The sequence below is a fragment of the Populus alba genome, chromosome 15 (genome assembly GCF_005239225.2).
Source record: "Populus alba chromosome 15, ASM523922v2, whole genome shotgun sequence".
Lineage (NCBI taxonomy): Eukaryota > Viridiplantae > Streptophyta > Magnoliopsida > Malpighiales > Salicaceae > Populus > Populus alba.
The window spans coordinates 12,122,299-12,265,493 of record NC_133298.1 but is presented as its reverse complement, the minus strand read 5'-3'; the positions used below and the strand labels follow the sequence as shown (position 1 = coordinate 12,265,493).

At 32.0% G+C, this 143,195-nt stretch overlaps 13 protein-coding genes across 16 annotated transcripts in view; 7 read left to right on the top strand and 6 right to left on the bottom strand.

Annotated features, from left to right (window-relative positions):
- Window positions 1-11,805: 11,805 nt before the first annotated feature.
- On the bottom strand, window positions 11,806-14,401 carry LOC118033407 (transcription factor TCP5). The gene is made up of 2 exons (XM_035038389.2): window positions 14,145-14,401; window positions 11,806-13,676 (listed from the first exon to the last, which is right to left on the bottom strand). Exon 2 carries the CDS (start codon window positions 13,612-13,614, stop codon window positions 12,478-12,480), a length of 1,137 nt encoding a protein of 378 aa, XP_034894280.1. The 5' UTR covers window positions 13,615-13,676; window positions 14,145-14,401; the 3' UTR covers window positions 11,806-12,477.
- A 31,743-nt stretch (window positions 14,402-46,144) lies between these two features.
- Window positions 46,145-54,334, top strand: LOC118033408 (nuclear transport factor 2). Its single transcript, XM_035038390.2, has 9 exons — window positions 46,145-46,336; window positions 47,096-47,281; window positions 48,025-48,349; window positions 48,473-48,705; window positions 48,793-48,967; window positions 49,334-49,455; window positions 49,541-49,603; window positions 50,266-50,329; window positions 53,775-54,334. The coding sequence occupies exons 2-9, from the start codon at window positions 47,096-47,098 to the stop codon at window positions 54,026-54,028; spliced, it is 1,422 nt and encodes a 473-aa protein (XP_034894281.1). The 5' UTR covers window positions 46,145-46,336; the 3' UTR covers window positions 54,029-54,334.
- A 171-nt stretch (window positions 54,335-54,505) lies between these two features.
- LOC118033409 (uncharacterized) lies at window positions 54,506-55,259 on the bottom strand. Its single transcript, XM_035038392.2, has 2 exons — window positions 55,062-55,259; window positions 54,506-54,946 (listed from the first exon to the last, which is right to left on the bottom strand). The coding sequence occupies exons 1-2, from the start codon at window positions 55,209-55,211 to the stop codon at window positions 54,521-54,523; spliced, it is 576 nt and encodes a 191-aa protein (XP_034894283.1). The 5' UTR covers window positions 55,212-55,259; the 3' UTR covers window positions 54,506-54,520.
- Window positions 55,260-55,698: 439 nt separating this feature from the next.
- LOC118033410 (mitochondrial import receptor subunit TOM5 homolog) lies at window positions 55,699-57,428 on the top strand. Its single transcript, XM_035038393.2, has 2 exons — window positions 55,699-55,887; window positions 57,123-57,428. Exons 1-2 carry the CDS (start codon window positions 55,801-55,803, stop codon window positions 57,198-57,200), a joined length of 165 nt encoding a protein of 54 aa, XP_034894284.1. The 5' UTR covers window positions 55,699-55,800; the 3' UTR covers window positions 57,201-57,428.
- Window positions 57,429-60,624: 3,196 nt separating this feature from the next.
- Window positions 60,625-64,999, top strand: LOC118033411 (glycerophosphodiester phosphodiesterase GDPD6). Its single transcript, XM_035038394.2, has 8 exons — window positions 60,625-61,155; window positions 61,452-61,648; window positions 61,944-62,127; window positions 62,323-62,397; window positions 62,668-62,777; window positions 63,091-63,309; window positions 63,791-63,946; window positions 64,574-64,999. The coding sequence occupies exons 1-8, from the start codon at window positions 61,143-61,145 to the stop codon at window positions 64,817-64,819; spliced, it is 1,200 nt and encodes a 399-aa protein (XP_034894285.1). The 5' UTR covers window positions 60,625-61,142; the 3' UTR covers window positions 64,820-64,999.
- Window positions 65,000-66,679: 1,680 nt separating this feature from the next.
- Window positions 66,680-68,254, top strand: LOC118033412 (presenilin-like protein At2g29900). The gene has a single exon (XM_035038396.2). The coding sequence runs from the start codon at window positions 66,891-66,893 to the stop codon at window positions 68,208-68,210; it is 1,320 nt and encodes a 439-aa protein (XP_034894287.1). The 5' UTR covers window positions 66,680-66,890; the 3' UTR covers window positions 68,211-68,254.
- Window positions 68,255-78,727: 10,473 nt separating this feature from the next.
- LOC118033413 (exocyst complex component EXO70E2) lies at window positions 78,728-82,051 on the bottom strand. The gene is made up of 2 exons (XM_035038397.2): window positions 81,851-82,051; window positions 78,728-80,970 (listed from the first exon to the last, which is right to left on the bottom strand). Exon 2 carries the CDS (start codon window positions 80,816-80,818, stop codon window positions 78,908-78,910), a length of 1,911 nt encoding a protein of 636 aa, XP_034894288.1. The 5' UTR covers window positions 80,819-80,970; window positions 81,851-82,051; the 3' UTR covers window positions 78,728-78,907.
- A 4,285-nt stretch (window positions 82,052-86,336) lies between these two features.
- LOC118033414 (PLASMODESMATA CALLOSE-BINDING PROTEIN 2) lies at window positions 86,337-90,282 on the top strand. The gene is made up of 4 exons (XM_035038398.2): window positions 86,337-86,512; window positions 87,033-87,269; window positions 87,383-87,416; window positions 89,682-90,282. The coding sequence occupies exons 1-4, from the start codon at window positions 86,461-86,463 to the stop codon at window positions 89,977-89,979; spliced, it is 621 nt and encodes a 206-aa protein (XP_034894289.1). The 5' UTR covers window positions 86,337-86,460; the 3' UTR covers window positions 89,980-90,282.
- A 7,371-nt stretch (window positions 90,283-97,653) lies between these two features.
- Window positions 97,654-103,767, top strand: LOC118033415 (ATP synthase subunit gamma, mitochondrial). Its single transcript, XM_035038399.2, has 9 exons — window positions 97,654-97,882; window positions 98,893-98,936; window positions 99,077-99,229; window positions 100,417-100,530; window positions 100,627-100,754; window positions 101,579-101,701; window positions 101,791-101,910; window positions 102,572-102,693; window positions 103,289-103,767. Exons 1-9 carry the CDS (start codon window positions 97,782-97,784, stop codon window positions 103,356-103,358), a joined length of 975 nt encoding a protein of 324 aa, XP_034894290.1. The 5' UTR covers window positions 97,654-97,781; the 3' UTR covers window positions 103,359-103,767.
- Window positions 103,768-111,696: 7,929 nt separating this feature from the next.
- Window positions 111,697-119,652, top strand: LOC118033335 (uncharacterized). 2 transcript variants are annotated; one of them, XM_035038276.2, is made up of 4 exons: window positions 111,697-111,747; window positions 112,193-113,135; window positions 115,455-115,885; window positions 118,801-119,652. In XM_035038276.2, exons 2-4 carry the CDS (start codon window positions 112,283-112,285, stop codon window positions 119,599-119,601), a joined length of 2,085 nt encoding a protein of 694 aa, XP_034894167.1. In that variant the 5' UTR covers window positions 111,697-111,747; window positions 112,193-112,282; the 3' UTR covers window positions 119,602-119,652. The 2 variants fall into 2 exon arrangements, with proteins under 2 accessions (XP_034894167.1, XP_034894166.1); XM_035038275.2 differs by having other exon boundaries at window positions 111,702-111,835.
- A 6,757-nt stretch (window positions 119,653-126,409) lies between these two features.
- Window positions 126,410-128,586, bottom strand: LOC118033339 (uncharacterized). The gene is made up of 5 exons (XM_035038283.2): window positions 128,312-128,586; window positions 127,702-127,845; window positions 127,540-127,608; window positions 127,234-127,340; window positions 126,410-126,965 (listed from the first exon to the last, which is right to left on the bottom strand). The coding sequence occupies exons 2-5, from the start codon at window positions 127,835-127,837 to the stop codon at window positions 126,474-126,476; spliced, it is 804 nt and encodes a 267-aa protein (XP_034894174.1). The 5' UTR covers window positions 127,838-127,845; window positions 128,312-128,586; the 3' UTR covers window positions 126,410-126,473.
- Window positions 128,587-133,032: 4,446 nt separating this feature from the next.
- On the bottom strand, window positions 133,033-137,563 carry LOC118033338 (uncharacterized). Of its 3 annotated transcripts, none has more exons than XM_035038281.2 (6): window positions 137,420-137,563; window positions 136,813-136,956; window positions 136,652-136,720; window positions 136,347-136,453; window positions 135,538-136,076; window positions 133,033-133,367 (listed from the first exon to the last, which is right to left on the bottom strand). In XM_035038281.2, exons 2-5 carry the CDS (start codon window positions 136,946-136,948, stop codon window positions 135,582-135,584), a joined length of 807 nt encoding a protein of 268 aa, XP_034894172.1. In that variant the 5' UTR covers window positions 136,949-136,956; window positions 137,420-137,563; the 3' UTR covers window positions 133,033-133,367; window positions 135,538-135,581. The 3 variants fall into 3 exon arrangements, with proteins under 3 accessions (XP_034894172.1, XP_034894173.1, XP_034894171.1); XM_035038282.2 differs by lacking the exon at window positions 133,033-133,367 and adding an exon at window positions 133,475-133,759; XM_035038280.1 differs by lacking the exon at window positions 133,033-133,367 and having other exon boundaries at window positions 135,397-136,076.
- A 2,410-nt stretch (window positions 137,564-139,973) lies between these two features.
- The window catches only part of LOC118033416 (replication protein A 70 kDa DNA-binding subunit B), a 3,511-nt gene continuing 289 nt past the window's right edge, over window positions 139,974-143,195 (bottom strand). The window contains exons 2-12 of the mRNA XM_035038401.2: window positions 142,972-143,118; window positions 142,635-142,862; window positions 142,343-142,520; window positions 141,983-142,253; window positions 141,787-141,889; window positions 141,583-141,707; window positions 141,378-141,456; window positions 141,152-141,296; window positions 140,740-140,900; window positions 140,532-140,652; window positions 139,974-140,431 (exon numbers count right to left, since the gene is read on the bottom strand). Of these exons, the coding sequence (XP_034894292.1) occupies window positions 140,231-140,431; window positions 140,532-140,652; window positions 140,740-140,900; window positions 141,152-141,296; window positions 141,378-141,456; window positions 141,583-141,707; window positions 141,787-141,889; window positions 141,983-142,253; window positions 142,343-142,520; window positions 142,635-142,862; window positions 142,972-143,118 (1,759 nt within the window). The 3' untranslated portion in view covers window positions 139,974-140,230. The remainder of the gene's footprint in view (window positions 140,432-140,531; window positions 140,653-140,739; window positions 140,901-141,151; window positions 141,297-141,377; window positions 141,457-141,582; window positions 141,708-141,786; window positions 141,890-141,982; window positions 142,254-142,342; window positions 142,521-142,634; window positions 142,863-142,971; window positions 143,119-143,195) is intronic.

The window sequence follows — 143,195 nt, the reverse complement described above, 5'->3', positions numbered from 1 at the left end:
AGCATGATATTCACATTTTTGGTTAGGATTGTACCAATGAGGGAATGATGGTTGTAAAGGTGTTAAAGGAACAGGTGCAACCTAGTCGATACTATGCTACCTTTGGTTGTATGGGTAGTGGTGGAAGTTGTTCTCGGTTTCTTAAGAAGTTTCTTCATGGTTGAGAGGTGTTATTAGTCTAGTTATTTGTTAGGTTGGTTTGTGTGTTTGTCTGGTTTCCAAGAAAAAGATGAGGTGAAATTTATATTTGATATGGTAAAAGTAGGTGCAAATGTTTTGAATCTATAGTCACCTTGGTGGGTTTTATTCTTTCCTTTACCTCTTCCTTCAACATTGTGAATTTCAGCTTCCTTTCATCGTCTAGCAAAACCCTTTTTCTCACTAGGGTTTATAATCCTACCCATTTGAATGATCTGTTTGATTCTTTCAACTATAACAACCAAGTCAGAAAAATTTTATGCAGCGCTTCTTACCAAGTATTCAAAGTATAGGGCTTTGAAAGTGTTGGAGAATGAACCATTCATCTCACTTTCTAGCAATGGAGGATTAACCTGTGTAGCTAATTCATACCACCTTTGGGTGTATTCCCCTATGAACTTTTTGTTGCCTTTCTTCATAGCTTGTAAGCTTGATCTATCTGGGGCCACATCAATATTGAACTTATATTGCCTAATAATGCCATCAACTAAGTCATTCCATCCTTTTATCTTGGTATTATCCAAACATATATACCAAGTAAGAGCAACATCACTTAAACTGTCTTGAAAGAAGTGATCAACAATTTCTCATCATGAACTACCTTAACTATTTTATTGCAATATGCTTTAAGACGAGTTATTAGGTACTGAGTTCTAGTATATTTGACAAACTCTAGCACTCTGAACTTCTTAGGAATGACCACATTAGGCATTAAACACATCTCAACAGCCTTTACAAGATTATACATATTGTTTCCTTTAATTACCCTCTTTCTTTCCTCTAGGGCAATCAATTTTTCTAGACCATATGTGTAATAGTCTCAATTTCTAGGACAACACACAATAATTAATTGGAAATTTCAGGAAATGTTTTTTAAAATCTACCTAAATTTTGGCAGAGTCTCCCATATACTAGAAGGTCCTAAGTTATCAACAATATCAGCTTTATACTTCTTATATCATTCATAACCCGATCTAATCATCATGGATCTCAACCAAACTCGTCATCATCAACACAACACATCTTATTCAATAATATTACAAAATCCAATTTTATAAAAGGAAACAATGCATAATTTAATTGCTATATATTATCATTACATAAACTATATCATGCATAATAATTCCATATAATGAAATTCAAGTGTGAAGGATCAACTTACAATTATAAACATGCATGGTTTAAATAGGTACTTAAAAATTACATACAAATTTACGAGTCAATACTACATTTTTAAGTTTAGGAGATAAATGTCTTGAATTACAATAAAATTACATAGCAAAAGATAGCTAAACTAAGTTCATTGTTGACATGACCCTAATGGACCTGAAAATAACAAATAACATATACATATAAATATAACAAAGTAATAACAATAATAATAACAACAATCGGTAATAATTGTCATGACATTTTTTCTAACATATCAAATTTAAACATCGATTTCTTTACAATATGTATTTTCCATCTAACACCCTAATCAATTACTGAGAGAAATTTCATCTTAGAAATCACAACATAACTAAAATGATTTTAATGCCATCTCCTTATGGACCAAACTTTATTTGATACCATATATTCTTCTCTTGGTATCATTAGCTTATTTTGTTCTTTTAGAATAACTAATTAACACTTCACCTCCCATTCTTTAGAAGTTAATTGCCAATACTAATGAATCTCATTAATATCGTTAGTTTCTCATTACTAGGTTAGACTAATCAATTCCATTCAAGTGCTGATATCAATATAATCAATTAATATCATTAACTATTCCTAACCTGGAATAGTTAGTCAATTCTTACACATATCTAGTTTACCATCTACGTTGCCGATGTTAAGAACCCTTGACATCATTAGCCTCCTTACTCGAAATGACTAATCATATAAAAAATGGTTGCCGATACCAATACAACCCATTGATATCATTAACTATTTTTTTATAGGAATAATTAATCAATTTATCTCTTCTTTAACTAGGAGTAACCATACCGATGTTAGAATCTTTACTAACATCATTAGTCATCCAATTACCTGGGATCGACTAATCAATTTAAGGAATGTCGGTACCAATGAAACCCCATTGATACCATTAGCTACCCCAATTTCCAAGATAGCTAATCAATATCATCACAACATTCTATTTATATCGATCACATAAACATAGACTACTATTGTGTGTGTGTGTGTGTGTGCACGTGTGTCACCAAGTTCAATTCACTTATATATCTAGAAAATTTAAAATGGTAGGAAATAAAAGAAATCATTAGGTGTTGGGCACCTAACTGCTGTAAAAGCTTGATTGGTAGTCCCTGACTGCTGTCTGGGTATTGTAGCCCTCCATGCATTAACATGTATATCATGTATTACTCAGGAGCATTTATTCCTTAAAATAAAAAACCTATACAATTCTTTAATCATTTCATTCGTTTTTACTCCTATTTCTTTAAATTTACATCTCATGTTCTCATTAAATCTTTTTTCCTTAAGTTCTTTAACAAAAATGCAAATCAACATTACAATCGGTGTAATTCTTCATTCGAATACTATTTTGTGTTTCATCCATAAGTAACATTATATAGTTTGGTTTAAGGCGGGGCTTAATCCTTTGGAAAGATAAGATACAAGGCTATAGTCTACTGAAGGGAGAAGAACCTTATGATGCTCCTAAAGCACTCAAAACTACCCGTTGTCGAGAAGATGGTCAACTATCAAGTAGGGTCTGTCCTGACCCCCTCTTAGTTATTAACCCATAACTAGAGTTTTATAGCACCAAATTAGCAACATCAACTCCCTTGGATATCTAACATCCAAATCTATAATTTCTAAGAAGAGACCTAGTCCAAATTCCCTCATTTACATGCTCAAATTCCCTTTGAAAGACCAAGAGACGAAACTGTCCAGTTTCATCCAATTCCGTAAACATTCACACATTACCAATTTAACTTATCCTCTTTCAAACCAATTCCTTGCCATGTTATATACACTATAATGATGTTAAAAAACACCTTCTAATTTTTTTTGTCCATTTTCATTAGCTAGTCAATCAACATTCTTCTCAACCCTCTATAACACCTTTATTGCTATTCCTTCATGCATTTCTCATCATTTTAATACATATAATCACACATCATCAAGTCAAATATTCAAATAAACACCCTTTTTCTTCCTACATTAATGGGTTAAATAAACACACTTAGAAAGGAACTACCAATTTCCTTTCAAAATTACATGCCATTTCAACTCATTTCAATCCTATATGTAATAAACATTAATTTAATTCAATTTCTTATTTCCCCTCAAAATGCATCATGAACCCTCACCTTAATTTGATAAAAAAAATCAATGGAGACTTAACAAATATTGTAAGAACCTGTTAAATAGAGGTTGAGACACCTTACCAAGGAGTAATCTAGGTTCCAAGTGCTAACAAATCAAGGATTCTCACCTCTTCTTTCTTCTTTGCTGGTGCCTCCCCTTCCCTCTCATTCTATCCCTAAATTTTTCTTTTTTCAAGAACACTTTAAAGCTAATTGATTTTGTTGTCTAAATCCTTTAGTATCACTACTTCTCTTTTTTTCCTGATTTTTCTCCAGGTTTCTCAAGGATTTTTAAAACAAAATGGAGTTGTACCCTCTCTTCCCTCTCAATTACCCTATGGTTGGCTGCACCTAAGCTTATTATAGGCAAATATTATCAAATTCCCACTATGTCCCTTCACATAGTAATTTTTATAGTTATCGGGTATTATTTCCTTCGTCTCGATATGTTTTTTGTATTGATTTTCAATGGATGATATTGAAATACATTAATTTATATTCTAGTACCTTTCTTTCCTTATAAATTAATTCCATTAAAATTTAGTTCACATTTTAAACCTTTTTTATTTTTGGGTCATTTTTGCACTTTTATATTTAATTATTCATTCACTAACCAATTTTTCTAGATTTTAAAGGTCCATATCCCTTTCCTTATTGCAAACATCAAATCCTCAATTTTCATAATTTATTTGTTTAATTTCCTTACACATTTTTTTTAGAATTTTTATGGCACTCTTGAGTTGTATCGGGTTTACATTTTTTAACAGTTTAGGGACTGAAGTGTAATAGACGCTGAAAGTTGAGAGGAAAAATAGAAAAGAAGTTAAAATTAAAGGGTTAATTAGTGGTTAAATCAGAAAACCTAGAGACCAAGGTCAATTTGATAATGTGTGTTGAAGTCCAAGGGTTTAATTGAATAGGATCAAGGATGAAATAGAAAAGATTCCCAAAGATTAATAAAATATAATTCATATCAAACACGACTCCTCTTGTATCGTAAACATCTTTACAATATAAGTGTGGTATTATTACTTTCTTACTTAACAATGTTTAGTAGAGTAAAACATGAGAGTGCAAACTTGCTTAATCAATGAACAGGTATAATGGGAACTTAATTAACCATACTATATCCATCCTAATCAAACCATTAACATCGATACCACATTGGAGATATTCATTAATAAGTCACTTGGAAGCCCATTATTGGCCTACATGAGAGGGCTTACATATGTTGTGGATATTACTTCAATCTAAAAGTTTAGACTATTAGGTTATAAGTCTATTTTTGTATATAACCTCCCCAATTCTAATTCTTCATTGACGTGTCACTTATATATGAAACTCAATAAATACCATAGTAAATTATATAGTTTTATTAAATTTGATGGTTAGTTTTGAGTTTCATGTAAAAGATTTAAGTCTTGTGTGGGGGTGAATATAATACTAGATAACGACTTTTTTTTTCTTTCTATTTCTACTCTATTTTCCAAAAATAAATTAAGTTTTTTTTTTTGTTTTTTTTTTATGGAATCATTGCAATTTTAGGTGTGACAAACATCATAATAAATAATGGAAAATAAAAAAAATATCTATTTTATATATATAAAAAAAGCTTTGACATATGAGTCCCTCAATCATATCAAACATCACTGCCCTTGTATCGTAAGCATCTTCATAATATGAGGGTGGTATTATTACTTTCTTACTTAATCGTGTTTTGTGAAGTAAAACATGAGAGTGCAAACTTTCTCTATCATTAGATGGTTATAATGTGAACTTAATCAACCACACTACATTCATCCTAGTCGAATCATTAACTTCGATACCACTTATTTGGGAGATATTTATTATTAAGTCACTTGGAAGCTTGTCATGAGCCTACACAAGAGGGCTTACATTGTGGATATCACTTCAATCTAAAAACCTAGACTGTTAGGTTATAAGTCTATTTTTGTATATAACCTCTTAACTTCTAATTATTAATCGACATGTCACTTATATATGAAATTCAATAAATATCATAGTAAATTAGATAGTTTTATTAAATTTGATAGTTAGTGTTTAGTTTTATCTAAAAGATTTAAGTATTGTGGGGGTGGCTCATTTTTAACTATATACATTACTCTTGCATTGTTTCTTTTATTCAATGTAGAATATGTCCTCTAACACTCTCCCTCACTTGTAACCCATCTTTAGGGATATGTTAAGTGACTTAGACTTTAGAATTTTTATTGGATTGCTAGCCTCTTTAAGGCTTTATTTATCATGTTAAATTAAATAGTTGAGTATGGGTTCCATCCAAAAGGATGGATAGTCCATTCTCTTCTTTATATATGACATTGCTTGTGTGTGTGTGTGTTAGTGTATTTAACAATCTTTCTTATTTGCAACTCATCTTTTGGTGTTATCAAATAACTTGAGCTTTAGGATCTTTGTTGAGTCAATGGATCTCTTTGAAACTCTTATTTCATATAAAATTAGATAGTTGTAATGAGGTTTCATCCAAAAGATTTAAGTCTTAAAATGGGTGGTCATTTCTCTTTATATTTATTTTTATTTTGTTTAACTGTTCGATGTGAGATGAATTTCTCTAACACTCCCCCCCCTCCGTTTTTTTTTTTTCCATATTATGGTTTTGTTGAGTAGGTTTAATTCTAGGATATTTATTGAGTCAGTAGATCTCTTTGGTTCTTATATAGCTTAAATATAAGTATCCAATTGAGATTTGAATAAATATAACATCAATAAACATACATATATACCTATATAACAATAAAATATATATTATCAATACAACAAAAAAATGTATTGTCATTTTAATTGTTCATATGCATAGTAAACTCTATTAATATATTTCTTTAATTGTTTTATAACAATTAAGTTTATGTCATAGTTAAGTTGGTTAACATGCGACAACACAACAAGATTTAACAGTTTTACCGGAATTTTTCCGTCGGCGTAAGACACATATTCCATCGGTAATTAATTTACCGACGGATAATTTTCGTCGGTGAATCTTTCATCGGTAATTTTTTATCCGTCGGTAATTCCGTCGGTAATAATATTACCGACGGATTTACTGGCGGAACAGACGCGTCGGTAAATTTTTTTTATTACCGATGGATTTACCAACGGATTTACCGACGGAAATTTCCGTCGGTAATTATTTAAAAACATTTTAAAAAAATTCATTTTATAAAATTATAAAATAATTAAATTAACATAAATCAACATTGTATAATATATACTCAAAATGCTTGGAAAAAAGAATAAGAAAATCAACTCAAACAAATTTGTAACAAATAAATAAAACAAAAAATTTAATTCAACTAAAAAATTCATATGAAAAAATGAAGTTGCAATTGCTAAAAATTTAAAAATCCTATAAATAAATCAACTAAAAATTGATCTCATATGAAAAAAAAAAAACTCATAACAACATTTATACAATTATTAAGAACAAAATCAATTAAAATTAAATAAAAAACAAATATAGTGAAAAATCATGAAAAAATAAGAAAAAAGAAAGATCTTACCTTAATATACTTGCAAGCGAAGCTAAGGAAAAAATAATTCATGAAGCATATTAATTAAAAAAAACTAAGAGGATAAAAGAAGAAAGAAGAAGAAGGAAGAAGAAGACATACCCGAGCATGGAGGAAAAGAGAAGGAGATGAGGAGAGAAAAGAAGAGAAAGAAATAGATATTGATGTTTTTTACATATAGTGAAGAAGAAGAAGAAGAAGAAGTAGAAGTAGTAGAAGAAGAAGAAGAAGAAATGAGTCTGTCTCTTGTGAAATAAGCGGATTCAGGTTTTTTATTGGGGCGCGTTACCGACGGATTTACCAACGGATAATTGAATATTAATATTTTTTAATTATTCCGTCGATAATTCCGTCGGTAATATTTAATTTAAATTTTCAATTTCGTAAAAAGTTTTCAAAAACCGCCAAAAATTACCGATGATTTTTCAATCCGTCGGTGATTCCGTCTGTAATATTTAAATGAAAATTTTAAATCAATTGAATTTTTTCAGAAAACCGCCAAAACACGCCAACGAATTTTCAATCCGTCGATGATTTTGTCCGTAAAGTAAAACAATTAACAGTGCAATTGGAAGATGAACAGTTCTGGAGCTCTCTGTAAAATACCGACGGAAAAATTCTGTCGGTAATTCCCTTTGTAATTGACATGATGAACAATGTTCACAGTTTACCAACGGATTTCCCGACGGATTTACCGACGGAATTTTTCCGTCAGTAATTCCGTTGGTAAAAAATGACACGTCATCTTTTTTTTTTTTGCTTTGCTTTATTTTTTTTCCCACGGTAATTCCCTCGGTATATACCGAGGGAATCTTTCCGTCTGTAAAATCCTTCGAAAATATTTCCGTCGGTAAAATTCCTCGGAAATTTACCGACGGAAATATTCCCTCGGTATTTCCGTTTGTATTTATTGATTTTCTGGTAGTGCAAGTATACACGAGGTCACGAGTTTGAAATGAGGGGTGGGAGGATGCAAAATTTATTTTCAGGAGACAAATGTAAATTGTTTATTTTTAAAAAAAAAAAAAACAATGAGTGGATGATAGGCCATCCACTCTTTATAATAAGAAAGAAAAAAAAAAAAAACTAGCCTAGGCCATGGGCCTCTCTCAAGACCATGCACATGACCTACTTTTGGTTTTTTTGTTTTTTTTTTTTAATTCTACCATTTAATATAATGTTTTTATTTAATTTATCATCCAGTATTGAGTTGATGGTAAATCAGTTATTGTATTTTTTATTATATAATAAAATTTTTTTGGCTTTTTTTTTATATCCTTTAATATGAGGTTTTTATTTTCTTTGGGTTTTTTGAACTCTTTTTTATTTTTATTTTTATTTTTATCTTTTAATACATGATTTTTATTTAATATTATTATTTAATATTGAGTTGAAGATAAATTAGTTTTTGTATTTTTTTATAATATAGTTAAATAAAAAATTAATTCGACCTAACGTAGTCTATAACCTGGATGGTGAGTTTGATATTTTGACTAGAGTTAACTTGACTTGTTTTTTTTTTTCTTTAGACTTGCTCAGCCGACAAGGCAATATCGGGGTAATTTTCATGTAATTTAATTTAAAACTTAGGTTAAACAAATAATCTTGTTAAATATATTTTCTTACATTAATTTTTTTTTGGTCAAACCCTCCAGGAAAGCAATAAACTAGTATCTGCTAACCTAAGAAAACATGCTAACTGTCACAATTCACATTTCTCGTAAAGAAGTTTTTATTTTTTATTTTGAAGAGCTGATGTCTTTTCTGCCCTTTGATCTTCTGAGTGATTAGAGACAGCAGATTGGAAAATTCTACTGTACAAATCTCAGCAGTACCAATCGATCTAGAAGCACGCCTGCAGCGCGAGCGAGACCCGTATGCATGCTACAATATTGACAGCCATATAGCCTCCCCACGCGCTCATCAGACTCATTAATCTCTCAGTGTAGCTTCTTGCCAAAAGTTTTTCTTTATATCGATCTACACGAGTACTGGACCACTTATACTGCATAATTGCATGTCCTTTAATGTTTTCTTGGATCCAGCGACAGGTTTATTATTCGTTTCCTTTTCAAAAATCAGAAGAATTGCAGATTCTACTATTCTTTTTCTTGTTGTCGATGCTTCCATGCATGCCTGAGTTGTAAAATGAGGCCTGCTGATCATATGGAAACGCATTCTGGGCAGCTGGCTTTTTGCTCCAAATTAATATATGTGCTCGCAAAAAGAGCTGCTGCGTTTCTCAAAAGAAGTGATTCAATAAAATTTAGGGCACCTCTTTTGTTGTAGCCTTTTTCCTCAAGGGTTCCGTGCAAGAGAAGATGCAGTGGCTCTGTTTCTCGTCTGCTAGATCTATATTGATCTACATGGAGTGGTTTTAAGGTTCATGTGAGATTTGGATGAAATTATAAATGAAACTTATTTTTATATATTTTTTATGTTTGTTCGCCAAATGAAATCTTGGATTTTTGTTAAGGGGAGATAATCTTTATTTTATAAAGTATAATTGATAAATGAATCTTAATTATTGTTAAAGCATTTTATTAAATGAACTTTAGCTTAAGTGGGCTCAGATTGTTGTTTCATTTGAAAACTTCATTTTAATTTATGAACGCAAACCATATGATTAGTTGGTCGGATACAGTGAGGGGTACAACTAACCCCACCAAGTTGATTTTTTTAATATCATAAAAGCAAGAGTTCCTTTTCATTATAACAAACATTTTTTTATATATATATAGGTTGTGTTGGTGTATATACACTGAAGTCAATCAGTTAGTTTATACATGACATTAACTTTGTTAATGCATATATATTTATTATATTAATAAAGGCTTATTTATCTTTAATATTCATCAATTATTTGATTAATAAATCTAGAATAACGATAAAGTTCATGGGATAAAAATGCTTTGCAAAGAAAATTATAAAGTTGTTATAATTATGAGATTATTATTGTATCAAAGCATTGTTCCTAAATATTCATGGTTAATGTTATATTAAAACTAGATATTAATTAGAGTTATTAAGATTGATACATATTATGTTCTTTCTTCTATGAAAGAAAGCAATTGTTCTCATAAATTAAGGTATGAGAAATACCTATAACTAATATGTAGATGTTTGTCAGATGATATGTACACTGAATTGACTCGCATTAGAATCCTATATAGAGGGATCACCTTTGCTCTTTGGAAAGACTCATATGACAGTTGTGTAAATTATTTTTAAACATGAGATCACTGAGTTATCTTACATAGAAAGTGTTATGTTTTGATCCTACTATATGTTGTTCTAATCAAGATTAACAAATGAGTAGATATTGGGTATAACATGAACCATATGAAGGCATTTAAGTAATTAAGAGAGGATTCATCACCCTTGGTGAATTAGAAAAAATATTTTATTTGTTCTTAAATAGTATTGATTGTAAATTCTTGCGCAAGGTGGAATGAGATTTGAAAAGAGTTTCAAATCTTATTCAAATAATCAATGACTATAGTGTTGAGAACAAACTTGATTTGACATAGTAGACATACTCCATGCTATAATATCTAAATTGAAACATTATTGATGAAGGGATAATAATTACACTAAAAAAACTAGTCACTAAAAGGTTAAGTCAGACAACTTATGACTTTTCTAATATTTATGGGATTATGACAGATTGCTAGATATTGTACTTGATCTTTAAATATAAATCAATCAATTGTTGAATTGATAATAAATTAATTTGTTTAATTTATTTAATCCTATTTTATTTAGAATTGTGATTTATATTTGGGTCAACTTATTAGGGAACATAATGGGTCACACATATAAGAACATTTGGCTAGAAATTAAAATGAGATAGTTAATGAGATGTGACTTGATTGTAAATAAATTTTAGAAATTGAAGGACAGAAATATAATTAATATAAATGATTATAATTCTAAACTCAGAAACAATCAAGGACTTGATTGGATAAATTTTTAAAAATAGCTTAAAATAATACATGTGATATTATTTAAGGGGCAAATTGATATTTTATCATTTATAGGGTTTTAGGTTTCCCTATAAATAGAATAGTGTGCCTCTTATTTCCATAGGTGCTATGTTAGGTAAAGTACAATATAGAAACACCTAAAACACAAAAGAAAAGAGCTAGCACTTTAAGGTATAACAATCTCTCTTTTCTAAAATGGTTTAGGAGATTTCTCACTGGTGATTCGTGTGAATTATCATTAGAGAATGGATGATAGAACGGCTTGTGATTTGTGACAAACCAACCTCGAAGCAAATATTCAAAGGTGAAAAAAACATCTGATTTTTAGGTAATCTTTGTATAAACCCTAAATAGCTGTAAATCTGTTTAACAAGACTCTTGGACTCCCTAAAAATTTTTAAATTTATTGTTTCTACTAATTTAAAAAACCCAACATGTTATACTAGACCAAACATCACAAAAGTACATTTTCTTAGAAAAATGTTTTACACATAATTTATTTTCTAAACACAATTTATGCTCGTGCAAATAATTAAAATAGTAATCCTCTTTTACTGAATCTAATTATTTTAGCTGATTATTGAGACAAAAAAATAAAAAAAAATATTCGCCATTGACGGCATTGGCTACTGGATCAGAAGACTTGACTCCTTTGTGTGATACTTGGAAGTGGGGTGATGATTTGAACATGAGCTGTACTCCAACTCAGGGCCTCAGAATTAACAAGTCTTTAATTAGCCATTGGACCATGCCTTATTGTGAAGGCACAGCTTCTTATTTAGCCAAAACAATGTTCCAAACTATCAATACAAGGGCTAAACACTCAGCCATGCACTTCCAAGTGGTAGCTCGTCGCACCCTAAGATATTAATGATGCAAAATTGGGTCTAGCTGAAGGAAAGAGGCCTTGAAGAAAAGATGTAAAATTTGATCCTAAGAGCGAAAGTACAGGAGCAATATGCTATAATGTTTCTGCAACTCAGATATGTAAAATCCAAAGGTTGTAACTCAAAGCACATCATACTTGGTTTTCGTTTAAGTAGTAACTTTTACAGAAACTGAAAGTAACTTAGTTTATAAATATGGACAAAAGTACTGTCTGCAAAATAAATACTTGTATGTAAAACTACAGAAAGATAGAAGTGTCTAGTGTCTTACTTGTATCGTCATATATAGCTTGAATCCGCGTACGGATAGGAAACAATTCATGTTGCAAGGTAGCATCTTACAACGTTTGATTGCATGTGTCTCCAAGATGTTTAGAGGCCGGTAACACAAGAGAACATAATAATGTGATAGCTCGATGAACTTTAAACTCTCATACTGTACTCTGATAACCTGACCACCTGCTGAGGTACATGTTTATATAGCCTGCTTTCAACATCCATCCTTGAACCAAGTAAAGAAAAAACCAGCCATGCAGGGTGATATTTATGATTCTGTATTATCTTCATCAGGATTGCTTTCGTTACTATTTTGCAAACGACGAAGCCCCGGATTTAGATTCAAGGAAAAAGGTTTTGTTGCTGAGCTCATTGTCAGAGAAATCGGTAAGATATGCTGTGACGAACTTGAGCTCAATAATTGGAAATGGTTCATATCTCTGGACTCATTCTCTAAGGGAGTGGTAACACAAGGAGGATAGGATGGAAAGAGTGGTGGCGTTGGCGGAGGTGGGCAGAAAAATAATTGAGAGCCAGAAGAGAGAGGCAGTGATGATGGGGTGTCCAAGGAATTTTCTGTCTGGGAGAGAAATCCATGGCTTCCAAATTGTGTAGAAAGAGATAAATTCGAAGCATCCCAATGATAGGAGTTGAAGGGCAAAGTGGGATTGTATAGCAAGCTTGGTAAGGAAGAATGAGTGGCTAAAGGAAAGAAATTTTGAGCGGGGACCTGTCCAGTAGTGCTGTAACTTCCATTTTCTCCATCTTCATTTGTTCTGATCCACTTTCCTTTCTCGGCAATGGTGTCAACTTGCTTGCTTTTTGCTCTTATTGAAGCTTCTATATCCCTGATATAGCTTGATTTTGGCATAGTAGCACTACTGTTTTGCACCTGCGCATCAAGACCAGCAGTACTAGCACCGATCTTTATCCCTAATGAGTGAAATCCAACGTCCTTGATGAACGTAGAATTGGGATCAAAGAAGGGAGATGCAATATTTGATTGATGAGAAAATAGCATTGGCTGGTGGAACTGACCAAACCCTGGAGGCATCTGAAGTGGAGGCAACTTATCGATATCAGTTTTAGTGGCATCAAGCAACCAATCTATTACCTTGCTAGGCTGACTAAGGCCAAGCCTATCTTGAAGATCATACAGCTGAATGGCTGTGGGTACAGAAAGCCTAATTCGCCGGTCCCTCAGTCCCCTTACCGTGCAAACCTTGCTATGCCTATCTTTTCCTCCAAAAGACCGGGAGACGCGAACAATCCTTGGATTTCTAAATGCTGACCATTGTCTTGATGAAGTGGATGATGTTGCCTTGGATGTCTTGCCGGCCTCACTGCCGCCGCCGCCGCCTGCTTGTTTTCCTTGCAAATCCATATCTCTTGAATTTGAAATCATCTTGCCTTGATTCTCGATCACATTATTGAGTATGTAGTGCTTATGCAAGGTTGCATCTACGTCTGATCAATCAGTAGTACATTAACATAATCAGTTATTCTGGAAAACTAATTATTTTCACAATCCATAAAGAAGAAATATTTTTCTGTATCAATACAAAGATGAAAGATGTTTCTCAGACATTAACAATGCTATTATATGCAATTGCAGGAAAGAATTTAGTGCATCGAAAACCTTTTTCTTTTTTCTCTTTTTGGGTATGTTATTTGAAATTCAATAAAAACTTGAGAACTATCATGTATAAGGATTCTCTGAAGTAGTAGCTGAATTGAGTCTAGGGTTGAGTTGAATATGGAGACGATGGAAATCTAAATTTTATATTTATACAATATCTACTGTCCTTCATATATGGATGGAGATGAAATCAAGCAAAAGAGAGCAAGAATTATATGGAAATAACAAACATATATTTGGAAAAGTTTACCATGAATATATCGCCTATTTTAGGAATATACGAGAGTTTAACTTACATCAAGCAGGAAACTGTAGGCTTCCATATATATATATCTGTTCACCTTGGCTAGGGAGGAAGAGGAGGGGCAATCAGAGAAGACAACACGGCACCATTTGAGAGTCCTTTCTTTAATTTAAAGACCTAGCTTGTGTGGGGGAGGTTCTATTAAACTTGCATCAAATTTATTTATTTTGCGATTAATTTGTCAAGAATATATACCGACCTTATTTGCATAAACTCCTAATTTTGAGAAAGAACTACAAAGATGCTGGAATTTTACTAAGCCATACTTTATGGAATGTATATTAGGGATAAAAAGGTGTATATGGCACATTTGTGGCCATGTGATGTCCATGTAGTGTCAAAATGTTTTTTAGTTGAATGGTTAGGATGTTCTTGAACTATTTTGCATATCAGTACTGAAGATTAAGTTATTCTTCAAATTATCTTAAAAACGCTTTGTCCACCTGTTGTATTCAGAAGAATTTAATCAAATTTTATAGATTTTAGCCTCAAAATTTAAATTAAAAAAAAAAAAAAAAACTTCCTTAACCATGAGGCCAACGCCTTGAAGTTTAATGTAGCAATTTTATTAGACTTAATAAGTCATATATGGAAAAAAAAATTAATTAAAGTTTATGAGTTAATTTTCATGGGGACCATCCAACACAAAATAGAAAAAGAGGGCTTATGCTTTATTCACAACTACAAATAGCTAGCTTTTTAATGCATGCCTAGCTGAATAAAAAGAAAGCACGCTATTGAACCATTATTTTTTTACACTAATTTACTGTATTATTATCATTTTTTGACAAATCAGTATATATTTCCAATTTTGGGTTATATATTTAATGATAAGTTGAATATTTTTATTCAAATAGAAACAATTTTGCGGAGAGTGAATGTTTAAGCTAAATAACACTACTTAAATTTAATTTAACATTGGTAATTTTATGATATTTATTGAGTAACCTTTTATTTACAAAATTTAAGTCGTTTAAAAAACATCTCAATAAAAAAACTTAAATTGTTGAAAAGAAGTTCTAAAATGAACTTTATATAGTACTTTCTAAAATGAAAACTCTTTCATATTTGAATCTAATATAGTTCCACTATTATCTTATACTTTTTTATCTATTTTTTAACAAGAAATAATTAAGATGTTAAGATTTAAACTCTTAATCATTTGATTATCAAAACTTTAACACTATATCAAACAACTTCACCCGTTAGCGATGCATGTAAGGAAAGGTAACCATTTCAACACAAAGCTTAAATTGTTAGATATAAGTTCCTGCTATAATTTCATATTATTTTCCGGCCATAGTTCATTATTAGATATAAATCCAATGTGATTTTTATTAATTAATTAGGTTATGATAAGAGTTACTATTAGATAAGTCATAGTCATGGGGCTTAAAAAGTTGTGGTGTGTGCTACTGAAGTTTCATCAGCTGGATTAGGTGGTGCATAGCTAGCTATGTGCCCTTAGAGGAGGGACCAATGTAGGTTCTTTAAAGCATCTACACCCATGCAGTAGCAATGAAGGACCACACGGCAGAGAGATATGCACTGCAGATCCAAGTTGAAGTTACACAGTAAGTACTTAAGAAGTTTAATTTCAATTAGCTTAACCTAAAAAAATTAAATCAACATGGATTGCCTGTTATGTACGCGTGTGATCCTGTAATACTGATGGATATTCCTGAATAATGAAGAGAAACCAGCAACAAGGGCATGTCCACCTTGGGCAACCAAAATGGAAGACTGTTTAGTTATTTGAGCAGCCATTAACTATCTAAATTAACAGCCTCAAATTAAAAGTCTAATTTAATTAGTTCTAGGGTTTGGTAGAAAAAAATATCGGTAGGATGAATCGATATATAATAAATGTTGGAATAATTAATTTTATGTTACTCTCTTAATTATACTTCTTGCACAATAACTCCCAAAAATCAAAACTCAAACTCATCAACATGCATATGGATATTATATAGACACCAGAGAGTTGCATCTTCTCTTCAATATTCCGATCAGCTGCGTACCTTAACATTCTAGAAAATGTCACCTTCACCGAAATTATTGAGCTCTAATGGACTTCTCTGTTGCACCAGTCAAAAGCTGAGCTCTACTTTATATCATTATCGTATCGAAACAAGAAACCCTAACAGTATGAACCCTAAATATATAATAACCCTGAAATCAAACTTGCCTCCTTCTGCTTTCAAGAACAGCTCAACAGCCAGTAATTAATATATAAAGCAAAAGGCTAGCTACCCCATTTCTGATACCAAGCAAATCAAAAACAAGTTCATCATTTATGTTTCAGCTAGGCCACTGAGAATGATAAGTATCCATGAACTTACAAGTTCAATGGATACGAACCCAATTGCAGGTAAGCGTACGGAGAAAACATATTTCCTTATTTTACGATGCAGTAACAAGGCTGTGGTGAATTATTGCCATTGATGTCTTAGGGTTCTGTTAATTTCATGTAGGAAGAGAGAGAGAGATACGTCTCTTACTCTCTGCAGAAAATTATGTGGGCATCACGAGAAACAGTTTCATTGTTCTGATTCCCACCCTAGACTGCAAAGTTTATGGTCCCCAGCAGGATAAAAAGACAGCCACTGTTGTTAGTTTGTTCATCAAGTGATTAACCATAATAAGATTTTCTGTGTGATAGGTGTATCAAGCTTTCACCTAATAGTTTAATGGTAAAGATGACATTGTTTTATGGAGTCGTAAAATTTAAGGTTAGTTGCAAAATTGCCCTAAAGTTAATACCCTTCATTAATTCGAGCAGCAATCAAATTCTTCCTTAAAGTAACCTGATGTTTCCACTGTCGCCCTTCCACCCCATCTCTCTTACAAATAGTAAACAAAACTGTCAAATAACTCATGTGCAGCACCTTGTTTTGTTAAGTCTACAAATTGAAGGGAAAACAATCTAAAATATGCAATTTCATCCTAATATCAAACAATTAATTGTACATTTTCCTCTATTTCCCTTGCTTAATAAAACACTAATTTGCATGTCACGTCATACATTTGATGATCTTGGTAATTGTTTGTAGCAGACACTGGAGGAAGAGTGACATTTAAAATGTTAAATAACGTTAAGGACATAATTGATTATCCAGATTGATTAGGGAGAATATTGTGAACTAGGTCCTTAAATTTAAAAACCCAAGAAAGGACATCACAGCAAGACTATAGGAAACTAAAAAGATTTGGTGGTGTGGAGATATTCAAGATTATTTCGGGAAACTAATTGAGATAAAGCATTTATAAAAACAAATCCTATGCAGCCTTGTAAAAGAGTAGAAGGAGAACATTTTCAAATCTAGAATGATAACTCCATGTATGAAATTGTTCCTAGTATGCCAAAAATGCCAAATTATTCCATGGAAGAATCATTGCCACATCTTTCTCGAAAACTTTCTATTAATCAATCCTTGCCATTGTTGAAACAAATCATCCAAGGAATGAGGAATACACCATGAAATGCCTCACGAGCCAACTATTTTATTCCAGAAACTCCAAGATACCAGACAAAGAAAAAGAATTGATTTGTAGTTTCTAACCTAGAATTACAAAATGGACTTATATTTTACAGCATCATGATAATTTTTTTTAACAAAAAATAAGCAAGTGTATAACTTGTTATGCATTGATAATTATAATAGTATCTCAATTTTTTTAAGGAGAACACATTCCAAATGATTGTATTATATGTCTTCAAACCTAGGTAAATAAGTATATCAAGGATAATAAAACACAACTTAACTATATAGTGTCCTTTTTACCATCTAAAGCTATATTTTTCTACCTTTTTTTTTATGTTTGTGAAGGTCAATGTCATTAATAGTATTCATCATACTATGAAGTTGATATGTATTATTGTTTTTAATGCATTAATTCCATTTTAGATTCCAATATCAACAATCATAATCTCAAAACCTTATACTATTGATAGTACTAAGTTGTGGAACTGACATTTGATATAACTAAGAATAAAGTTAGAAAAAAGACTTGTCACCAACCTAGATATCATCTAAAATCCAAAATCTATTACTCATCTCTACTTAAAATCTAAAGCTATCTTTCAAAACAAAAGAAGATTGATCACTAAAGTTAATAGTAGAGAAAATACTTGACAAAATAATATATAGATCTTTTGAAAACAAAGGCATACCATTTTAAACTTGTGGCTTATACTTGTTGTTGATGAAATCTTCCTAGCCTTATTTATTTCCTGACCTTAATTATCAAATATTACGATGTCACGATTGCACAAATTAATTACCCTAACTTAAATAAATAAGATAGTATAGAGCAAGTAAAAGGTTGATCCCATGAGAAATATTTTGTTTAGATTTCTATTCTATATGATATACAACTGGGGGGATTGTGAAGTTATCTATGTTATGCTATAGCAAACAAAAAGAAACAATCAATGTTAAATCAAAGAAAACTGAAATTTATCAAGAAAACAAACCTTAGTCATAAGTAAACGTCCAACTACAGAAATCAAAATACATCATGGAAACAAAACGTTAATTTATACTCTGAATATTTATATTTTTTTATGTTGATTAGTTAATAGACCCACTATATAACTAATCATAACCATCAAACAACCACAATGTCCGTACTAAGAATTTCATTCAATGGCAGCCTTAAGAACTAGCTAGATAAATTGATTAATCTAGACAACATAATTATCCGCTGTTCATGTTTGATTTTTTCAAATGTTCCCCTTAAGATTAATAACGTAGATCTGCCACAATTATTAAACTTAGTTGCTTCAGAATTTTATATACCACGACTCAAGTTTTGATAGCAAACTTAGCAATAGATTGCTCATAATAATAACTTAGAGTCCGCTTTAGCAATTAAAATAAACAATCCTAAGAAATAAGCATAAGAAAACAAACATATTCATTCATCATATAAACTGAAAAGAAAAGGTAAAATAAATCTCATAGTTCTTGAAATCCGAAGGTCCGAAGGTTTATGTGTCTTTGCAGCCAACAAAAAGAGTTTAGCCTTGCATATCTATTGAATAACTAATAAAAAAGAAAGAAAAATGTATAGTTTTGGGTTTCTTAGAGGAAGGTGTGCTTTTCTCTATTTGTTGGCCGCCACCCTTTCCTTTCTCTATTTATTTTTATATCCTAGGAAACCATAATCCCTTTTCTACAAAAATAATCCTTTCCTAAGTAGACAATTTACATTTAAGTATTTCAATAACTATTTTCCTAAAAATAAAAAATAGCCTTGTATAAAATCTTCAAGCTTTGACTTTTGACTTGGAGGAGCTAAATTGTTGAAATAAAGACTTTGATGTCATTTTGGATGCTTTGGAACGTAATTTGAACTTGTTTCTTCACAAAATGTATATGCTGATAAAATTCATATGTCATCTTAGAAAAATCATATCTCTCTTATATAAGCTCGTTTTCTGCTAATATTTGGTAAGTTGATAGATCTTCGAGTTAAAAATCCAATAAAATTGAGTCTGCATCAAATGGATTTCTATAGCTCAAGGTATTCATGTTGGAATGACCAAAGGTCAACACAGAATGTGAGATTTGACTTTGAAGATTGTGATTTCCATGCTCTTTATTTTTTCTTGCCATATATGTATAGAAATGTATTGATATTAGCTTTCTAATGCCACTAGAATCACTTTGTTTCGACCTCTAGAGCTCAAGTTCTGTATAAAAAATTGATCAAAGATCAAATCTACCAATTATCTTCAATTTACTTATTTTTTAATCTTACATCCAAAAGTACCTTCAAAACATAAAACAAAGAATATCAAGGCATTTTATATATATATAAAATAGGTAAAATACTAGGTAAATATAAGTAAAACTATAAAATAATATGGTTGCATCACCAAAGCCATTTAAATAGGAGGGATTTATTTTTTTCAATAATTAATCCTATTCCTAACCCTCTTTTTTTCTTTTCTCACCACCATATTTCATGTCATTTTATAAACTTTTTGCTTATCAAAATTTCTTGACTAGAAGAACCTGCACTTCATAGCAATAATAAGCTTAATTAATCCCTTTGGCATTTAAAACAAGGACATATAAAAGATAAGGAGAGAGGCGATTATACTCTTAATCAAACAAACTCAACTTGTTAGTGAAAGCACTTTACCCTTCTAGGATTGAATTCTCATTCTAATCTTTGAAATAATTAGTTTCCATGTAGAAATTTAATTTATTATGATTAGCACTTAAAGGTGAGACCAAGTTTGTAACCAACAATAAATCAAAGTTTCAGTATAAAAGATTTGACAAGCTAGTAGAGAAAGTTAGCAGCAATTGCTAATCTCTTGATCTAGTTCATTAATATTTATTTATATCAAGGAGCTTTTATGATAATTTATTCTCAACCCAAAATAATTACTAAACCACCTTATAGTCATTATAACATTTAGTAGACTTTTAGTTTCATTATGAATAAATATCATGGTATCATCAACAAATTGCGAATGACTTACCTAAAAATCGCTTCTAATTTTGATACTTGAAAACATACCACCTTTTATAACTCTAATAATTAACATATAAAGGCCTTTAGCTACCAAGTTAAAGAGAGTTAAGATATAAGAAGTGTTTGGAGGCTTAACAATTGTATTAATCATCTTCTTTATTTATATAATTAAGGTTGTATATAATATTAACAGTATAACACCTTAAATATGATTTGAGCTATAAGTTATAGAAAGTCAATATAATTTCCTATACTTGTATCCTATAATATGCCTCCTGAAACTGAAGGTTAACCTTCCATATAAAGCTTGGACCAAAAACAAATTATAGAAAAGAGAGGTTTGGTATAAACATCAATAAGCTGATCCTTATAAGAAATTAAGCGAATTAAATTCCTGCTTGGGAACTCTATCACAAACAAAGTGATAATATACCTTGATATGCTTAGAGAGATCATGAAAAATAGAATTGATTGATAGATAAGTAGCACCCAAGTTATCACATCATAACGTAGTCGTAGAAACACTAAAAAATCAAAAGTATAAAAGCAGAGAGCGAATCCATAAGATTTTAGCAATAACATCAGCTACGGCCTTGTATTACACTTCAGTAGAAGAACAAGCAACAGTATTTTGTTACCATGGTTTCCACAAGATAGGCTGGTACTAAGAAACACAAGATACTCGTCTATAGATTTTAGATCATCAACACTACCAGACCAATCAACATCAGTGAAAACATGAAATGATAGAGATAAACTATGAGTGATGTGTAGGCCATAAAAATAAAACCATGGCCTTTAAATAGCATAGAATATGTTTAACTGTAGCTTAATGAGCTTTAGTAGGGGCATGCATAAACTGACACACTTTATTTATAATATAGCATAAATCAGACCTTATGAAGGTAAGATATTAAAGAACACCAATAATTTTTTATATAGCATGTTGAGTCAAAGTACAAATCACCAGATATCATTGCTAACTTAGAAGAAGAGATATATACTAGAGTATCAATAGGTTTATAGGAAGACATACATGCTATATGAAGAATATCAAAAGCATCTTTCTATTGGGTAAGCATAAGTCTTATAGATACAGGTTTAACCTCAATGCCCAATAAATAATTGACAAAGTAAAGGTCTTGAAGTTTGAACTTTTAGCTTAGTAATAAAATCAATTTGTTAAGTAAAGTCAAGTTACTTCTTGTAAGCAAAATGTCATCAACATACACAAGTCGACAGACAATATCACAAGCCACAAAAAAGATAAATAGAGATATGTCAACTTTAAAGGCATAAGATCCAAAGGATAACAGATAGTCATTCAAATGATTATACCAAGCCCTATTGACTTATTTCAAACCATTTAAAAATTTATGCAGGTGGTACACATGAGATGCTAGAAGTAAGATGAGTAAAGTCAGGTGGTTGCTCTATATAAACCTCTTATTAAAGTATCTCATTTAAGAAGACATTATAAACATCTAGTTGATTGATCTTTTAACCTCAATAAACAATAATTATAAGTATTAACCAAACTATAGTTGGTTTAACCATATGACTAAATGTTTCTGAATAATTAATACTTACTTACTGAGTAAAACCTCTAGCAACCAGACAAGTTTTATAATGCTCAACACCACCATCAACTTGCCTTTTAATTTTGTATACCCAACAATATTCATGGAGAGATAAGGAATAACTAGTTACCATGTACCATTGAAATGAAGAGCATCAATTCTAGTTTGCAAGGCATTGTGCTAAATGATATATTTGTTGTCTTCTTGAAAAATAAAGGGTTTATGGTTAAAAAGAGAAGACAAACATGAAGAACATTAGAAAGTAAAATGTGTTGTCTCATATTGTTAAGGGCAAAGAACCATACGGTACTGCCATGATACATGAACATGAAAAGAATTATTACAAACGAAAACTAGTGGAAGTAAAAACTTGGAATGATCAACCACCAAGTTCAATCTAAGTGGTGACACAACAATGGACTATGATGAGTGGTCTAAAACTGGAGTAGACAATGGAGTGCCCAAAACATTAGTGGACTTCGATGAGTAGTCTAAAACTAAAATAGATTGTGTAGTGCCTAGAATAACAGGATAAACATTTTCACAAATGGAGACTAAAACTATACCTGGACAATTATCAATAAAAAAGGTGACATGTGGAGATAAAATATTAAGACTATAACATATCGAATATGGTGTAGGAGAGTTGAAGATTAGCAGGTGTGGAGTATGAGAATATGGCAGAATGAAAGTAATAGGGTCTAATGATGTTAAAAATAGTAAAAATATATTGGCTAATGGTAAAGATGATTATTATATCTATTCAGAAGTCTCAAAAGAAAAATATTTTAATGAAATTTAACATGTCAAGCAATATAAACTCATTCAGATGGCAAAAGAGGTAGACACAATTGTAAATAATAAAGCCTGAGGTAAAGACATTGCAAAAGACTCAAAGATAATATAAAGATCATCCCTACTTCGACCATAAAGAAGCACTTTCTTAGTATTTTTTTAGCATAAAACACAAACGAGTGAAATTAAAAAATATATATTATTTTCAAGACAAAATTTCAGAATAGATAATAAAGACTTTTTAATATAGGGAACATGTAGGACATTTAATAAGGTAAAAATATGTTTACGTGTGTGGATTGTATAGTGAGAAACACTTGATATCGCAAGTCCTTTACCATTTCCAATATGTAGATGATCATTGCCCAAATACAGTTCTAAATTCTTCATATTCAAAAGGTCAGGTGTCACATAACGATTAGCACCCATATTAGAAAACCAAATAGCTAGATATCATTATGATTATTACTGAATGCTAAGTTAGCATTCGTTTTCACTATGTGATATTGTAATTATAGACTTTGTGGAGCAAAATGACCCAATTCATAACATAACTCACATTTTATAGGTTTATTGTTGGACCATTGATTTAAGGAGGAAAATCAATTATCATGCTACCCATTCTAACTTGAACCAAAGTTATTTTCTAGCTGGGTCAAAAATGGATTGAACTAGTAAAAAAAACTGATTTTAAAACAAGGCCAATTTGTTGGGGTTGAACCGGGAATATTCCAGGAATATTTTCTAACTGACAGATTAATAGCTCGCCTGGTAGCATGACTCAACTTAGCTAGAGGCTTGGCTAAACAACTTAGAGAATCTACTTACATGGCTCGGCTAGGCTTAATTATAGCTTGGCACTTGTGGTTCATTGCAGGCTTCGATGGGGCTAATATTTGCACTGTTGGGTTTATTCCCCCATGTTTTTGTATTGTTTTATGCTTAAAATGTTAACATCCTTAGGTTAACTTTTGAAACACTTTTATTATTTATAATTATTCATTCAATGTTCACCATTTATGTATTTATTTCCTAGTATTTAGCTTCTCTTTATTAAAAAAGTCATAAATGGTTTAATTTAACTTTTTAATGACTAGTTTCTCGATGTAATTATTATCCCTTCTTCATAAATGTTCTAATTTAAATATTATATCATGAAGTATGTTTGTTTATTAAATCATTTTAGTTCTCACCATTATAATCATTAATTCTTTGAATAAGATTTTGAAACACTTTTTTAAGACTCATTCCACTTTGACTAAGAATTTCATAATAAATATTATTTGAGAACATATTTGCCACAAAAAGTATCACCATTGCCACAAAAATAATTGATGTGAAACCTGACGGAATTTAATGGAATTCGCGACCCCAAGATCAATTTAATCCAAGTTTATTGAGATTTGAATTAGCTTATTATTACAATGGAAGACTTGCTCTAAGATAATAAGACTATAAACCAACTCGATCATAATGCCTACACTTGTAAACGAGCAAAAGAAGTATAAATTCACAACAAAGAATTGTCAATTCTTTAAAGAGTTGAAAATTCAATCAAGAACCAAGATTGAGCAACCAAAACATCGGCTACAATGATGAAAATATCATCAAAAGTCTCTCCTAAAATTATTCCTGAAGAAAACTCCAAGCCAAAACCGTAGTTTCCCTAATGGCTCTCACATAAGCTTAATTTAAATAATAATCAACCCAAGCTAAAACTAATCCAAACTAATTAAAATAAACAAGTTTAAGACCCTAAGACCTAAATAAAATGTCTCCTCTCAAAATAAATAAAGTTTGATAGCTCAACTAAATAAATAAGGCAAGATTGTTATTTTCGCATTATGTCTGGCAACAGCAAAAGCCTAACTTAAAACAAATGTTTCTCTCTTGTCTTAATGAATTAGAAGGCTTTCCATATACCGTTGGGAAGGTATGGAAGTCTAGTTTCCATCCTAACTAGAATCACATAAAAATTTGATTTGTAGCGTCATTTACGACCAAACGAGTAACAAAAAGTCAACTATCCGAATCTAGTCTTCTTCTCCCAGTCCTTATATATTGGTCTTGGTTCCACCAACAAGCCCCTCTTGAACATAAATCAGATTAATCAAGGCTTGCTCTTTATTATTACAAAACCTCTTGAAGTCCACCTTAGCCCATGTATCTTGAAGAAGTCCATTTAAAGCTTCTTTGAACTTCTTAGCCCTAAGCCTAGTAACTGGACCAATTGGAACCTCCAATGGATTATTTGATGGATGGATCACATCAATAATTAATGTAATTGTTGCAGGTGTTAATCCTCCATCCACCATAAAATCGACCCCTAGAATTGATGTTATAGGAGCAAACTAACTATGAGATTGATATGGCTAGCATTAAACAAAAATGGTTGAAGAAAAGCTGAATGGTATATACAGTAGTGGTGTCGTTATGTAGCATCTAACAATAGGCTTAAGAGAACTTTTATGAAGGTATTCATAAGTGAGAAAATGACTATGCAAGTTAATGTAATTGAGTGGTTCTACTTTGGTTAAAAGTCTAGTGACCAAGACTTTAAATTCTCCTCATAAACCCTTTAACATATAAAAATTGAAGTCCTCTAACATAATTGGTACTCTTCTAGCTGTAGCATGCTCATCAAAAAAGGACTTGGCTTTCTATAAGTAAGTACTAACAATATCATCTCTTTATCTTAGTTCATGGAAGGACTTTTAGAGCTGCATAATTTATGAGTTCGATGGAGATTCAAGAACTTGTTCAAGAGTCTTCCATATATTATATGATGTTTGACAGTCAACAACCAAGTTTAAAATTTTAATAGATAAAGAGGAAAAAAAGCATTCATAATTAAATGGTCTTTTTGTTTACATGACATAAATGTTGGATTAGTTATTAGAATAGCCATGGTTGGTGATATAATATGAAAAGGAGTGCATGGGAAAAAACCATTAATAAAAGAATAAAACCCCTAGCCTAGTACTAGATAAGGCTTCATATGTATCCTTTAATATAAGTAGTTCGTATGAGAAAATTTCAAAGAAATCACTTGTTATGTGACAGATAAGGAAACCATATTATTGCAATGAGAAACTAGCATATAAGGAGGAATTGAAATCAGCATCAGAAGTAGGGGCTTGATCAACAGAATGAAAAAAGGAATAAAACATTTGTAAAACTAAAGAATTCATTAACGTTGTTTGCACTAAATGAAGGCCTTTTGTAAGAGGAAAGGAAGAAGAACAAGGTGGCAAAACAATGTAGAAAGCTGACATAACAGAAATGGCATGTCCAACAACAACAGAGGGATTAAAAATAAGAACAGTCTTAAAGGGATCAAAACTAGGATCAATAGTAGTTGTATAACTTGATTAGTATCCATATATAGCAATATTAGAGAGAAGAAGTCTCTAATATAAAGTTATGATATAAAAAGTGTTTGGAGGCTTAACAATTGTATAATTCATCTTCTCTATTTATACAATTAAGGTTATGTAAAATATTAACAGTGTAACACCCTACACATGATATGAGCTATAAGTTATACAAGGTAAATATAACTTCCTATATTTGTATCTTATAATTTAGCAATATACTTCCTATAATATAAGACAATGTCTCAATATATGATTTATATTATTCTCAAACACACTCGTTCAAGAGGAAGTCCTTTAAACTTGAAACTTGCATAGACTCATACTACGTGTGTTATTAATTAGATATTAATTAGAAGAGAGAATGAGGATGGTGAGATTCGAATTCATAATCGTTTTGTCATCAAAGCTCTAATACCATATCAAATAACCATCTCAACCCAATAATAACTATTAGATGAGGCCCAAATATATTATTTATATTATTCTCTAACAAAAAGCAATGGAGATAATGAATCACCTTGTCTTGAACCACATGTAACTCTAGACTCTCATGATGGAGAGCCATTAATCAATACTAACAAGTGGGATACAGAGATCCATTTGTAAATTCATTTGAGCCAAAAGACTTCAAAGCTCATATATTTCATTATCTTATCCAAATATTCCTATGAAATGGAATCAAAAGCTTTATGAAAATCTACTTTGATAAAAAAAAAAACATTTGAAGCCTTTTTTTCTTTATAAAGTTAATCACCTCATTAGCAATCATTATTGAGTTTAAGATATATTAATCATTAATAAAGGCTAACTAAGTTCTACTTATAACCCTATCAATCACGCTCTGAGATGATTTGCAAGGAAGTTGGATATCATCTTATACAAACCATTTATTAAGTTGATAGGTTTGAAATCGCTAAAGTTTAAGTTTCCTTTCTTCTTTTGAATCCAAAAGATGAAAAAAAAATGTTTATACATTTAGAAGGCTTCCCCACTTTTAAAAAATTCTAAAACCAAATAAAAAATTCTAAGCCATCTTTTAACAACGAGCTTGCTCCATGCTATTTTATCATCTTCCATAAGCCCCATGAATTCTGCTTGGTTTTCTAGCTGTCCATGTCTAATAAAATCGTATCCTGGTTTCTAAAAGATGACTTGTTCCAAACTCTTAACTTTGCTTTAAGGGCATTGGTCTTTTGAATAAACTTAAATCTAACTAGTAGCATATCACTCACCTCTTTCCAAAAATCATTTACTATGGAAATGAATATTGGCTTAGAGAACTAGCAACCTAGTCCCTTGAAAGGCTGTCATCCATAAGCCTCCATTGTGTCTAAGTAACCATTATTTTTATCATTCAAGCAAAGAATTTCATTAAAGTCACATACTATATAAACCATGTAATTGGAGGAAAAGTATATTGCAGCTTAGTAAGTTCATGCCATATAATCTTTCTATCAATCACCATATACACCCACAACTACATATTCAAAATTATTCTCTGTATAAAACCTAAAATTACTTATCCATCTATCAGGATATTCTACTAAACTAACTAAGAAAGCTTCTTCATTCCACATGATTAGAATGCCTCATGATTTTTCCAAAGCACTTATGTAAGACCACTTTATATTCGACTTATCCCACAAACTTCTAGCTAGTGAGTCAGAGCATTTAGTCAACTTACCCACTTGCATAATTCTCTCTATTTCATTCTCGGCATTAAGCTGAAAAGTGTTCTGGCAAGGCCGAGATGACTAGATTCTAGAGTTTACTAAACGTATACATGAGTTTATAAAGTCACCAATCTGATCTATGTCTATTGTGATAAGGCTACCTTTGAGTGAGATGTAGTTAATCTTATATTTTCTACTCTGCAGAACCATGAGATGTTTGCACCCATGAGAAAGGCTCATAGCAGCGAGCTAGATTGCTGAAGTTGCTAACTCCTGACTCATTTCCTCAACACCCAGAGTACCAGTAGTGTTTTGGTTTGTACTTCTATTTGGCTCATTGATGAAACATCATGCTCCAAATAAGAGAATTTCGGTTCTGAATCAAATGTTTTCGCTGAATGTATGTGAAACCCGTAGGTGATTCTCCTTTCCCTTTAAACTGTATAATCTACATAAACAAATCTAATGATTTATTCATGTCGGCAGCTTGAGATAAAGTACTGTTCACTGCCAGCCTTGCTATACATTGGTGATAAATGATATCAACATCATCCAATTATGGTCTCCTGCAAACTAAAAGTTCATCATTGCCAACCTTACCACTGTTATGGAGTGACATAATGTCATCTTCATCCTCAGATTCTGATTCAGGTGTGTGATCTACAATGTGTTGAATTGATGAGAGTACTTTTGGACCGGAAAAAGGTCCAATCTCTATAGTTGTTATCTAAAATTTCTTCCTGTCTAAAGCCAGATGAAGTCTATCATGCAAAGAGTCAGTGGATGATATAGCAAGCAAGACACGTACTCCAGAGATGTAGTTGTGACCAACATTATTTAAGTCATATCCAATGAGCTTCCCTTGTGCTGCTAAAATATTGGAAATGAAATCCTTGTTCCACATCGCCAAAGGTAATCCTGAGACATTAACCCATTTAAATCTATTAAAAGCCATATTCGATCGCATTCATGGCTTGATTTCAGTAAAAAAACAATCCTCATTCAAAGACATTTGACTCAAATGCTTCCATTGTATAATCATAAGTGTTGAACGTTTGAGTTGCTTGGGTAGCTCCTAAAAATCTAAATCCAACCAACCCCAATCCACTTCGCACCAATTCTGTCTGAAGAGCAGCATAATCAACATCAAAGAAATAACACCCATAATACTTCTCTACAACCACTCAACGTCTTCATCCTAAGTTTCATACATGAGTTTGGCGTTCTAACCATATCTATAGAAGTCCGCTCATCCCTGAGTTGCAGCAGGGTTTGATTCATCTTAGGTAGTTCTGTCAAATGACACTTCCTCGTGCCAATCTTGGAACGTTTGGAGAAGATTTATTGAATCACACCACATTAGCCCTAAGTTTAAAGGTGTCAAACTAGATTTGATTTTGCAATGAGACTATCATATGATTGATAGGATCGTATTGTAATAAATCCAAACTGTCTTCCAAACTTTGTTTTCCTTCTGGAGAGAAAAAGGGTAATTACTTGTCCATGTTTATGAGATTCCTTCTTCAATTCTCTATATGTCAACCATGTTCGGAATCGTTCAAAGTAGAATCTGGGAACTATGTGTGGGTTTTGTAGACGTTGCTTATACTGGAGGTTAAGGGGTGAGGTGATTTAGAGCGTTAATTAGGCATTATTTTAGAAGAGGATGAAGGGATAAACTAGAAAGTTGAAAGATGAGTATAAGGTTGGTGGTTGTGAAGACTAGGATTCAAAGGGTGAAGCAATAACTGGTTGTGGGTTGAAAGCTATGGTTGTTTATGGAAGACCATGGCGGCCAGAAAAAATAAAGATAGAAAGGGTTTCTTTCTCTGACAGTCATTTAGTCGAACATATGGAGTGCAAGTTGAGGGTGTTGGGCTATTCCACCTCTTTTCCATACACGTAGTCTGTAAAGATTTTACTATATTCGCCACTGATTTTATAATTTAAAATATCATATATTGGTTATTATACATCAAATAACCCATAAATCATAAACATAAATTTAAAAAATTCCAATTCCAGTATATTACAATTGCTTGCCTAACCCAATACTACAAGTAATTAAGTTAAAGGTTAGTTAAAAACCGTATTAATACCCTACGTGTTCTTTACGGCCGCTGGTGGTTTTTTTTTATTATTATTACTAGTTACATGCGCAATCCCGTGGATCAATTATTTTTTGCATTTTAAAAAAAGCTAAGATTTAAAAGTATTAGATTTTTTTGCAAAGTTATACCCAAAAAATCTTATGTTTGGTTGCAACGCCTGACCCAAAAGTAATATTTATAATATTAATAATAACATTAAACTTGGGTTAACCCTTAGTATAAAAGTGTTTGAACTGCAATACCAGACCCAATAGCATTGGACGTGGGTCTGGCTGCAAGGTCGTGTCATAAAGTGTGATAATTAAATAAATTAGTTAAAAAGAAGAAAAAAAAAACAAAGAAAAAAAACCAACAAGAAGAAAAAAAAACTAATGAAAAAAAGAAAAAAAATATGAATTAATTGGGTTAATCCTTCAAACCAAGTTAACCCGTTATACTTTGAATTCGCATCATGAAAGTTTGATAATTAAAAAGGAAAAAAAAATTAATAGGTTAACCCAGAATTAACTGGGCTAACTTGTCAAAACAGGTTAACCTGTCAAATCTGGAATTCGTGTCATGAAAGTTTGATAACTAAATAAAAAAAAAATTAACATTAATAATTTAAATTAAAAAAAAATTAATTAAAAAGAAAAAAAAAAAGCATTAGCCTTTTCAATGTGGACTGCACTGTGCAGTCCACAGTCAAATGCATAAAAACAAAAAAAAAAACTAAAGGTATCAGCCGAGAACTACTTAGAAAAAAATTTAATATTAATAAACTAAATTAATTAAATAAAATTAAGTAAAAAGAAAAAAATAAAAGGGAAAAAACCTCTAAGAAGGAAAAAAAAACTAAATAGAAAGAAATTTAACATTAACAAACCAAACTAAACGAAAAAAAATTAAAAAGCAAAAAAAAAATTTCAGGTTAACTCGTCAAACCAAGTTAACCCGTTAAACCCGGGATCCGTGTCATGAATGTCTAGTAACTAAATAAAAAAAAGAGTAAACATTAACAAACTGAACTAAATAAAAAAAATTAATTAAAAAGAAAAAAAAATTGGGTTAACTCGTCAAACCATGTTAACCCGTTAAACTTAGGATCTGTGTCATGAAAGTCTGATAACTAAATAAAAAAAAATTAACATTAACAAACTAAATTAAACAAAAAAATTTATGAAAAAAAAAATTGACGGGTCAACCCAGAATTAACTGGGTTCACCCGTAAAACCAGGTTAACCCGTGAAATTTGAGATATGTGTCATGAAAGTCTAATAACTAAATAGAAAGAAATTTAACATTAACAAGCTAAACTAAACTAAAAAAATTAATTAAAAAGAATAAAAAGCAAAAAAAAATTATGGGTTAACTTGTCAAACCAGGTTAACCCGTTAAATCCGAAAAACATTGCATGAAAGTCTGATAACTAAATAAAAAAATTTAACATTAATAAACTAAACTAATCAAAAAAAAATTGTTAAAAGAAAAAAAAACAAAGAAAGAAGTAAAAAAAAATCCCAAAAGACATAAATAAATAGCTCAAAAAAATAATACAATTTAAAAAAAAAAAAAAAAACCACCTAAAGAATCAGTGTTTAAGGAGTTAGAAAAATGAAGAAAAAAACAACCTAAAAAAAAAAGCAAAAAGTAACAAAAAAAAAATAATAGCTCAGCTTTTACTGTGGACTGCACAGTAAAAAACTGAGCTCTTTTAACTATTTTATAATTTGGGAAATAGACGTATTCTAATCTCTGCCTAGTATTAGTAGTCAAAACCAGAACTCCATCGTTCGTATCTATTTAATATCTAGCCCGAAGGCCAAAACCAAAACTTTAATTGTTGTGTGGACTAGCTAGGGTAACTCCTTCTATTTAACTTGTAAACCCCTGAATTTCTTACATTAATTAAAATATTTATTTGTGAAAAAAATAGAGATTAAAGAAAAAAGGTTGATGACCAGTATAGTCAAACATCACAACAATCCAAATAAATTAATGAGATACAAAACTCTTTTTTTTTTTTTTTTTACAACACTCACTAACAATACATTTGTATGGTTTTGAGCATATCTTTTTATTTCAACTGTTAGATTGGATTAAAATTTAATGAAGAGTTATCAGACAGGTTGGTTTATTTTAAGTTAAACTTTTATGATATCAAAGATCGGGAAGTTCCTGAGATAAATATATCAGTGTAGTGGTAAAATATAAAAAATTAAAACGATAAAGGTATAATAGTAATTTAGCTTACCATTTAACTTAGACGCGGTTCATACCGAATAATTAAAAAAAAAAAAAACCAAATAAAGAGAGAGACCCTCTTGAACATGGGAAATCCTTCCAACAATAAAATTGTAAGTTTTGGGTGCTTATGATTGAGTTATGGTGGAGAAAAAACAACTTTTAAGCTATTTTTTTTTTTTTAGAAATCGAGCTTGGGAAACTAAAGATATAGGTAAAGGAAGAGGGAAAATTAATGAGGAACTTGCAAGAACATCTTCAATTAAGTTTGAAGTTTGCCTAGTAAGGTGTTTTCTCCAGTCTTTCTTCATTATTCTTGTAATTATAAGAAATAATTGAAAAATCCCTAAATTCTTAATTCCAGGGTTCATACTTGAAATTGAGGGAAAGGATATACTATAGAAATTGTTGTGGAAGAGGTGTAAGGAGTAAAAATGGGTTAACTATACTAGAAACATGTATCAAATTGAAGAAAACTACGGAGGGAACTATACCTTAAGCTTCGACCAAGACTATTACTAGATGAGGGATGAATTGTTTGAATGTGACTTGCTTAGGTCCTATTAAAAATTGAATTACAAGAATATATTAGTATAATTTTGGAACAAAAACATTGAAATAATTGAAGAAGAAATCTCATTCCTCACTAGGTACTAGTTTCAGCTAAAGGAAAAAAAAATATAGGGAGGTGGATTGTTTGATGAAGTTATTGTGGAAATAGAATAGATAAGGGTATTTGATAGAAGAATGAAATGTAGACAATGTCATATTTGAATTAAATAAAAGGACCTCCTATTATTCATTATGAGAATTAACCATGTTTTAATAGAGAAGTTAGAATTATTTCCATGCTTGAATGCATACATTGAAGTATTTCAAAGGTATTAATAAGTTGAATGTAAGAACCATTGATAAGGAATCCACTCTTACCTTAGATAGAAGTTTTGGCCAACCACTCTTGAAAGTCTTAAGATTTTAAGTGTAAGGGAAATATAATATTATGTGAAGTGTGTGGATTTGAAAATAAATGATTCATTAATGAATGGAAGTTTAGGAATTTTTGTTTAAAATGTGTCAACCAAAGGGTAAAATAAGGGGAAAAGAATTATTAACCTAATATTTATTCATATCATACATATAATAGTGTTAGTGGAAGGACTTAGGGAAGAAGTAATGAATAAATAGTGTGAATAAGAAGGAAAAAACAAAAAAGAAGAAATGAGAAACTGAGATAAGTCACTTATAAATGGACCATGTGACAAATATAGATTTTTATCCAAATAAAATTGGATAAATTAAATTGATAGATATTCATGTTGTGTATATAAAATGAAAGACGGTGTGACTGGACACATAATTAAAGAAACACAACATTTTCTTTTAGTGTTCCTAGGTTTGGATAAAAGAGAAAGATTAGGGAAAGGAGAGACAATTTCAAAGTTACGCTTAAATTAATTTAAACTTTTTTATATATATAATTTTTAAGATGAATTCATGAAAATTCTGAATATGGATATGTGTTGAAAAGTATTTAAATGGAAGATGATTAAATATAGAGAAAATTGGTATGTTTGTATCATGAAATTGGATTGAAAATTTAATTAAGATTCATAACATTACACTTTACTTGACATGATATAGAACTTCCATTGATGCAAGAGAGGTCGCAGGATCCATTCAACAACAACTTGAGCTTAGATATCAGGTAGGTGTTCTATACCTCTGCTAAAGTTAAATCTAAAACAATGTCTATTTATAATTGTTTTAATTTTGTTATTCAACAATAAGAATTCAAAAAAAGGAATTGAATAGTTATAAACCCCCGGTCAAAAATAGATAAAATTAGGTTAAATAAGGTAATTATTAATTGAAAACTAATAAATTAGGGAGAATATTTTATGAATTGAGATGAACATCTCCAGGGGATTAATTTAAAGTTTAAAGAAGCTAAAGTAATAATATAGTATGTGAAATATTAGTTAATGATAAATCATGAAAATTCCCTGACCAGGTAAAAATAATAATTTGAGGGAGGAAATTTTATAAATTGGGTGATATTACGTGTAAAATAGAAGGAAATGTCAAATGAATCAATACATGACCTTTTGCGCAAAAAACGTTGAATTTCAGTATAATCTCCCGCACACAATCGCACTATTGTGACTAAAAATGATAAGAAACTCATAAACAAATTTATGATAATTATGAATAGGAATCCCAAAACATTTAGTCATAATCTTGATTTTCTTGTCAAATGAATCGATGCTTGATTATTTTTAGGTCTAGAACTGTAATTCAATGTATAAATTACATTGTAGTCCTCAATTTCTAAAACTTATTTACAATCAAGTCACATTTGATTAATCATTCCATTTTAATTTCTGACAAATAGTTCTTATGTGTACAACTCATTATATTTTCTAATAAGTTGGCTCAAATATAAATCACAATTCTAAATAAAATAGTATTAAATAAATTAAATTATTATTAATTCAAAAATTGATTGGTTTATATTTAAAAATCAGGTACAATGTCTAGCAATCTATCATAACCTCCTAAATATTAGAAAAAATATAAGTAGTTTGACTTAATCTTTCAATGACTAGTTTCTCAATATAATTATTATCTATTTTTGAATAATGTTCTGATGTAATAGGAATGTTATAATTATAAAAACTTTATAATTTTTTTTGGAGAGTATTTTGTCTCAAAAACTCTATTTTTAGTACTCTAGATTTATTAATCAAATATTGGATCCATTAATTAAATATTTGATGAATATTAAATATAAATAAATTTTTATTAATAAATTAAATATATTTATAAGAAAAAAAACCAATATCATTTATATCCAACCGATTAGTTAACTAACAACACTAACATAGGCAGGGGTCCAAATATTAGCTTCATTATAAATTTCTAGAATATCAAAATTATAAATAAAGACACCACCTATTTATTGTATCCACGAGAAATAGAGATAGAGATCACTGAGATTCTTATTGTCAAGGGATGCCCGCACATATGGGAGTAAGAAATGATGAAAGAATCACAGCGTGTATATTTGAAAAACAAAATTAAAAATAATAAGAAAAATCGAAAGGAATCTCTCTCTCTCTCTCTCTCTCTCTCTCTCTTCATCTTTATGTCCCTTTCTGTGCTCAAAAGCGACGCCGCGTGCCAAACCGTAGAAATATCTTCTATCGAAGCAAGCATAAATGCGGCGTCTGTCAATAATACAAAAGGGAAGGGAAGGAAGGTTCGGTGAACTGCAACCCCTCGTAATGTCTAATGATTCTCACAGCGCACTCGAAGAACATGTATGGGTGTATGTAACTAATTGGATTGAAATTTGTTGTCTTATGAGTTCTATGTTAAGTATTCTAATGATATTATCTCTACAAACGTCTGGTGAGATAATATCTAAAGAAAAAAAAGGTATAAGTGAAACACTAGCATGTGAGGATAAGTATTGTTCATTCAAACAATGTTTTTTTTTTTCCCTGATATTTTTAATGTTTTGGTTCCTTTTTTTCTTCTTATTTAGTGTATTAACATTGCTTCCATTTGCAATTGGTCTTAGTAATTTGTTTTTTATGCCAGTATAAGAGGATCTTGAAGTGTTAAGGAAATGTTACGTTACTCGATTAATGCTCGATTTAACCCTGAAGGGTATAGCTTAACTGGTCAAGCTCTATGATTACTTCTTAGAAGTCACCAGTTCGAATCTCACAAATCTCATGGCTACTAAAGGCTTACATGATTGTTAGCTTCAAGGCCGTGGGATTAGTCGAAGTACGTGCAAGCTAGTCCGAACACTTACGTTAATCTAAAAAAATCCAATTTTATTTAAAATAATTAGAGTTTCATAGACCGAATTTGAAGCGTAAATAAATATTTGGTCCTTTTTTTTGCCAACATTAGGGATTTATTTGCATGGTTATAAAGGAAGTTCATGTCCTTTTTTTAAATTTTGATCCCTTGACTTTTTTCTTTTTCAATTTAATCTCTCTACATTGATTTTATTTAAAATTTTACTTGGTAGTTCGTTTTGGTTGCCTTGATATGAAGATCACACAATATTGATAAAGATTTGTGGTATTTGCTAATGCTTGGCTTTGCAAAATAAAATAAAATTTGACTAATTTAGAACAAATAAATGTTAAGAGATTAAAACTAAAACTAAAACAAATATGGGGACGGGGATAAACGAGCAATGAAAGTTAGTTGGCACGTGTGACACACTCACCAACTGGTAGGGAAAGTCCACCATATTCTAGTAACACGTGTGGCTTCCTTTAGCAGCCAAACGCCGCCTTCCAAGATGAAGCTAGAAGTTGTCTACCAAGCTTTTCTTAATGGCCCGACATATGATTATAGAGGTGTGATGGTGAGAGCTTTTCTTGATGGCCCGACACATAGTTATAAAGGTGTGATGGTGAGGCTCCAACAACTTCTTTTTTTCTTCTTTTTATTTTTTTCTCTCTTCTCATCGAGATTCATATTGGCTTGCCAAAAACATATAACGGTATATCTAGTCCAAGAGACAACTCTATGCAAGATTAAAGTATATACATTATTCCAATCCAGAGTGTTATTGTTGAACACATAGTTGTTTCTCGCTGTAAATCCCTAAAACATGAATACACGAGATTAAATAAATAAAGAAGAACCCATTTGGTAAAACATAAAAAGACTTTAATATAAAGTATTAAAACACATATAAGTGGGTAAGGAGAAATTAGGGCATAGTTTGGGAAGGACAAAAGGATGAGGGGACTAAATTGAAAAGGTATGAACAAGTAAGGGACAAGAACAAAAAAAGAGAGAGGAAAACCCGCCAGCCCCGGGAAAAGAAGGGGGCTAGCAGCTAAAGGGAAGAAGGGAAGGAATAAGTCATTTTTCTCTCTTTAAACACCTCCTATAAAAAATAAAAGTAGAGGGAACATATACCATCAAATCCATGAGAGAAAATAGAGAGTTAAGTGAAGATTAAACACCCAAAAACCAAACAAACTTAGAAAGAAAAAGAGAAGGGGGCTGGTGGTGGCAGAAGAGAGTGGAGAGACCAAAAGATTTGAGGGAGAAAGAGTTTGAAGAGGTATAAAACACAGCTAAGAACAAACCTAACATCCTCTTAGACAAACTTATATTACTTTAGGTAAGTTTTATGCAAAAATATTAGCTCTTAGATTAGGGTTGTCATAACCCAATTTTTGAACAAATAATAAAAATTAAATATAATTGACAATGGGGTTAAGACAACATAAAATTTGAAGTTTGGGGATGTAATTATAAAATTTAAGAGTTAATTGATCAATTTTGAAAGAATTAAAAGTTAAAGATTTAATTAAGGGCCAAATTAAACAATCCAGAAATTAAGGACTGTTTTGTAAATAGTGTTATAATTTAGGGATTTAATTGAAATTAATCCAAAAGGGAAAAATTAAAAGAAAATTTTAATTGCTTAAAGGTCCAATTGCTGAATTTCCAAAAAAGTAGGGGTCAAAATGAAAATGTATCTTTTGGCCGAAATGTCGTCGTTGCTGGGAACAGCCGTATTCATCTTCTCCATCCCGATTCAACAAGCTAAAAATCTGCAACGGAGTCAATCCAATCGTGGACCACAAAAAGCCGATATATTCATCATCTCTTTAGCTCTTGCATCATCTAAAAAGCTACAAAGAAAATGAAAACAGTGAGTATAAAGAGAGGAGACGACGAGCAGGGGAACTTACAAAGAGAGAGAGACCAAAAACAATGAGAATTCAGGGGGAAAAGAAAACAGAGGAATAAACTCAAAGACAAGGAAAGCAAAAGAAAAAAAACACAAGCAGAAAACACATAGACTAACATCAACTTCACTGTCCTCTTCATCGCCTCCAGCAGATCAGGTAAGCCATCTTTCTCCTTTCGCTTTGCTTCATTCTCCAAATAAATAGCAGCATTGCACTGTTCAAATGAATTTTAATTCACTTGAACAGTTAGCAACACGGGTGCATTAGCTCACGCGTGTTGTTGTGCCCAGCCAGGGCCACTGGCTTGGGCCAGTGGCCGAGCCGGGCTAGCTGGGTTTAGCCTAGCCCATGTGGGCTGGGCTAAAAAAATAAAAAAACAGAAAAAAAAGAAAAATAAAAAGGGTAGAAAAAATAAAAAATGTGTATACACGAATAAAAATAATGTAAATTTATTGGTTTATTCACTGTCGTCAGAATCAGGAATAAAGATACCGGTTTAAATTTATATTATTTTATTCATTGTATTTTATTTTATTTAGCTAGAAAAAAAATATGTGCATGTGAAAAATAAATTTATTTTTATTTATTTATTCACTAGCGCTAGAGCCGGTAATAAAAATAATATTCATCTAATTTATTTTATAGCTACGTGATATTTACCAACGCTAGAGTTGGAAGTATCCGTAGTTAAATATTCACTGACACCAAAGTTAGGAATATTATAAGCAAATTATCATAGCGTAAACTAACAAACATTTAGCAATTTAAGACGAAACTAGCAATGCAGCCTGCCTTAGGTAGGACATCTAAGGGGTGATAATATCTTCCTTTTTACGTAACCAATCCCGAACCATAGAATCTCTGTTAACCATTTAGGGTTTCTAGTGACCATAATACTAGGTGGTGAATCCTTAAATAAGACCATTCCCCATCAAAGAATAGGATGCTAGAATTCTGTTCTTTCCAAATATTTAACAATTTTTAAGGTCGTCGTGATGTCGGGTGCGACAAGGGTTCTTGAGGAAATTTTTTGGGGAGATGAAAGGTAAAGATACATTGTGAAAGAGGGATGAAAAAGGCTTGATAATGTGTTAGAAAAATTAAAGAACAAAACGACTAAGAAAAGGCTATAGAGCCTTCAGCCAGACCTGAAATTGATGATGGGGAAGAACCCGTTTATGCTAAATCATGCATGCATGTTAAAGTCTCTTTTGCAATGAGCGAAAGCCAATATTAGGATTGTTTCCAAAGTCTCAAAAACCAATGAAGTTGAATTTCTTTCGCAATGAGCAAAAGCTAATGTTGAAATTGTTTTCAAAGTCTCGAAACCAATGAAGTTGGTTTATTTTACTGATAGTAACCTATCAACCTATTCATATAAAGATAGTGAGTATTGGTTTCATGCATAAATATTTATAACTAGATTTAGATAAAAATATTTAATTATAATTTGGTTTCCCACTATTTTCCTACAAATTAATAGCCCTCGCTATTAATTAGGGAAATCTCGCTTAGATCTTCTAATAGGCAGGATTCCATTTAATTTATATGACCTTAAATAACTCAAAAAATCAAAATAAATTAAATTAGGTAAATAACATAGCTTATTAATCACATCTTTATATGACTTCTAGATCAGTTATGTGACATCTTTTTATTTAAACATATCATATATGTTTCGCCTAACTATTGCCTTTAATCTTTTATGATCATGAGTAACTCATACAAATCATGTAAGTTAGTTAAGTAGTACTCAATTTTATAGCATTAAACATATTTGATTAACGGTAACCTTGAGTAACTCAACAAATTATCCTTGAATAAAACTCTAGTTTTATACATATAAAATCAAAAGGCAATACATCATGTTCTTAACATGTACTTAATATACTAATGAGAGATTTATTATTTTAATTAAGTCTCACTCCATAGCATTAATGATATATCATACATAATAATTATGTATAAACATACACTCTTAACATGCCATTATAATTATATGATTATGGACATATATAAACTAATTCCCTCAAGCCATCGAAGGGAATTATGTGGTCAAAACCTAGATAGTTGTTACAAATCTTCATAAGTCTTTTGTGAGCACAATGGTTGTAGCCTTTTTTGCCGTTCTTTCTTTGTCTTAGATTACAAAATAAATTTTCCTATTTGAATTCTGAAATTTCTAAATCACATAACATTTACATAATTGTATAAGAAACCTTGAAATACATTCGAGGTGAATTAGATGGGGAAAAAAAATTTACAACACATAAGAAAAATAGAGAAAAGAAAAAATACTCATACCCTATATATTATTACAATCATTCAACTATAAAAACACAATGACATTGGTCTTTAATGTCTATAATCATCCATCATGCATAATAACATGTTAATATGCATAATAAAATTATTTCATGTTTTAATTCTAATTATAGGCTTTTGTGCAATTTTTAAAATAATATTTCTAACATTTAGAAATATTAAATCAAATCTAATTTGATAATTTTCCAAACATAACAAATTCAATCTAATAAAAGAAAATTTTCAAACTTTAATAAGAAAATTAATCATATTAAAATTCTTATTAACATCCGATCATATAAATAAAATTTTATTTCTTAAAAAATCTCTTAAACAAAGAAAAAAATATTTTTAAAAAAAATTAATTAAACAATTTAATTAAATCCTAATCATACAAGGATATTATAAAATTCAAAAAAATTTAATTAAACATTTTAATTCAATTCTAATCTTATTAGGAAAATTAATTTAATTTAGAGTCTTAATTTTAAAATACAAAATCAACATTTTATATATAGAGGGGTAGAATCATAATTATATCGCATATCCCATATTGTAAAAAAAGAATAAATAACAAGGGTAAATTAGTAAAGTATACTCTAAAACTCTATTATAATTAATTATAAATGTTAGGGATATAATGGTATTTATACCCCCAAAAACCCTAAAAAGACACCAAGGGTAGAATCATAATTTTGAACTGTAGATATTCAAATTTGTTTTTTGAGAAAAAATACATAAGAGAAAAATTAATTCTAGGAAAATAATTTGTGCACATAGAACTAATTTGAAATTAATGCCAATAAGAATTAAAATATGCAGTCAACAACCCTAATTGTCTAACAATGGTTGTGATACCACTATTGGGTTTCCCAAAACATATAGACGTAGTAAAAAAAGTAAATTTAGAATTTTTTAGGAATCTCAAGTATTAAACTAGATAGAACAAAAGTTGTTTTAGGATTTTAAGTGAATGTTACCTGAAGATTAGATGTTGTTTATGACTTTAAATATTTTCTTTAAAGACTAGGTTGTTTCAAACCACAAGCTATTTAGTTTTTGACCTCCAACGGTAATCCACACAAACCACTAGTGAGAAATCTTTTAAACCCTTTTAAGAAAATGAATTGTTATACTTTAAAGTGCTAGCTCTTTTCTTTTATGTTTTAGGTGTTTACGAACTGTTCTATACTCTACTCACCCTTACATCATCACTACTCATAGAAAATAAAAGGCATAATATAGGAAAACCTAAAAACCCTATAAATGACAAAATATCAATTTTTCCCTTAAATAGTATCATATGTATTATTTTAGGCTAATTTTAGAAATTTATCCAATCAAGTCCTTACTTGATTATTTATAGTTCTAGATTTGTAATCCTTTATAGTAATTACATTCTAGTCCTTAATTTCTAAAGTTTATTTACAATCAAATCATACTTGATTAATTTTCTAATTTAATTTTTAACCAATGATTTCTATGTGTATGACCCATTAGGTTCCTTAATTAGTTGTCCCAAATATGAATCACAATCCTAAATAAAATAGGATTAAACAAATTAATTTATTATCAATTCAACAATTGATTGATTTATATTTGAAGATCAAGTATAATGTCTAGTAATCTATCATGATCCCCAAAATATTAGGAAATTTATAAGTGATTCGATTTAACCTTTTCGTGACCAACTTCTTAGTGTAATTATTATCCCTTCATCAATAATGTTTTGATTTATACATTATAGCATGTAGTGTGTCTATTATGTTAAATTATATTTGTTCTCAACACCATAGTCATTGATTCTTCAAATAAGATTTGAAACTCTTTTGAATTCTCATTCCACCTTACGATAAGATTTACAATTAATACTATTTGAGAACGGATAAAATATTTTTTTTCTAATTCACTAAGGATGATGAATCCTTTTTTGATTACTTAAATACTTTTATATAGTTCATGTTATACTTAATATCTACCCATTTGATACCCTTGATTAGGATAACGTGTAGTAGGATCAAAATATAACACTCCTTATATAAAATAACTTAATGATATCAAGTCTAAGGATTACTTACACAATCATCATATGAGCCTTTCTATAGACACATGTGACTTCTATTTATGAAATTCTCATGCAAGTCAATTCAATACACATGTCATCTCACAAGAACTTACATATTAATTCTAGATATCTCTCATACCTTAGTTTATAAGAACAATTGTTTCCTTTCATAAAGGAAAGAACATAATATGTATTACTCTCAATAGTTTTAATTAATGTCTAATTTTAATAGAGCATTGATAAAAAAATATTTAGGAAGAATGCTTTAATGTAATAGGAATCTCATAATTATAAGAACTTTATAATTTTCTTTGCAAATCATTTTTATCCCTACAACTTTATCTTTACTCTAGACTTATTAATCAAATATTATATTCATTAATAAAATATTTGATGAATATTAAAGATAAATTAGATTTTATTAATAAATGAAATATATATACATGAACAAAATTAATATCATGTATAACTAAATGATTAACTAAAGGGCATATATATTAATAGTATCAAACTTGTAACGACCACAAATTCACATCTTTCTTAATTATAAGCTAATAAGAATGAGCTTGTCTAAAACATGGTTCAAAAGCTACAATAGATGACATAACAAAAAAAGAGCATCAAAACTTTGGCAAATGATAAGAACTTTAAGGAAATATTTAAAGCAAGAACAAAAACTAATTAATCATATATATCAATAAAATAGAAAAAGTAAGGAAAAAAAAAAGGATGGAACTAGCAAAGCTCAATCCAAAGCGCTCAAAAGCATGTAGTTAAAAGAAAACACAATAAAACCTCAATAACAAATAACAATCAAACTAAAAAAAAAAAAAAGAAGAAGGAGAAGAACTCAACATGGCACACAACAATTTCATATAAGCAACATGACACCATAATAGCTAAAAAAAGAAGTAAAAAATATTTTTTTAAAAAAAAGAATAAAAAAAAGGCTAATTAAGGAACAAAACAATTAAGCGAACAATAATGTCTTAATGATAAGTAAGGATTCATGAATCAAAGCAAAAGGGAAGAAAAACCCTTTGCCTTGTCCAACCCCAATAACGCAAGTGTATAACTTAACTAGTCAGATCATAGGTTTTGTAATATCTCATATCGGCGGGTGAGGAGTTGGTTGCTGACTTTATTAGTAGTGTTGGTTGTTGATTTGTCATATGCATTTTGGGGCGTCAGGCTCAGAGATGGGCTCACGTCACCAGAAACAAAACCGTGAGGGTGGTAAGGCCTAAAGTAGACAATATATGGCAGGTTGGGTTGGGCTATTATATTTGATATCAGAGCTGGCCTCACTGACTGTCTAATTGTGCCGACGGGGTCTTCAGGCTCCTTAACGGGGTGGGATTGTAATATCCCACATTGACGGTGAGGAGTTGGTTGCTAGCTTTATTACTAGTGATTGTTGTTGACTTGTCATATGCGTTTTGGAACGTTAGGTTCAGAGATGAGCTCGCGTCACCAAGAACAAAACTGTGAGGGCGGTAAAGCCTAAATCAGACAATATATGGCAGGTTGGGCCAGACTGTTATATGTTTGCTCCCTAGAGATCACTGGTTCGAGTCTCACAAACCTCAGGGCCACTGAAGGCTTACATGATTGTTAACTTCAGGGCTGGTGCAATTAGTTGAGGTGCATGCAAGCTGGCCCAAACACTCATGTTAATAATAAAAAAGAGCTCTAGGATAATACACATTTAATGAGTTAGTGTTAATTTAATTTATGAAAGTGTGAAAAACCAAAAATAACCCTCTAAAAACCCATAATATGAACAAATTAAAGATAAAAATGTAATAGAACAGAATCACAAATCATAGTTATTAAACCCGAACAGACCCGGCGGGTCAACCCGAGAGCTGGACCAGTCCAGGTTTGCCAAAAGACTAGCCGGTGCAACGACCCAGCCAAACCGGTCAACCCAGCAGGTCAACTCATGATCCAGGCGAGACCTTGTGTTTTTTTTTTTTTTTTCCAAATGTGGGATTTAAAACCCATTTGTATATATACTCTATGTTCCCAAGAAAAAGTTATGTTTTTTCAATGTGGGATAAAAAACCTTTTGATTTAAATACTTCAACTTAAAAGAATAACATGGTATCTTTTTAATGTGGAATTTGAAACCCATTAGTATATATACTTTATGTTCCTAAGAAAAAAGTTATGTTTTTTTAATGTGAGATTTAAAACTTATTAATATATATACTCTATGCTCCCAAGAAAAAATCTATCTTTTTTCAATGTGGGATTTGAAACCCATTAGTATATATACTTTATGTTCCCAAAAAAAAAGTTATGTTTTTTTAATGTAGAATAATTTTTTTTTTTTAAATACTTCAATCTAAAAGGTTAACATAATATCTTTTTAATATGGGACAAAATTTTTTTAAAAATATTTATTTAAACTTCATTATTTACAATATTTATAGCCTATATTTACATGGATTTTTTCTTAATTTTTTCATATAAAATATTAAAACTTTAATTTTTTTTTAATATTTTTCCGGGTTGATTCGGGTTAACCTGAGTTAACCCGGGTTGACCCATGAAACCTGAGTTAACCCGGGTTGACCCATGAAACCTGGGATCCGGCCCTTTGGCCAGGTCAACTTCGGACCGGGTTTAATAATTATGCCACAAATGGCACCGGAAGAAAAAGTAAGGGTAGTCATTTTCGGTTTGGTTCGGTTGCACAAATAATGCCATCCATTATGCAATAGAGAGAGAAGCAATGGCTCCAACACAACAAAAATGCATGCTCATTTAGTTTTTGTGTTAATTATTAATTATTAATGTTGTCAAAAACAAGAGAATCTGTTAAAAAAAACGAGGATAAGTGAGAAAAAAATAATCCTAATAAAGATACTAAATCAATCATAATTTGACAATACAAACATTTTAATAGAAAATAAATGAGTATAAACACTTGGATAAAAAATAAAAAAAAAATATACGTTATGTAATTAATTCTCTCAACTAAAATAGAGAAAAAAATATATTTGATATATAAACCAATTTTGCAAATCAAGGTAACAAGAAGCCTAATAAGATATTCTTAATTTTAAATCTCGTAAAATTAGTTAAATTAGGTACAAATTAATCTAGATATCAATAATAATAATAATAATAAAATGTCCATTCTCAACATCAATTGTCCACGTAAAAGAGATGTTAATCACTGTCAAACCAATTTTTATAAAAGTACTCAAATGAAAAAAATAAAATATTTTTAAAATTAAAAAGATCATCTTTAATACAATATTAAAACAAAGGAAACGCGTAAAGCAATTATCACAACAACAATTCAAAAGTCTTTAGCGGAATAAATTATAAATTATTTCTTTAGTTTTACAAAAATGAATTAAAAGAATTGAATTCATTTAATTTGAAAAAATTCATTAATTAGTCATTTGATTAGTGTTAACTCAGTCTAATTACTTTGTTCTATAAAATATCTTCTTTTTTGTCAATTTTTTCATGTTATTTTTCTTTCTTTTTTATTTTCTAAAATAAATAAATAGATGAAAAGAGCTAACTACTAATATTTTAAGAAAATAAAGGGACTATTTCATTGTTTTATAAAATTAGAGAGACTAATTTATAATTTGCTCGGAGTAATTAACTTTTATTCCTGTCTTGATAAAAATAATCACTCACAGGTTTTTGTTTATGATCTCAAGCTCCCAACAACACTATTAAACAGTCCACAAATCTCTTGCGATTCCTTAGCTTCCTTTCTGATCTTCTCTTCGCTCTTTAGTTACAGATCCTCTTTCGCTGTTTCTCCAAGCCCCAAATCAGAATCCAATCCAATCAGGTACCTTTGATCTGTTATCGTCTTTGTACTGTAATTTCTTGTTGATCCATCTATTTATGCTTGTTTAATCTTATTTATCTTCTTTGAGTAAATTTCTCTATTTTATTTTCACTTTCTTGAATTCCCCCCTCTTTTTTGCTCCTTTCCATCGCTTTCTGCATCTCTCTTTTTTGTCCTTTTCTTTTCGGGTTTGAAGTTATTGGGCTTTGTGCTTCGGATTTTCAATTCTGGATCTTGCCATGCTATTTGACTAGTATTGGAGTGGACTTTGTCGCTGATTCTTTGGCATTCTTGTCATTGCTACTGCTACTTTTGCATTCGCTCTGACTGCTGTATTGCTATTATTATTTCTCTTTTATTCCCATCAAAGACCACCCCTTTTCACAAGCTGTTGAATCGGAATTTGGGCATCAATAAGCTTTACCATGCCAAGGACGAGCTTTTAGCATGCCTGTCTGTTGAGCGTTTGGTCTTGTGTGGTTGGATCAGCTCGCTGAGTATTTCTATTTTAGTTAGTCAATTCTTTGCTTATTCATGGGTTTGAATCCTGTGTGGACATGTTTGTTGATGGTTTTCTCTGCTTGTTTAGATAGTGCCCCATTTGTTTATTTTCTTACATTTTCCCCCTCTCCAGGGTTATGCTTAACTATATTGGTTCCTTTATTTTTTTGGATAAAAGTGATTGTCCTATTAGCTTATCCAATTGGTTTCATTGGTATGTTTCCTCCATTGAATTGGCTTATTGAATTTCATGTGCAGATGGCAACGCAGGAAACAGCTCCTGCTTCTGGTCCCAGTGCTCAAGTTGTTGGCAATGCCTTCGTGGAGCAATACTATCACATTCTGCACGAATCACCAGAATTGGTACATAGATTTTATCAAGATTCAAGCTCGCTAAGCCGACCAAATACCGATGGTTTTATGACAACAGTTACTACCATGCAAGTATGTTCATATGTAGACTTTCAGTGCAAATGCACTGCGTGTGTTAATATGATGAAATATGGTGACTTTTCTCTTGCAGCAAATGTGCATTGTACTATTTTTGTTAATCTGTTCACCAAGTAAAGCATATTGCTTGCTTTCTCTAGTTAATAAATGTGAGGCTAACAAGCTCATTCAATTACTGTGATTTAGGACATGCTCTGTGATAATTGCTGATGAGTGCATTAGATGAGACAATTTTTTTTTAATAATTTAAAAAAGGGGAATAAAAAAGTTTGCTGAATGATCTATTTTCATTACCCTTTTTATGTAAATGAATTGTTCTGTGCACCATTGTCTAATCTGCTTATATTGCTTTGGGAATCTCTATGATCAAGTTAGGTAGCTCAGAATTACTGCAATAAAACTTCAGGTAGAAAAGCTTGTCATCCCACTATTAAGTATGGGTATTTTTCTTAATGGTAATTGACGCACTTTCAGAATCAGCACAATCACTTCAACTCCAAAGGTTTGCCAATTCACATTTTCTGACTTGCATTTAGTCCTCGATATAGCTCACACAGAATAAAATTTTCAAGAAAATTTTCTTCAGACTGGTATTCATTATGGGATTTACCTCTCGTATTTGTTCAGGAAACATGGATATTCTGTACTGATAACTGGCTTGAATGAGAGTCTTAAATTCTTGTTATAGTCTGGCATAGGTTGATGGGCGGTTTTTATTGTTCTTTGTCTTGGAGCAGGCAATCAATGACAAGATCCTTTCATTGAATTATGAAGATTACACAGCTGAGATAAAAACAGCAGATGCTCAAGAGTCGCATGCGAAAGGAGTGATTGTTCTTGTAACTGGGTGCTTAACTGGAAAGGATGACGTGAAAAAGAAATTCACACAAACATTCTTTCTTGCTCCTCAAGAAAAAGGGTACTTTGTATTGAATGATGTATTTAGGTTTGTTGGAGAGAACGAACCAATGCCAAACACTTCTGCTTTGGCTAATGGCATCGTTGAAAATGCTCCACCTGCCTTGACAGCAGAATCAGGTTGGGATGATGTGGTAGAACCAGGTTGGCATAATATTCTGGCTCTCACTTCTTTTCTTTTTTTCTCCCCTTTTTTATATTTGTCATTATCCTCGGTATATTCATTAGGAATACAAATACTGAACTTGCAATTAAAAATCTCTCCAGATCCCACTCAGGTTACTGATCATCTTACGGTGGATCCTGCTACTTCCTTTGAAGAGGAAGATCTAAATAATGGTTCTGAAGTTTGTGATCATTCTGATAAGGAGGATGGTTCAGTGATTGACGTAGAGGTGGTTGAACCTGTAACTGATTCAACTCAGAATGAAATTCTTGCAACTATTAATGCAGCTCCTGCTTCCTTGGAGGATGCTCCAAAGATATCATATGCTTCAATTGTGAGTTGATGCTCATAATTATCTTATTGTACATTTTAGTACTATTTTAACCCCTTCTGACAATTTTTTAACTTTAATCTTGTATAGTTAAAAGTGATGAAAGGTAATACACCTCATCCAGTCCATTTTTCTATGACTAAAATGAGAGCTGCACCAATAAGCATTGAGCAACAGTCAGCTAACTCTGCAAAGTCAGCTGCACCAGAGGCTTTGGCTTCAGCTGGTAGCAGTGCTGGTGAAACCAGCGATGTTCATGAAGAAGGTATTGTTTGCCTTTTGAGTTGATAGATTGTCATACCTTGATATTTTTTCTCGAGTTTGGTATGTACATATTCTCTAATTATCAATCCAAATGTATTATTCTAAAATAAAGATGCTTGTGGTGTGAGTGGAGTGATTGAATCTCTTTTGCCAAGTGGATACCCTGATGGCAATATCCCTCACTTTAGAAGGGTAGGTACCTTTATTGAAGGGTTAGGTGAGGAGCCTGCCTCATAATGTCATCTATATTGGATGCAGCAGGATCAGTATTTTTTATATCTGACTTTCGTGTGGTAGTCTGGTGGATGTTCTGTTGGTTTTTGTTCTATTTTCCTGATCGTATATTGTTTACTTTGCTTTATTGCAGCTGAAGGTCACTCTATATTTGTTAAAAATTTACCTTTTGACGCAACGGTTGGACAGCTTGAAGAGGCATTTAAACATTTTGGGCCAATCAAGCGTGGTGGCATTCAAGTCAGGAGTAGTAAGGTCTGGTTTGCATGACATTTTTGCATTCCATCTCAACCAAACAATTATTTGTGTAATGCTTATGGTTATCCCTGATGATCTGCAGCAAGGATTCTGTTTTGGCTTTGTTGAATTTGAAACTATGAGTTCCATGCAGGGTGCTCTTGAGGTAATGTATAATAAATACCTTACTTTTTCATTTTTTTGTAAGTTTTCTCTTGTATTGATTTACCATGTGGATTATGAAGTACAAAAAAAAATGATGATCCTATGGTAATTTAAGCTCATCCAGCAACATACCTGAATTGGTTCCTGTTTCTCTCTTCAATTCTTAATCTCTGTTCCTGTACATTTGGAGAAAGGTTATACATGTTTTGTACTGATTGATGGCACTTAGGTTTTTCCACTAATTGGATCAAGAGATCAGAGTTTTTTTATGAAGGTGTGGGTCTTTGGGCCATTGTGCTTGTAGGTTCTCAGCTGAGGTGCCTTCACTTAGATGCACTTGAGGTGCCTTTTACGTGACCAACATTGCATGTATATGAAAGAAAAACAAAGCTAAAGGTCACTCAAGTTTTTCTGATCTTGAGCAGAACTCTCTCTCTACACACACACACACACACACTTGCATGCTTTCACACAGCCAGAAGCAGCTGTTCTTAGTCTTAATAATATTTTAACTTTTCTCTTATCTCTTAAAAGGTGTTATTGATTTGAGCTACGAGTGTCAATGACATGTTTAGTGCTTTCACTCCTTTTTCCAACTGTGCAAGCTTATGCCAAGTATCTTGTCTCTTATACTAATTTAACAATTGCTAAAACAAATTCCAGGCTTCACCTATCAATATCGGGGATCATCAAGCTATTGTCGAGGAAAAGAGAACAAATACCCGAGGTAAGCTATATATGTCCTTGAATTGGTGCTGTGATTTGAATCCCAACCACTGGGGATGGCAATGGGTATCTATGGGTTGGGTTTGAAACTATACATACTTGAACCCGCACCCTAACCCCAACCCAAAATTACTATCCATGCCCAACTCGAAACCTGATGGGTATGTATTTTTGATATCCAAACCCAAAACCAACTGGGTTTCGGCTATCCATACCCGAGAAAATAATGATTTTTTGCATCTCTTTCTTTCATGGTTGCTGGGCATGTTTAGCTGAGTAAAAAAAATGAGATCAAATCTTTTTGCCTAGCTGCTGAGAAATTGAAAAGACATGAAAACTAGTATCTTCAACCTTATTTTCCATCAACAATTAAACTTATCTAAACTTGAAACATTCCTTGTGAGATTGCTAAGCAAAGGGGACGATGATGACCTTTCTTTTTCTTGCAACAAATCAAAGGAATGTCAAATCAAAAGAGATCAAAGGCTTGGTCCCTTTTACAAAACAAATTTTTGAGATCAACAGTATATTAAAACACATAGAAATTAGTTGAAAAACAAACAACTCCATAGAGGGCCACAACTAGGCTGCCACTGCTGCTAGATCCGCTGTTGCCGCCACTGGATGGAGAAGAGAGTGAGAGGAAGTGAAGTGACGGCTGGAAGCTGAAAGGAGAAGTGAAAAACCGTTATTTTCCATTAATATATACATAGCTGGGTATAAGTGTAATTTCATCAAACCTTAAGGTTATTAATGTATTTCGGGTTGGGTCCGGGTAGGTAGAGCAATATCTGAACCTGACCCGAAACCTGAATTTTTCCTTCAGGCTTTACCTGACTCAAAACCTGATTGGGTAAAAAAAACTCCTACCTATTCAGATCAGGTAGAGTGGGTATCTATCAGATTCGGGTAAAATTGTCATCCTTACCAACCATCACAGATAGGATTGCATTTAAAGAGGGCTAAAACCTACATCCAGGCCTAGATGGAAACTAGCTAGGGTTCAAATGGTCCAAAAGACTAGAAGTTCATGGTTCGGTCCTATTAAAGACAAGTTTTAGATGGTTGGTTTCAGGACCAGGATGTAGAATATTGTGTTTTGGGGATTTAGAAATTGAAAATATATGTAGAATATGATAAATTAATGTAAAAACAAAATAGAAAACTACTAGCCTAACACTAGTAAAATCAAGGAATCACTCCTTAATGAAAGAATCCCACTCAAAATGTTAAGCACTTTATTCCTAATAAATTCTCTCATTGAAATTGAAAGACTACTACAAACATATTAAATAAACGGTGCTTGGACTTTATTCTTGCTCTAATGAACTTGGGACTTTTAACCGAGAAATATATAAGAATTCCTAAACAAGAAACCTAAACAAGTCAATTGTTTAAAGACTAATAAAAAAATGTATGTCCTGCTGAAACTTCCAGCAATCTATAAAATACAGAATAGCATGACTACTAAATGGAAGGCCGCCTTTGCGGAGACTGAAAACAACCTGGAAAACCTTTAACCAACTCCCAAAAGAATCCTCATCCCACAGAATTAACTCTTGGGGTTTGAATATTTTCTTCGGTTGTTCCTTGCTTAAATATTTGCCTAAAGTCAAAGCTAAATCCCTAGGTTGTTGCATCATAGTTTTTCTAGAGACAGAAGATCTAACAATATTGCAGACACTTTTTTACCTCAAAACGAAGCCCATTGTGGGCTATAAGATTCCAGAAGAGGATGTGCAAAGGCTACAGACGCTTCTTTATAAAGCCTTTGCTTAGCACGTGCCACCTTCATGAGAGGCGCAAAACAATTACATCCTGTTTGGAATCAAATCACATATGAAATTGAATTCAATTCCACATGTGATTTGAATTTAATTGATAACCTATTATAATTCCTGTGCTTTGAATAAAATACTATGGAATTGAATAGAATTAACAATCTTAACTATTTTATTCTTAATTCAGAATTGCATGGTACAACTTCTCGGTGAATAATTTGACTTTGTGACAAGTATTACAAGTAATGACCTCTTCAAGTTTTTATATATCGTTGGAAAATGACTACCTTCTATCATAATAATTTGGATTAACAAGCATGAAAATTCAAAATGTTATTTAAGATGCAAATGCATGCAAAGAAGCCATTACTTTGGTATGTTTTGGGAATAAAAGCCACGCCACTGTGTAGAAGACCATGGAAATGGATATTATAATAGAGGCCATTATTGATCATTAATGGACATTTAATCTTAGGGAAGATGTAAAAACCAGTATTGCTTAATTTAGTGGGTTTTAAGAAGGGCAGTGACCGTATTAAAATTAAAAAAAAAAAAATTGATGTATTTTTTAGCGAAAAGTACTTTGAAGCAACTATTACCATACTTTCAAACACTCTCTAAGTTCACTGTGCCAAGCCCACGTCACTAAGGAGTCTCTGGAAAATCATATTATTAGTTAGGAGAAGGTAGCATAGATGAACAATTTAAAGTGAAGAGAAGTTTTTGTTGAAGTTTTTTGCAAATCAAAGGATCTCCCCTCTGATTTACTTTTGTTTATTTTTTATGATTTGAATTTCATTTGGAATTCAAATCAACACCCTCAAAAGAGTTCTAAATACTTGTATTGATTTAACCCTTGGAATTGAATTCAATTCCAACGGTTCCAAACAGCCTGATAAGATCTGCTTCCTTGTGTTTCCATTAAGGCCAATTCCTGGCTACCTAATGATTTAAGGTTGATGATAAAATGGCAGAAACAATACAATCTAAAAAAATGGAGGGATTGAAGCGGCTGCAGCAATTCCTTGGCATCACTGCCTCTTAGATCCAGTGAAGACCTCTACCCCATACTTACCATCTCTCACAAACCTTTTTCAGAGCTGAATCAGTCTTAAGTAGGGGCATATAAAGACAAGAAAACGTCTCCCAAGGCTTGCACCATCACCACATATCTGTAAAATCCTGTAAAATCCAAACTTAGACAGAACAGGCAAGAACCATTTAACCACTAAAACCTAGATCTCCTTGAACCATCCAAACATCTACCAAGTTCAACCTCCACCATGACCAGTCCGAACCACCCTTTTGAGTCTGGTCACCACAAGCTTCAAGCTACTGTAGGAGACCATTATTGTAACCAAATATAAAATAAAAGACAGGCATCTCCAGATATGCCTTGAGAGCAGCAAGGATCTATACCACCCCTTGGCAGGTGGTGGAGGTAAAGAACCATGCCTTGAGGGAGTAGAATGAGCTAATGAACTTTGATATGCTAGTAGAAGGAAGGTTATGGAACCTGGATAGGAGTCTCCCTCTCTTTAGTTTGGGAAAGGAAAAGAGAGCTGTCAGTTCAGTTGTGTATTTGCCTTGTGTTTTTTTCATTTTTAACTTCTATCGACACCTGCAGGCATAAATAAAATTGTAAAATTTTGCTGGTGCTTGCAGTTGGAAGCAGTAGTGGGAGGGGGAGGTATTCTTCAGGAAGAAGTGGGTTTCGGAGTGACAGTTTTAAGAGCCGTGGGAACTTTTTTGGTAGCCGGGGACATGGCAGGAATGAATTCAAAAACCAGGGTGAGTTTTCAGGGCGGCCTAGGGGTTCAACTGGATATGCTGGAGAGGATCATCAGCAAGGTAATCAGAGTGGAAGCCGAAGGGGAGGGCGTCAAGGTGGGACAAAAAGTAGTTCATTTTCTACATGAGCACAGGGAAGGAAAGTTGACAGATGATTTTTTTGACAGTACAAATGAGGGGCATGATGACAATAGATTTTGTTTTGGTTTTATTTTTTAGTGTATTTTTATATTTGCAACTGCTCGTAAGAATATTACTGAATCTTTTGTTTTTTTTTTTTTTTCATGCCCCCCTCGCTCGGGGGACATTTCATAAAAAGCATAAAAGCTTACATGAGATTGAAATGGTGTGGCTGCAATCATCGATTAACATTGTGATGATTTCCTAGCTCCCCCGCTCCGTCCTTTTCTTTTATTAAAAGAAACTGTTTCTCAGCTTATGTGGAAGGGAAATTGATATCGTTAATCGTATTGAGTGATTTCTACACACACACTATCACAGAGCTTGTCTCTCATTTTGAAGGCTGATGTTGGTTTTCAGCGGCATCAAAGCATCATAGATGGACTGCTAGCAGTAGTGATAAATTATCTGAACAGGTATATAAATTTGACAAATGAAAATCAATTTGATTTCTGCAAGTTGGATACAAAATTTGAAGCAGCAAAGGCTGCAGATCCACCAGCTACGCAAAGCAGAACAACTGCAACCTGCAAAGCAACCTCCCAAGGGTAATCCTCGGGCACAAGATAGGCACAAGAGGGTCCTAAAAGCAGCAGTCCCAGGCTAAGGCTTAACAGAGCCCCTGGGGTTCCCGGGTCTGTAGCTGCTGAGAGGACTCCCAGTTCTTCTGCCTTCGAGAGTAGCCCCAGTTTCTCTATTGTTGACAAGGAGAGGCCAAACTTCTCCGCTGCTGAAAGTAAGCCTGCTTTCTCAGCTTTGGTTAGTAATTTAAGTTGCTCCACCCTCGTCAGTAGCTTAATCGGAGGTGAGGTTGCGAGAGGGCGGCTTCTAGGGCCTTGCTCGCCAAGGGGGAAGACATTTGAGCTCTGGCTTGGTATTAATTGTCACATAGCAATAGAAGAATAAGAAAATGATGGCTGCTACGAATTAGAGTTGACAGCAAGATGATGATGATGAAAGGTAGAGCAGAGAAGAACTGACCTTTCTAGAGCTTACAGTCTTGGCAGCTGAGGGCAAAGGCTTCTGGGAAGCCATGGATTTGATTAGAAGAGGTGAATGTGATATAGCTGCTGCTGCTGCTTTCATCCTGAATGGAAGTCCTCTGCTGCCACACAATGCTGTGGCCTCCATCTTCTGGATTTTGGAAAAGCTCTGAATGGAATGAATGATAGACAAAGGAGAGACGATGGATTGGGTTTTTGTCACTCGGGGTGTCCAGCTGGCAGTATATGTTTGGCTACTTTTTTCATCTAAATATTATTGATTGGTTTCTATTTTTCCTCCAAAAAATAAATGAGCCCAGCCCACTTACATCCTGGGGGGGGGGGAGCCATAATTAATAATTAAAAAAAATCATATGTAATGTTTCAATTATTTCTATTAATTTGAAAAAAAAAAAACCTTTTTATCAATGAAAAAAGACCTTTTGAAATAGTTTAATATAATTTCTTACAAAAATCTTAAATTTAAGTTTGTCAATAATAATTTAAATAGCTCAACAGTATAGTAATTTGCTAGGAAAACAAGAAAGAAATCTTCGTACATGTTTGCCCCTGCATATTAAAGCCACAAGAGGCAGTCAAGCAAGGCTTCCTCTGTAATTTTAAATGACACACCGCATCAAATAAAAACCCTAATTTCGGTGGAAAAAACCCTGTTTTCTTCTGCCTCTCTAAAATCTAAAACCCTAAACAACTCTCTCAATCTTACAAGTTCACCAATGGCAGATTCATCAGTTTCTACTGACAAGCTAAAAGCTTTCTGGCACTCTCAAGTTCACGATGAGGAAAAATGGGCCCTCAACATGGTACTTCTCTCTCCCTCTCTCTAAAACACACACAAATTTACTAATTTATTCCTTGACTTGGTTCTTGCTTCCCTTTAATCAAATTTTTGTTTTGTTGATTTGGAATGTGAATTGAATTGAAGCATCAAATTTTGTTATTTAGAGAGATGCTATGGGAGGACTTATGTTAGAACTTAATCTCCTTTACCTCAAGTTCTGAGGATCTAGGAAAGACAAACTCGGTTATAACAGTCTGTGATGCTGTTTCACTATATTTAGTTTAAGATTTGGGTCCTTAAATTGTACTATGATTCCTTTATTAAGTAATCCCAGAGGTCCCAAATTTGTCTGACTTGTTCTATTTTGCTTGTGAGTCGAAGTTATAATTACATAGAGGTAGAAGAACATAATGTATTAACAGAGAGAAAAAAAACAACTCTAATGGATGACATCAACGCGCAGGAACAGCCAACATTAGGAGAAACAAACTCTGATGAATTTGTGCTTGACGAAGTAGCTCTGTTTGTAACACTGGTTTTTAGATGAACAAGTGAAAACCATATAGGTTACTTGGTCCTGGAGTCTTGCGACTCTTCCTTTCCTGAGTGATTGAAGTTGATGGCCTTGTTTTGGTTTTTCTGTAAATGCCTCCTACGTCCAGTTGACTGGAATTTAAGACCTTAGAAAATGCTTTCTGTATTTAGTTGAATGAAGTGTAAGGCCTTTGGTTTAGTTAAAAGAAATGGATTTGTTTTGGTTTTGATGCAAAAAGCTCGCTGTTTTTAAGAGCGAGATCTCCTCTGTGCCATTTGGAAAAGCATGGGGGAATGCTCTTGTCTTTTTGCCCAAAGTAACTAAAAGAGATGTTTAAGCACAGCCTGGTTGCAGATCCTTGCTAAGAGAATCTCAACGGTATTCAAAGTGCTATTTTTATTTTTAGAATTTTTTAGCACTGCTAATGCTGAATCTTAGCCAAGGCATAGACTAAAATCAATAGTGGAAATTAGCAAATGCCTGACTTTCACACTGTTTAGTTAGATGAATAATGCAGCTCCTGTTACCATTTGCTCCATCAACTGGTAAGGATTTTACTAGTAAAGACTTTAGCTTCACTAGCATTATTTTCTGAGAACTTACTTGTCTGCTCATGTTACATATCTTTTATTCTTCTTTACAGTTTGTTCAATTTCCATGAGCACGGCTAGTAGCTGATTTCATTTGTTGTCTAGTAAGGAACTGCTTCTTTCTTGTTGCAGAAACTGCTTCGAGCTGTTGGACTGTTTGCTGGATCTATTTTTCTGATGCGGAATTATGGTGATCTTATGGCAATATGAGGATTGATGAAGGGCTGCAATACTGCAGTCTCTTATTTCTGGCTAAATTAGTACTGTGAGCTCATGAGGTTGGATGGGTCTCTTTGGATACTGTGAATGGCAGATTTTCTTGCAATACTTTCAGATTTTCCGTAGTTTAGTGTTCTTACTTTGGAATATGGACCTGTTTCTTCAATCTCCTCTGGAAAATAAACATATATTCTAGATGACTTGTCTTTGTTTGCACAACTTGCCAATCTCATTGATTCCTGCTAGTTTCTGTTGTTAATTAACTTAAATGACTTGTTTTGCTAGTACTTGTGTTCTTAATGCATACTAATAACTTGTTATGATAAGGTATATGGGGCTTTGGAAGATTTTGAAATTGCTGACCAAATAACCTCGATGATTTTGCACCTCACTCTTGATTATCATACGTATTCTGTATGAGCTGAGAAATATAAGCACGAGAGAGAAAATGAGAGAATTAAAAATGAGTTTAACTTCGAATATTTTTCTTCATTTTTTTTTTTTCAAAATAGATACATAGAACAAGTATTGAAAGTTAATTCTAGGTTTTAAATTTTAATATATATATATATATATATATATATATATATATATATTAATTTTGTCTTTTAAGCTGAATAGTTATTCTCACTAACTAGTAAAGGGGCAAACTGAAGGGGGGATGGCTACGTGTGCTCTCTTTTTATTTACAATATTTCCGGTTAAATAAAATAAAATTGGCCATCCAACAATAATTATTTTCGTTCATGTAACTAAAGTATTTTATAGGTTTATTTAACACATTTGACATTTTTATAAGCATAAAATGTTTTATTATAATGATTTAAGTCTATGGGGGTAAAGATTTACTTATTACATGTCATAGTCATAGTCATAATAGAATATTATCTAAAAAAATTAAATGTTTATTATCTAAAAAATTAGATGTTTTTTCTTATTAAGTATGGTAGGGTAGAAAATCAAAACTAAATTATTTTAAAGTGTGGGTGTGTGCAGATTTTTTAAAAAAATTTAATTCTCAAAAAACAAAATTAAAACAGAGATTTTTAAAGAGTATTTTTATTAGTTATACATAAAATTCGAAAGTTTATAGGCTTTTAGATTAGAAGATAATATAATAGTTATTGTATATGTTAAATTTATGAAAAATAAATTTATAAGTGATTTAAATATACAAAATTTAACAATAATGACTTTCAATTTAATTTTTTTATGAAAAATATAAAAATCTAAAAGTAATAGATTAAAGTGAACTCCATTTGCAGGATACAGTGATTTGAAGTCTGGATGGTTTTTCATGGCTTACATGGTAATCTCATTTATTTATTTGATTCCTTTTTGAAGAACCTCTACAAAATCCCTTATTTGTTGTTGCCTCGCCGGTTGTTTTCAAGAGGAAATCTCTTGCATAATTTTCCTTGAGAAGTTGCATTAAAGATAGTTTTTTTTTTTTTTTTTGCAAGAAAATCAAAGATGTCAGCTTGTTTGGAAAATGAAACAATTATTATTTGGAAAGGAGGATTTTCTCACTCATTCAAATTTTATATTATCATTGTTTTGTGATTTATTCAGGTTAATTTATATATTTTTTTATTAATTTTATAAATTTTAAAATTAATAATCATGTAAGCCTTTAATGATCTAAAATTTATAAGATTTGAACGGGTAATATTTAGAAAGCAGATAAAAAATCCAATTATTTGAGTTGGATGGGACTAAAAACCTACTTGTTGCTCGGTGTTTCCCTTCTTAGCTTCTTACATAATGCATCTTGCTTCGTTATTAACCTTGTCCATGGATTCATCTTTAAATACAATTCCCAAGCAAAAGAACCAGGAAGATTAGAGAATTGAATTGGATTTACTTTTAGAGCATTATGTTCAGCCGATCGAGGTGCTGGCTTGTTCTGAGGTTGATACATTGTTTTTCTCTTTGTGTTTTCTATAGAATGATTGTGAATTTGTTTTGCTCTTCTAGTGATTGTAAAGAGAGCCGTTGGCAAGACCATAGCCGATGGATTTAGGCTTCAATGGTTTTCAAGATAGAAAAATACTGAAAACGCCTTCATGGGCAATTTCACATTTATTTTATCAAAAAATTATATAAGATTTAAGAATTTGCGGCACAATAGAAGGTTTTATTTATTTTTGTGTTTTAAAAGTTTTTAAAAAATAAATGAAAATTTTTTATATTTTTTTCCTTAAAATTAATATTTTTTTAGTGTTTTTAGATCATTTTGATACGTTAATATCAAAAATATTTTTTAAAAAAATATATTATTTTAATACATTTCTTAATAAAAATATAATTTAAAAAATAATTATAACCATACTCTTAAACATCTCAAAGACTAAAAACTCCATCCAAAGTTAATTTCTTACGGGATTATCGGTGAAAAATTAACAATAAAACATATTTTTTTATGTAAATAATTTATGACATTCCATTAAAAAATTCTATCAATATGTGATGAAAATTCAATCCCCAAGAATCATCTTGCCAATGAAAGGTCTCGGTCAGCAATTATACCATCATCATTTTTTCCAAAACTCCAAAGAGCCAATGAAAGGTGTCGGTCAGCAATTAAAATACCATCATGATTTTTTCCAAAACTCCAAAGAGCCAATGAAAGGTGTCGGTCAGCAATTAAAATACCATCATGATTTTTTCCAAAACTCCAAAGAAATATTCTATCAATGTTTTCCAATTTTATGGTAGAGAGCAAGCACGGGCCTTGTATAACCAGTCTCATCTTATTTCTTTGACGGAAAAAGACAGAAAAGACATTTAGTTGGTAAAATAGTAATTTCATTTACATTACTTTCTAGGAGAGCAAACTTCTTTATCTCCCAATCTACCTTTCAATTTTACTTTATTGCATTTTCAAAGTATTTAAAAATATTTATTTTTTTATTTTAAATTAAGATTTTTTAGATTTTTTAAATTATTTTAATGTGCTGATATTAAAAATAATTTTTTAAAAATAAAAAATTATATATATTAGCTTAATATATTTATGAGTGAAAAATATTTTAAAAAAACAATCGCAACTATACTCCTAAACACTTTATTCATCAAGAAATAAAATTATTTTTTTTTCTCTAGTATAATTTTTATTTTAGATTTTATTTTCACATTTTGTCTTCAAACTTATATTACAATATATAAAATAAATTTTATATATTTAAATATATTTAATTTTTTATAAATATTTATCACATGTGATATTATTGAATTACACACACATAATGTAAAACTGTAAATTGCTTCATGTTATTGTTATTGTTAGAATAAATAGACTAAATTTTTATTAAAAAAAATAGATAAAGAAATTATATCAAATGTAATCAATGTTATAAGTGAAGTTATAAAAAGTAACTCTTTAATTAGGAAAATGGTATCAATATTCCATAAAAGAGATTACCATATTTCCTGAATTAGGTATGAAATCTAAACCCCTCCCCTTGAACTTGTAGAATTAGAGGGTTTTGTTTTCCTTTTTTAAAAGGAATTGCGTAGGTGTCCGGAAACGAAAAAAATCTTCCCTTATCACGAAGTCAATCTCTTAGCAATGACAACCTAATTCTACGAGGAATATTCTTGGTTCCAGTATAGATCCACGGCATCGATCTGGCAAAATCACCAGAATCGTAATTTTGACGTCCTAAGAAGAGAGGAAGAGGACCCATAGCATGATAAAAACACAACGCAACGCCTGAGTGTGATTGTTTTTGTGATTGAAACTGAAGTTTGTGTATTGGATTATAATTAAATTATACCCAACTTCAAGCATAACCTTAACCACGAAATCAAACACACGTGTTACGTGTGTTTTTTATTTGTGGTTATAAAGAACAGATCAAATCACAGTGTCTTTATTGGCGAAGAAAGAGGGAGATAGGAGTTGACTGGAAGGAAGCTTAGGCCAAAAACATGCCTTCAACTTGTAAGTTTGAAGACTAATATCTCCAATTCATTTCTGGGTTTTCTTTTTTCAGTTTGTTTATTTTGTTTTTTCATATATTGGTTGGTTTCGGTTTCTTAAATGAAGCAGCATATGATGAGCGAGGATCTTGATCTTGGTTTTGAGAGTAGTAGCACCAACTGATCGATGTAGATTTGTTCATTGATTAATGGGACCACAGGAACTGATTGTTCATTGATGCTTTATGTATGTAATTATCATTTATTTGCATGGATATAATTCATAAATTGTTTATTTTGTAACAAATGAAATGGCAGGCTCGGGCTTTGGTTTTGGCTTTGCTCCAATCTTATTTCTATCACTCGTAGTTGCATGTGCTGCGAGGCCTATCTATCCTCTCCCTAGTAAAGTAAGCCATGGTAATAGACTGCCTATACAGACTTCGCGACCGTATAATATTGCTCATCGAGGATCAAATGGAGAGATTCCTGAAGAAACTTCTGCTGCATACATGGTGTGTATAGGCGTGCAAGTTAATCTACTTTGTACTTTCATACGTTCGATTTTTTGAACCTACTTATTTTCATGTCGAGAGCTGGGAATAAATCTATTGTCTCAAGATTAATAAGCATTCAGTTATGTGCATTGATTTGGCATGCCTCATTCAGCCACAAAAAAAGTTTGTTTATGCACAACCATATTATATGAATCATTTGCTGTGATGCACTTATTTACCAAACTTTTGCTTGTTTTGCTTGACGAGCATGTTTTTCCCAGCTTATGCTCCTTATTATGACCTGTTTCTACAGAGAGCCATTGAAGAGGGAGCTGACTTCATAGAAACCGATATCCTGTCCTCCAAAGATGGGGTTCTTATATGCTTCCATGATGTTACCCTTGATGACACAACTGACATTGCAGATCATAAGGAGTTTGCAAATCGTAAAAGAACCTATGACGTTCAAGGGGTCAACACCACTGGCTTCTTCACCGGTAACTCTTATCCATTCTGCCTTTGGTTATATGTTGTTACTGTGTTAGCTTACGCATCAGCACCCAGCAGAAATTAAATCAGCAAGTTTGCCCAAGTGTTATCTTTTATTCCCTGTCTTGTTGAATTCTCTACCAACTTGTTTTTAGATGGGATTTAATTGGGAAAAAAACTGAAGTTATTGCAATTACTTGCAGTTGATTTCACTTTGACAGAACTGAAGTTGTTACGTGTGAAGCAGAGGTATAGTTTCCGGGATCAACAATATAATGGTTAGTTTGTTACAGCTCTTAAACCATGTCATGGTTCCTCAGGGGATGAGGAATCAAACCTGTAATGAATTCATATCATACCTCTCAACAATTTAATGATCTTTGCTTATGTTAATGGAAGTAATCTGCAACATGTAACAGGCTATATTTTAAATTTATGTTAAGTACACATTGTGTGCTCTGTCAATGAAAGTTACAGAAATGTGTTACCCGTGGGACATGACATAACCATAGATAACTCACTACATTCTCTTGTTGTACGTTCCTCAGGAATGTTTCCTATTATCACTTTTGAAGAATTCATATCAATTGCACTGGATGCACCAAGAGTTGTTGGAATATATCCAGAGATTAAGAATCCGATTCTCATAAACCAGCATGTAAGAAATTTCTCACTATATCAGCCTAATAGATAAGAATTATATGATTGCATTTAAGATTAATTAGAATCACGCTATTTTCCTATTCCTACGATGCCACTCATCTCCCATCCAGGTTTTTTCTTTCTTTTTTTTGTGCCAGCATCATATCTGATGCATGAATCCATACTAGAAAAACATGTGGAGACATCAACTATGTGAGAATTTTTTTGTCATGGATGTGGGGTGTGTTGACGTTTGATAGTATCATATGTTGTGATATACTTATTTTAGAGTATCATGCACATTGTCTAATTTCTTAACAATACAACAGGTGAAATGGCCTGATGGTAAGAAATTTGAGGACAAGTTTGTGGGAATACTTAAGAAGTACGGATACAAGGGTTCATATATGTCTGAAAATTGGCTGAAACAGCCATTGTTTATCCAGTCTTTCGCTCCAACTTCACTTGTATATATATCAAATCTGACAGACTCGCCCAAAATCTTCCTGATTGATGATGTTACCATTCCAACTCAAGACACTAATCAGGTTTGTGTTTCCTCTAGTGCAAACTCCCCCTAATTTCATAGTTAATTTTGTTACCATTTTGCGTACAGTATAATTTGTTGTATTGAATACCTGTAGAACAGTTTTCTAAAATACTAGAACTTTTGGACCTTGGTTGTTTACAACAGATTGCCATTAGGGTGGAATCATATGAATTACTCTACCCCATGGGGGTTCATTCATAAGGATGTTGACAAACACTGTAATTTACATATGTAACAGGAACATTCACATGTGATTGTATATTGTTTCCATGAAATTCTGTACAAATTATTTTTATCACCTGATCCTTTAAATTCCACAGGAAGGATGTACTAGACTGGACCCATTTGTGGTGAAAAACTGGACCTGTTATATGCAATGCTCTCAATTGTCTGATAGATGCAATATGATTTCAATTTTCATTTTAAACACTTCGAGTTTTCAAGTTCTAATGCAAAATGATGCTATTGACAATCTGCAGTCATATTGGGAAATCACTTCCGATGCTTATCTAGACTACATCAAGGACTATGTGGTGGGTATTGGACCTTGGAAGGATACGATAGTTCCCGTAGGGAAAAATTATTTGCAAATACCCTCAAATCTTGTTGCTAGAGCACATTCCCATGATCTGCAGGTAAACCTCGCCTCTGTTCTTATCTTCATGTAGCGATGATATGGTGATATAAAAATGTGCAACGATAATTGCTAGGAATTTCTAACATAAATTAAGTAGGCCATATGGTGATAGAGTTTTTAAAGTGGAAAGCAACATGCCTTGCACCTAGGCCAGCCGCAATTTCAAACACAGTTATATAAAGTTTATTCAAATGAAGACATCTAGGATGAGAACACAACTTAAACACATGGCCAGCAACAAATGCTGCAACAGAACACGTTCCAGGTTAGAATTGAAAGGGAGATGCTTTCAAGTCTATGAAGAAATTAATGGCGTTGCATGTAGAACTCCATGAGCATTGGAATATTTGTGTGATTATGGAGAAAAAAAAGAAGTAACGGATACAATTTGATTTTCTGCTGTCATTTTATATATTTATATTTTACTAGCACCATGATTTAAATAACTTGCTTGCATGGCCAAAACTTCATTATTCACAAGAGCAAAATCAAGTGCATTGGTTCATTTCAGTTTCACTGCTTCCCTGACAATGATATTGAGCTGCTCTTTTTCTTTCATATACTCGTAATCATAACCATGCTCCGGTGTGCCTAGAACTGACGTGTAATCGTGATTTGAACTCAGGTGCACCCTTACACTTACAGGAATGAGAACAAATTCTTACACTTCGACTTCCACCAAGACCCATATGAGGAATATGATTATTGGTTAAACAATATACGAGTTGATGGACTCTTTACAGACTTCACAGGCAGCCTCCATAATTTTCAGGAATGGACTTCTCCTCTCTCCAAGGTTGGTGGTGACGACAACAGTGCATCCAAGTTATTGCATAAAATAGCATTGTTAATCTCGTCATATAAAAATTGATGAGATCCGAATGTACCACCTTTTTATTCCTTGTTCGGAAAATTAAATTTAGTTCATAAATAAATTTGAATTCCATTGATAACATGTTACAATTGGAATGTTTGGAATAAAATGTAGTATTTAGTTTAAAATACTTGTAGAAATGGATTGAATTATCAATCTAAACTATTTTGTCTTTAATTTAGAAATAATTTCTTTTTGTTAAGAAAGAAAACATTTCTTTTTGTTATAAGAATCTTTATATTTTTTTTTAAATGATGTTAAATATAAAGATTCTAAGGAAGATATAAATAGGACCTATCTAGCAAAAAGCTCAAAGTAGAAGAGTAAATATGATGATGAATTGTAAATACAATAAGAACAACAATGATCAAACTAAAACTATAGAAGCAACAAATGTAACCAAGAAAAAATCAGATAGACCAGTCATGAATTTCATATCAAATTGAATTGAAAATCTAAGACATGCACAAAATTTTAGTGATAGGGATTTTGCAAAGCATTCATCATTCATATGATAACTTCTTTTCATTACCATGTAAATAATTATGGTTTCTAGCATGTTTGAGTATGATAACTTCTTTTCATTACCATGTAAATAATTATGGTTTCTAGCATGTTTGAGAGTGTAATTATAATTGTTTTTTAAAATATTTTTCACTCAAAAATATATCAAAATATTTTTTTAAAAAATTATTTTTAACATCAGCGCATTAAAATATATAAAAAAATATTAATTTAAAATAAAAAAATAAAAAATTATATTTAAAAAAAAAACAACAACAATAATCATGTCAAATAAAAAAACATCTTGACCTTTTATGTAACGTGAATTGCTAAAAACATTATATATATATATATATATATATAAAAGAGGCAATAATGTTGTACCCTGGACCAAGATTCATTGTAACGTGAATTGCTACAAACAATGTAAATGGTATTTTTTCTTCACAGTAAAAGTCAATGGAGTGAACATCGTGGGCAAAATGATTTTTTATAAGGTTAAATTAGTATTATCAAACTCATTAGAGTTAAATCAGTCTTCTCACTTTTTTGTAGCAGAATAAAATAATTTAATTGCATTTAAAAGCAACAAAAAAAAAAACTAGCATCCAACTTCTTAGGATAACGCTTTGTTTGTTTATTTCATGGGCCTGATGTGCGGGCTTGATCTTTTATGGGCAGGTATATGGCACCTAGTTTTTTTCTTTTTAATTAATTTAATATGTTTTTAACCCTTTAAAAATAAACATATCATTTCATTGTTTGTTTGTATTTCAATGTTTTCTTTTTATTTGGCTTGAAAAAAAAAACATTAAATTTTTTTTAAAAATTTTAAAAAGTTAGGGTTATTTTTTTTATTTCATTCCCACTTTGTTTGTTTTTCAATATTTTTTTTATTTGGCTTGAAAAAACACATTAAGATTTTTGTTAAATTTTTAAAAAGTTAGGGTTAGTTTTTTATTTTCAGCCTCTATTTTTTTTAATTATTATTTGATATAAAAGAAGTCTCATGAATTTAGTTTTTTATAGTTAAATGAAAAATAATTTTACAAATAAAAATATGTTAAATTCAATGAGATGTATAACTTGAATTGCTTATTTTGTAGATTAACCCTGGTTAACCATAGTTTTTTTTTTTCAATTGGATATTTTAATTTTTAACTTTTTATTTAAAATTTTTCTTTCATTTGTAATAAAAAATATATCAAAAAAAATTTACATGTTTATTTTTTTTATTAAAAAAAATTATTTGATTCGCAGGCCAAACACGGACAAATGGCTATTGGAAGACTATTTGTGGAACAAGAAAGGGACCCTCTGCTTGTGAACAAAAAATAAATAAATAAAAATCCATCCAACCAGTCATGCGTAGGTACATCAAAAATATGAACGGCCGATAGCTCTCCTCCAAGATCACTATCATGTGGAAACTCCCCACCCAAAGAACCAAAATGACCTAATAAAATTCGAGTTCTACCCTTCAAAATTGAAAAAATCCCAATTCAAATCAAATCACAAACCTCTAAACCCGAACTTTATTAAAAAAAATTCAAATTCAAATTCAATGGCTCAAAACCGAAGACCCAAAAGTGTTCTTGATTCTTTAGGTGAAGAACTAGTCAGAATCATAACACCAGTCTCAATCTGCATGTTCATGGTGGTGGTTCTGGTTTCAATTCTCAATACGGACGACTCCTCTTCAGCTTCATCAATTAACACCATAGCTACCATAGCTTACAATGAGACAACATCTGACTCCTTTTGGGACAAATTCAAAGGTGCCCTTATCAACTCCCTTATCTTTGTGGCTATAATCACTATTGTTACTTTTGTTTTGGTGATTCTCTTTTATCTCAGATGCACTCGTTTCTTGAAACTCTACATGGGTTTCTCTTCCTTTTTAGTTCTGGGATTTATGGGTGGTGAGATTGCTTTGTTTTTAATCGGGGATTTTAATATTCCCATTGATTCTATCACTTTTTTTGTGATTTTGTTCAATTTTGCTTTTGTGGGTGTATTGGCTGTGTTCATGTCAAAAATGGCTATATTTGTGACACAAGGGTATTTGGTTGTTATTGGGGTTTTAGTTGCTTATTGGTTTACTCTTTTGCCTGAATGGACTACTTGGGTACTATTGGTTGCCTTGGCATTGTATGATCTTGCTGCTGTTTTATTGCCTGTTGGTCCATTAAGGATCCTGGTAGAGCTTGCAATCTCTAGGGATGAAGATATCCCTGCGTTAGTTTATGAAGCTCGGCCCGTGACTAATCATGATTCAGGCTCAAGGGATGGTGAGGTTCGAAGGAGGGTATGGAGAGAAAGGAGCAGTGTTAGAAATGGTTCTGATGAGAATTTGAATTCTGGGACTAATTCTAATCTCAGTTTGGATTCTGAGTCTGTTGTCGATTCTAACTTGACCCGTGGCACGGTTAATTCAATTGGTAGTGGCCACAATGACAGAATATTGATTGGAGCTGAACAAGGGCAAGTTTTGGAAAGGGAGGCTGAGCTTTCTGCACCATTAATTGATCGTAGGACGCCCGTTCAGTTGCACGGACAGGAAAACTCTGCATCCAGGGAGAATTTGCTGCTAGAAGGTATTGGGTTGGGGTCAACTGGTGCTATCAAACTGGGGCTGGGGGACTTTATCTTTTACAGCGTCTTAGTTGGGAGAGCGGCCATGTATGACTTTATGACTGTATATGCATGTTATCTTGCTATTATAGCAGGTCTGGGAGTTACTCTGATGCTATTGGCGTTTTATCAGAAAGCTTTGCCAGCTCTTCCGGTGTCAATTGCACTAGGCGTGTTGTTTTATTTCTTGACTCGGCTATTACTTGAAGTTTTTGTTGTACAATGTTCTTTGAACCTTGTAATGTTTTAGCAATATAATTAAGTTATTGAAGTTTGATACTTCACCATAGAAAATACATTATTTGAAACTTGATTTGTTGTTGCAACTAATTTTATATTTCCATGTAATTGCATGTTTGGAATTCATCATTCCCTTGAGAATTGGAAACATCGTAGAAACATGAGTCTTGCAAAGCCTCTGAATCTACCATTTGAGGTTTGTCCCGGCTCAAGGGGATGGGTTTTCAAACTTAGAATGTTACTTAAACCATGAAAATAACAGACACTGTTAATAAACTGAAAAAAAAAAAAAGGAAAATGGTTCTGGTCCTAAATCACAGCAAGGGAGGGTGAAAGGGAAGTATTGTGAGGTGGTCAGATGCTCCATAAGTGGATAGCACCAATTGCACGGCAGGAAAATGTGGAACAGATGGAATGACAGATATAAATATGATTGGGAATTGGAAGACAGAAGACATTCTAGCGAGACATTCCTATATTGCTTTGCAGTGCTGCATTTGAGGAGGCAATAAATGAAGTTCATACTGTTCTGTGCTTGATAGATACCTCATACCTCCAGATGCTTTGCCAACTCAAACTATCGGCTGATATTTTGGCGTTCTAGCAGCAGTGATCAACTATGTAAAAGGTTACTCGAACTCCTTTTTTTCAACTTTCTGGGAATATTATTTTTTCTTTTTATATGCATATATATATTTATTAAGTATGAAATTTGGTTATTATTTGAGATAACTTGAATACAATTGCGCATAACCTTCCTGAGCTTTGTCCTTGTATATCTGTTCTTTATTTACTTTTATGTTCTTGTTTCTTTCAAATTTTGGTTTGATATTTTGCATAGAACTTTTGGATCCGTTTGCCTTTTGTAGTTGAGACACTTCTTTTTTATTATTTTTTAAATTTAGATTTTAGCCTAATCTCAAATTTTAAAGGGCCAAAGAATAGGTGATGACCCAATGATAGGAGGGGGGGGTTTACGTTCATACCCAACATCTCTGTTAGGCCTAAATGACATGGATCTGACTTGCTTCTAGATCCAATATTCATGAATTCAATTATGTGATGAGCCTAGGTAAACACAGGTCTGGTGAGCTGCGTGCTGAGCCCGAGCAGACATGGGTCTAACAAGCTATCAGACTCAATATTCTTGGATTTAGCTACGTGCTGAGCCCAAGCAGACATGGGTCTAACAAGCTGTCAGACTCAACATCATTGGTTCAACTATATATTGAGTCCAAGAACACATGGGTTTGACGAGTTGTCAAACCAATGTCTTTAGGATCAACTATGTACTGAGTCTAGACAAACATGGGTTTGGTGAACTATTAGACCCAACGTCCTGAGGTTCAACTACTTGCTGAGCCCAAATAGAGATAGATCTAGTGAGCTGTCAGACCCATCAACCTTGGGTTTAGCTATGTGTCGAGCCCAAGCACACACGAGTCTAGTGAGCTACCCAAGCAGACAAGGGTCTAGTAAGTTGTTAACGCATTATCCTTGGGTTAAGCTACATGTCAATCCCAAGTATACATGGGTTTAACGAGCTCAAGTACACATTAGTCTAGCGATGTCTTTAAGTTTAGTTACATGCTGGGTTTAAGCAGACATGAGTTTGACGAGCTGCTAGACTTAGCGTCATTGGGTTCATTTGCATGTTAAGCCCAAACATGCATTAGTGTGGCAAGCTATGAGATGCAAGGTTCTTAGGTTTAACTATGCATTGAGCCTAAGTGCACATGAGTTCTACGAGTTGCAAGACTTAGCATCATTAGGTTCAGCTGCATGCTGAGTCCAAGTATACATGGATTCAACGAGCTGCAAGACCCAACATCATTGGGTTCAGCTGTGCGCTGAGCCCAAGTACACATGAGTCCGATGTGTTGTCAGACTCAGTATCCTTAGATATAATTGTGTGTTGAGCCTAAAGTACATGTGGTTCAGGTGAGCTACCAGACTTAATATCCTTAGATTCAATTACATGTTGAGTCCAAGTACATATAGATCTAGTGAATTAAGGTTCATTGCATGCTAAGCCCAAGTTCACATGGTTCCGGTGAGTTGACAAACCCATTGTCCTTGGGTTTATCTACACATCAAGCCCAATCACATATAAGTTCAGTGAGTTGCCAGACCCACCGTCATTAGGTTCAACTATATGTTAAGCCTAAACACACATGAGTCTGGCAAACTGCCAGGCCTATCATCATTGGGTTCAGTTGTGCACTAAGCCCAAACACACATGAGTTCGGCGAGTTGCGAGACCCTATGTCATTGGGTTTAGCTGCGTGCAGAGACCAAGCACACATAAGTCTGGCAAGCTACCAAACCTAGTATCTCTAGGTTCAGCTGCGTGTTAAACTAAAGTATATATGGGTCTGGCAAGCTATCAAACCCAACATCCTTAAGTTCAATTACACGTTGAGCCCAAACAAACATGGGTCTGGCAAGCTACCACACCCATAGTCCTTAAGCTTGGCATCATGCCATGTCTAAGTGGGTATGGGTCTGACAATCATTATAGATTCTATGTTGGGCTATGAGGCTTCGTTTATTTATTCTAATGACTTTTAACATAAAATGTTAATATCAAGTATACTCATCTTTTTACACCCCTAGGCGTAAGAAAGTCTTCTAAGGACCTATAATATTTCTATCAATATTAATATTGTATAAAAGATATTTGTCTTGTATTAATACTATCAAGTGAAAATAACTCTGCAGCCTCTTCATACCAACAAAAACAACAAGGTTCATAGGCTATAAATACCCTCATGAATTATAGTTTTAAGACCCGGCCTAGTCCAAGGCCAGGGTTCTGGGTTTTGACAGAGTTAATTTAAAAAAAAAAAAAACGACGTTGTTTTAGTAAAAATAATAATAAAAAAAGTCAACGGGTTACAATCGGGTTTTTGATCGGATTTTGCCGGATTGCTGAGTCAACTCGCCTGGACACACTGGGTTTTTCCTTCCCTTATTTTTTCTTCAACCTGGTCCGGTTCCAGCCCCAGATCCGCTAGGTCCCAAGTCGACCCTTTAGGCCGGGTTTTAAAACTATGCCATAAACCACCTAGATAAATGTTCACAATTCTATTATCTAAATATTTATACTTTTTTTCTCAGAGTATTTATCATACAAAAACTCTTGCTCTTAAAAATTAAAGCTCAGTATTTATCATATAAAAACTCTTACTCTTAAAAATTAAAGCTCATTCTCTCATTTATTGAATCCTTATTAAAAAGTCATTGATTTTATCATTTGAGAGTTCCTAAATCCTACCACAATAGACTATTTTGTTGGTGTTGAGCTTTTTACAACCAACCATCTACTTCTTGAGTTATAGAGAAGGGAATATTGATATGAACATGAAATAACCCATTATCCAAACATTAAATATATTTATTTTTTAACATATTCATAATTTGGTATTTTTTTTTAAATTGGTTTTTAGTTAGTGTAGTTAGGTGAGGAGCTTGTATTAACTGATAAATGTTAAAGGCTTAAAAGCTTGGAATGGAACAATTTCAAATTAAAGGAAGAATTAGCAAACATATGTTAATGATTACATCATATTCGAAACGCAAGTCTTTACAAGGATTAAAGTAAATTCACATGTTTATGGAACTATATTGTCATTATTGAATAGAAACTAGTGGTTAGACATTTAAAACATTTTTATTGATGTAGGAGATTTTATTTTAACACTTAGCTTTATGTGAATAGCTATAAATTTTGATTTGTTTTTTTTTATTATTATTAGTATGAAGTTTTGCTAGGAGATGCTAGAACTTTTTATAACCATTTGATATTAGAAAATCTTAAAATAAGATTTAGAAGTTACTTTTTATAATCTGTAATATTTTTCTAATTGATTTAAAATTATTTTTTTTGTATTTACTTAATTTTTCTTTTATTTTTCAAAGCTTTGTTTAGAATATTTTCTTAGTATATAAACAATTTAAAAAAGCTGTAATATTAAGTTTTGTTTAGATAAAACATTGAATAATAAAATTTCAAATAAATGTTTTTGTGTGAGTTTTACTTGACATAATTTTATTTTGATTGTGATTGTGATTGTGATTTTTTTTTATTTTTTGGGTGTTATTTTCATGATATTAGTTAAAGCTGTATTATTTATTCTATCATTTTGAGGAATTTATTAAATTTATTTGAATGTATCAACTATCAAGTTGATGTGAAGGAGTGTACTTATAATCACTTAAGAAATTACCTCTAGTTTCAATCAATGACAAACTAGCTCGTTGAATAAAAAAGAAAGAAAAAGGCAATTAATATATCCTTGTTTTACTTGGGTGAGACGACATGCATAGAATAAAGTGTTCTTGAGACATTTTGAAGCTAAAAAAATATTGTTATTTATTTGTTTGCCAAAAAACTTGAAATGTCTCTATTTTTACTTTTTCCTTTTTACTTATTTTAAGTGTATGAATTTTCAAATTTTTATAAGTGCTTTTGTTAAATTTCATCAAATAATTTTTGACGTGATCATTAAATTGGCACGCTACCGTTTATGCAAAACCAGACTTATACCCAATCTTTTATATATATATATATAAATAAATCTCACTATTCAATCTTTACTTTTTAACTACAATTTATTTTATAAATAACAAAAAAATTATTAGTATAAATTAGCAGACGTGCTTGTATGTTGCTGCAGGGCTATTTGTATAATTTGATTAGATTTTTTAATAATTTTAATAGAATGTAATTCTGAAAAATACTAGGTTCAACCTTGAAAAAATGGTCGAAAAGCATATGATATTTATATAATATTAAGTAATGAAACGATGGTCCTTTTTGTACCTAAGAAATTATCCAAATATTATTTTTAAATTTTGTAGCATCTATTTTTTCTATTTTAATCAGATTATGATATAAAAAAACAATTTATTAATATATTATGGCTGAAATACATTGATTTTTTTTTATTTTTCTAATCAAATTATAGGTTGAATGGTGAAGTAACCTAAGCATATTTTTTTGGGTTCCATAATTAAAAGAAAAAATTCAAATAATTATTTATATAACGTTAAAGATGTGTGAGATCAAAAGAAACAAATAATTTTAAATAAACATTTAACATGACTATAAAAATGTGTTTCTAGCAAATCAAAAATCATATTTAATTTATTTTAAGTTTTAATTGAAGGCAAACAAGTCTTGCGGATATAAAAGAAAATAATCATAATAATATAAATAAAAGAAGTAAAATAAAAATAAAACCATAATCTTTCTTTATATATATATATATAATATATATAAAAAGTTGCAAGTTAAGCTCGCATTTTTGAGCCTGGACTCTCAAGTCGGCACACACCTAGACTAAAAGCGTGTTTGGCAGTGTGGTAGCGGTTGCTTTTCAAATAACTTTTCGTGCCGAAATACATGCCAATGATGTTTTTTCATTTTTTTAAAAAATTATTTTTGACATCAGCACATCAAAACGAGGTACAAACCGAACTCAATTTTAGAAAAAAAAAATTTGAATTTAGGCAAAACACCGTTTGGAACGCAATGCCAAACGATGTCTAAGTGTGCTAGGTTCGGCCTTAGTATAGAATTTATTAAAATAAAAAAAAAATGATGACATGTCTTTCTTGTCTTCTTATCTATAATAAATCTATAAACTAGAAAGTCTCCAATCACTACAATATTTTTTTTCTAAAATATTTTTGGATAATATATTCAACTGTAAACATTTTCAAAAAGTCCTCATAACCTCTATTAACACTTTTTCAACCTCAAGACTAGTTTTATTCACTTTAAAACATCGAATCATCAAATCACTTTATAATTTTTATTCTTACCTTGGAACCCTAGTCTACTTTTCTTATGAATTTTGCATATCTTAAAGACTTTTAATGAACTCATAAGATTTATGTATTAAATGTATATGTTCTATAAAAAAAAAAAATAGTTATATATGAAACTGAATTTATTAATGTAAAAATATATTTATTGTTAATAAAGGCTTTTTTTATTTTTAATATTTTATTTATGTTTAATTAATGAATCTAAAATAAAGATAAAGTCAATGAGATAAAAATTATTTGCAAAGAAAATTATAAAGTGATTATAATTATGAAATTCTTATTACGTCAATGTATTGTTTCTAAATATTCTTGGTCAATGTTATATTAAGACTGAATATTAATTAAAGTTATTAAGACTAGTACATACTATGTGTCTTTCTTTTATAAAAGAAAACAATTTTTCCCATAAGTTAAGGTATAAGAGGTATCTAAAACTAACATATAGGTGTTTGTCAGGTGATATGTACATTGAATTAATTCACACAAGAATTCTATAGATATAGATCACATGTGTCTTTCAAAAGACTTACATGATAATTGTGCAAGTAATTCTTAGAATTAAGATCGTTAAGGTATCTTATATAGGAAATGTATCTTTTAATTTTGATTACATGTTGTCCTAATCAAGGGTAACAAATGATCAGATATTGAGTATAACATGAACTGTATGAATGTATTTAAATGATTAAGAGATGATTAATTACCCTAGATAAATTAGAACAAATATTTTACCTATTCCCAGATAATATTGATTGTGAGACTCTTATGCATAGTGAATTAGATTTGAAAAGAGTTTAAAATCTTATCCAAATAATCAATGACTATGGTATTGAGAACAAACATGATTTGATAAAGTATGCACACTTTATTCTCAAATGTCAAGATTAGAACATTATTGATGAAGAGATAATAATTACTTTGAGAAACTGGTCACTCAAAAATTAAGTTAAATCACTTACGACTTTTCTAATATGTCGATGATTATAACACATTGTTAAACGATACATTTGATCTTCTAATGTAAATGAATCAATTATTAAATTGATAATAAATTAAATTATTTAATTTATTGAATCCTGTTTTATTTAGGATTATGATTTATATTTGGGCTAACATATTAGAAACCTAAAGAAATGGTTGGTGAGAAACTAAACTTGGATGATTAATCAAGTGAGAATTGGTTGTAAATAAATTTTAGAAATTAATAACTATAATATAATTTATATAGAAAATTATAATTATGGTCCTAGAAAAATCAAGTAGATACTTGATTGGATAAGTTTCTAAACTATCTTGAAATGATATATGTGATATTTTTCAGAATGCAAATTGATATTTTACCATTAATAGGGTTGTCAAGTTTTTAGAATGTTATGCCATATATTTTCAAGAGAGAAATATAGAAGCATGTTATAGAATATATGGTATAAAAATACTTAAAAACACAAAACAAAAAAGCTAGCACTCAAGGTATATCAAATTCTCTACCTTAAAAGGGTTTTAGGAGATTTGTAATTTGATTATTAGTGTGGATTACTATTAGAGTTTAGACAATTGAATGACTTGTAATTTTAGACAACCCAACCTTGAGAAGTTGATCAAACCTCAGGAAAAAAAATGATATGATCATAAGATAATTTTTACTCAAACCATAAATGACTTATCTAACAGAATCCCTTGGACTCCCAAGATTTAAAAAATATATATATATATTATTGGGTTATTGTTATATAATTAGAGTTGTTGATTGCATATTTTTAATTATTGTTGAATTTAATTATGAATTAAATTTATATGCAAGACATGTTTTCTTGAATTAATGTTTTTGTCTCCTGATTTTTTTCAAAGACATATTTTGATTACTATTCTGGTCTTACCTAGCTAGAATATGTAAAAATAAAAAAAAATAAAAAATTTTAGAGTGGTTGCAATAGTCACCACCGGCAGTGTAATGTCAATGTTGCTAGCATGTTTTGCTATGTTGGACTCACAGCTAGATCATTGTTGGCAATAGAGGTAGTAGTCCATATGTTTGACATGATCATATTATTGATTTTGAAATCCTTGGTAAGGTGAAATGAGATTTGAAAATAATTTCAGATCTTATTTAAAGAATCAATTACTATGATATTGAGAATAAATATGATTTGATTGGGCAGATACACTCCATGTTTAAATTTTTAAATCAAAATATTATTAATGAAAAAATAACAGTTACATCGAGAAACTAATCATTGAAAGTTTAAATCAAATTATACATGACTTTTCTAATATTTGAAAGATTATGGTACTTTGTTAAACAGTGCACTTGATATTTCAATATAAATCAATCAACTTGTTGAATAATAAGTTCAATTGTTTAATTTATTTAATCCTATTTTATTTAGGATTGTGATTAATATTTGAACAAATATATTAGGAACCTAACGAATACATATTAAGAATCATTGCTGAGAAACTAATCTGGGATGATTAATCAAATGGAATTTAATTGTAAATAATATTTAAAAATTAAGAATTAGAATGTAATTTGTATAAATAGATTGCAATTCTAAACCTAGAAAATTAAAGTAGGGACTTGATTGTATATTATATGTGATAATTTTTAGGGTGTAAAGTGTTATTTTTCCATTAAAATAATTATCATGTTTTGTATATAAATATAATGTTATACCTTATGCTTTTAATTATGAAAGCTAAAAAAGACATTATTCCCAAGAGATTGACCTAACAAAAAGGTAGAGTAAATAAAATAAAAAGCTCACACTCAAGAAATAAAACTCTCCCTCCCTCCCTCTTCTATAAGGATTTTAAGAGATTTTTTATTTAGTGGCTGATGTGGATTACTGTTAAAAACTAAAGAATTAGAAGGCTTATAATTTATGATAACCCGATCTTATAGAGTTCATCAAACCCTAGAAAGAAGAAATGATCTTTAAGTAAATTTTGTATAAACTCTAAATAATCCTAAATTATCTAATCAGTCGTTAGGATTCTAAAAATAATTAAAATTATTGTTTTTGTTATGTTTATGTGTTTTAAGAAACTCAAAAGTTTTTCATATTAATTTAATGAAATAAGAAAAAAAAACTAAACTTTTAATATGATTTCATTTTTAAAAATTATATTTTAGAATTTAAAAAAATTATTTTTTAAGATAGAAAAAATTCTATTTTTGTCTCAATTTTCATAAGTAGAGTTTCTATATCTCTCTCTTTTTTTTTTTTTCTTATTAGAGTAAAAAACTAAACACTACCTAAAAATTTGTAAAACTTGCTTGTATTAGTAACTATATAATTTTCCTATTTCCTTGTGTTTTTCACTAGAAAATATTAAGATTTTCTTGAAATTCTGGATGGATAAGGTTGGTGTCCTTTATTGTTGATGTTACCTTAAAAAGCTTTAATTCTCTTGAAAATTATTGTGTAATTGAATAGTTATTTAAATATTATTTTAATAAATGTATTTAAAGATTATTCTATTATAAAATAAAATAAAATAAAAGGAAAAAAAAAAAAGGCTAATGTTTGTTTAAAAACAATCCAAGCACGCTTAGTTCTATCATGATGAGCCATGCTTAACTCACAATAAAATAGACTAGATCAGGCCGTATGCACCTAGAAATTTTTTTTTGAATGAACATATTTTTGAAAGTTTGAAACAGTTGTCATCTTCTAACGCAGATTTCAACCTTTACTCATGGTTGAAATGAATTTAAAAACTCATTTTTAACTTATTTTTATTTTGATTGGAGAACACCTCTACAAACATGTTATTAAACCCAGTTTTAAACCAAAGCTCCCTCCAATGTGTTAAAAAAAAAAAACCAAAATACAATAAATTATGTTCGTTTTGTTTCTGTAACGTAAGTCAGGAGATTCATTGTTTGGCTCTAACGATGATTGATGTCACCGGAGACCAACTGAGTGGTGGCTTAACTAATAAAGAAAGTTGAGGAGTCACCGGAGGTTTCGAGTTTGAGATCCCTCCCCGCCTCCCATGGATGACGGGAATGACAAATGTGCAGTAGACAAATCTGATTTTCTGCAAGCCTCAGCCTATGAAAAGGTAATCAAGACTTAGATAAGCCCAGCCTGATCCAAGAGTTTTGTCCAGCACCAATCAGAGCTTTTCAAATCGTTTCAGGTCAGCCAAGACGAGGCATCTTCACCATACAGGAACACCGCGTAGAATTTGTCAACGTTAACATCTGGAAGCCGGCCTTTGTACAGTAATGATTTTCATTTTTTTTTTCTTTTTTTTTTTCTTAGTCAACTGTTTTCATATGCATTGAATAAACATCTCCATCATCAACACTTTCACTCTTATGACACACTACCCAACTGGTGCATGATCTTTAATTGAAGAGAGAACCGTCAGCCCTAACATCTGGGTGACATGAGAAGTCGACCTTTTTCACTGCCCTTTAAGAGGTTGTCCTGTGCTGTACAATTCTGACCTGCCTTGAGGGCATGAATCAACTAATGTACGCACAAATTTAAAGTCGTTAATTATGTCTGGATGCATGCACGTACAGGAACCAAGGATCTGGTCGTATGGTTACAGAGTTCACATACAGGATTCTTGCTTCAAAGCAAGCAGCTGCTGCACATGCACAACACCTAGAAAATCTTGCTTAAACAAAACCACAGCGCAACAGCTGCGCGCACACAAGCACTTGGGAGATATGGATGACGAATGACCTCTGATTTTGAAGAAAGTTACATACAAAACTCGACCAAGATTTGTTCGAGAACCATTGACAGGGCAGGTGATAATTTACATATGCATCTAAGACAATCATGGTATGTATAATCAGGGGACGAAAGTTACAGAAAGAAAAGAAAAGCCAAAACTCAAATCATTGGGGCTTCACCACCTGTGCGAATTGCGCAGTGACCTTGGTGATCCTACAAAAAGATCCAAAAGCATTTTCTCCATATCATCAGAAGTGTACTTGATATACTTGTCGCTACCATTTTTGTCGTTCATTCCAAGGAAAACTCGATAAGCTGGGATTACTTTCTGTGAAGTAGAAATTTGCAAATCATCCCGAAGATGAAGATCTGGAACACGCCACTGTGTCTGAATTTTGTACACATCGTCGAAAGCATTACTGAATCTCCTGCACCTTTCTTTCAGAGACGTCCTTCCATCATCTCTAAGCAAAGAAACAACAACACTCCATGTGGCTCTCTCATAGCTTGTTGCATGCTGCTGAAACTTCCAATTATGCTTTCTGATCCATTCATCTCCAAAGAAAAGCCTGAGTTCAGAGCCCTTGACCTTCTGGACCATGTAATGGATGTTGTTCATTAAGAAAATATGCCCTAAAGAACCATCCTTGTATAATTTGGATTTGCAAATAAGATTCGATTCTAGAGTAGATGTAAATGACCGAAGGTGGCAACCCATGGGACTAAAAGTAGAAGTACAAATGTCCTGCCCATTATCCGTCTCAAGAACAGGATTTGGATCATCTACATCTCGGTCCTTGAGAAGCAAATTGAGAGTATCACAGTATGCAGTAAGGGTCTTGATGTAATTCATCACATACCTAGTGAGGGGATGAATTTCACCTCTGGGGAAAGGGTGTATGGAGGCATCCAGTGCAATGGCATTCCCAAATTTAAAAAAAGTGGTACTTGCAGATTCACCCAATCTCCTAAGAAGGTCATGGAACTCGCTCTTGACAAAAGAATTAGCCGCTTCAGAGAATAAACCTTCCATATCAAGATGAAGATCTGCCAGAACCTCGTACATGTCAAGAAAGCGAAACAACTTTTCAGGATTATAGGGTCCCATTGCTATGGCTTCACCAAAACTCAACAGGTACAAAACTGAAACCCTTGAGATCTCAACAAAGCAATATGAATCGAGGGAACCAAAATCCCCTAATATCTGGTTGCAAAACCGTTTCTCACTAGCAAGATAGACCCGGATGATGATTTTCACAGCCCTCACCCATTTCTTAATTTCGCAACTCAAGGTATCCCATTCTAGTTTTAATACATCATCGATGCTGAGTTTCTGAATTTCAAGGTTGGACAAATGCTCATCCAATGCTTCTTTACGGTTGCCAATGAAAGCCTCACAGAATTCCCTATCATAACCAGATGCAAACATAACACTAGCAATGGACTTGATGTCAGGAATCACAAGTGGATCAATCAAATCTACTGTATATTCAGTAGATTCTCTTCCATTGTTGTCTCTCTCTGATGTATCCTCGACTATTTCATCCTCTACCGAAACAAACGACTCATCATACAAAAAATCAACACTTGGGGGAAAATATATGTTCTTCGGCTCAAGGGATTGCTTATGTTGAACAAGAATGTGGTAGAGCTCTTCCTCAAGCCTTGACATTGCTATCTGCTGAACACACTGAGCTCGGAAAGCAAGTTCCTTCGGCCTCCCATGATCATTCATGGGCAAGCCACCTAAAGTTTCCATCACCGTGTGAATTTCATTAACGGCTTGTATGTACTCAGAAGCCTCTGTGGGTCCAGAATCCCATATCAGAGATGGATTAGACTCCCAACGCATGACCTCTCTCTCAGCACATTTCAGCTGCTCCTCAATCTCAGAAAATCTCCATCTCTTGCTTTCATTTATTATAGTCATTGCAGACAAATGGGAGTCCAGTTCTGTGAGGGCTCGTCTAAAGTCACCAGTCAGGTTCTTATTTTCTCCCAATAACTTCAAAATATGCTGAGCTGCAGCAATGATATGTTGTTCCCCTTCACAAGTCGTTGTCGTCATTGATTGACAGCCAGGCATTACCACGGAAGGAAATATGAAATAAGAAATTATTGTAGCAATACAAAATGTACACCTTGAATAACCTCCCAAACAAAATCCCAACTTTCTTGAAATGAACTCCAAACCTATGTCATGTCCTTGCCAGAGCCATGTTCAGTATTACAAAAGGTCTGTTGGAGAGAAATCATGAGTCGGGTTCAATGGAACTCCAGTTACAATACAGAACGAAAACTAAAGAAAGAAGAAGTGATCCAACTAAAAAGGAGGGATTAACTGAAGAAGAAAAAGACTCCTCTCATTCTCGAAGTTTGTTCATGAAAAAAATATCAGTGAAAACCAATTGATGCAACAAAAAACGAGAAACGTATTGCAGAAGCAAGGATTTTTCTCAAAGTTTGAACAATGAAAGATACCAGCGAGATAATAGAGAGGACAAAGGGGGTGAAGGATCAGTGATAAATGATATTAAAATGCAGAAAACAACAGAAGCAGAGCCTTAACTATGAGAAAATCCACTGAAAATAAGGACTGGACAATCAGAAATATACTATGGATAAGAATCAGAAGTAGGTCAGTTAAACTTACTAAAACTCAAAAGAATAAAAAGGGTAAGTTTTATAAGAATCTCAATTTTCTTTCTGTTAAAACCTTTCATGCCCTTTGCCATGATCTAATCACTGTCTATTGAAGATTTTTCCAAACTACATAAACACCCCGCAGATAAATATGGATAAAAAAAAACAAAGTCAAGCTGCTAAGAAAACCTAAGAGAAGAACCCTACAAACTGTAGGCCCGTTGTTAAACAAAAAATACAACAGCTAGTGCCAACAATAAGAAAGCAGAAACGAAAGAACTCAACTCTCAATTCAATGATGTTCCAGATCAAACAAAACAACAATACACAACTAACTAAAAAGCCTGATCAAAGACTAATTAAGAGGACCCCTTGATCAATTACAACCCCGTAAAAACATAGAAACAAGAAAATAAAATTAAAAAAAAAAAAAAAAAAAAACAAGAGATTTTATTGGGAAAGAAAAGAAATTTACTTTGTTTGTTTGTGCAGATATCTTTCCTCTTGAGAAGATGAAATCCAAGGCAAAAAAGAGAGAAAAGTGATCCAAAGAAGAAGGTAAAGAGTTTGGTGAAGGTAATAAAATATGTGATGAATTAGTTATATTTCTTGGCAATTTCTATGACGCTCTTTCTCTCTCTCAGTTGAATAATCCTAAAATGTTTATTTATTTAAGTTCTGAGCACCGGAAGTGTGTAGGTGTTCCATTCATTCAAGGTCAAGGCTTGACTTTTGACTGTCATAAGCGTTGGTTTATTTGTCTTGGCCAACAAACAAAGCAAAATCCTAAAACTTAAAAAAAAAAAAAAAAAAAAAAAGAAGAAGGGGGGGGGGGGGTTTAAACTCCCAAACTTTGTGATTATAAATATAAAATTTGAAATAATTTTATAAAAAGAATACAAAATATTTTTAAAAAATAATTCTTAATAAATTAAATTATCATGTAATAACTCCAAAAAAAATAAAAAAGATAAAACTCAATCTCTAAAGAATAAAATGTTGAAGGACAAAAACTAAGAAAAAAATATATAATTAAATAAAAGTTTAAAAAACTTGGTCCGAGCCTACCTGGGTCAAGACACAAAATCTCTGACCCAATCATGATACCAAGATGATCATGTTCAAAATAAAATTAAATAAAATCATGAAGTTTACTCATTGAACAACATAATATTAAATGATGAAAATAAAAAAATAATTTAAAAATAAACTAAAAAAAATATGAGTTATTTGGATTAACTCTCAAACCCCACGACCATTGAAATTATGAAATTCTTGAACCAAGTTCAAACAAGAAGTTTAATTCCTAACCAATTTAATTTTAAATGATGAGATAATGAAAAAAAATAAATTTAATACACTTGCCAAAAGAAAGATAAATAGCAATAAGAAGAAATGGGATCAAATTTGATAGGAAAAAAAAACCATGAAGGATGAAATTGTAAAAAAAAAATGATCAAGATAACCAAGTAGAAAGGAAATAGAAAAAAAAAAAACACAAAGATCAATTTTCAATAAATCAAATGTTAAACAATGAAATTGAAATAATTCAATTTAACAAAAGGACAAAAAAAAATCAATCCACGTTAACCTTTGAAACTAATGACTCTAGTCAAGAACCAAGGACTAACCCATAGAAATAAAGAAAAAAGAATTGAGTTAACCCTAGTTAATCCACAAAACCCGTGATCATGTGTATAAGATTGAGATAACCACTAGAAAGGAAATGGAAGAATAATTTTAAATAAATTAAATGTTGAAGGATAGAATTAAAATAAATTTATTATTTAAAAAAAGAACCTGTGACTAATCTCATAGAACTAAAACCATAAGAAATAATAAAGCAAAACTCTAAAAAAAAAAGGTAAAAAAATATATTCCAAAAAGGAAAAAAAAAAAACAAGACAACCCAGGGAAATCTTCTAAACTCAATCTAATATCTAAAACTCGCAACCCGTTAAATTCTTGAACCGTGTTCAATTAAGAAACTTAATTCTCAACCAATCTAATTTTGAATGATGAAATCATGAAGAAAAAAAAACACAAAAAAAAAATTCTATGGAGATCATAGAGGATTAAATTGTAAAAACAAAATCCATGGAGGATGAAATTGTAAAAAAAACCTAAAAAATGATCTCAAACAAAATAAATAACAATAAAAAGAATGGAGATCAAATTTAATAGATAAAAAAATAAAAGGGGTGAAATTGAAAAACAAGTGTAATTTTAAAGCTTATTGAAAATAAAATAAAAATAGTAATCAAAAGAAGAGAGACCAAATTTGAAAGATTAAAAAAAATAAAAGAGAGTGAAATTAAAAAAACATTTGTAATTTCATGGCTTATTCCGAATAAAATAAAAAATCAAAAGGACAAAGACCAAATGTAAAGGGGAAATAAATAGCAGGGATCATGCAAAATGTGAGGCAGGGAGAGTGAAAAACAAAAAACAATCATTGGTGTCAAACCTTATGCTTGTTAGGGGCATGCGTCACCCTATTCTCGTATTTGGTAGCCAAGACCTTTCAAACTTTACTCTAGAAGGAGATGTTTGGTGGTCAAACAACCCTGCAAGTATTGTCCAAACAACGACGGGGTGGCATCCACATGATGACATGTGCTAGCAATTTTTTTTTAATTATACTTAATAAATGTAATTTACAACAATATCCCTGAGTATCTTTGGGATTTTTAATAAAACCCATATAAAATAAATAAATAAAAAGCCGACAAGAGTTATGTTGGATTTTTTTTAAGGTCATTAAAGTAATTATATTATTCTAAAAATTTTAAAAAGATAAAAAATATCCTTAATTAGTGCCATAACTCAAAATTGGATCTCACAAAATTGTTTTATAAAAAATATATATATTTTCAAGAAAATCTAAAAAATAAATAAATTAAAATCCAAAAATATTTTGAGACACAAGGAGATAAACCTTTGAGCTATGACATGTCAAAAGGCTAGAAGAATAGTCAGATTGTGACATTTTGATAAGATGGGTTGAAGAAAAACTTGATGGAAAAAAAATTCGAGGTTGAAATCAAACTCGACCACAATTTAATTTGTTACTATTGGTTTCTTTTTAAATACTACCTTAGAACTATCAATGTAAATACATAAGCCTTGATCATGAGAGCATCTCTATATCGCTCGTCTAGAGAGTTAGGAGAATAATTTTTTTGACACTGTTGCATAGAAGTCACTCTCCATAGGAGCTTAATAATAATAAAATTTAATAAATTTTGAAAAAACATGTTACATATATAAATTACATGTAAAATTTTACTACTTTTATGGCTTGTCATGCTAGATGATGTATGGCTAGACATTTCACTTTAAATCTTGCTCATGTTCACAAGTTTTATTGAAATGAATTAGACACATGACAACCTCACTATGTATGAGTTATAATTTTATTTTATTTTTGTTATTTGTGCCATTATTGTTTTAGTAGTAAATTGTTTTCTAATAGATAATTGTCTTGCAATAAGGATTTGATATTAGCATATTCACTGATATTCTGATAAGGAGATGATTTATGGCTAATACAGATCTCTACTGCATTATTTTGATATCGTTGAGATACATTCCCTATCAAATAATATGATAAATTGGATTGTCTTAGTACATCCCAAATTATATTAATACTAGTAACAAGTTGTATGGTATTAGTTGTTTAGGTAAGCGAAAAAGGAATTGGTTGGTGATGATTGATGTAGCTTACCAAAATATTTGGCATGCTAGGAGAGATTGAATATTTTTGAAGTGACATTTGATAATTGATATAGAAAACTATGTGAGATGGTATTTGCTTATAACACGTCAGTTTATTATACCTACACACATTTTCTGAAGCATTCACGTAATTCTATGCATTATAGGCCTTGTTATCCAAGATATAACCAATTGGTATGTAATATTTTTTTTATATAACATTTATTAAATATCTTGTTCATATTATTATAGATGATGAGTACTAATTTTTTTTAATATATTTATTAGATGTATTATTCAATACAGAAGGCTCGAAGAGCAACAACCGAGCTCCACAGAGGAGGTGATGAGATAGGATGTGCCTTGGTAAACAATAAGCTGAAGTTAGGGAGGTTAAGTGTTTCAAAGCAACATTAACAATGATGAGATCACTTTTCATGAATGGAGACGTGTAGAATGAGAGGCAAGTCCATCTACGAGTGATTTATGCCCATTCACAAGCGTTCCAAGCTCGTCTACAAGATGAGGTGATTTTTATGTTGACCCCTCCATGAGAACTGTAGGCTTATCTACGAGTTGAGGTGGTGCAGACCCATCCACGAGCATTTCAAGCCTATCCACAAGATGAGACAAGTTTTAGATGCAGTTATATTATATGCTTTAATGTTATAAGAATTATAAATTTAATTTAAATTTAATAAAATATCATGTGAATTGTAATTGCATTAAATTAGGAATTTTAATAATTTATGAAATGAAAATAATATTGATATTGGATTTGTAAAATTTTAGATTAGTTTTTTTTTTTTTTTTTTGGTAGCAGAGGGGTTAAGAGATTGCAAAAACAATCTGTCTGTTTTTTAAAAAGGTGAATACAATATTTATGACTCACGAAGTCACAAATATGATATATTTTTTAAACTAGTAGATTAAATTATATTATTTTTCTAAATAGTTTTTCAAAGTTTTTTCTATTTGATAATTTTTTTAAAATCATTATATTGTTTTCAACCACACAGCCCCCTCCCAGGCATAAACAAGTTTTCTCGACTTCCCAGGATACTGTTTACTTTTTTTTGTTTTAAAGGGCAAAGGCAAAGATGATGGAGAAAAGAAAAGTAAATTGGTGTAGAAAGAACAAAAAAGAACAAAAAAGCACTCACAAGCCGACACCAAACTGGGCCACCTCCTCTCCACAATCTACTGTTTCTGTCTATTTTTTTCTTGTCTACAATCGATAGCCACCCCGTTTGCATTTGCATTTGCATTTGCATCACTCTCTCTCTCTCTCTTTCTCCCTGTAAACTGCAACCTTTCTCTGTCCGCCGTTGATATCTCTGAAGCTCTTTCCCCATTGTTCAATCAATAATGGCTGTTTTAGTGCTTGCAATACTCATGATGGCCATGGCTGGTCGAGCAAGTGAGTTATGGCATTATCCTTTTTCTTTTTCTTCATATTCTTTTTTTTTTTTTCCTGTTTCGGTATTTTTTTCTCCCTCCTGACGGCCAAAGCCACAGCCCATAAAACTAATCCAATTATAGACTAAGGATATCTTCTTTTCCTTTTATCTTTTAATGGTTGTTTCTTAATAACTTTCTTTTTGAAAAAAAAAGGTGTTTTTTTTTTACTTAATGCAAGTTTATTTTTGTCCATTATGTTTTCCCATGTATACTCTTGTTGGTTTTAAGCAATGCAGCTTTCTTTATGTTTGTAACCATGGAATCTCCTCTTTCTTCCTTCTTTATGTTTGTAACCATGGAATCTCCTCTTTCTTTGCCTTTTCTTCCTTCTTTGTGATGGACTAAGGTCTGATTATTGTTATTATTATTATTTCTAAAGTCCACCCTCTTTAATTTTACTAGATGGGATACTGCTGTTTTCATCGTTTCCTTTTTCTAACCTTTTCTTCTTCTTCTTCTTCAAATGTTGCTTCTGTTAGGCTGCACATGGTGCGTTTGCAAGGAAATGGGCACCTCAGTCCTACAGCAGACTCTGGACTATGCTTGTGGAGCTGGGGCTGACTGTGTCCCTATCCATCAAAATGGTCCTTGTTTCCTACCCAACACTGTCAGAGCTCATTGCAATTATGCTGTCAACAGCTACTTCCAAAAAAAGGGTCAGGCTCAAGGCGCTTGTGATTTCAAAGGCGCTGCTATGGTTTCTGCATCTGATCCTAGTAAGCCACTCCCCAAATCTCTCACATATATTTTATAGTTTCCTTGTAATATATATGGACTAATTACTTTTCACCGTTTTTATTTTTTTTGTTTTTTTGGGTAATTGATTTAGGCATTAACGGCTGCTCTTACCCTTCCAGTGTCAGGTACTCCTGCTTTAATTAACTCGTAGAAGTTTTGCTATCCAACTTCTAATTTTTTTTAAAGCAATTAAATGTGATGTCAGATAAGGTGTGACGTCTTTCAGGCTAGTGACCATTGGTGCCCATAACTTGGACTTGGAGCATTATATTTTAGGGTTTCAAAAAGTTTAAGATGCTTAACAGAACCGAATGCTAAAATTTGAGTCTAATGTTTATTTGAGAAAAATAGGAGCTAAAAATGTTGAAATAAGAAGGCAATGAATGATCTAGGAGAAAGCTATCGTCTTTTAGTTTAAGCTAAAAATGTTTCACGCATTTTTTGAGTTTTTCCTTCGAGGGAGAGCATTTTTCCTCCAGTACTTTAGAAAAGCTTGGTGCTTGCTGGAATTTCGAGTGTCTATCAACTGTTTTCTAGGCATCCTCCTTTTCTTTATAGCTGGCCGAGGAAACATAGCTTCTACCAAAGAATTTGCCGTCTCCGTTTTTTCTTTCAACTGTTGCTTTTTATCAGCAATGGTGTGTTTGATATTGCGAAGCAACTTAAAAAAACAGTATTAATTTAATATTTTTTTTCAAATAAAAACACTTTTATAAAACACTCAGGAACAAAAATTAACACTCTCCCCTCACAACCCTTGTTTTGTTTTCTCGCAAGCCTCACCTTTGATCATTTTTCAAGCTACCCTTTTCGCTTTGATAAAAGGATGATGACACTGCAGTATTTCAGATCTAAAGCCCTCTAATAAAGCTGTAATGTCACGGGAGCGTAATGGATAAGAGGACAATGTGAAAGATGCATTCTTACAAGGACAATAATGTACCTTAAAAACACACCACCTCATTAATTACTTTTCTAAGCTCGCCATCATCCATGTAATTCATCAACTGGCATATCCTTTAAGTTTTGAAAAAATAACTTAAATAGATAATAGTCTATAATGCTCTGATGAATTTATGTTCTTAGCTCTTATCAGTATAGTTTTTTATATGATGTGAATATACGTTCTAGAGGAGCGCTATATTATTAATATAGTTTTTTAAGTAGTGTAAATATACGTTCTTTTCCTTGTGTTCATTCCAATATACATAAAAAAATCATTTTAATAATAGTTTAATATTAATATTTTTCGTATTTATTTCTCAAGACTAAATAATTAGGTTTTTTTATCTTTTGATATTTCTTTGCCTCTCCTATTGAAAGTGTCCCAACATGATTTCTATGGTGGGCCATAATGGTTATGATTTTCAAATATAAAACAGCATCAAAACCTTGGGATGGACATAATATTTTTGAGATGTGAACCAACTTTTGAATTCTGGGATGTCTTGAGAGATGTGTATGCATGTGTGGCCCCACAGTTCTAGAGTGGCTCCTGTCACAACCAGCTATACGGAGCAATATATTTGTCGCTGTTTCGAGCAATTATCAATTTAGTCCACCACAAGTTCTTGCACTGCTCCTAGGTTTTCATGATAGGTAGACAACAGCAGCAGAAAATAGTGTGGCTGAGCTGTATGCGTTCACTTATACCTTCCTGATTATACAATGAGTGGATGTAGTAGTGAAGCAAGAAACGATGAAAAAGGGAAAAAAATCTTCAAGCCTAACAACTTGAACTCCTGTTGTTGGAGGGAACGTTACGCACAGCTTAGCAACATGACATTAATGTTGTGGTTTATGCCTAACTACCCGTCCCTGATTATTTATGAGGAGAGGGTAAATGTGAGCATGTTTAGATTTCTTCCATGTTCAATTGTCATCAAGATCCACCCACTACTGAATGCCACGTTATTATTTTAAAATCTTGATTCCAACGTTGTGATGCTCCCTGTATTTGAGAGACTGTGCTGGTGATTTTGAGAGAATATATGTTGTTTTATTAAATAATTTTGTCGATGACAAGAATAATTGTGTTGATCTATTGCAAATTGTTTGTTAAATACGGCTGTCATCACATGCTAATGTTCCTAATTCTTAATGTAATGTTCTTTTTCTTCCTATTTGCTATCGACCAACAAAAGTCTAAAACATGGCAGATAAAATGCCATGCCTGTATTTCAAGTTGCTGAATTTTTATGTGGGAAGTTGAAACATTTTAAAACAAAATGCCAGCCTGATTTTGTTGTTAAGAGAATACGCAGAGGAGGGGGGAGAAAAAAGGGCTAAAAACTCTCAAGTTAGAGTCCATCTTTGTCGAGTATTCTTTGTTATGGGATGATATCACTGTCAGGATTCAAAAATTATCTGCTGACCTTCTTTTTTTCCAGCGCTGCGGGCACCGGCACAACTCCAACTCCAGTCGGCACAACTCCAACTCCGGTCACCACAACTCCAACTCCGGTCACCACAACTCCAACTAACACCACAACCTCGACCGCAACCCCATCTACCACCACCACTCCGTACACTGCAACACCTACTGGAGTGCTAGGAGGGATTGGAACTGGTGTAGGTCCATCAGGAGCCGGAATAAACACAGACATCACTGACGGTGGATTCAGACTTGAAAACACTGGCTTGCTCTCATTCTTTATAACCGTTGTGGTGTCCAGCTTGATGTTTTAGTGCGGTGAAGGTGCAAGGCTGTGACTCTGATTGTGGCGCAGTGGTGGGGTATGGTGGTAACAGGCGATGCTGGATATCAATGTGCATAAGTGGGTATGCATGTGATTCTGTTCTTGTTTATCTAAAAGACATGCTAGCTAAGTTTTTGTTTGTTTCTACTTTTCTACTTGGCCAAAATGATTGGCTTTCTAATCCTCTTGGACGTGGTTATTTCTGTGGTTGCTGCTCTATCTGTGTACCATTTCCTCTGTTTTGTACATCTAGATTTAGATCTGGAAAGCCGTAATTTATTAATGTTCTCCACACTCTGGCACTCCCCAAAACTTTTATTCTTCTTCTTTTTTATGTAATTTTTCTACGACTCACATACAAAATTATCTTCTATAATGAATCAAAACTAAAACATGTTAAACCATGTTATTATAAGAATGATCAAGAAAAATTATATTATTATCATATTTTTAAAACTTAGTTTGGTGGGTCAATCTGAAACCTGGCTGACTTGGATTGAAAAAAAAATAGAAAAGGAAAAAGCCTAATGTAACCAAGTTGATTTGATTAAAAACTTGGTTGTAATCTGTTAACTTTTGTTTTTTTTATTTTTATTAAAATGATATTATTTTAATTTTTTTAAAAAATAATCTGGTTAAAAATCTAGAATTCAGGCTTTGAATCGAGCAAACCACCAGGCCGGGTTTGAAAATTATAATTAGTATAACTGATGATATTTTAAAAGTTACAAGAATTGAATAGTTTTGCAGATATCAAGATGAGCTATACTCTCACTCGAGTGGAATAAAATCTGGACTTTATACCTCTACTTGTTTTTTTTCTTATAATCTAGTCAATATAGATAATTATGTATGTTAACGATAAAGGGAATACTTTACTTCCTTCGGCGTCACCTTTCGCTGTACTCTTCCGCGTGGGTTCTAACAAAGCCTACAGCTTTTAAAAACATTGTTCTGAAGTTGGCGGCTATGTTCACTAGACCAAGCTTTTTATTCCTATTACTTACTATGTCTTTGTACAATATATAAACAATGCTCTCAATATTCATTTATTTAAGATACACGAAGGAATATCAATTTTCCTTTTATGTTTAAATCAATTGAAAAATTTGTCATGAATGATACGATAAATCAAGCATTGTTCTTCCAAAATATCGACAATATTTCATTGTCTAACATGTTAGTTAATTAATCAATTTCAAAATAGAATGTTTTCTAGCTTTTAAGTGTGATGCTTAGAATTAAAATGATAGTTATGTTGAGTTGCAATTAATTTATCAATTCAATCAATTAACTACCATGTTCTTCCATCTTCTTCAAAAAAACCCTCAATTCTTCTCAGCATAAACCAAAGATTTCCATAAAAAGATAAACTCTAAGCTTACTTGTCTCTTCAAACACAAAAAGGCATGTTTAAGCCCTTTATTGCAAAAACCTTCTTTTATTTCTCACTTCCAAAACTATGCAGATTGTATCCCTAATGTACCATGATTTATCATCGACAATGTTTAAAAAAACATATCTAAAGAATGTTTTGGTCCATACTAAGAATACATTTCTCAAGAAATAGATAACTTGTTCATCTTAGATGTAGTGAGAGGCTTCCACTTTAGGATAATCATGTGAACATCAATATATGGAAGAAGTTCATCCTAACATGGTCTATTGTTGCCACTTCAGATTACATCAAGTAGTTAGATAGAATGCAACAAAACTTTGGTGAAGAATGAAGATGCTAGAAAAATTTTTACACCATCCAATATGTAGGATTACCACCAAGCCTAAGAAGAAGATGCTAGCAACTTTATCCTCTCTCTTTTTTTTCTTTTTTTTTTTGAAATCAAATAACATCTTTGTATCCAGGTATAAGTTGTAAACCATAATTCTATCATGTTGTTTGGAACCATATGAATTGAATTGAATTCATATGGTTAAATCTATTCTTGTGTTTAGAATCTTTTTAAGGGCGTTGGTTTCAATTCACAAGGTTATATCAATTCTTGTATTTGGAATCTTTTTAAGGGTATTGGTTTGAATTTTAAATTGAATTCAATTTTTTTTAAAAAAAGAAAAATAAATAAAAAAGGAGACCCTCTAATTTGTTATAGTAATTCAATTCAAATTAAAATTGAAAATTATTTTTCAAAAATACCCTCTCTCTTTTTTCATTCTAAAACCCTTATAAAGTAACTTCTTATTCTCTACCAAAACACCTACTCTTTTTCTCTTTTCTTCTTTTTTAGCAAAAGCTTTGGCTCAAGAATATATATTTATGGTATCTTTATGCATTGTCAACATTATCAAAATTATGTTAGTCAATTAATTGTCTATTTGGTAATATGACTTGTGTTGGTTTGATATTAATTTTATTAAGTCTGATTTGAGTAAAATGTTAAAATTTTTATTGGAATATTTCTAGAATCTTATTCTCAATATTCCAATGAAAATATTAATTTGATAAAAAAAACATATACATACATATATATATATATATATATTCAATAAATATTTAATATGAAATAGTTATATTTTTTTAAAAAAAATGTCTATATTTTATAATAATTTAAATAAATATAAGGGTCATTGTAACAAAAAGAAATATTTATGAATTAAAAGAAAAAGAGTCAAGACTGTCAATTCAATTTATTTTTACAAGTATTCCAAATAGTATAATTGAATTCAATTATATGATTTAATATTTTATTCCAAACATAAATTATAATAGGTTATAAATTGAATTGAAATTTGCTTAAGAATTTAATTTAATTTTGCATATGATTTGGTTTCAAATAAGATGTATATTATTCGACCATAATAAAAGGCCTAAGCTTTATCCCTCCACATGAATTGACCCAGGTCAATTTAAAGATCTATTGGCAAATACTCCTAAGTACAATGTTTTATTAAAAAGAGAGAAGAAAGGAACTAACTTTCCATCCTAGAGAGAACATATGGCTTTTTTTCTCCACTAGGTGTATATGTATTTAATTTGTTCCAATTGTAATAAACCAACTAGGGCCTATTTGAAAATAGTATTGGTTTGGTTGAGGGTAAGACTATTACCCTTAGATCTTTTATACTGAGTCATATATACAAGGCATTATGGAATGCTAATTAGAAGTGAACACCATTTCATAATAAAAATATACTTATATTGTGTTTTATGGTGGGTTTTAGGCATATGTAACTACTTATTTTTATAGTTTTAGTATTGTACAATCAACTCTGGACCCTAATTAGTTTGTATAGGGAAGAGTTTGATGAGAACTCTTTTTCATAGTTTTTCTTATAAAAGATACTTAGAAACCTTTATAGTAATGGAAAAAAGGAGTGATTGGTCGCATCAAGGAGAATAGGCCATATATGATTGTCGATTCCTCAAAATAAAGAGACAAATGCTAGAAAAGAAGAGAACACTATAGTTTGGAAAAGTATCCTGACTTATATGGATCTACATTTTAGGTTGGTGATATATATGGTATAAATGAACAACTATTGTTTTTATAAGCCCTCTTGTCTCCACTTTGTAGCAAAATAATTAGGGTTTGTATAATGCATCTTATTTTCAATATACAATGTCACCAATAGAACTAGTCTAAGTAGAGTAATTTTAAAAGTTTAGAGAAAGTGAAAGATGTGACACAAACAGTAGAGTATCATTTTGAACACGGTAAAGTGAGAGACTTTACATTGGTAGTGAGACATCAAATAGGGTTCTCTTTTTATACAAGAAAGCTATGAATGTCATCTTTAATGCTTTTTTAGAAGTCATAGTTAAGAATTTTTTTTCTTTGATAAAGAAACTTCAACAAAAAACTAGCAAGAGAAAGCCCACCAAAAGTCCAACCAATAGCCTAGCCAAGAAATTGAGCCAAAGACCCTTTAGTAAGTATACTTTAATCTTCAAAAGTTCATTACATCCTTTTATATAATTGTTACTTTAACATTCTTTATGTTTTTCTTTAACTTCATAATCTACAAGTGCTTCTTCTCATAAAAATTCTTTCATCCTACCAAGGCTTCATAACCCTTTGTGGTTAAAGAAAGAGATAGTGATGCTCCCATTTCTGAATTGGTCAAAAGATCAAAGGCAAGTATTTTTATTGATCAAATCCTTCATTTGTTCTTTTTTACTCTTATAACATTTGAACTTATCCCATTCTTAATTTTTTTTCTCAAATACCATTTTCTAAAACCACACTTTTCGTAGCTTCTACTACTCCTATATAGGTTGAAAGCTAGATCCTTATCATTATATTTAAGTGGATCCCCAAAACTACAGCTGCTCTTCCTCTAATCCATGAAGAGCCTATGAGAGTGTTTACATTCATCATTAATTATAGCTATACTAATTTGGACATGATCTTAGAAGGAAAATCTTTCTTGACAAATGATTTTAACTTAAACAAAACTAGGGAGGATGAAGTCTAAAGAGTTTATATTAGTGAAATTACCTTAAGAGAAACTGAAAATATAGATACCATTGTTGTTATAGCCCCATTGATGTATGAAAATAAGAATGAACCTACTCTATTCATGGTGTACAATTGATATAGAAGACAATCTATTAAAGAGCGCTCTTATTATATAAGAAGAACTAGCACTAGTTGTTATATAATTCTTTGTTGAGCAAAAATTAGCTAGGAAAATAGTTGTTGCCCCTTACAATATTGGTCTCTTCATTGTGTTAAAGATCAAACAGGGTTTGACTATGAGTGCTGAGTAGACTATTTTGGCCTCCTTTTCTTCAATTTAAAAGATAATTCACTTTTGTTAGTCAATTTTACTCCTATTTGGTTTAAAGTGACAATCATCTCAAATAAAAATTATTTCCCCTTGTCTTAGGATGGAATTTTAGATGACTTTATAACTCTCATAACTCTTACAATTGCTTAATAAATGCCTTGCCTAGAAGTAGATTTGAAGGACTTTCTCACATGAATTTATTTAAATATAGACTCGTTTTGGTAATTTAAACTTGAATTTTATTGTTATGCATTTTCTCTCATCATATTGATCTTTTTCTGACCAACTCCTCATATCCTTAATGGTAATCTCAATATTTCTTGACATCTTACACTTCCTTTAAGGATCGATGGAAAAATAATAAAGTCATTATAAACACTAATGAATATGATATGATTTGGGTCTTATCAAGAGTTAATCTTGATTAGTAAGATCTAGCTCATGTAAGGTTTGACTCAACTAGTCTACCCCTAAAGATTTTTTTTATGTTTCTATATTGTCCAAATTATTATCGGGGTAACTCAACCTCTTAACCTCATGCGATATGAGTAATGGAGTAACTCTATAATACCACATGCATAAGGTGAGTTCTAATTTGAGGTGAAATACAAGTGATAATCAATGGACATAAGTGTTGAAATTCTTTTTGAATCTCATTTCACCTTACATAAGAATTTCATAAACAATACTATTTAAGAATAGATGAAATATTTTTTTTTATTTACCTAAGGTGATAAATCTTCTATTAATCACATAAATACTTTTATATAGCTCATGTTATACCCAATGTTTGTTCATTTGTTAACCTTGTGATACGAACTTCATGGATATAAAGATTTTAAAACCCACAATCAAATCGACCTTTCTCAAGAAAACTAAATTTAGACATATAATTGAGCTTGACATAATAATAACCTGTACTGAGGTACCAAAACTATAGAAACCGAACCTCCACCCAATACATATGAAGAGACATGAATGAGAAGCATGGAAGAAACCATGAAACTTGGTTAATTCTTTGATAAATCAGAGTAATTCAATAAAGAACCAAAAAGTATGAGTCACAAACACAATAATAATTTCTAAAATCAAAGTTTATATATATATATATATATATATATATATAACCATATATACAAGCTAAATAACCTATTTATAATAGGTAAAACATCCTAAAAAATGCTAAAAAAATATAAAAGAGTTATAAATAAAATAAAAGAGAAAAATAAAGTCAACTTGAAAACTGATACAAATCTCATACAGTAGGTTCTGGATCTTATCACAAGGCTTTCCCGATGATCAAATCTGGCCATCTGTCGTCTCACTAGATGTGCAATCGTTCCTTCTTCTACATAGTGCGGCGTGTGTATACATACCATAGTTGGATTGCCATTAATGATTGATTGTTTATATTTTTTTCTTTCTTTTCTCTCTCCTGAAAACTAAAGTGCATAATTGTTCTCTCATTGTTTGTTGTTTACTTGGTTAGATTGTCGTTGGTGATTGATTGCTTGTGCTTTTTTAGATTCTTTTAGGTCTAGCATGACTTTCAAACCCAAGATGCTTAAAATATTTTATAGACTCTTAATATTTTTTTAATTTTAAAAAAATTAATATTGACCTGCTGTGAAGAATAGGTTAATGTTTAGTTATACTCTAAAAGGCGTGGGGAAAGTACTGTAGCTTTCCCCACGCCTTTTATATATCAATATTGTTTCAACTGTTTTGTTTTTTTTTTGTTTTTTTTTGTTTTTTTTTTCATGCCTTTATGATTTTTTTTTTGTGTTTTTTTTTTTCTTTTAATGAATTTTCTTTTGTTTAATTTAGTTTGTTAATTTGAAAAAAAAAATTATTTAGTTATCAAACTTTCATGACACGCCTCTTGGGTTTGACGAATTAACCTAGTTTCACGAGTTAACTCAATTTTTTTTTTGTTTTTTTTGCTTTTTAATCAATTTTTTTGTTTAGTTTAGTTTGCTAATTGTTTTATGTTTAACCCGTTGATTTTATTTTCTATTTAGTTATCAAACTTTCATGACGCGAATCCTAGGTTTGACAGGTTAAATCAGTTAATTTAGATTTTCTTTCTCTTTTTTCTCTTTAGTAACATGCATATGTCTTTTGTTTGTTTTTTTTTTTTATCTTTTTAATTAATTTTTTTCATTTAATTTAGGTTTTTAATATTTAATTTTTTTTATTTAGTTATCAAACTTTCAGGACACAGATCCAGGGTTTGACAGGTAACCTGGTTTGACGGGTTAGCCTAGTTAATTCTAGGTCAACCCGTCAATTATTTTTTTCTATTAAGTTATCAAACTTTCACGACACGAATTCAAGGTTTGATAGGTTAACCTGGTTTAAAGGGTTAACCCAGTTAATTCAGATTTTTTTTCTTCATTAGTTTTTTTTTCTATTAGTTTTTTTTAATTAATTTATTTAATTATCACACTTTAATGACACGACCTTGCAGCCAAACCCGTATCCAAGGCTATTGGCTCTGGTATTATAGCTAGACCTACTGGGTCATACAAGTTTAATGTTATTATTAATATTATAAATATTACTTTTGGGTTAGGCGTTAAAGCCAAACCCAAGATTTTTAGATATAGTGTTGCAAAAAGACCTAATACTTTTAAATCTTAGTTTTTTCTTGATATTTTTTATATAAAAAAAAATAACCCGCAACATCACATGGGTTATATATCTAGTTATGCTACTAAATCTTGTGATTGCTATAAGCTTATAGAATGAAAGATCTATGCTGATGGCTTGTATAATAATAAGTAGAAAAAAAAAACAATTTAGAGAGATTGGTTGGAATTAAATCAATCGGTAATATATGGTGCAAATTGATATTTTCTTACAAACACGAGGCGGAAACTATGGTTTTCTTTTCCAAAAACAAGAGCGAAAAAAGCGAAAATAAAGTTTTAAAAAAAGACCCACACACCCGAGGCTGAGCTCACTCGCAGTCGATAATAAATTCTCGATCTAACAACAAAAACAACAGCGTCTAGGGTTTGGCCGGAAGAATCATTTACAGCAATGGCGATGGCAGCTGCTTTGAGACGCGAAGGAAGGAGATTTGCCTCCCCTCTCATCTCGCATCAACCAATCACCCCCTTCCGATCTGCTCTCATCCCCGAGTATGAATCAATCAGATTTATTCTCTTTTCATTTCTCTATTTTCTCTTTCTGTATGTTTGTTCTCTGTTTGGCTGATTACGAAATGAGATAAAAAAAATTAAAAAAGAAAAGAAAAGAAAAATTTGTTGGGATTGTTATTGATTTTGAAATGTTTATTTAACGGGTTTCTTTATAATATATATTGAAAGATAAAAAAAAAATACAAGGGTTTTTAAAGAGGCTGTTTTATCGCTTCTTCTTCATGGGTCTGTGTCATTAACACCAGCCAATTAGCCATTTGTTTGTGCGGTGAGTAGTTCCAGTATAATTCATGAATACCCAATATGGTTCCATTGAAGTTCCTAGGGCAAATTAGCTTTATTTATAAATATAAATATAAATATAAATATAAATGTAAATGTAATTATAAATATAAATATAAATACTCTTTCTTGCTCTCTTCTTTTGTATAAATTGTTGTTTAGCTATCCAATTAGTAATGTGGCTGAAAACAGCCTTCCATTTCAGTTGCGGAATTGCCCTGATGAGAGCATTTCTGTGATACCTAAAATGTGACGATGGTGGAAACATGGGAGATTTGTATTTTCATTTAAAAACCTTGAAGAAGAAAAATGCAGGCTCATAGGAACAATGAAATAAATAACAATTTTTTTTTTTTTTATGGTTGTAACAAACAAGTCTACCATCTTTAAACTGAGTTTGAGTGATATTTGGGAACATCACTTATCAAGTTGTATTTCCCTTGAGTGTTAATCATGATTCATCTGTCTTCTTTGATCGGATTTTTTAACTAGCTGCATTTTAGACATCATACGAGTATGTATAACTAAATGATTTTGTAGAACGTTCAGAAAATAAATCTATGTATGAGAGAGAATAACTTGCTGTGCGTGTTTGCTTGCATATATCACCTTCCATGATTTCCTGTCTTGATTGCTTCTTTTGGATGCTTTAAGAAAGTTCCTCTACTTTTTAATTGGAAGATAAATAATTTTCTCGGGATTTGCAGGGAGCATGTCCCTCTTGGAGTGCGTTCCATTTCAACTCAAGTTGGTAAGAATGTTGCTGTTCAATAGTTGCATCCTTTGATCTTTTGATTTGACTTTAAGACTTTATTTCTTGCTGCATCTTTACTAAATTAAGTCTCTGAAACCTGTAACTGTGGACAACTAATTGTGATGTATCTTATGCAGTTCGGAATCGGATGAAAAGTGTCAAGAACATTCAGAAAATTACAAAGGCTATGAAGATGGTTGCAGCCTCAAAGTTGCGATTAATTCAAACTAGAGCTGAAAATTCTCGTGGCCTATGGCAACCATTTACTGCGCTTCTTGGAGATACTCCTAGTATGTTCTGAGAAGTTTTTATCTAGCCACTGCTTTGTTAACTTGCATCTATTTGATATTTTATCTGTTCCAATTATATTCAACTTTCCAATTAATTAGTTATTGAAAGTAAGGATCGTGTTTTCTAGTCTTAAAAACAGCTATAATTTGGTTTCATTAGTTCATGTTGTGCTGAGTGCATGTTCTAAGTTCTAACCATGTTTTTCTGGTTTATTTTGGTCATTATGCTGCAACTCCCACAAAAGTTTGGTTAAGATTTTTGAATGCTTGCATGCAGTGGTTGATTTATATTTTGTACTCAAGGATGCATTGTTTTGATGTGTTTAATTATTATCTGAGTGTATATTTTGACGCATTTATTAATATGGTCTATCATTAATTGATGGAATGAAAATTTGTTTTGAGCAAACCCTATGAATATTTCAAATAGTAGAGCCTCAGTGGGTCCTTCTCTTTACTGAAGTTAGAAGCTTATAGAATTCATGGTGGTAGCAACAAGAATGTGAGAGCTTGCAGTATTGCAGGAATAAGATTGGTTCAAACTTGAAAAGATGCAACCTCCTAAGAAACTTCAGATTGATCTCCTTACTTTATCTTGAAAACAGAGAATTAAAAATCTAAGAAATGTGAGAAATTACCAGTACAACATTTCAAAATCCAGCACCCTTTTTAACTCAATTAATGAAAAAAATGGTGGAGGAATTTGTTTCAAATTCTTGATTAGAATACTGATTCTGAAAACATTAAATTGCCCACACAACATATAAGTTTATGCACTTCAAAAATTTCTCTTTGATGCAGGAGCTTTTTTTAATAATTTTCCTATAAGTTTTGATTTTCTTGTTTAATTTAGGAGTCCTTGGAGTTCTAGCTGTCATGTGATTAGCATGTGATATTATTAGGATTTTACTTGTATAAATAGACTGCTAGGGTTATTTTATAGACGCTCTTTGTTATTTTATCAATCTATTAAGATTCTAGAGCTTTTATCTTGTTCCAATTTCAAATTTATCCAATATTCACTGTGATTTCTGTTTTCTATTGTTTTCCCCTTCCCAACCTATGTCACTCTTGCTATTGTACTAGATCCCCTTGTACTCTGTTTATTTTCTATTACTGAATACATTTTTGTCCTCTTTTATTTTCTTTTATTTGCTTTTTGGCTTTGCTGTTATTTTGTTTGCTAGGTGTTGATGTAAAGAAGAATGTGATTGTCACCATATCTTCGGACAAAGGTCTGTGTGGTGGAATTAACTCTACAGCAGTCAAGGTCAGCAGGGCCATTAATAGGTTGACTTCAGGTGTGTTTTTCTTTTCTTTCTATTTAATTTTTTTTTTCTTGTTTGCAATGGGTTTGGCTGTTCTGAAACCTTAAATATATTTTTATACTTTCCTAGGTCCTGACAAAGAAACTAAATTTGTCATCTTGGGAGAAAAGGCAAAGGTGCAGTTGATACGTGATTCAAAAAAGAGCATTACAATATGCTTGACAGAGTTGCAGAAGAATCCTCTGAATTATACCCAGGTTAGTTGGTCATATTTCCTGGACCAAGTATCTCGAGAAAAAACCTTCTCATCTCTCTACATGCACATGTATAGACTTTTTTAGAGTTTTAAATCCCAAATTGTTTTAATGAAGAAGAAAGGAGGGAAAAAATCAGTTTCTATGGCCAGCAAGCTGCTTGTTTCCAGTTTATCATGGATTGAGCTCTTGTTTTTTGTACCCATCATTCTAATACTGTTTGCTGTTAAATGGACCTGGTAGCAAGTCCCTGGTTGCACTGATATCTGTTATAATTCTCCTTCAATGGGTTCTTTTATGCATTTGTCAAAAGCCATTGTAGTTATTTTACTTTGTTTGGAAGGGTGAGTGGAAACGAAGGGAATGAAAAGTGAGAGAAAGTTTCCCTTGGGCCCACAAAAGCTAATCTCTCCAATTCGAAGAGAAGTGCATGTGGGCTTTTGGGTTTGGTTGGGGTGTTTATTCAAATAATAAAAATACATTTTTATGTTTGATTTAAAATTTAAAATCTTATGGTATGAGGAACATAGAAGACATTAAAGTAATTTTACTACCAACATTTTCTTAACATTTCATTTTATTTTACATCCAATGAGGAATATCTCTATATTCTTTTGTATTTCTCTCTCTTAAAAATAAGATAGAGAGAGAGAGAGAGAGAGAACTTTTTTCCATAATTTCCCTTCCTCTCATTTTCTTTCCTCTCTTCCTAATGAAGAGTAGAAGTCAATTAATAGCTTGTACATTATATAAGCTACTAATCTTATTATAGAATAATTTACAAAAATTCTCCTGCAATTCCATTTGATTTTATTTATTTATTTCAGGTCTCTGTTCTGGCTGATGACATTTTAAAGAATGTGGAATATGATGCTTTGAGGATTGTCTACAACAAGTTCCAGTCAGTGGTCGCATTTCTTCCGACTATGGCAACTGTATTATCTCCTGAGGTGATTCAGAGTGGTGCACCTGCTAATATGTATACACTTTGGGTTTTTTTTGTTAAGGATTGTGGGTGTATGATTGAATGTTGATATAGGTTGTGGAGAGAGAGGCTGAATCTGGTGGGAAGCTTGGTGATCTTGATTCTTATGAGATTGAAGGTGGTGAAACAAAGGGTGAAATACTTCAGAATCTTGCCGAGTTCCAGTTTTCTTGTGTAAGCGTTGCCACAACCCTTTATTTTCTGAGTAGTATTTGGGACAGAGTCCAATTCTCAAAGCATGTGAGTCCAATTCAAGTCCAATTCTCAAAATATGTGAGTCCAATTCTCAAAGCATGTATGCACGCAAACTTAGACTAGAAACTTGAGAAGCAGTAGTTCAACCCTGTTTAATGGTTATGCCATTTAGGGCTCATTCTACCATGTAGGTTTTATATTACTGGTACAAGTTTAGTTGATCAGTTGAGTAGTGGTGTGTTCACCCTCATGCTTATTTAACTCCATTTCTTTTCTTTCATTTGATGCATGTAACCTTTGATAATCCACTGCAGTCTATTGTTTTAGTACCCTCTTTAGTTGACTAGTTGAGTGCAGTAGCTTCTGTTTTTTTGGTGCTTTTCAAAAGTGCATTTGTGTTGAAAAAACATCAAATTGATGTTCTTTTTTAGTGTTTTTTGATGATTTTGATGTGTTGATATAAAAAATGATAAAAACAAATCTGAAAAAAATTCATTTTAATGTATTTTCAAGCGAAAAATATTTTTTAAAAGCACCCTGTACCACAATACTGAACACGCACTTATTTTGATGCCTGTTTCTTCCACAGAACCTTATAGTATGTCTGGGATTTACATGTAAATCTTCAAATTTTCTTCAGGTTCTGTTCAATGCAGTAATGGAGAATGCTTGCAGTGAGCAAGGTGCAAGAATGTCTGCTATGGACAGCTCAAGCAGAAATGCTGGAGATATGCTTGATCGCCTGACACTGACTTATAACAGGTTACTTTCTCTGGATACAAATGCATGCTAGGAATCTTATTTTGACCCTGAAAGTATATTTAGTGAAGTAATGAATGGAAAATTCAGCCTGGGTAATAGTTGTGTTTGGTACAATTTTTGGCTCGGCAGGGTGGGGGGGGCATCCAGATGTTTTTCTCTCAAGGAACCATACTCAAATCTCTCTCTCTATCTCTCTCTCTCTCTCTCTCTCTCACACACACACACACACACACACACACACAACAGTAGTTTAATAATCTCTCCATTTCATCAATACACCAAACATTTTTAAAGACAACTTTAGGGCTTTAAGAATTAGTTCTGTAATAATTACTCGTGAACGATTCACCTCAACTTGTAGCCTCTGTACCAAACACCATAATTTTGGGAAGGTTGTAATCTTGTTAATGGCTTGGCAAGCAAAACTGAGTTGATTGGTTTAAAATAGTGCTCCACTTTCTATATCGTACGGGAAGTAGTTGTGGGGAGTTTGTTTCTCTTACATATGATGATTTGGAGCCAAGCAAACTTGTTTTGTTCTTTCATTTGTTCTTGACAACTGATTTCTGTAATTTGCGTGATATTTTTGTATCAGAACTCGTCAAGCATCTATCACAACGGAGTTGACTGAGATTATATCTGGAGCAGCTGCACTGGAGGGTTAAAATTGAAGATATCATGCCTCTGGTTTTGCAGACAGTGACGAATAAGATATTATCAATGGCTTGGAACTTCATGGTGCTATCTTTTGAGGTTTTTGTTTAGCGACTATAATAATCCCCCAGCATTGTTTTCTGTTTTGGGGAATTAAAAATAAAGTCCATGATGGATAACGGTTTATTTTTGGTTTTTGGTTTTTTTTCAGCTCTTTATCATGTGGTTCTGGCTTGAACACCCGAGAACTGTTGTAAATTTTACTGTAGTCCTGTTTGGCATTGTTTGATCCCTCCACAATGCACAAGAAAAAAAAGATTTGGCGAATAGAACATTGTTTGCTAAATGAAAACTTGGGTAGCCTTCGCCACTGTAATGGTGACATTTATCATTAATTGAAGGACTTTGTTTTAGGTTAAACTAGCTCATTGGCCTACACTAGGTGGAAAGGTTGGATTAAAATTTTTACAAATAAAATAAAATATATCAAAGTAGTGGGGAGTTTACTAGTATTGTTATTAAATTTGATCAAGCATGTCAATTTTATTCGGTTTTTTACCTAGTTTAAATCTTAAATTGAATTATTTTATAGTTGCCTAGATTTGAATTGGATGACTAAGACAACTTGGATAATTAAATAATTTTATAAAAAATATTGAAATGATAGATTAAATTGATTTATATCATCATGAATTTTATTAAGTTTAATAATTTTGTTTTTTTTTAAAAAAAAACTATTACTAATTATTTATGTTATAAAAAAATAGTTTATAAAATCGAGCATCAATTTAATATTAGAATACTTGTTTGAGACTGATAACTCTTATAAAAGCACATTAAAACAAATAATAAAGTTTTTTTTTAAGGATGAAATTAAAAAAAAAATTAAAGCAAAGAAAAAAAAAAAAAGCAACACACGTAGATGTTAAAGGATTAACAATTCTATGTCAAGTTGAGTAAATATAAATTTTGGTTAAAATAAGTTATATTTTTAGGGCATGTAATAACAACGAAGGGAATTTTCATAGACCCTAAAAAAATGAAAGTTATAATGAGAAGGAAAAGAGCTACCAGCATTACAGAAATTAAAATTTTTCTAGGTTTAGCTAGGTATTACATGAGATTTATAGAAGGATTCTCCATGATTGCAACTCCTTTGACTCCATTGACCCAAAATGAAGTGAAGTTTAAGTGGATTGGAGCATATGAAAATAATTTTTAAGAGTTAAAGAAGCAACTTACAATCGCCCATGTTTTGACACTTCCATTAGGGTCAAAAGGCCTTGTGGTCTACAGTAATGCGTCTAGGAGAGGACTCAGGTGCATCTTGATGCAAAATATGAGGGTGATTGCTTATACGTCAAGACAATTGAAAAATCATGAAGTTAATTATTTAGTTCATGATCTAGAACTTGTTATAGTATTTGCATTGAGGATGTAAAGACTTTATTTCTATGGAACGCAAGTTCAAATTTTCACTGATAATAAAGTTGAATATACAGCAAAGAAGATGGGTAGAGTTGATTAAGAATTATGATTGTGTGATATATTATCATCTAGGAAAAGCTAAAGGGAAGTAACAGAGTTAAGGAAAATGGATATCCAAATGGATGTAGGACCTGAAGGGTTGTTGTTGGCCCAACTTAAAGTATGGTGTGCACTTAGAGACAAGGTATTGAAAGCTTAATTAAAGGATACATGAGTGAAAAAGATAAAGGACAGGATTGAGGTTCCTTTTCAAATTATGAATGATGGAATGGTAGCAATAAGAAGACAATTGTATTTGCTTGATGATAAGGACTTAAAGGGTGAAGTGATAGGCGAGGCTCATTAATCCAAACTTATGGTACATCCTGGTAGTACTAAGATGTATCGTGATTTAAAAGAGTTTTATTGGTGGTCAAACATAGAGAGAGAAATTGCAGAATATGTGACTAAGTGTGAGATGTATCAGCTAATAAGATTAGAGTATCAAAAGCATGTTTGACAGTTATAACCACTTATGATACCTGAGTGAAAATAGGAGGACATCAACATGAATTTTGTCTTTAAATTACCTAGAGGGAAGAGAGGTAGTGATACAATTTGGGTTATTGTGGATCAATTAACAAAATCTGCTTTATTCCTTCTTATGAAGATGATAGATTTAGTTGATAAAGTGGCAAAATTATATGTGGGAGAAATAGTTAGATTACTTGGAATTCTAGTATCCATATTGTCTCATCGAGACCCTAGGTTTACATCTCGATTATGGCCAAGTATCTAGTGTGCTCTAGGGACGAAGTTGAATTGAGTACTACATTTCATCCCTAAACAAATGGTCAATCAGAAAGAACCATTCAAACCTTGAAAGATTTGTTAAAGTCATATGTATTGAAATTTGGAAGGAATTGGGAGGATCACGTACCATTGATGGAGTTTACCTATAATAACAACTATCAGGCTACTATAGGCATGGCTCCCTATGAAGCTCTGTATGGAAGAAGGCGACAAACTTCAATCTGTTGGGAAGAGGTAGGTGATAGGAAATTGATTGATGAAGTTGGTACAAATTACCACGGAGAAGGTGAAGATCATAAAAGATAGAATGAAAGCAACTTCTGATAGATAAAAAAGTTATGCAGATAGAAAACGAAGGCCCCTCAAGTTTGAAGTGGGTGATTGAGTGTTCCTAAGGTTTGCACCGTGAAAGCATATTATGCGGTTTGGAATGAAAGGAAAATTTGCTCCTAGATATATTAGTTTTTTTTAGATAGTTTAGAGGATAAGCCATGTTGCATATAGATTATCTTTACCATGGCCATTTCCAAATATTTATGATGTGTTCCATGTATTATTACTATAAAAGGTGGAGATAGATCTCACTGAGTGTTACCACAAGTTCCATTAGAGATAAATGAGGACTTGACTTTAGAAGTACGTCTAATCTAGATATTAGATAGAAGTGAGAAGAAACTCTAGGATAAAAGGATTCTCGTGGTAAAGAAACTTTTTAAAAGTTCTCAAATTGAAGAGATAACGAGGGAACAAAAGTTTGAGTTAAGAAAAAAATACCCAGAGTTATTTTCTGATACAGGTACGAATTAAATTCAAATGATAAAATTTCTTGTTAGGAGCAAAGAATGTTAACCTCGAGATAAATTAAAAATAATCAAAATTATGGAATAATGAGATAAGAAAAGAAAAGGAAAAGAAGACGCGATAGAAAGATAAAAGAAGAAAGGTTTATGGCTGAAAAATATAAATCTTTCTAGTAGCAAAACTAGTATAACCGTTTCTCAAAACAACTAAACTAATTTAGTGAATTGGTTGAAATGTTTCTAAAAACGTTTAGACTGTTTTGGCTACTATCTTCTTAAAACTGATGGGAGCAGCCAAAGAAGAGAAGATAGCTTTTTCATTTCTTCTTCCTTCCTTTCACTTTAAAGGGCTGGAAAGTGATTGTTAGAAGTGAAAGGAGAGGGTTTTGATAGAGAAAAATATTTTCACACTAAAAATCAAAGAGAAGGAAGATTGAATTGGAGAAAGGAAAAAAAGGAAAATAAAGTTTTTGGAAAGTCTTGATGGGTCAACTTTCAAATTTTGTTTGCTAATCAAGGTGTTCAAAACCTCTTTGTATCAATTTGAACAAGAGTTTAGTGATTTTAAGCTAAATTGACAAAACAATTTAATTAGGGTTTTTGAGATAAAATTGAGGAAAATGAAGATTTCTTGGAACTTGAGTTTCTAGAACCATTGTAAGTTGTTAAGAAAGTGAAATCATGAAAGAATGATGAAGAAAAGTGATAGGTAGAAAGTCAATAGGGGACGACCATATAAAGAATTAAATGGGAAGCTATGTATTTATAATATTGTCCATTAATTATGCTATAAATGTGTGTGTGATTACATGAATAATGATTTTGATTGAGTTGAAGTAATGAAAAGATAAAATATTGAATAGTTGAATAGTTGGGTCTAAAAGGGTGAAATTGCAAAATTTTAGAGAATTGTAAATTTTATGGAATTATGTAAAATTGATAAGAGTTGAAGGAATCATGAAATTATTTATAATTAAGTTGATTTTTTTGTATAGTAAATGATTTGAAAATATAGATGAAAAACTTGAATAGAACTATAATGAATGTTACGATGAATAAGGACTGTGTTGTTAAGTGAAAATGATAATTAATGGAAAAACTTGTCAATGCAGGGAAGACCGTTAGGGTGATTCAGCGTGATGGTGGAACTGCTTATAATCAGATTGTAGGTAAGCACTCAGTACCTTGTATAAACTCTTTTTTAAAAGCTTCATTATTTTTATTGTGTAAATTAGTTGATTTATAAAAGTGTAGATCATTACACGGTTAGTAGACAAAAAAAAAAGATATATATGATGTTAGGATTGATTGGTATTCGTTAAGGAATACCAAATTGATTGGCAATCAAGATAGGTTGACCGAATTATTAACTTTCAAATGAAAATATTATATTGATTGGCAACCAATAAATGTCGTTTGGCTTATTATCTTTCAAATAGAAATACTGGAATATTTAACAACTAATATGTGTTAACTAGATTATTGGGTATCCAATATAGATCACCGAAGTAATTCTTCATCATGAAAGAATAGTAAAATGTTGATTTCCATACAAGAATACTATAATAACTAGTTTTGTAGTGAAACTTAAGATACTTTGATCTCTCTATCATCCTATACCGAGAAAATAAAATTTTAACAAATTAGAGAGAAAGGAAAAGAAGATGGAAATTAATGGGGCTAGGTTTTCTAATTTTTTTATACAGGATTATGTTTTAAAAATTTAATATTTTAAATATAATAACAGTTTTGTAAATAAATATATATTTTTATTAATTTTTTTCACATTAACTTCCAAGAATACAAAGTGTTATCCGCTTTTAAATTTTAAATTAAAAATATAATATTTAAAAACTTAATTATAAAATAAATAAATAAAACAAAAAAAATTACTCGGAGTAATTTACTCTTTTAATTTATTAATAAAGCTAATGACAACAATTACACCACACGCCCATTGAGAAATATCTATTGAATCTCGAGTGAGTGTACGGATATTGAAAACATGAAAGAAAGAGAGGTATCGATGTGGCCGTGGAGTCTTCTATTTGTTTCTGGCCTTTGGATATTCTGAGAGAGAGAGAGACCTTAGATATGATCGCCCTCTTGACAAAAACAAAGATACAATGTTCGGCACGTGACTTGCGGAGTAATTATAAATTAGTATTTTTAGTTCTATAAAATAAATCATCTTTCTAGTTTAAAAAAACCACTTAATTAGTTCTTTTCGTCTATTTCACGTTCTTTTCTAATTAGATTTTCTTATTTTAATAGTGTTAACTCAAAAAAATATTTATATTAAATTTATGACATTGCTAGAATTATATATATATATATATATATATATATATATATATATATATAAAATTTTAACCTCTAGCCCAGTGACAAAGAATAGTGATATGGAGCTCGTGATTTTTAGCTCCCTACATTTCTTGTGCTTCGCCTTTCAATATCTTCCTTTTTAAGATTACAATGTCTACTTCTCATAACATGACCTAATTTTTTTTTCAATTTTGTTTTATTAGTTTCTTTAAAAATAATAAATTTTATTTTATTTGCAACATGTCACTTTGTTTGACAAGCTAGTTAGTTTCTATAAAAAAAAAATTATTTTATTTACAACATGTCCAATTTTATTTGACAAGTTAGTTAACCTTTAACTTGTTACTAGAAGATTAAATGAACTATTATCTCGTGCTTAAATTATATTAATTTTTCAATGTAAAAAAAATGTTCGAGTATTACTAATATTTTTTATAGTAGAAAAAAAAAAACTAAATCATATAATGGGTTTTCTTGATGTGAACATATCAACCTAACAATTTTAAAAGCAACTTAAATAATCAATAAACATGAAGTTTGACTTAAAAAAAATTAAAATGATATTTTTTAATATATATATATATATATATATATTAAAAACATAAACATATTGTATCGACCAAATCAGTTTAAGTTAACCTATCAAGTTTACAAAATGGGTCATGAGATCCAAATAAATTATGAAATTGAATTCTCAAATAATACAATATTGAAGGATACAATTTTAAAAAATCAATTAAAAAAGAAATAAAATTATTCAAGTCAATCTACAAAATCCAAAACTTAAGTCATATGGCCAAAATAAACATATAAAAAATAAATCAAGATAAATTATAAAACTCAATTTCTAATCAAATTAATATTTAATATGAAATAAAAAAAGAATCAATAATAATTGAGCAAAATATAATATATTTAGATTTATAAAAGTTAAAATCTAAAAATATGTTAAAAATTTTGGTCATTAACATATACTTAAAAGTATTGACATTTCACTGCAGCAATGAACATTTAAATGTTGAGGTTTTTTTCACTTAAGTCCTCAAAATGTTTTAGATTTTTTTAAAAAAATTCAAACTTAGTTTTTTTTTTTCAATTTCATCCTTTAACATTAGATTTACTGGGTATTAAGTTTTATAATTTAGTTTGATTTGCTTTCTATGAAGATATCTTGGTCTCATAACCCGAGTCACGAGTTTTGCGGGGTATCTATGTTAACAAGGTCATTTTTTGGTCCTTTTTTTATTGGTTTTTTTCTCAACCTCATCTTTCAATATACAATTGATTGGGAAATGGGATTCATGATTATATATATATATATATATATATATATATATATATATATATATGCTTGCTATGAGTTATCACGATTTCATGACTCGGGTCACGAGTTTTACACGTTTGCCAAGTTGACACGGGTTTTTTTTTGTTATTTTTTTAATTGATTTTTTTCAATTACATCCTTCAACATTAGGTTGGTTATAAATATGACTTCATGATTTTTTCTTGATTTTTTCTTTATAGGATTATCATGGTCTTATGACTCAAGTCGTGAGCTAAGACGGTTGGCTCATATAATTATTTTTTCCTTTTTTCAATTGATTTTTTTTCAATTTCATCCTTAAATATTGCATTGATTAGGAATTAAATTTCATAATTTATTTTGGTTTGTATTCTATGAGGTTATCTCGATCTCATGACTCGGGTCATGAGTTTGGTATATTGACTCAAGTGGTTTTTTATGTTCTTTTTTAAATTTTATCCTTCAGCATTAGATTAATTGAGAATTGAGTTTTATAATTTTTTTTTCATTCTATAATAATTAAAAAAATGAAATTGGAGTCACTGAGATAGAGTTACCGTTTAGGTACAAAAAATTTAAATTATTGCACATACCATGTATTTCTAAATAAAAAATATTTTAAAAAATAATTATAATTATATTTTCAAATACATCTTCATCCTAGTTAATCATAAGCTTTAAGTGCTTATGTATTAACTAGCCACCGGTGGTTATCCCTTTTCTATCTACTTGTTACGCATTTTTGGAATCTATTTATTGGGGGGGGGGGGGTAAATTAATGTTATGTATATAAGTGCAGATTTACTAACTAACTAGGAGTGTTTATCCCATATCTATTTGGTAATGTTTATTACAAAAGTAGTAATTAATTTTTAAAATATTTTTTTACATTAATATTAAAAAATATAAAATAATTTTTTTTTTTGACACATATACAGCAAATCACACTACCAAGTACAAAATATATATATATATATATATATTATATAATTTTAAATAAAAACAATTTAAGGTTTTAGCAAACATGCAGTCGTTGCCGAACACTATCAAATTATGGATTTTCAGAAGGGGAAAAAAAAACATAATTATAGTGAATTAATGTTATAAATATATTTGAAAATAAGTTATAGTGTGTGTTTATATATATATATATTGTAATTTAATAGTTTCAGGTTTACGCTTTCAGCCTTGGTTTTATCAATTATTAGTTTGCGTAGAGTTATTATATTATATTTTCAAAAATATTTTTATTTAATAATATATTAAAATAATATTTTTTATTTTTAATATCAGTAAATGAAAATTATTAAAAAAATATTTACAAAATATTAATTTAATTTTTTATATATAAAAATACCTTTTTAAGACGCATATTTTTAACTCTACTAATAATGTAAAATAAAAGTAGGTGTGTTGTCGTTGTAATGTTGAAAAAAGAAAGAAGAAAATCTGAGTTGTTTTGTGTAGATAACGTCGCTATGGGTGTTATTCTTCCAAGGAATCCACATTCTCCTCCTCAATAACCAGAAAGATTCATTACAACACCAACACAACAAAAGCATTGTTCTCTGCTCTCTTTTGCTTCGACAAGTCCCAGGCTTTCCAAAAGCCAATCCCTTTCGCTCAAAGGTTAAAACTTCCTGGGTTGTTTCCATTGATGGGTTTTGCACTTCAGAGGCTGCTTTCAAATGGGTATAATTTTTGGATATCTTGCCTTTTCCTTAAGAGGGTTCCTTTAATGGATTCTGTAGGAGTTTTGATTGATGGGGTTGGAAGTCAAGTGAGTACATTTTAGATTAATAATCTGTGAATGAGTTGTGATATTCAGTTTTGGCTTATATAAATTTGTTATTCAGACTTGGAATAGTGGATTCTACTCATTTGTTTGTAATTCTTTATAGCAGTTGATTCTTGCTTCATATTGTGGATTTTGTTTGTTGGATTTAGATCGTTGAGAAAGTGCTGGCAATAGTTACAAAGAGAAAAACTTGCTTCGTGCTGTTCTGTTAGTGTTTCCGTTCTGTGGAAGCGGCTTTCATTTTCAAACTCTTTATTAGTTTGAACAGGTCGACAATTTTGAATGCTTGAGATTAGGAAGGCTTTTTTCTTTCTTTGAATTAATGGTAGTTGTTTTCAGGATTTTAATGGTGAAAATTGAAACAATGAGGATGCCTTGGAATTAGGGAGGTATTACTCTCTTTTTCTTCTTCGTGGAAGGAGAGCAGATATGGATTTATGGGTTGTTGGAGCCGCTGCCGCTGCCGGATATATAGCTAAATATTGGCAAAATCTTTCAAAACATAGGGCTAGTTCATTGGAGTTGTCTTCTGGAACCTCCACTTGCGAGAAACCTGAAACCTCAAGTTCTCCCTTTCATAAATTGATTAGAAGGAAACAAGCTGAAGACACTCTTACAAATGGAAGACACTTTTCAGATGGAGGATTCTCTGATATGTACCATTTGGACGGTGCTTCAGACACTGAAGCACCATCTACTAGTAGTTTTGGTGAAAGGATTGTAAGATTGAGAACTTATGATGATTGCAATGTGCTTTCTATGTCGAGCTTACCACCTGGATTCTCAGTAAATGAAAACTTAAAAGAAAATGAGGATGGAAATGGGCTGAATGATAATATGGATGATAATTCCAGTAACCCTTATACAGGTGAATTGGATTCTTTTCATTGTTCTGGCAAGAACTCTCTTAGAACTAAACATTCAGGCAGCCATGTTGTCAAACCTTTTAGCTCACTAGATAGCTGTCTTATGGCTCAGTTATACAAGGAACATGCTAGAATGGAAGAATATGTGCTTAGTGCTCTCCGGTCACCATCCACTATTATGAAGCCATTACTGATAACTGATGGAAAGCAAATAATTAGCAGAGCAGATAGGGATTCTTTAAGTGCACAAATTGCAAGTGATAATAATAGGTGGCACAAGGAGGAAGTTGTTTGTGGAGTCCCTCCACTACCAAAAATTGGATTTTCAGATCACCTGAAGAAGATAAAATCTAAGAGTGGAAAGGGGCAGAATGAAAGATCGAGCAGTTCCCAAAAGCACCTACAGTCACCAAATGGTATTCTTCTCATAGTGAACTCTTGTTTATCTTGTGAAACAAATGCTAGTTGGATGAAAAATATTTAACTCATTTATTGTTCTCGCTTATTAATGTTTATGTTTCCAGATTTGGATCCAAGAATGAACTTATTTTTCCATTAAGAAGCAATGAATGAGTCTGTTCTGCTACTCCAAAATCTGTGCACCATCTTCGTTTACTTAATTTTCCTTTTCTTACTGTGTTATTTCTTGAAAGCAATAGAAATCTGGAGGTACATATTTTTAGAAATACTACTTGCTTGTTGTTTCTTTTCATCAGTATGGAAGTTGTGCATGCTGACATGCCATTTAGTTGCCATCACTAAGCCCAAGAGATCTTTTGATGGAAGAGGAAACAAAAATTAAAATGATATATGAATCACTTGAACCAATGATAGTTGCAAAAATTTCCAAATAATCATTTCCCCCTTTTCTGTCATTAGGACAAGGTGGTATTTCAAATTTCAGCTGCACCAGTAATTTTCTCCTTAAAGGTTCAAACACAGTGCATTTCTCATAAACATAGAGAACCTTTATTTTATGCAAATATTGCAATTGACTCATTTTCTGTAGGATTCAGTATTTTTAGGTTTTTTATTTATGCCAAATTGTTTCAGAGCAATCTGTTTCCTTCTCTCACTGGCATCTGTAGCTCTTTATTTCATAAATGCTTATTATAGACATATATAGCCACTAGTGTCTAGAAATATCTGGCAAGACCATGTGTGCTAGTTTGTGGACCCTTTTCTAGTTTAGTCAGTTCAGCTGGCATGCTGAAGATCATGTTTTGATTGTGGACAGATTTGGGATTTGTGCTGTATGAAGGTTTTGTTGTGAACTAGGTTTTGTTATTTGCAGAAATAGTGTAGAATAGAAGAAATAAGGAGAAATTAGGCTGTGAACATGGCTTGCAGAACTGTAGTGGCAGTATATAAAAGCAAAAAATAAGTGAAATTAAGAGAAAATAGAAGAACTAGGGAAAGGAGAAGAAACCTTGGGCACCAAGCCTCCAAAATTACTCAAAACTCAATTTTAGTTGGTAATTCAACTCTACTGAAAATAAAACATAACATCTCTATTTATAAAGACTAGTACTCCTTAAAAGACTATGGTTACTGATCCTTACTTGGTTAGGAAAGAAACTAAACAGAATAAACTATTAAATAGCTTTTGGTTATTGTTCTAGGACAAAAGAGACAGAGACACAAAGGAAAAAAACAAGTCTGGATGTAGAGACGGAGACAAAATTTCAATTTTTAGTCTCCCTCCATTCTTTCTTTTAGTTTTAATTATCTTAATTTCCACAAGTAGATTTGAAAACTAGAAAATATGAAAGCAAAAATCATAAAAAAAATATGCTAATTTTAATAAAAAAATGATGAAAAGGTGGGCGTTGAATGATAACCAAAAATATGCATTTGTGGTGAAATTATTATCTTGCATTTCCAACTATGTTAGATTTTAACTATGTTGGTGCAAATATTTTATTTGACATATGATTGGTTTGATAATTTTTTTATTATTAAATATATTTGGAGAAATGATTTAATGACCGAGTAAATCATAATTTAATTACGTTATCTTTTTAGCAATGAATTATCTTATTTATGATGATTATAAATTTTGTTTTAAATTGGTTTTGATGAATGGAAAAATTATCATTTTAAGTTAGTTCAAAAAAAAAATTATGCTTCTTTATAAACTAACGTGAAAATAATGATCTTTATTTATTGTTCCAAACAATGCAAGTTTGATGGGTAGAATATATCGAAGACAAAACAGACTTTTATGTTTTTGTTTTGTCTTGCCACTCCTCAACCAAATAGAATACAAAGACATTTACTTTGTCTTGTACACCACCTGCCAGCATAACTTTGTCTCTGTCTTTTGTTCCGTCTTGTCCCCTTTGTCCTAGTTGTCCATCTCTTTTGTGCAGAGCCAATAACCAAGCATAACTTTAAAGACTCAAACCCCAAATTCCTAAATAAGAACTTTCAAGTCATTCTGAAGATTACTAAATACCCCTGATTCTGGAACATGCAGAAATTACAGTTCTTCTTCCCCATCTTACGAAATAACCCAAGACTGAAATTCAAACCCTTAAAGTAAGAAGCTTATCTATTCTTAGACTAGAAAATCTCTTTGTTGATGAAGAATCGCATTACTTGTTTTGATTTTCCATATTAGATAAAATCTTCTTTAACCATAACTTAGGTGCATAATCATTTTTCTAATAACTCTTAACTCATTTCTTAAATAATATGTTATTTGCAACCCTAATGCTTTTTTTACTCATCAGGTTCACATGATGGAACAGTTTTATTCTGTTTGGGTGTTTCTATTGGTATAATCTCTTCTCTCATGGCTAATGGAAGAGAAGTAAACCAGCTAAAAGAAGATTTGGAACATACTCAGAACTTGGTTCAAGATCTACAAGAGGAACTTGAGATGAAGGATTCATTGACTGTGAAGCAACTGGCAAATGAGAACAATGAATCACAAGATACCTGTGATAACTCTTTTCACTACAGGGCATCGAATCCACATCTCCTCATACAGAATGTGAATGATTCAATGAACAACATTGGTGCAGTATCATACAATGAGAACACAGAGCAGAGTCCAGAGTCCATGAGTAAAATTGAAGCAGAGCTTGAAGCCGAGCTTGAGAGGTTGGGGCTAAACATGAATCCATCTGGTCCCCCGAGAAGATTGTCTGAACTTGTTGTGGTAAGTTGTTTAGCATTCTTGAGAGCTTGAAAAATTAGTTTCACTCTGATTGGCTATGTTCATTGCGTGAGATTGTGTAATTTGTTGCATTCATGCTCAATGGCTCATCTTTTGTTTGTGATTGCTTTTCCATTTTCAAATATTTACTATGAAAATAACTGGCAGGTATGTTTTAGAACTTGACAAGTATTATTTGATTCTGTATAATTTCTTTAACTAGGAGGTAATGCACGTGTCAATTTAACATCATTCAGTTCCTCTTATATGATTTATTTATCCTGCTGTCTTCTTATTCTTTTATAGATCGATATAGGATAGAGATATTATTTGCTAGTTTGCTGAGGACTCCCAGGAATTGTCAGTGCAAAGCCTGGCTGTGATTGCTGTAGTGTGGTTTAGAAAGGTGCCTAGTTCAGGAATCTAAGTGTCCTGACAATAAGTTTTGTGTCTACATGCTTGCATTTTTTTGTAAATGCAGATAATTGTTCCCTTTTTTTATTGAAACATGGTAGTTCGGGAAATTTATATTGGTAGTTTATCTGTTCCCTTTTGCAAATATATTTTAGGTATTTGAGATCGAGTAGTATGATATTTTTGTTTTTTTTTTTTTTTTTTTTGGGGGGGGGGGGTGAAAGTGAGATGATATATCATTTATTAACCCTTCTTTTTTAGAGTGAGAATGTATTAGAGCTGCTTAGAATGTGAGATTTTTTTGCCATTTTATCAAGAAAGGCTAGTTCGAATGTCCATTTTTTTTCAGAGTGGATTAAAATTATTGTAGTGTGTAGGGGTAAAAAGGGGCTGACAGTTTCGGAGTCATGTATGTGGACTTCATTGACAAGGTTCTGCATTATGACATCACCAACCAATTAATTCTGCTTCTCAGAACATTTAGGCCCAGTTTTCAGATAATCAAATAAATATTTAGAGTACCTAACTTCTGGTCAGCATTTGTTTGGTTTATAGATCTATTGGTTATCGTGCCTTTACTGTGATAATCCGTTCATTGTTTCCGTGTTTAACTGGAAATCTTTAGCAGCGTAGAAACAATTATAAGCGAATATGTTTTACTGCCTCACCCAAGCGTCATGGCTATTTCCTTAGTTCATGATCTTTTACTTTGTTATCATCTACTAGAAACACCCTGCTGTAATTCTTATTTCTTTCCTTTCTGATAAAATTATCTTCTTTTAGTAAATAAATAGATAGATCTACTAGAAATATCTTGAATAGTATTGTTATGTGTTTCAAATTCACACAACAATAGATCACATAGAGAGGTGGAAAAGAAAACCAACCTTTGATGGTATGTTGAAATATAATGGCCAACATGCTTTCTTTTATGACTGCATAAATGTTTTTACGCTTTTATAACACATGCTAGCCACTCATGACCTTAGCTTGTCAATTGTGAAGGTTTCAAATTTTATGTGCCCTTGAGTTACGAGTGTGAAACTTGGTTCCAAGTATTTTAGAAAAACTAATCAAATGTTATCCTAGTTTGTTATTATATCTCCTAAGCATCATAATCCAACTCCATATACACTATCATTAAAGCAGAAAATTGTCATAGTTATCCAATTTCAATTTAACAAATCCTATTCATTGTCTGTGACTTTTATGTTTAACTGTCACATAATATTTTTTTCCTGTGCAATTAAATTGTTTTTCATAATTTTTTGATGCCATTACATAGCTCAGCATTTCTCATCTTTGTTGGGGAAGTCTCCCCAAGTAACAAGTCTGACAATTATGCGAGCAAATTTAGTTTAATTATGGTTCCCCTGTAGCAGCAAAGTTAAACCATTCAAGATTGTCCAGAGCTTTCCGTTGGGGCACACTAGCAGCAGTCTCCAAAAGTCCTTAGAAGGCATTCTAAGAATGATATCCTTGCTCGAGCATTGATTTGGCACATGACTAATGATGGGAGCTTTACTGAGGGTATTTTAGGAATTTCCAGGTTGCTTGAAAATCTGGAAATCACAGTCTAGGCCTTATTTCTTTTTAGCATTTTATTTTATTAGTCCTAAAGTTATTAGGTTTTCCTATTCTAAATAGGAATAGTTATGCTGGAAGCATAGGAATTCATGGCCTTGGACTTGGACTACTAAAGCTGTTTAAATAAGCATTGTAGTCTTTCAATGTTTTCAATGCAATATTATCAAATAATTTCCAGCAATTTTTTATTGCTTGACTCAATCTCCCTTGGGTGTGACTCCTAAGAACCCTAGATTTTTCCTTACCATAGGTGTGGCTGATAGAAATCTGTCCCACATCCTCACATCCCAGCAGAAACCCACATTAAGCAAGCCTTAAACAGCCCTGAAACTCAGATTCATAACAACCCTCAAAGCTGTCGTGCACCACTCTCTCATCACTGCCTATCTGCTGGGTTCGCTTGCATTAAATGTTGCCTTGTCCTCACCCCCCTGTTCTCTATGATGTTCTGGTCAGCCTCTGGAGTTGCCCTTCTTTCTTTGTTTTTTGTTCTCTTTTTCAATCCTGTTTTCTTTGGGACCAGTCTCATATGAACTTTTAATGCAATAGATTTGGGCTCACTTTCATAAATATGGTTACTCTGGTGCTCACCGTGTCGTACCACCTGTCAGCATAGAATTGAATGGCTATGACCTGCATGGATATTGATGATTCAAAACCTGTCACATAACTATAGCCATGTTTTATATTCATGCTTGCTGACAGGGGCAGCATTTTTGAAAGCCAAAGTTAGCACACGATAGTAAAGGATGGAAAAAAAAAAAAACAAATAATAATATAATCTTCTCAATGCCATAGGAAGAACCTTTACTGTTACTTGTTTATTGTGTAGCTTTTCATGGTTTTTCCTTAGGGATGTGCATGGCTTCATTGTACCAAGTATTTTACAAGTTCTAATAGAGTTCAAAATCATCCAGCTTGACCCAGACTCTACAGCAGATTTTGCTCGAGGAGAACTGAGGCTTGACGTGGTCAATGGGCAAGCTGCTGCTCAATCTGAGTCAAATCGAGATGCAAGGGGCACCTCCCCTACTTGCTCTGCTAATTATGCAGTTTCACCACGAGAATTGAGCTTGCATCTCCATGAGGTTATTCAGTCAAGACTTCAAGAGCGTGTGAAGGAGCTTGAGACAGCCCTTCAAAACAGCCAGAGGAAGGTGCAACTCCTGGAATCAGAACATAAGAATGTTCAAAGGTTGTTTTCAACCACCGAGCTAAGATACTCCTCTGGGGAAGTAAGTCCAGTTGTTGAAGGAGATTTCAGTTGCATAAATCAGCCTCTAGTTATGAATTTATCCAGGGAAGCCCTGGATGCGTACAATGAGGCATATGAAGAGCTAAACAAGATGAATGAATCTGAGGAAGAAGATTCACTGTCAGGGGATTTTGAAGACAATCAAGCGGGCTTGCATCTATTTGACCAGAGGGTGTCATGGGATCAAAATGGCAGGGCAAATGGTTCTTTTTCACTTTCTTCACATAATCAAGAAAGGACACCAAATGATCTACACACGGGTCCATTAAAGTCATCGGCAGAGTATGGCGCAGGAATTGAGGAATTGCTTTATGATAGGATAAGTGAAGATGAAAACAGTGATTGTGATGATGAGATGGAGAAGCAGTTGATCAAGCAAATTGTAGAGAAGACCAAGAAAGGTTCTCCTGTAGTGCTAAATGCACAAAGGTTGTTGTTTTCAGTGGATGACAATGAACATTAAACATGCAATTAATAGAAAGTTTTGCATTATATAACGATATACGTTTGGCTATCACAGCATCTTTTATCTCTTTTTTCTATTTCTAGAAAAGTTTCCACCTCCATCAAGCAACCAACATGATGATCACCTACACGACCTGTAATTTTGAAATTTGGAGTCCCTTCAAGATTGATGAAAGACTTCTATATATATAGAACATAGAGAATTAAAATACCAGAAACACAAATATTTTGTTTTATTGATTCAAAAACTACCACTAATGATGCACGCACTAGTTTATGTAAAGCAAATCCATGAAACTAGTTCCAACCGATAATGAAGCTGTCAAGTAGGGAGCAATACCTACTAAGAGATCTTAGTTTCAACAAGTAACAGGATTGCCCATCAAAACAATATAGTACAGGAGTTGAAATAAAGAAAATAGTAAAACAAAAAATTTCAAAAAAAAAAAAAAAAGGAATAACTAATGCTTGCATGTGCGAGTTCAATAAAACAAATTTTACGATGTCTGCTAAATAATGTAAAAGCAAAATAGAGGGATAATGAGATATTATAGTGATAAACTACATCGTTAGCCTATGTTACACAGTGGATTGAATTATAATTATTTTTTAATGTAAAATAATATTCAAGTATTACAAATGTTTTTTTAATAGAAAAAAAATAAATCATATAAGAATTAATGTGATGTGACTCAATTAACTTAACGGGTCAAAAAACAACTCAAACAACCACTAAAAACATAATTTGACTTAAAAAAAATATGATAATATTTTTTTAAAAAAAAATATTGAGACAAACATATTGAAGTAACTAGGATCAAATAGGTTAATCTGCTAAATTCATAATCTAGGTTATGAGATTATAATAATCTTATATAAAGCAAATCAAAATAAATTATGAAACATAATTTGCAATCAACTTAATATTGAAGGATAAAATTGAAAAGAAATCAATTAAAATATTAAAAAAAGCATTACTTGAGTCAATCTGTTAAATCTACAACTTGAGTCATAAGACTAATATAACCTCATAAAAAAAAATTGAAAAAACGTCATAAAGCTCAATTTCCAATTAACACAATGTTGAAGAATGAAACTCGAAAAATCAATTAAAAAGGGACAAAAAAATGACCTGAAATAACCCGAGTTAACAAACTAAACTCATGATTTAGGTTATGATACTGAAATAACCTCATAGAAATCAAACCTAAAAAATAATCTAGTTCAACCCGGGTTACCCTACCAAACATGTGACTCGGGTTATGAAACTAGGATAAACCCTTATTTCAATTCTCAATCAACTCGATGTTGAAGGATAAAATTGAGAAAAATCAATTAAAAAGGGATAAAAAATTAATCGAATCACCTCAAGTTAACCAACCAAATCCACTGCTTAAGTCATGAAACCAAAATAACCCCATAAAAAGTAAATTGAAGCAAATTATAAAGCCCAATTTTCAATCAAGCTGATGTTGAAGGATGAAATTGCATAAAAAAATAGTTAAAAATGATTAAAAAAATAACTTGGGTCAACCCAGGTTACCCTGCCAAACATGTAATCCGGGTCATTTAACTAGGATAACCCCATATAAAACAAGTTGAAATAAATCATGAAGCACAATTCTAAATTAATCCATTGTTGAATATTGAAATTGAAAAAAAATCTATCTAAACAAACACAATAAAACCATCAAAGTCAACTCAGGTTAACCAACAAAACTCATGATCCAAGTCATGAAACCGAGATAACCTAATAAAAAATAAATTAAAATAAATTATGAAGTCTAACTCTTAATCAATCTAATATTGAATAGTGAAATTAAAAAAAAAATCCATTTAAAGAAAGGGGGGAAATTGAGTCAATCGAGTTAATATATTGAACTTGCAACACGGGTCATGAGACTAGAAAACCATATAGAAAGCAAATCACAACAAATTAAAAAAAAAAATCTCTAATAAACCAAATGCTGAATCAAAAGCACAAAAAAAAAAAAAAAACTATTGTAATAAATAGTATTTTATGAGGTGATGTATAGTTAAAACACCACCTCTTAATTTTTACTAAATAGATAGTGTCGCGAGGCAGCGTCGAATAGTGCGCTAAGCCTCCTAAGAGGTGCTGGGAAAGGAAATGGTTTTGGAAATAATCATAAAATTATGATTACAAAATTCAAGAGTCGCCACCTAATTTTAAGGTTAGTATGAAACCTATGGTGTGCGAGAATTCAAGGAACTGGTTCTATAAGAAGAAGACGCATCATCTCTAGTGCACCCTACCTAAGGTAAGTTGCATTATTATTTGATTGTTATTCTAAGTCAAGTTTCTATTTGTTGGTCTCGTCTAAGGTTCAAGGTAAATCTTCATTCGTGAGGAAGTCCCTACCTTATCGGTTTAAATCCTAACTATTCTAAAATCTAAATTTTAGCATCGCATTTATTTTGTATTTTGTATCTTTAATACTTGAGGGTGTACTCTACTGTGTAATTTTACACCCTAAATATTGAAGTCTATAAATAATTAACACTTTAAATATAAAGTGAATGATTTTTTATATTTTAGTCAAACTCTAACAGATAATCATAAATTAGTTACAATATTCATATTTGCATTTTCAAAACATGAGAAAGATGTATTTTTGTTGTTTTTATAAAAAGTATGCTTAGAAAACTTTTAGGATTTGGCCGTATACATGAAAACAAAATATTTTGTCTTTTTTTTTAGTTTTTTTAAGAGAAAATTAATTTAAAATTTTTTTTTTTAATTTTAAAAAAAAATTAAGAAAAGTTAAACCATATATTTTAATATTGGATCTATATTTTACAGAACAAATATATAGCTTGATATTATGTAAAATTATTGGAAAAAACATGCAAAAAAATCACAAATATTTTGAAATGACCATTGGAATTTTTTTTTTTTTTTTTTTATATAATATTATATAATTCTATATTATTATTATTATTATTAAATTTGGCTTAGAACGAAACAAATTCAGCCCGATCAAGTCAGGTTGGGTCAAAAGATGGCCCAACAGACCCTTTTTCTTATGTTCTTTTTTTTTAGGTGTGCTGGAAGAGGTCCGGCCCCAATATACATGGTTGTTGGCCCAACCCAGCAACTATCTTAATTAATTTAACCTTTACATGAACGAATTCATGTTTTGTGTACAGTGGTTATAGCTGCAGTAAAAGGGACGGAAGGGGTCACCTCATGTTAGGAAGCCTAGATAAGGCTAGCGGTGGCGTTGATGAAGGAATTGATCACTGGTGTTGGCTATGGGAGGAAAAAGGATAAGTTGGCGTGGTGGTTCACGTTGCCAGCGAAGGGATGGATTTGAGGAGGTTGTGTGGTAGTTGTTCATGGTGGTTATAGGGTTGTGGTGGCTAAATAAGTGGTGGACAGAGAGAAAGACAAGAGAATTGACAGTGAAGAGAAGAAACAACTAAAGGGAGGGGAGGCTAGTTTTTTTTAACTTTACACTTGATTTTTTTCTCCTTCAGGCCATGAAATCCACCCCAATTTATAGGGTGTGGAAGATGGACATTTTGTCTAGAATTGTGTCAAATTGTGGCCCTTATGTCAACCCCAAAGGATCTTAACCGTTGGCTCAAAGTGACCATCATGAACTATCAAAGTAACTGCAGAAGGGCTGGTCGGATTGGTCACTATAAGGTGGTGCCATGGCCATTGTGGCATTAATCAGCCAGCAAAGACCACACTAAGGTGTAGTTAGATGTCACGTCATCGTTTGCATGCAAGTTTTGTCAAATTTAATGGAGAGATGAAGCATTAAATGCCTTGAAAAGGAAACACTCGAGCAGCTTTTTCTAGCAAAATGAAGAAGATAAACAGCCACCAAATTACGCGTTATGTGCTCTCTTTTTTTATTGTTTTCAAAACAGTGTCGTTTTAGGGATTTAAGGTTTTAATTTAGGAATTTTGTCACAATTAAATTTGGTCCTTCATTTTTTAATTTTTTTTTCAATTTCATCCCAAATTAACCTAAACTTTCAATTTTATACAATTTTACCCCTGTCAAACTTCAATGTCAATCCCAAATTCAACACCTTTTTTTATTTTGATCATTTATCTTGAATTTATGTAATTTGACCCTCAATTGACCATCAAACTTTTAATTTTTTTCAATTTAGGAATTTTACCAAAGTTCAATTTGGTCTTCCATCTTTTAATTTCTCCTGACTTGAGTCCCCATTATTCAATGTTTTTTGCAAAACAATCCTTGGCTACGAATACTTTAATTTAACTCTTAAATGACCCTAAAACTTTGATTTTCTAGCAATTATACTCCTGACTTTAATCAATTTACTTGGTAAAAATTAAATTTAATCTTTCAAATTTTAATTTTCTTAATTGGGCTCAAATTGGGCTTTCCAAACTTAATTTTTTACTAATTAAACCCCTAATAAAATTAATTTGATTAAAAGTATAATTAAATCCTTACACCTAATTAAATCATTTAATTTGAAACATGATTAAATCAAACTACATAATAAAAATCTAATTATATTCTTAAACTTAATTTTTATGAAGATTTATCCAATAATTATATAATTTGACCTTGAATTTACATTGTTTTTTCTAATTTTTAGTAAAATAAAATACAATTATACTTCTGATTCCATCCATCAAAAATTACAACTTCATTTTTTTTTTTTTTTGTAAAATCCTCTCAGCTAGATTTTATCTAAATATCAGTCTTCATTTTATTTTTTATATAAAAAGATAAATTTATAAAATAACCCAGAAATAAATTATATCAGATAGCATGATTACAAGTGCATTTGCTACGTTTTCCTGAGGCTAATTGGGCGAATATACTTGTGTGAAACATACGGCAAAGAAAAATATATGCATACAAAAGCAAAGATCGAACTCCAGCAAATTCGAGTGAAAAGTAAAGGCAATTTAGTATTTATCAAGAGAAGCAAGAAAATGCAATGCACTTGAATGTTCTGGTCCCTTTTTTGTTGTCTAAAGAAGTGGTGTCCACAACTATAACACATGCATTTTTAGTTGGAATTGAAAAAAGGCAAATGTGCAACAGCCTGCTGTAAAAATGAGAACCCATAAAAGTGGTAAGAAAAGTGCCCAACACCAAAAGTCTGAAAAATTACTGAGTAGGCAGCAAGGCAATGCCGAAGCCTGACACATCAATTCCAAGGAGAGAAAAACACAACAAAGTATAGATCAAAGCATGGGGGGGATTGTCTAAAGCAAATGAAGGCAAACAACAATTTAGGCTAGTGAAATAAGAGTGATAATTTGCATGTATATTGCCATTTAAATGGAATTTTAAGCATCAAGTGCCACCAAAAAGCACAGCAAGACAGCTAAGGTGGACTGAAACTCAAAACATGCTTGCGCGATTAAAAGGCTGTTGTTGTTTTAAGCACTGCAACATTCATGCCAAACACCAAGGAAGCAAATACGAAAAGCTAGCAACCTTGCACAAACCAAGAAATATCTGTGGGAAAGCAGCTCGGTTCAAAAAGCCATTGGCTTGGTTAATGGAAGAAGGTAGAATCAAACATGAAACATGCATAAAAGAAAGCAAACATAGCTAAAGAAAACCAGCTCCATCTGAAGAAATAAGATCTTAAAATGATATAGCAAGCCTCAGGAAAAACTTTTAAAAAATAGAAGAAGCAGCGCAAACCAATCAAATTTAGGAACGACAAAGCGAAAGCAACAACATGCAAGGGCTGAACAGCCCAGCTAGGTTGATACAGACAACATAAGCCCTTAAACGCTCTCAAAACTATCACCTCTCTCTGTCCCCCCCTCCTCTATATCTTTGACAATTTTAGCTGAAAATAAATGATGGCTTCAACAATCCCAGCTTCGCTTTATGTAAGTATTGCGGTTTAAAAATAATAGATTTTTAAAAAACATGTTTATTTAAAACTAATAAGATGAATTTTTACATGCAACATAATAAAAATGCAAGTCTCATTAATCCAGTGCAAGGAAACAAAAAACTATATGGCAATTGGCAAACCAAACAGTTTTTTCTATGTGGTTAAACAATAAGCAAAAGCTACCACAAAACAAAACAGACACTTACCATCATTTTAGGCCCCATACCACAATTTTAGGCTCTATTTTTTTTTTTTTTTTTTTTGCACAATATACTATGATCTATAATTTTCCCTGCTCACAAATTTAAAAATATTTGATTAACCAGCACATATCACATTTTATATAAATCCACTAAAAACTCTTTCTTGAAACATTGATTCAAAAAAAACTAAAATTTTATAAACCCTAAAATGTGTTAAGCATTGTAATAGTTTTTATAGTTATAGTCCAACAAAAGCAAGTTCAAGAAATCCTTTTGAGATGATGTTTTTAAAAAAATAGATTTAAAAGTTATATTTGGTTAAAACTACTGTGACATGCAAAATAATATAAAAATCAAGTTATTTTAATTTTTACAAAAACTAAAATTTGAAACAAAGTTATATACAAGACCTTGGTTTTTTTTTTTTTTTCCTCGTTATTCTCTATGATTAGAAAAAAAGTTTATCTATCAAGCAAAACCTACGCTAATATTAGTTTTACCCATCCCCTGAAAAAACAGTAGCAAACACAACTTGAAGCAGACAATTTTTCAGTCCCCACTCACCAATACTGCTTATGAAGTTGCCAAATAATGAGCAGCCGTAGAGAGAAACTGAAATTATTTTCTTATCAAATTCTGTTTCTTAAAGAAAACACTTCAAAGTGATGCTCTTCACATAACCAAATCCGAAAAAGTGATATAAAAAGTTCAAAAAGGTAGGGAGAGAGGAAAAAAAAATTTACTTTAATAAGCAACTTCAACAGCTTCCTCCAGAAACAGCATTATGTTATGCCCTTTTGCAAAAATCACCAGCATCATCATCTTCCTTGGAGTTTTTGTCCAATGCATCATCTAGGTTAAAACCATCACCACTGCTCTCATTGGCACAAACTGATTGCCGGCCGTAACCCAATCCAGCATTTCCATCATACCCACCATCAACACTGGTGTTGGTATAGCCATCGCTGCTGCCAGCGCCAGCAGCAACACCATAATTCCCAGCACCACCGTCATTAGTGTTTTGACCAGCATAATTAGTTTTGTCATCACCATAGCTAACATTTGTCCCACCATAGTTACCACCATCATTAGAGCCATATCCTCCACCGCCGCCATATCCTCCACCGCCGCTGTATCCTCCGCCACCGTATCCTCCACCGCCACTGTATCCCCCGCCGCCGCCGTATCCTCCACCGCCATAGTTGCCATAATTATTGTTAAAGGTACGCTGAGGCCTTTCAGTTGCATAATTCACCCTAACGCGGCGACCATGAAGATCCTGTGAGAATCAAAATTCAAAACAAAATGATATGAACACTACGATGAGGGGGATAGGTGATACAAGTGAAGAATGTAAGCTCTCTCAACTAAGTTAAATGACAGGGTGAGAGGCATTGAGAATTTGATGATCAGAGAAAAATTACAATGGAAGATTCTGCACTTCTCCCAGTGGAAAATTAATTTAGAGGAAATGCTAAAATAGTTCTGCACTTCTCATCTCCACTTCCAGCCACAGGAAAAAGAAAAACAATAAAGTAGCAAATTACCTGTCCATCCATGGCCTGGATGGCACTAGAGGCCTCCTCACTGGAGGTGTAAGTAATGAATCCAAATCCTCTGGATCTGCCAGTATCACGATCCATAATGATTCTTGCTGCAACAAAAATAAAACAAATCAGCAATTAACCTAAACTGAAATTTGAAATGCCAGCACAAATGTGAGGAAGGAAACCAAGGAAATAAACCCGCTAGCACAAACTGCACAGACACTGGTACACACACCCACAGGCAGACACCACATAAATTTTTCCTCTAGAACTGGGAAAAGTAACTTGGCAAACCAAATTGCATACCTTCAACAACATTGCCATATTTATCAAAGGCCTCTTTCAGACCGTTGTCATCTGTCTGGAAAGAAATACCTGCAATGAGATGTGATAGGTTTCAGCACCAGCCATTACACAGCAGGTCACCAAAACAAGAAGTGAAAAAAATAATAAAAGAAAAGAAGGCACCTCCAATGAAAATTTTTGAGGATGACATGCATCTTAATGCTTGATAGATGGATGGTCTGGATGCAGAGATCTCAGAACTGATCTGCCTGTTAGCAGTCTGCCGTAACATATTTCCCACTTTAGTAAGAAACGCCATCGTACAACCTAAGTGAAACAAAACCTTAGTCAGGAACCAAAATAAACTAACCCCGTGGAATAATGAGAGCAGGAGCTTTACATATGTTGTGAATGATTGATTGCCCAGCAAGAAACGCAAGGCAAAATCAGCCAGAGATTTTTTTAAATAAAAAAAAAAAAAATCAGTTGCTTCAGAAGTACTTAATAAGAACCAGAAAACCCCAGGTCCAGTAACAACAATACGAACAAAAACAATTTCAGTCTCGTCTCTCCTCAATCCTGATTAAGACCGCGGATAAAAGGAAAAGACGAAGAAGATAAACTACATCTAAACATGAAAAGATAAAACTCATAAAGTTACAATCTTTTCTTTTCTTTTCTCATTAACACTTAACACAAATCAAATCAAAAGACGAGGTTAACAGCATATTTCAGTCTCAATCAATCAGAAACAAGTCCGATTACAGTAATAGAACAAACAACTAGGGATTACCTTCTTATGTTTGGCTTCACTCCCTCTGGTTTTTGAAGGATTCGACTAAAACCCTATATTGGGAAGTGGGGTTTATGTAGGTCAATGGTGGAGGGTTGTATTAAGCGAGAGAACAGATCTTCACCGTTGGATTAGAAGCGTGACGGTGCGGCTCCGGATTCAGGCTTTCCACGTGTTCCTCTACGAGTGGGTTGTATTTTCTTATATGTGACAGGCCACTTAGCTTTGACTGAAGATTTCTATTTTTCAGGGTCGGAGATGCCAAATATCCTCACCATGTTAATCGACTATCCTCCCTCTATGTTAAAATTGCTGTTGGTTGACGGTGCTGAAGAACTTCTTAATAATTATTTTTTAAAATAATTTTAATTTTAAAAATATATTAATATAATATTTATTTTAATTTTTAAAAATTTATTTTTAATATTAACACTTTAAACAATTTAAAAATACTAAAAAAAATCACTTAAAAAAAATAATTTTATTAAAAAATGTTAAAAACTCACTCTCGTACACCCCTAATGTAATTATAATCTTGTATTTATCCGAGTAATAATTAATTAAAAAACTAAAACACGTTGACTAAATATTGTTAAGCCGACATTGTTTGCACACCCACAAAACATTGTAGATATATTTGTGTTTTTTAATAATTCATTTTGATACTTAAAATTTTATTTTGGGTTTTAGTCCTAACTGAAAACCAATTACTTTTAATTTTTTGGCAATAGTATAATTAAAATGAGAGTGATTGTAATGAAAAAAAAGTATCAAGCATGGATAATGTGTTACATATTATTTTAAAAATATATTTAAATCCTCAACTTTAAAAAACAACACAAAATGAACAATTTAGGTCATTTTAGAATTCAAGAAAATAAGTTTTGGTACAAATGTTTATTTATAGTATTTTTCAGTTTGGTTAGAAAGAGAAGAGGGGTTACAAGATTTCAACAATAAGAGAGAAGTTTGTTGTTCAATGCCATTTTTTACTACTTAAAATATAATTTTTTTTATCCATAGGTTCCATGAGATAAAAAGGGCTTGATGGTGATTGTTTAGAACCTCAATGTTTCCTAAAAACAAAGGTATAAGCCAAGAAAGATAATCTAACATAGTTTGATTCATATTTTTAGAATTATTTTTTTGGGTATTTTGAGTTGAAGTATTAGTTTATGGATGTTCCAAGGTTGTTGGAGATGTGTTTTTTTTTTTTATTGAAATGACTTAAAATTGGATATCTTTTGACAAAAAAAACACTTGTTTTAATTTTCTAACTACTATTGGATGATCTAAATTTGAGCTCGCAAATAACACTGTCTTAAGATTCTGATTACTTCTTACCCAATTTTCCAATCAAGCTTGATGTTGAAAAGATGAACTTGACCCAATTTTCAGTTTGATAAAGATGAAAAAAAATAGTTGAAAATGATTAAAAAATAAATTTGGGGTCAACCCAGGTTACCTGCTAAACATATAACTCGGGTCATTTAACTAGGATAACCCCATATAAAAGTTGAAATAAATTATAAAGCACAATTTCTAAATTAATCCATTGTTGAATATTGAAATTGAAAAAAAATCTATCTAAACAAACACAATAAAACTATCAAAGTCAACTCAGGTTAACCCACAAAATTCATAATCCAAGTCATGAAACCGAGATAACCTAATAAAAAATAAATTAAAATAAATCATGAAGTCTAACTCTTAATCAATCTAATGTTAAATAGTGAAATTAAAAAAAAATACTCATTTAAAGAAAGGGGGAAAATTGAGTCAATCGGGTTAATATATTGAACTTACAACATGGGTCACGAGACCAGAAAACCACATAGAAAGCAAATAACAAAAAAAAAAAAATCTCTAATAAACCAAATGCTGAATCAAAAGCATTAAAAAAAGACTATTATAATAAATAGTATTTTGTGAGGTGATGTATAGTTAAAACAACACCTCTTAATTTTTACTAAATAGATAGTGTCGCGGGGCAGGGTAGAATAATGCGCTAAGCCTCCTAAGAGGTACTGGGAAAGGAAATAATTTGAGTAAGAAACTGATTCTATAAGGGGAAGATGCATCACCCCTAGTGCACCCTACCTACTTGAGGTAAGTTGTATTATTATTTGATTGTTATTCTAAGTCAAGTTTCTATTTGTTGGTCTCGTCTAAGGTTCAAGGTAAATCTTTATTCATGAGGAAGTCCCTACCTTATCGATTTAAATCCTAACTATTCTAAAATCTAAATTTTAGCATCGCATTTATTTTGCACTTTGTATCTTTAATACTTGAGGGTAAACTCTACTGTTTGTAATTTACACCCTGAATATTGAAGTCTAAAATAAACTCTAACATTTTAAATATAAAGTGAACAAAATGATTAGTGAATGATTTTTTATATTTTAATCAAACTCTAACAGATAATTATAAACTAGTTACAATATTCATCTTTGCATTTTCAAACATGAGAAAGATGCATTTTTGTTATCTTTTATAAAAAGTATGCTATAAAACTTTAGGATTTGGTCATCTACATGAAAACAAAAATATATATTTTTTAAGAGAAAATTAATTTAATTTTTTTTTGAATTTTTAAAATTTTTAAGAAAAGTTTCAGAGAAAACCAGATATTTTAATATTGGATCTGTATTTTACGGTACAATTATACAGTCTGATATTATGCAAAATTATTGAAAAAACATGTGAGAAAATCACAAATATTTTAAATGACCCTTGGAATTTTTTTGAATTTTTTTTGTTTTTTATATAATATTATATAATTCTATATTATTATTATTATTATTATTATTATTATTATTATTATTATTAAATTTGGCTAGGCCGAAACAAATTCAGCCCAACCAAGTCAGGTTGGGTTAAAAGATGGCCCAACAAACCCTTTTTCTTATGTTCTTTTTTTTAGGTGAGCTGGAACAGGTCCGGCCCCAATTTGCATGGTTGTTAGCCCGAGCCCAGCAACCATCTTAAATTAATTTAACATTTAATGAACGAATTCATGTTTTGTATACAGTGGTTATGGCTGCAGCAAAAGGGAAGGAAGGGGTCACCTCACGTTAGGAAGCCTAGATGATGGTCTAGGAGATCAACATAAAGCTAGTGGTGGCGTTGATAGAGGAATTGATCACTGGTGTTGGTTGTGGGAGGAAAAAGGATAAGTTGGCGTGTTTGTTCTTGTTGTTGGTGAGGGGATGGATTTGAGGGGGTTGTGTGGTGGTTGTTCATGGTGGTTATAGGGTTGTGGTGGCTAAATAGGTGGTGGAAAGAGAGAAAGACGAGAGAATTAACGGTGAAGAGAAGAAAAAACTAAGGGGAGGCTAGTTTTTTTTTTAATTTTGCACTCGATTTTTTTCTTCTTCAGGCCATGAAATCCACCCCAATTTATAGGGTGTGGAAGATGGACATTTTGTCTTGAATGGTGTCAAATTGTGGCCCTTGGGTCGACCCCAAAGGATCTCAACCGTTGGCTCAAAGTGGCCATCATGAACTATCAAAGTTACTGCAGAAGGGTTGGTCAGATTGGTCATTATATGGCCATTGTGGCATCAATCAGCCAACAAGGACCATATTAGGGTGTAGTCAGATGTCATGTCATCATTTGCATGCAAGTTTTGTCAAATTTAGTGGAGAGATGAAGTATTAAATGCCTTGGAAAGGAGACACTCGAGCAACTTTTTCTAGCAAAATGAAGAAGATAAATAGCCACCAAATGATGCATTGGGTGCTTTTTTTATTTTATTGTTTTCAAAACAACATCGTTTTAGGGATTTAAGGTTTTAATTTAGGAATTTTGCCACAATTCAATTTGGTCCTCCATCTTTTATTTTTTTTTCAATTTCATTCCTAATTAACCTAAACTTTCAATTTTATATAATTTTATCCCTATCAAACTTCAATGTCAACCCCAAATTTCAACACCTTTTTTTATTTTGATCATTCGTCTTGAATTTATGCAATTTGACCCTCAATTGACCATCAAACTTTTAAATTTTTTCAATTTAGGAATTTTACCAAAGTTCAATTTGGTCCTCCATCTTTTAATTTCTCCTGACTTGAGTCCCCATTGTTCGATGTTTTTTGCAAAATAATCATTGGCTACGAATACTTTAATTTAACTCTTAATTGACCCCAAAACTTTGATTTTCTTGCAATTATACTCCTAACTTGAATCAATTAACTTGGTAAAAATTAAATTTAATCTTTTAAATTTTAATTTTCTCAATTAAGCTCAAATTGAGCTTCCAAACTTAATTTTTTACTAATTAAAACACCTAATAAAATTAGTTTGATTAAAGTATAATTAAATTCTTACACCTAATTAAATCATTTAATTTGAAAAACATGATTAATTCAAATTAGCTTAATAAAAATCTAATTATATTCTTAAGACTTAATTTTTATGAAAATTTATCCAATAATCATATAATTTGACCTTGAATTTACATTTTTTTTTCTAATTTTAGGTAAAATGAAATACAATTATGCTTCTGATTCCATCCATCAAAAATTACAACTTCATTTTTTTTTCCGTGTAAAATCCTCTTAGCTAGATTTATATCTAGCTATCAGTCTTTATTTTTTTTTTTTTAAAAAAATAAATTTATAAAATAACCCAGAAATAAATTATATCAGATAGCATGATTACAAGTGCATTTGCTACGTTTCCTGAGGCTAATTGGGCGAATATACTTGTGAAACATACGGCAATAAAAACATATGCATACATAAGCAAAGATCGAACTCCAACAAATTGGAGTGAAAAGTAAAGGCAATTTAGTATTTATCAAGAGAAGCAAGAAAATGCAATGCAAAACAGCAAACAGTGATTCATCTGCAACAGCAGCAGTAAGGAAACATTAAAAATACCAAGCTACCTAAAAGCTCTACGCTAACAAAAGAGGCGAGTGTCGAAGGGTGCTGGAAAGTTCAAGAAGATACATCGGTGGCGATTGGCAGGAAGTTTCTCCTTGAAATTGCAGAAAGCAATCAAAGTCCCGCAACCCCCCGAAATGCATTTGAAGTTGAAGAGCTAGCCATCCTACGATGGTTGAATTTTGGTTAAAAGTTGTAAGGAAAAGTAGAGAAGAGAAGGAAGTAATCGATAAACTGAAGAAAATCAACTCATCTAACAGTAAAAAAAAAAAAAAAAAGGGCATCAATATAAAAGTAGGGTGGCTTTGAGATACGCGTTGGGAAAGCATGCAGATAAAAACACTGATCCTTTGATTAACTAACTTTTCAGAGCAAGCAAAGCTAAGGAGTAACATAACTTCCACTGAAAGATTGTCGTGGGCATCACTGTTTCTGATAAAACATCAGATGAACTTGAATGTTCTGGTCCCTTTTTTGTTGTCTAAAGAAGTGGTGTCCACAACTATAACACATGCATTTTTAGTTGGAATTGAAAAGAGGCAAATGTGCAACAGCCTGCTGTAAAAATGAGAAACCCATAAAAGTTGGTAAGAAAAGTGCCCAACACCAAAAAATCTGAAAAATTACTGAGTAGGCAGCAAGGCAATGCCGAAGCCTGACACATCAATTCCAAGGAGAGAAAAACACAACAAAGTATAGATCAAAGCATGGGGGGGATTGTCTAAAGCAAATGAAGGCAAACAACAATTTAGGCTAGTGAAATAAGAGTGATAATTTGCATGTATATTGTCATTTAAATGGAATTTTAAGCATCAAGTGCCACCAAAAAGCACAGCAAGACAGCTAAGGTGGACTGAAAATCAAAAACATGCTTGCGCGATTAAAAGGCTGTTGTTGTTTTAAGCACTGCAACATTCATGTCAAACACCAAGGAAGCAAATACGAAAAGCTAGCAACCTTGCACAAACCAAGAAATATCTGTGGGAAAGCAGCTCGGTTCAAAAAGCCATTGGCTTGGTTAATGGAAGAAGGTAGAATCAAACATGAAACATGCATAAAAGAAAGCAAACATAGCTAAAGAACACCAGCTCCATCTGAAGAAATAAGATCTTAAAATGATATAGCAAGCCTCGGGAAAAATTTTAAAAAAATAGAAGAAGCAGCGCAAACCAATCAAATTTAGGAACGACAAAGCAAAAGCAACAACATGCAAGGGCTGAACAGCCCAGCTAGGTTGATACAGACAACATAAGCCCTTAAACGCTCTCAAAAACTATCACCTCTCTCTGTCCCCCCCCCCCCTCCATATCTTTGACAATTTTAGCTGAAAAGAAATGATGGCTTCAACAATCCCAGCTTCGCTTTATGTAAGTATTGCAGTTTAAAAATAATTGATTTTTAAAAAATATGTTTATTTAAAACTGATAAGATGAATTTTTACATGCAACATAAATAAAAATGCAAGTCTCCATTAATCCAGTGCAAGGAAACAAAAACTACATGGCAATTGGCAAACCAAACAGTTTTTTCTATGTGGTTAAACAATAAGCAAAAGCTACCACAAAACAAAACAGACACTTACCATGATTTTAGGCCCCATACCACAATTTTAGGCTCTATTTTTTTTTTTTTTTTATTTTTTTTGCACAATATACTATGATCTATATTTTTCCCTGGTCACAAATTTAAAAATATTTGATTAACCAGCACATATCACAATTTTATATAAATCCCACTAAAAACTCTTTTCTTGAAACATTGATTCAAAAAAAAACTAAATTTTATAACACCTAAAATGTGTTAAGCATTGTAATAGTTTTTATAGTTATAGTCCAACAAAAGCAAGTTCAAGAAATCCTTTTGAGATGATGTTTTTAAAAAATAGATTTAAAAAGTTATATTTGGTTAAAACTACTGTGACATGCAAAATAAATAAAAATCAAGTTATTTTAATTTTTACAAAACTAAAATTTGAAACAAAGTTTATATACAAGACCTTGGTTTTTTTTTTTTTCCTCGTTATTCTCTATGATTAGAAAAAAGGCAGTATCTATCAAGCAAAACCTACGCTAATATTAGTTTTACCCATCCCCCTGAAAAAACAGTAGCAAACAGAACCACCAACTTGAAGCAGACAATTTTTCAGTCCCCACTCACCAATACTGCTTATGAAGTTGCCAAATAATGAGCAGCCGTAGAGAGAAACTGAAATTATTTTCTTATCAATTCTGTTTCTTAAAGAAAACACTTCAAAGTGATGCTCTTCACATAACAAATCCGAAATAAGTGATATAACAAAGTTCAAAGAAGGGTAGGGGAGAGGAAAAAAAATTTACTTTAATAAGCAACTTCAACAGCTTCCTCCAGAAACAGCATTATGTTATGCCCTTTTGGCAAAATCACCAGCATCATCATCTTCCTTGGAGTTTTTGTCCAATGCATCATCTAGGTTAAAACCATCACCACTGCTCTCATTGGCACCAAACTGATTGCCGCCGCCGTAACCCAATCCAGCATTTCCATCATACCCACCATCAACACTGGTGTTGGTATAGCCATCGCTGCTGCCAGCGCCAGCAGCAACACCATAATTCCCAGCACCACCGTCATTAGTGTTTTGACCAGCATAATTAGTTTTTTCATCACCATAGCTAACATTTGTCCCACCATAGTTACCACCATCATTTGAGCCATATCCTCCACCGCCGCCATATCCTCCGCCACCGCTGTATCCTCCGCCACCGTATCCTCCACCGCCACTGTATCCCCCGCCGCCGCCGTATCCTCCACCGCCATAGTTGCCATAATTATTGTTAAAGGTACGCTGAGGCCTTTCAGTTGCATAATTCACCCTAACGCGGCGACCATGAAGATCCTGTGAGAAGCAAAATTCAAAACAAAATGATATGAACACAACGATGAGGGGGATAGGTGATACAAGTGAAGAATGTATGCTCTCTCAACTAAGTTAAATGACAGGGTGAGAGGCATTGAGAATTTGATGATCAGAGAAAAATTACAATGGAAGAGATTCTGCACTTCTCTCAGTGGAAAATTAATTTAGAGGAAATGCTAAAATAGTTCTGCACTTCTCATCTCCACTTCCAGCCACAGGAAAAAGAAAAACAATAAAGTAGCAAATTACCTGTCCATCCATGGCCTGGATGGCACTAGAGGCCTCCTCACTGGAGGTGTAAGTAATGAATCCAAATCCTCTGGATCTGCCAGTATCACGATCCATAATGATTCTTGCTGCAACAAAAATAAACAAATCAGCAATTAACCTAAACTGAAATTTTAAATGCCAGCACAAATGTGAGGAAGGAAACCAAGGAAATAAACCCGCTAGCACAAACTGCACAGACACTGGTACACACACCCACAGGCAGACACCACATAAATTTTTCCTCTAAAACTGGGAAAAGTAACTTGGCAAACCAAATTACATACCTTCAACAACATTGCCATATTTATCAAAGGCCTCTTTCAGACCGTTGTCATCTGTCTGGAAAGAAATACCTGCAATAAGATGTGATAGGTTTCAGCACCAGCCATTACACAGCAGGTCACCAAAACAAGAAGTGAAAAAAATAATAAAAGAAAAGAAGCACCTCCAATGAAAATTTTTGAGGATGACATGCATCTTAATGCTTGATAGATGGATGGTCTTGATGCAGAGATCTCAGAACTGATCTGCCTGTTAGCAGTCTGCCGTAACATATTTCCCACTTTAGTAAGAAACGCCATCGTACAACCTAAGTGAAACAAAACCTTAGTCAGGAACCAAAATAAACTAACCCCGTGGAATAATGACAGCAGGAGCTTTACATATGTTGTGAATGATTGATTGCCCAGCAAGAAGCGACAAGGCAAAATCAGCCAGAGATTTTCTTAAATAAAAAAAAATCAGTTGCTTTAGAAGTGCTTAATTAGAACCAGAAAACCCTAGGTCCAGTAACAACAATACGAACAAAACAATTTCAGTCTCGGTCTCTCCTTCAATCCTGATTAAGAACGCGGATAAAAGGAAAAGACGAAGAAGATAAACTACATCTAAACATGAAAAGATAAAACTCATAAAGTTACAATCTTTTCTTTTCTTTTCTCATTAACACTTAACACAAATCAAATCAAAAGACGAGGTTAACAGCATATTTCACTCTCAATCAATCAGAAACAAGTCTGATCACAGTAATAGAACAAATAACTAGGGATTACCTTCTTATGTTTGGCTTCACTCCCTCTGGTTTTTGAAGGATTCGACTAAAACCCTATATTGGGAAGTGGGGTTTATGTAGGTCAATGGTGGAGGGTTGTATTAAGCGAGAGAACAGATCTTCACCGTTGGATTAGAAGCGTGACGGTGCGACATTGTAATAATTAATTAAAAAACTAAAACACGTGGACTAAATATTGTTAAGCCTTGCACACCCACAAAACATTGTGGATATACTTTGTATTTTTTAATAATTCATTTTAATCCTTAAAATTTTATTTTGGGTTTAATCCTAACTGATGACCAATTACTTTTAATTTTTTAGACAATAATATAATTAAAATGAGAGGAATTGTAATGAAAAAAAAGCATCAAACATGGATAATGTGTTAGAAATTATTTTAAAAATATACTTAAATCCTCAACTTTAAAAACAACACAAATTAAACAATTTAGGTCATTTTAGAATTCAAGAAAATGAGTTTTGTTACAAATGTTTATTTATAGTATTTTCTAGTTTGGTTAGAAAGAGAAGAGAGGTTACAGGATTTCAACAATAAGAGAGAAGTTTGTTGTTCAAGCCATTTTTTACTATTAAAATATAATTTTTTTTATCCATAGGTTCCATGAGATGAAAGGGGTTTAATAGTGATTGTTTAGAACCTCAATGTTTTCCTAAAACAAAAGTATAAGCCAAGAAAGATAAATCTAACATAGTTTGATTTCATATTTTTGGAATTATTTTTTAGGTATTTTGAGTTGAAGTATTAGTTTATAAATGTTCCAAAGAATGTGGAGATGTGTTTTTTTTTATTGAAATGACTTAAAATAAAATTTTTTTTGACAAAAAAAAACAATCTTATTTTTCCAACTACTATTGGATGATCTAAATTTGAGCTCGCAAACAACACATCATTTATTTTGACAAGTAACGTATTACCTGTGTATTTTTATTTCTAGTGGTTTAAAAAATAATTTTTTGACTAAAGTTGATCATTCTCGTTGATAATGTTTTTGGTTTTAGAAAAAGCTTTTTTTCTCTAATTAGATTTTTCTATCTCACTTACTTCTCTTTTTTTTATTTTTTATTTTTATATTTCTGTACTACTTTTTCTCAATATTAAGTCCCTTACTTTAAATTATGCTGGCCTTGATCCAAGCATGTTGTCGCCATGGCATGATATTTAGCTTCTTGCTACATTCAATTGTTTATTTGATTTCCATGAATTAAAAGAGTTTTAAAAAAGATACAAATATCCTATGATGAATCACCTTGTGGTAGGACAACTGCTCATTATGATAATAAGCTTCAAATGATGCTCACCATCTCTAAGAGTGAGCTTCAAATGTTGTTCCACAGGGAATTTATCAAGTCATGCTCCCAGAAATCCTACATCCTGTAGAATATCAAGTGCATGTTTTTTTTTTTAAGATTTAGAGATACGATGTTTTAACATGAGATTTTAATGCCCAAAACATGCTCCCTGAAGTCCTCCATCCTGTAGAATATTGAGTGCATATTTTTTTCGAGATTTAGAGATACAATGTTTTAGCATGAGACTTCAATTCCCAGAAAATATTTCAAATTACCAAAGATATGGAATTGTTAAAGAAAGTAACCTTGAAGTTTCATCAATGTGTACATGTAATGTAGTAAAAAAACAAAAACAAAAACAAAAAAAAAAAAAAAACTCGCCTTGAAAGAGAATAATCTCTTTTGGTTTGCTGAAAACTGGCCTTTTGGATAGCTTGACGAATTGAGAAAACTAATTACGTGAGGTATGCTATAATCCATTTAAAGATTTATTGAGCTAACATACCAAGTTTTCTCCTCGTCGTAAAGTCACGAAGGAGGATCCATATACACTTTTTCATCCATGTCGTCATGAAAAAAAGCATTTTGTGCATACGAGAGAGGCAATAGAGAATAGTAATCTGTGCTGTGGGGGAGAAGATCTCTTGATTGTCGGTGCCCTTAAGTATTTCTCTTGGTAACAAGGCAAGGTTTGCAGCGCTCTATAGTGCCATTAGAATCGTTCTTGATTTTGTAAACCAATTTGCAGCATTCTATGATGCAAATGGGTTTCTGCTTGTATATATAGTGTGATCTTGGTCTCTCTGCTTGTTATTTATCTCCATCCTGCCACAAAAACTAGTAGGCCAAGCGTTATAAGATGCGAGTTCATGCCGCAACCCTTTGAGCCTTGTATAGTAGCTGGAAACCGTTGTTAAAAACTTTTATTATCCTGGATCTAGAGTTTTCTCAGCGGTTTTGATCCCTCAATGGAAGGATCTTTGTTTGTGTTTATCAGCTGGATTTTTTTTAAGATTCTTTCAAGGAGTACAATTCTCCATATCCAAGTAGAATCCATAGAGGTGGAGTTACCAAATCTTTCCATGCAAACAGGCTTGATATAATGTGTGTTGTGCATTTGTTCCCGCTGCTCTCAAAGAGAATTTTTTTCAGCCATGGAATCCAACAAATTCGCTAGATGTTTGCTCTTTCGATGTTATTGGATTATGGATAGAGAGAGAGAAAGAAATTGACGAGAGAGGGAAAACGTAAAATAAAAAAGTTACAGAGGAAAGGAGTTATCACATCACTGATACAAAAAATGAAAAATCAGTTGAGAGAGAGTGAGTTGAACCGATCACCTAGATGCATATATTACAGGCATTAGTTTTAGGAACTAGCAACACGTCTATCTAAATATACCCTCTTTTCCATTCAGAAATAAATCTTAAAGAGTTGCAAAATATTGCCCAAAACACCACTTCTGTGAACAAATCAAACTAAGCCACACCCATCCATCCTATTGAGAACCTTTCATCTTTGAAATCTCTTCAAGCAAAAATCTGGACTCAGCAGCAAAATCAACTGGAGCAACAGCCCTAACTGTCATCCTTTGCCTCTTCTCGTTATTGTACTCGTTCTGGGAGACACTGATTCTCAAAAGATGAGGATTCCAAGTGGCTTCTTTCAATCTTTGTTGGTAGGTGTTCTCTTCTCCTATCTGAAAATGTCAGCAAATGAAATGAGTTGGGCACTAATTCTCATTTCTTTCCTTCTTTAACATTCAATTGCATAATGTTTCATTCTACTTCGGCAGTTACCTGTGATTTGAGTAGGTCAAGTTCATCAGCAGAGCAACCAATGATCTTTTCAGCTTCTTCATTGAATGCAGAAACCCAACCCTCACCACTCGCATCAGAAACTTTTACCACCATAATGTACCTGAAAGACAAAACAGAACAGATGTGAAACAACAAGTTTAACTTTCATTTTAGGCACAGCTATTTTTCCCTTGTCCCTGCCACTCACCTTAAGCTGCACTCTGCATCATTCTTCTGGCATCCTTCACACCAATATCCACCCCCCAGAGCATCAGTAACTTTTTTATTGCACGTCTTGCAAGCCCGATACCACATTGTCTGGTCAGGTTTGATGAAGCTTATGTATGCTCTAATGCTGAAAAATGCAGGCTGCACAAGAGACAATTGATTAATCATAAACCAATTGAAATCATCTGAAAGTAGCTATGCAATGAATCAAACACAAATGCTCCCTACACAACATGTCGTGAAAGAAAGGTATCAGCAATTTCAACCCATTGCACTAGTTCTTAGCTAACAGAATTGTCCTTTCCATATCAAATGCTTCTTCAATATATATACTCAGAAACTGATCTTTCTACATACCATAGTATATCACATAACGCTAATGATTTCTATACCTTGTCCTCCCCCAAGGATGGGTTGCTTGTTATATGAGATAGAGATACTCGATCAGAGTACATGGACCTTGCCCCACTCTTGGTCGAAGGGCTCAAACCAGAGCCAACAGAGGCCATTGAAGTCTCTTTACCTTCAGAATCATACCTACCAAAAAGTAGAGCTTTATAATCAGTAATGAAAACAAAACTATCAAAACCAATCACTTGCTTGAAGAAAAAAGTTTACCAGCTTCTCAGCTTCTCTGATTCAGCAATAACTGGGTTGACTTGCACTATGCTCTTGCCCAGGGTGGACAAAGATATACCTGAAATTACATGTAAAGGAACTCTTCACAAAATGAATTTTTTCTCATAAAACAAAGAAGCCACGACCCAGGAAAGTATAAAATCCAAGAATTTTTTTTGGAAGACATGAGTTGACATTAGATTACCTTGAAAATCTCCAACTTTAAGGGATTTGATCGCAACTACAGGAGATTTATCAGCAATATCCTGCAATTCCTGTCCCACACTTGTTGCAAGCTCATTCCACAATGACACCACAACAGTCTTCTTCCTGAACTCCAAACATCCAGAGCTTCAATACAACAGAAGTAGCAAATGGTAAAACCAACTGCACAAAATTTTACACTTACGTCTCATCAGCTACAACAATATCACGCTTTGGAACAGTCTCGTTGTTGCTCTTCCTCCGTATACTCGTTGTCGGTGAAACACTTTGAACAATTCCAATAACATCTGAAAATTGTTTGACAAACATAATTAAAAACAAAAACGACGAGCAAACACAAGATGCTCATCTACAATTGATTTCTAGGAGACGGTTCTCACCAACAAGATCTTTTGAATTGACATAGGGACCCAACTGATCAATTGGGACAAACTTGAATTTAGTTTCGGGAATACAAGCTGCTTCATCGCTAGCCTCTTCCACTTCAGAGTTTTCATTCAAGGTCATCTCATAATCATTTTGCACTGTCTTAAACTGCTTGTTAGCAACCCTGAGCGTCCCTTTCGATATGTAGAAAACCTTCCCCAGCTCAAACCTATCATAGAATTTCTTTGCAGCCTCATTGAACATTGTTGCTTGTATTTGTGTGCCCTGCACCCCATCATATGTAAATTCAGTTCATTAATAATAGTAAAAAAGAAGGCGCACTAAACAAACAATTCGAAGAGTTGAAAACTCACATCTCCATCTGTTAATTCCACATTGAAAACACACCCTTCTCCTCTCGCGTTCCTATAGGTACGCATATTTCCTTTGCTTGTAACCCGGACTTTTATGGTCCAGTTACCTTGGTAAGGATTTAATGAAACAAGAGGGTGAACTCTTCGTGTCATGGCCATTCGGGCAGCCGGGGCCATACTGAAAATTTTAACGAAGGGGTCACACGATGCGAAACCAAACATTCCAGTTCACATATAAGATTTATAAAACAAAACCCACATGGACAATAAAAAAAAAAAAAAGTGAACTCACTTTCCGTGCTGTTCGTGTACAATTTGAGCAGCAGATTTAGCAACAATTTCTTGCTTTGGCTTCAAAATAAGCCCCTTCGCTTCCTTGATATTTTCACTCTTTACTTCATTTTCTAGCTTTGGCTTCTTCAACGGCATACCCATGTCTGATTCTTCCTGTTCGACCACTTCCTTGATCTCCTTTTCAAGTGCAGGTGAAACAACCTCACACTTTGTTACGATCAAAAACCTGATTATTATTGTTGTTATCCAAAATAAAAAAGAAGCCGCATCAAACCAACACTCGGGAGAAAAATAAAACTAAAAAGAACAGAAAAAGAAAAGAGAAATGGGCCTACTTCTCAGATTTACTGGGGATCTCATTGACTGTATAATCAAGAACTTGGATGAGACAAAGATTTTGAATATTCCCAGAGAGGATCTCAGATGACAAGCGTGAACTGAAGATCGCTTTGATCTTCATCTTTCCATCACTAGCATCGAACCTGAAAAACCATAAAAAAAAACAAAAAAAACAAAAACAAAAACCATAGACATATCAAATATATGTAGAAAGAAAAAC

What these genes read in the sequence shown, in the direction of transcription:
- LOC118033407 (XM_035038389.2), bottom strand. Translation starts at nt 13,614, where the DNA reads ATGATTTCAAATTCAAGAGATATGGATTTGCAAGGAAAACAAGCAGGC.
- LOC118033408 (XM_035038390.2), top strand. Translation starts at nt 47,096, where the DNA reads ATGGCAACGCAGGAAACAGCTCCTGCTTCTGGTCCCAGTGCTCAAGTT. An exon ending in GGATGATGTGGTAGAACCAG is followed by an intron (nt 48,350 to 48,472) that starts GTTGGCATAATA and finishes AAATCTCTCCAG; the next exon opens with ATCCCACTCAGGTTACTGAT. An exon ending in CCATGCAGGGTGCTCTTGAG is followed by an intron (nt 49,604 to 50,265) that starts GTAATGTATAAT and finishes AACAAATTCCAG; the next exon opens with GCTTCACCTATCAATATCGG.
- LOC118033409 (XM_035038392.2), bottom strand. Translation starts at nt 55,211, where the DNA reads ATGGAGGCCACAGCATTGTGTGGCAGCAGAGGACTTCCATTCAGGATG. An exon ending in AGACTGTAAGCTCTAGAAAG is followed by an intron (nt 54,947 to 55,061) that starts GTCAGTTCTTCT and finishes ATACCAAGCCAG; the next exon opens with AGCTCAAATGTCTTCCCCCT.
- LOC118033410 (XM_035038393.2), top strand. Translation starts at nt 55,801, where the DNA reads ATGGCAGATTCATCAGTTTCTACTGACAAGCTAAAAGCTTTCTGGCAC. An exon ending in AAAAATGGGCCCTCAACATG is followed by an intron (nt 55,888 to 57,122) that starts GTACTTCTCTCT and finishes TTCTTGTTGCAG; the next exon opens with AAACTGCTTCGAGCTGTTGG.
- LOC118033411 (XM_035038394.2), top strand. An exon ending in CACCACTGGCTTCTTCACCG is followed by an intron (nt 62,128 to 62,322) that starts GTAACTCTTATC and finishes AATTACTTGCAG; the next exon opens with TTGATTTCACTTTGACAGAA. An exon ending in CACATTCCCATGATCTGCAG is followed by an intron (nt 63,947 to 64,573) that starts GTAAACCTCGCC and finishes ATTTGAACTCAG; the next exon opens with GTGCACCCTTACACTTACAG.
- LOC118033412 (XM_035038396.2), top strand. Translation starts at nt 66,891, where the DNA reads ATGGCTCAAAACCGAAGACCCAAAAGTGTTCTTGATTCTTTAGGTGAA.
- LOC118033413 (XM_035038397.2), bottom strand. Translation starts at nt 80,818, where the DNA reads ATGCCTGGCTGTCAATCAATGACGACAACGACTTGTGAAGGGGAACAA.
- LOC118033414 (XM_035038398.2), top strand. Translation starts at nt 86,461, where the DNA reads ATGGCTGTTTTAGTGCTTGCAATACTCATGATGGCCATGGCTGGTCGA. An exon ending in GGTTTCTGCATCTGATCCTA is followed by an intron (nt 87,270 to 87,382) that starts GTAAGCCACTCC and finishes TAATTGATTTAG; the next exon opens with GCATTAACGGCTGCTCTTAC. An exon ending in TCTTACCCTTCCAGTGTCAG is followed by an intron (nt 87,417 to 89,681) that starts GTACTCCTGCTT and finishes CTTTTTTTCCAG; the next exon opens with CGCTGCGGGCACCGGCACAA.
- LOC118033415 (XM_035038399.2), top strand. Translation starts at nt 97,782, where the DNA reads ATGGCGATGGCAGCTGCTTTGAGACGCGAAGGAAGGAGATTTGCCTCC. An exon ending in GCTTCTTGGAGATACTCCTA is followed by an intron (nt 99,230 to 100,416) that starts GTATGTTCTGAG and finishes TTTGTTTGCTAG; the next exon opens with GTGTTGATGTAAAGAAGAAT. An exon ending in ATCCTCTGAATTATACCCAG is followed by an intron (nt 100,755 to 101,578) that starts GTTAGTTGGTCA and finishes TATTTATTTCAG; the next exon opens with GTCTCTGTTCTGGCTGATGA.
- LOC118033335 (XM_035038276.2), top strand. Translation starts at nt 112,283, where the DNA reads ATGGATTTATGGGTTGTTGGAGCCGCTGCCGCTGCCGGATATATAGCT. An exon ending in GCACCTACAGTCACCAAATG is followed by an intron (nt 113,136 to 115,454) that starts GTATTCTTCTCA and finishes TTTACTCATCAG; the next exon opens with GTTCACATGATGGAACAGTT. An exon ending in GATTGTCTGAACTTGTTGTG is followed by an intron (nt 115,886 to 118,800) that starts GTAAGTTGTTTA and finishes AAAATCATCCAG; the next exon opens with CTTGACCCAGACTCTACAGC.
- LOC118033339 (XM_035038283.2), bottom strand. Translation starts at nt 127,837, where the DNA reads ATGGCGTTTCTTACTAAAGTGGGAAATATGTTACGGCAGACTGCTAAC. An exon ending in CTCAAAAATTTTCATTGGAG is followed by an intron (nt 127,609 to 127,701) that starts GTGCCTTCTTTT and finishes ATCTCATTGCAG; the next exon opens with GTATTTCTTTCCAGACAGAT. An exon ending in TCCAGGCCATGGATGGACAG is followed by an intron (nt 126,966 to 127,233) that starts GTAATTTGCTAC and finishes TGATTCTCACAG; the next exon opens with GATCTTCATGGTCGCCGCGT.
- LOC118033338 (XM_035038281.2), bottom strand. Translation starts at nt 136,948, where the DNA reads ATGGCGTTTCTTACTAAAGTGGGAAATATGTTACGGCAGACTGCTAAC. An exon ending in CTCAAAAATTTTCATTGGAG is followed by an intron (nt 136,721 to 136,812) that starts GTGCTTCTTTTC and finishes ATCTTATTGCAG; the next exon opens with GTATTTCTTTCCAGACAGAT. An exon ending in ATATGGCAATGTTGTTGAAG is followed by an intron (nt 136,454 to 136,651) that starts GTATGTAATTTG and finishes TTTTTGTTGCAG; the next exon opens with CAAGAATCATTATGGATCGT.